Raw genomic sequence first — 125462 nt, forward strand, 5'->3', positions numbered from 1 at the left:
GATAAATCTCGATAATAATCCCGCGATATAGATTATTCGGGTATATATATATTCAGGCTGGATGGTCTTTTTTTTTTTTCTTTTCCCCTCTGCTCCGTTTTGGGCTAATGGAAAAAGAGCTGCCTTTAATGACGTAACCCCCTCCTATATAGCCATTACTGTATATAGGCTATAGGCTATATATACTATTGATGCAAAAGCAGCAATGAATTGCGTTTGTTGTTTTCGATATTTTATTCCAATAATTTATTTTCCTTATAGATACGACAGACTCCCCCTCACTTCTATATGTGCTGGTTGATTGATTGTGTTTGGCATTTTACAATTACAGCGGTCGATACGCGGGCACGTAAGGTCTTTTTGCTGAGGATGTTTTGTTTCACATGCAGTAGACTATATAACATGTCGATAGTGAAAAGGTAGTAGACATCACCGGTATTGCGCAACTGAACGTTGCATGTGGCAAGTTGGTGGCTAATGATGGAACTCTTTCGCGTGAATTTTCTCTGTCAATTGCAATGGTTTTTTTGTTTGGTTTCTTGAAGGAAAGGAAAGAGAAATATAAGCTGATGTGTCAATAATACCAAAGAACCAAACGAAGAAACAGAGGGGTGGGTTTAGATAACAAGTTATAAATAAGTTCCTGTTCTGAACACCGCATCAGATGAGTTTTTAAAAGAAAGAGTTTTCGGTGGGTGTGGCTGATGGCGCAACTCGCCATCCAGTTTTTCTCTTCTCTTTAGCAGCTACTAATACAGCAACTACCAAACCTGATTTTTTGGTTTTTTGTTTTGTTTTTGAAACTAAAATATGACGCAAAACATCGAGTCGGTTACGAATATGATACAAAATTTAATTCTTCCAAAGAAACGATGATAGATTTTTAGAAATGTATAAACTCTATATATGACGTCATGATCGTTGTCTATAAGCTCCGTGGGTGTATAGGTTCTATTTTCTCACGGACTAAGCAGAGATCCTGTTTTGCATCCAACAAAGTCCTCATCGAGTGGCTATACACACGTGACTGTACCAAAATTTACCTTGCACTTCACCCTACATCCGGATGATGAACGCCAAAGCCTAATGCATATTCATATATTCGCTTCAAAAGCAAATAGCTTCCCTTTTATTTTATTTTTTTCTCGTATTATTCGGAGCGTATATAGACAGCTCTGTAAAACACGCGGATAGGTGAATAAGTGGAGAGCGAAGGCCCGTGGTTGCGATAGGTTCGAGTGGTTACAGACGCTCGTTGCCCTATACGAAGCTGTGACCAGTTTAAAGGGCCCGCACGTGCGCCGACGCCCTCCGACAATTGCGTCTGCTCCGCACGTGAACAAATACGTGACGGCTAGCTCGTAGGCTATATGTAAGAGCTGCAATATCTAAACAAGTGCGTACGTGTGTGCTGTACTAGATTTTTTTTTTGTTTAAAAATAAGGTGGGTGAAAAAGGAAAAGTCTGAAGGGCCTCACTTGAATCAAAAATGCAATTGCGTCAAAAATGTGAGTGAGGATTAAAACGCTGTTTGTCTGGCGCAAATTTCCTGTCTGTCTATATAGATTTAAATGTACAGTCATGCTTGCAAGTTTTTTTTAGATATGGGTCTATTCCTTTATTTTGTTTGGCGGAAGGGTACTATGGTGCCTACCATACCCTCGTTTTCTTTTCTTTTTTTTTTTTCTCTCCTTTTTTTTTTTTTTTTCTTATTTTTTTTTTTACCTTTTCGGGTTGCAAAGAAAGAGAAATAGGAATAGCATAAAGGGGTAGGCACCAAAGTATCCCTCCAGTCAAAAAAAAAAAAAAGGAAAAAAACCAATTACCCCAAAAAAAAAAATTAAAAAAAAATATATATAAAAAACTATATTCATTCAGATGGAACCAGCAAAGCCGGGCATTTTATATATAAGATCAGTTTGAATCAAAGATTTTTTTTTTATCCATTTGTTTTGCCACTTTATGTTGTTGTTTTTTTTTATTATTATAAAAGAAAAGGGACAAGGATACAACTTGTTCATTTTTATACATATTGATTAACACGGACGTACTATACTCAGCACAAAAAATGCACATAAAAATATCCCGTTTATATAGTTAAACGCACGCAAATACGGCATAAAAGGCTATGAATATATAAACTATTTAAATTTTGTCGTAAGTTGTAGATAAGTTTGCATTCGATAATTCGCTAACTGCGTTTTTTTTCTTTTAAACAAAGTTAGGTTAACACTTCCTTTATTAATAATTGTCTCTATGTACTCAAAACCGGTGAAACTCATCAAGTGTTACGATTAGGTGGACAATTCTTTTATATTATAATGAAGCAGAGTGAGAAAGCAAGTAAGCCGCTTAGACCATGGCAAATCACGTGGAGAAAGAAAAAACAAATGTTATAAACAAAGGTTTTCTTTGGGAATCAGTTTGCTGAAACCCCATTCAAATTCCATGGCAAAGTGTTTTGCCAGAGCAATTGCAATAGGTTTATAAAGGCAGCAGGGCAATGAAATATTAAAATGAAAATAATGTTTATAGACCTATCCTATATCTTGGTCGATTGTCATTTAACAAAACAAAAATAAGATGGACACACCATTTGCAAATGTTCGATTGGATTTCCATAAAGTTCTCTGTGCTGAACGAGTCAAAAAGAAAGATTGAAAAATAAAACGAAATCAAATCGAATCATTTGAGTTGACGACAAATTTTAATTTTTGAATCAAACGAAACTGACGCAAGAGAAGCATGACGATGATGGCTTTGACGAAAAAAACAAAACAAAACAAACAAAACCGGTCATTTCTCTCCACATTTTCTTTTGGGTTTTGGTTTTATGTTTGTTTTGTCGTCGCCTTTGTGTCTCCCACAAGTTATGTCGAGTTATATATGCACTGCTGATGTGGGAGAAGGACATCAGCACGCGGGGAGACTGTTTGTATCCTGGACATCATCAGTGTCTTTATTCAATGTATACTCTATTATTTTTCAATCGTGATATGTCCTGCTGCCTTTTTTGCTTTTTCAAATGTTTCCTTCTTTTTTTTTCACTACGTCCCTCCTCCCCCCTCCCCCAACCCTTCTCAATCACTTTGGAAGAAATTTGATTTTTTGAATTTTTTAACTCCGCGCTTATCAGTTTCTCGGAGTTGAGAAAAACAACGACGTGGAAACTGAACCGGATCCTTTTATATATGCATTTGAACATGTCGTCCTATATATCCCTCGATAGATATTATATCCATCGGGCTGCGTGTTTGACATTATTCGTCCGTCTCCGTGTCGAAAGTCGGACTTTTTTTTTTTTCTTTTTTTTTTGTGAAGTATTGACGTCTACCTGGTACTCGATGATGGTTTATCCTGCATGTTTTTATACTCAACGATTGAAAATAGAATGTCCTGCAGACGATCGACAACTTCCTCACGAGGGGTAAAAACAAAATCAGAAAGATTTTTGTTGTTCAACCGCTATACTTTTTAAAATCTATACGGGTAATTAACGTCGCCTGCCTTTTGAAAAAAATCAAAGTGTAAATGATTGCATGTTTGGTTCACATCGAAACACAACACAAAATGCGCGCGCAGAGAAGATTTTTCAACTATATACAAACAAAAATGCTTCCCCAGTATTAAAGACAAAAAAAAAGGGGGGGGGGGAGAGCAAAATGAGTACATTAAACAGGCGGTAGACTGAAGTCAATATTGAATCAAACTTGAAAAAAAAAAAACTTGAAAAAGAGAAAGAAAAACGCGTTGGCGATTGTTTGTTTGTGCATATCCGAGCCGACTCTTTTTTTTTCTTCTTGTTTATAGTCGCCGCGGACAAACGAAGCGACAGTTCCCTTTTTTTTTCTTTTTTCTTTTTTCCTTGTGTCTGTGTACAGAACGTGCTGTTCCATGTCATGAGACGACTTTTGCGTCTCGCTCCGACCTTTTTTTTTTTTTTGTTTTTGGAAAAAAAATAAAAATAAACGACGGGAAAACCGACGTCATTTGACGTTTCCCCCTCCGTGTGACAACTGATTAGCTAAATAATCAATATCCGGAGGGTTATGCCTCTTTGTGAACGAGGCGCCTCCGATGATGATATCAAGTCACGACGTGGATAAGAAATATATAAATGTCCCAATTGGGTAATTCACTACATTTCCGCATCAGCGCATGGTGTAGACTTTATAATATAGGTCTAAAGGTGTGTGCACCGATGCAGCAAAACTTTTGTAGAAGAGACGCAATGTCTGCCGCTTTTTTCTTTCTTTTTTTTTCGAATTTTAAAAAGAGAAAGATCTACAAACGTCACTATAGCAAGTCAATATTAACGTCACTGATAATTGTTTTGTTTTTTTGTTTTTTTCAAAACGCCGCCGTGTCCATATCAAACATGAAATCGGTCAGGGCCTCGTATTTATCGCACGATGTTTTTACAGATTCCTTAACAACGAATTTTTCCATTCGTAATATGTTTAAATGTTCTACTTAAGTTTATATGATTGGCAAGAAAAAGAAAATTATTATTAGTGACGCGTATATGTACATAGTCAGCGGTGAAAAACAACGTGCTGTTTACTTGAATATCGATTTACTTTGAGCCCCTTCTCAGATGCAGATCTTGTTTCACAGCAAACCCGAAAGCGCAAGGAGGAACAGCCAATGCGCGTTGCTGCCAAAATGTCAAACAAATAAAATCATGATTTTCAAAAGAAAAGCAAAAAGGGATGATGCTGCGCAACACTCGACGATTCTATATACCCAATCAAATACACCTCGAGTGTGTCACAAGATTACCAACAAAAATATTCCAGTCCGTTGGGTAGGCTATATAGCTATTATTATATACATTCTTATGGCCTATATAGAAACCAAAAGCTCTGTGTGTTTAGAAAGCATATTTTGACCAAACGTCAACCATTTTCTATCTCGAATAGATTACGCGCAAATCCCGTTGGAAAAGGTCTATATACAAATTCCGAGACAAACAGGCATCCCCCTCCTATATATACGTATATATGTATATATAAAATGAAAGTATGGGCTATATCTACTTGAACAGTTACCTTTTAATTCTTTTTTTTTTCTTCAATTGTGAGTCCACGTTTTTATTTTTTTCATCATGAATGATTTTCCTGAATAAACAATACATTTATGAATCAAAGACTAAATATATATAAAACACCTGCTGAAACTGACTGCCGTTATTGTCTGGCCAGGATGGGCTGATGACGACCTTTGACCTGCCACTCATCGTTTTTTTTTTCTTTTTTTTAAAGGGGGTTGGGGAAGAACAGCAGGTATTTAGCACAGAAAAATAGAGGCCTCTACATGTGAGGTTCCCCTCCCCCCCCTTTTTTTTACACGCTAGTTTCGGTTGGTGTTGTGAGTATATATGGAAGCGAGGGCGTATATATATGTGTATGGGCTCGTCAATTTGACAGTACATTGAAGAGGGAGAAGATGTTAACTCTCTTCTTCTTCTTCTTTTTTTCTTCTTTTCCTTCCTGCCACTGCTCTGTGTATATACGAACCAATTGTGGGGAAAGTTAAGACGTCTAGTTAGAAAATTGACTGACTACAACTGTTGTGTGTTGAACATCTGGCAAAAAGGTCCTATGCTTTTTTGCCTTATTTATTTCTCGAAAGAAAAGCCTTGACTTTTATTCTTGTAGAACTCTATTGGCTATATAGCCCTTTTTTTTTAGTTTTTAACTCGCATTCTCTCTGTGCAGTCGCATAGTCAAAACATACAACGCAGCGCAGGAGGAGAGTATTTTAGAAAGAACGAACACAAAAATAAGAAAAAATGCATACAAATACACACAACAAGTATTTGTGTTGTTTCGCCGCGACGCGTTTAGCCGCGCTTACATTCACGCGTAAACAGCCGATGTATTTCTTTTTCCACCAAATTAGTAAACACTAAAATTCATGTTTTTGCTTGTTCTTTCACACGTGTTGTGTGTGTGCTGTGTAGCCTAGTCTGAACAGGATTAGAATTACTGATGGCATCAGCCGTTTATTATACTATACGTGGTATAAACCCGTGGTAAACTATAAGAAAATTTCACTGTCCTTTTCCTCCTGTAAATTCTATGAAGAATCGACGCATCAGTTATCAAAGAAAAAATAAATACATCAATTGAACAGCTCCATAATTCTCTGTGATGTTTCAAACGTTTCACGTTGGCCCATCGGCATCGTAAATAGCCTATATATATATAAGAGTCAGTGGGCTGATGTCATCGACAAACAAATAACCGATCGATGGAGGTATACATCACGATGTGGACGCCGGCGCCCCAAACGGAACAAACAAGACCGTAACAATCATCAATAAAAAAAAAAGGGAAGAAGAAGAAGAAGAAGAAGAAAACCGAGAAAAAAATAAAATAGATAGATAGATAGATATAAGAAAGGGAACTACATATAGTGATGGCAAATGATGGAAGGCAGTCGTAGGAGGAACAAGACAGGACGAAAGAGAGCGGAAGCTTTTAACGTTCCGCGAGGTACTACCTACTAGTTGTCTACACATAAAAGACACCACCATCCCCCCTCCTTTTTCCCTCCCAAAAAAAAAGGGGGAGGAAGGGAACTACAGTATACTGAAGGAAGGCCCTCGAAAAAAAAAAATATATATATATATAACGCTAATACAGAGAATGAGACGAGAGGCTTGTAAAGAATGGCGGAAAAGGACGGGGGCCCAATGTAACATCCACAGGAGGGGCTGAAGAGAAGAAGGGGGGAAAAAACAAAAATTGAGTATATAGGGCTATATAGCGAGAAATGCTTCTGTGCGTATTTATATATATAGGCTCTCACTCCCGTTTCGGGATATATAGATGTCGGAATGTGTTGTCTTCATTTTTTGTGTGTGTGTTCGTTGTTTGATGTAGGCCTTGGAGTGCCAAAAAAAACAAGACACGCCAGACTATCGATACTCCTCCCATTTATATATTTTTTTGTCAGCATTATCGATGGGTTATTATTGTTTGTAGCCTATATATGTATACGTATAGCTTCTGGATATTGATGATTATAGGCTATTAAAAAAACAAATATTGATGTGATTGCGTCCCATTGCCGAGAATTTTCACTTGCTGGAAGGCTTTGATGTTACATACGCACCTTCTAGAGGTGACAACAGGCGTCGTCAATTCAATCCAACCGTTTCAAAAGGTATATAGTGCCAAAGGCAAAAGAAAATAACGAATCATCCTTCCGGTCGATGTGGATGAATGGTTACACTATACATAATGTCACACAGGGGCGGATATCGATGTAGTTGTCGCAGACACACCAGGACACGAGAAACTAATGTAGCAAGTCTATTGTGTATATTGAAATTGGTTGCCATTTAAAGACTCGTCACCTTAAATTATTTCATATTTTATTTGTTTTGCTGGATTCCATTTTCATTTTCGCCTGTTGAATGACGGCATATCCTGTCTATGCGAAAGGATCATATCATCATAATAAACAGCCAATAATTGTATAGACCAACTGGTATTAGCTGAACAATTTTGAACTACGTAGCCTATATACGTATCACGGCAGGGTGCATACTATCGAAACTATACCCTCACATCGTCGTCATGTCGACTTGAAAAATATCATAAAGCCTTGGCTGTTATTTCTTGTTTGCAGTCGTATATTATGCATGGAAATGAAAGGTCTATGGCATGCCATGCTGGGCAGTCTAATACCGCACACATACACACAAATGTACAGTATATATATACGACACACAGACAGAAGGAACAAGATTCTGGATCTCGTCGTCTGGACGTTTGAACAACCATCGAAGCAAAAAAAAAAAAAAAAACAGGGCCCCGACAAGAGCACATAGAGGGATGTCTGGGGCCGGAGGAAAAATATAACTTGGGGATATATAGTCTCTCTCAGTAAAAGATAAAATAGGCAACAGAGTTTCAGTCGTAATAAGAGGCAAAAAGAAAAAAAAAGGAGATTTAAACGTTAGAGTTGTATCTCTATTTTGTCCTAGTTGCTTTTACTGGACTGTATATATATACTGGAACATTGTCGGGTAGACAACCGCAAACGGCCCAGTAGGAGCCACCGGATCCAATAACGGATGGAAAGAAAAAAAAAAAGGACCAAAAGAGGGGGGATGTGGGGACAAGTTGGTCTCATTACTTTGTCCCACCAACTTCCACAATGTCTTTTTTTTTTTTATTTGCTGCTTCCAGTGAAACTATTGGTTTGAAATTTAGAAATCAATAAAAACTTACCACGTGCTGTTTTCAAAATAATAATTTCATCGTTACATCGTTAAAAAAAAAAAGAATTACATTTAATGTATAACAATATAAGAAGGAAGACTGTGCTAAGGGAACAGGACATAACGGCCATTTTGTATAGCTAAAAAAAAAAAAAAAAAATCCAGTTGCCCGAATGATACTGGCGCCCAACCGGCGCGGACAAACGACAACCTCTTGTAACTTCTTCTTTTTTTTTTTTTCTTTTGTGACCGAGGGGATTGCTATATAGAACTTCCCGTGGCTGCTTCTTGTGATCTTGTTGTGTGATGGCGCGACTATAGCCAAGAAAAAGAAAAAGAAAAAAAAAAAAACACACACACAAAAATTAAAGGAATGTGTAACCAGAAACAAACAAAAAAAAAACACAAAAAGCACGCAGACAGACGTGAAGGGAAACCGAGGAAGGAAAAAGAATAAGAAAGAAGTTGTTCAAGTTCCGTCGATATGGCGCGCGCGCGGGGGTTGAAGCGTTTCCATAGGCGGCCAGGGAGAAGAAGAAGAGAGAAGAAGAAAATGAGAGGCGCCGACTGCTATATATTTGAAAGACTGGATGATATTGAGGGGCTAATAGTTGTCTCGCCTTCGCCTCTCTTTTTTTTTCATTTCCTTTATTCAAATTCTCCTTGTCCCGATGTATTTCGTATATATAGATTTATATAAGTATAGAGAGTATATACATAAAAGCCATGGGAAAAAGGACATTACGTCATGAGGCCTATTTGCTGTGGATGGTTTGTTATTTGTTATTTTATTTTCCTTTTATATTTACTTGATGGTTGATGGGATATGTGTATTATTATATCCGTAATGGCTTACATATAGTGATGGATTATTTGAACGGGGGGGGGGGATCTCTGCTCTTATAAATGTCTCGTCTTGAAATGATTTTTTGTTTTGTTTCGTTTTACACGATATATACTTTCTCGGTTTCACATGTGTATAGAGACTAATAGTATAGACTACAGAAGGGGAAGGTTTCCTTTGTTTTTTTATCGCGTTTAAACGTCTGTTCTGATAGGCCTACATTCGATGGTATAGTAACGAGAAAGAGAGTGATCAGACGCATTTGTTTTGTCTTTTTTTTTTTCTCCAACTCGTCTCTTTTTTTTTAAAAATATATATTTTATATTTATCCCCGATTGTCTGTGATTTGCGTATGTATACTCAAACAGACAGCACCCTATTATAGGCCATTTGAGAATGATTTCGAAACGAGGCGCGCCACCCTTCGAAAAAGGACTGTCGCCTTGTGATATTCAGTGATATGTTATACAGATACCATATAGGTCTACTATACATATGCAGTATAGTCTATATACTGTAAACGACTATACCCCCCAGCTGTGAGTGTATATACAAATTGCTGGCATTTAGTGGTATATAGACTATAGAGTAGCTATACAGTTGTACACTAGACTAATAGGGCTGCCCTATAAAAATGCTGATTAGTGTGCTCGTCGATCGCCCTGTTATATACATATAGACGCTCTCGCGACCACCACCACAACCCATATCGACCTCCCCTTTCTCTGATTAGACGTGCAGAGTGGCTGCAACAGCATCAGTATATATAATTGTACTTTGACTGCTGGATACATGCGTCTCGCTGATCGATTCGGTTTCGATTTAAAAGCATTTGTCTGCTCCATTTCGTGTGCTTCTTTAAGAGAGAAAGTCTATATATATACTGGAAATGAATGGTATTGAAATTCGAATTTTTATATGGCGTTTTGTTTTGTTTTGTTTTGTTTTAGAAAGAAAAGAGATAAGTATACGTCGTGGTTATAGTAGAAATCAAAGAGAGAGACTATGAAAGGCATGTAGTTGGTCTCTTTTGATGGCATCAAAGTGGTTTGTTTTGTTTTTTTAGATCGTATTGAAATAGCTTTGTGGCTATATCAGAGGAATGCACCAAGAGTTGCATTTCATTTAATATTTATATTTTTGTGCTTTGACTTGATCAAACTGGGCCTGACTAATAATTCAAATGAGATATATATACATAAACAGTTTAATGATTTTATTCATTTTTCATTAATTCATTTCGCACGTCTCAAACGCATCGCATTTTCGACAGGATCGTCAATCAGCTCATAAGAAAAACACAACAGACACACAAGTATACATCCGATTTCACGGTTGACTGTATACAATGTCGAGTGTTTTTCCCTTTTCCCTGCACAGTTTAACGTCTTCCTCCTTGTTGTCTCTTTTAGCTGCTGCTGTAGTGCTGTGTCTCCTCCTTGAAACTGAAATAAAATACAAAAAAAAAGAAAAAGATATTTACGAGCCTGGGTGGCACGGCAAAAAGCCAAGAAAAGAAGGAAAAACAAAAAACAAAAAATCAAAGCACATCGCACTACTAGAAACACGTAGTATATATACGTCCACAAGACGGTTCGTAACTTCCCGCCAAACATCGGACCTCTGTCGCGTTTCAACCCAAAAAGAAATATAAAAAAAGGGCGACAGCAAAAAGAAAACATCATCTTCGACAGCTGTAGCGAACAACACCGAAAAAGATATACGTGTGTCTTTTTTCTTTCTTTCTTTTTTTTTCCCTTTTCGTTGTTGCTTATATGCGGGCGACTTGAGTCTCGTCTGCGTATATATACGTGGGGGTTGATGATGCCATTGGTTATAAGAAGCAACGGCAGCAGCAGCAGCAAAAAAAAGAAAAAAAGAAAAGAAAGGCGGGCGGCGGCGCCGAAGCTTTTACACATCACGACACTGTGTCTGCTGTCGGCCGTGTTGTCTCTTCTTCGGGGCCATAGTCCTCCTCTTCTTGGCTCGATGTGTGGTACTTTGACAGCAAGAGAGAGGCAGGAGGGCTGGCTCTATTAAACACACGGCACACCAATGGATACAACGACGATATGTATTTTTGCTGGTGGACAGCGAAGACATCAGCGGTAGAATCAGTTTTATTTTGTTTTGTTTTTGCCTCGGAAAAAAAGAAAAAAAAAAAAGACAAGATGGCGACTTTTTTTTGGGGGGGGGGGGCCGTCGTCGTTTGGTCGCGCCTGCATCATCATCATCAGTTGCGAGATAGCGATGAAGCAATAGTAATTTAACTGTTGTAGAAGAAGAAGAAGAAGACGGAGAGAGTATATAGGAAGGAGCCAGAGAATTGCCGCCGACTGTTGTGCCGCCCACTTTTATATTCGTTTTTTTTTTTTATTTATTTTTTAAAATAAGTTTTCCCGCTGTATATGATTGCATCGATATTTATAGTTTTAAAGACATAAGCAGATGCTGCGCTTGTCAAACGGAAATTATAGACGAAATATGACCCCGTTGGCTTATTAGATAAACTGATTGACGCAAAAGTATATTTTTTGATTTTTTTACTCAAAAAACCCCGCCAATTTTTGATTGGTAACAAATCTATAAATATAGAAGAATGAAAAAGGAATGGCTGTGACTGTTTTGAAGGGGGGTGAAGGGCATTTATACTTTTTCCGCTCGCTATACAGGGGGGGTCTTTAATAATCCCATTAAGAATGAGCTGATGCTATTTTGTACGTACAATAAAAGCCCACCGTGTTGGCCTTTTTCTATAATAATACCGACAAAAATTTCTATACATGTAACAATCATTTCAACGAAAGCCTAAAAACACAGAGCTTGCACCGCACATTCTGCTGGTGGATTAACATTTTTTTCTTAAATGTGCGCAATGTCTGATGTTTCCCTCCTTAAAAATTGAAAACTGAATTCAAGGGGGAAATGGCAATAATAATTTTTAAAAAATCTAATTCAGATGGATAAAATCTATATTTTTCGTTTAACTCCATGGAAGCAAATCTTTCATCTTTTACACAAAAAAAATCAAGGGAATCAAAAGGAATAATAATTTAAAAAAAAGATCTATACATCCGAATGTGTGCCGCGTATTGTTTGCCCCCGCCCCGCAATGCAAATGCGATGAACGTCCATGTACACATTCACACCGAGGAGATATGGATAACAGCGCAATTGTTGAATCTCTTGGAAAGAGTGGGCCAGAAATTCACGTTCAAAAATGTATTTGCATCTATACACAGTCGAACCAACAAGTGACGAACGGGCTGGATGCCAATGCCTCTGAAATTTGCAATTTTTTTCGCTTGTCCTACCCGTTTATCGTTCAACTTTTCTTTTCTTTTTTATCCCAAGGACGTGACTAAAACAAAACAAAACACCATCCCATTTTAGCTAGCGGCTGTCTGGCAACAAAACACACGGCCATTTGTTTTGGTTTTTTTGCTTTTCGAATTGCGCGTGTTGCGTTTCGCTGAAAGGATAAATGCGGACTCGATGATCCCATCGCTTCCTTTGATTCTTGCACTGAAATATTTGAAGAGAATTTTCCCTTATTATCCAAAGCAAAAATCTTTGATCGCAGGTGATTCATCGGCTGCTTGCTCTAACACAATCACCTTGTTGTTGTTAAACTCTTCTCGTTTGTCCCCCTTTGAATTCTCGTTTCTATTATAGTCTATTTCGACACACTCATCCTTTTTGCTTCCCCATCTCCCCCCACGCCGAAAGAGAAAGAAATCTATTTCATTTCTTTCTCTCAATCGATATGTTGTGGCTTCGCGGCCGAACAATTGGCTAATTTTGAAAAGCCGTTACATGCGGCAGTCCGGTCGGAACGGAAGGACGTCGCGGATTCAACTGCCGTGTGTCCCGCTTTGCGGTGCTGTGTGTCACATCGATAATCAAACCGTCACACACAGCAACAGCACACGCCAGTACATATTTGGATGCCCTTTTTCTTTTTTAGAATAAAGCCCCTCCTCCCCCCTCTATACCTATATAATAATAACCCTTTTGTGCCTGTCATATTTTAACTCCCCTTTCATTTTTACCCCGTTCAAGAGGTGAAAATGCCAAGTGAACGGCCATCGCCCCCCCTAAAAAAAAGGGGGGGGGGAGAGACACATTTCGGCTATATGTATACCAGGGTGGTGATTGGATTCGATGCGGTTGGCATGTGTATAGCTATAGATATATAGAGAGCAGGGGCCCGGTGTGTTTCAGGGTTAGAGGAGAGAAAAACGGAAGTGGCAGTCAGCGGGACGGCACGTGACCTCGATCGGAAAACGCGTTCGGTCGCGTGCTCTATTAGAGGCCGACACGGTCCCCCCACCCCTTTGGACTTTGCGGCTTTTTTTTTTTTTTTATTTTTTATTAATGACAATATTCAAAACGTGTCGTGCATTTCATTCACCTTTTTCGTGTGTGTACGGTGGGGAGTTCAATTTGTTGCCGACAACTGGAACCGCCAAAAAACAAATTACATATATTTTTTTTATTTAGGTGGCGAAGAGGGAATTATTAAAAAAAATTGTGGCTGGAGATATCCATCAACGTCGTTCCATACGGATGGATATATGGGCCTATATAGAACGAGGAGACACTTCAACATATACGATCGAAAATGCTGAATGTTATCGGATGTATCGAGCAAAGTCATCGGGCGTTGATCGTTTTGAATGGCAGCATATGCATTTGTCGACAGCCAAACGCAACAGCCGCTTCCATCATGTTCTTATTTTTACATCTACACCATGTATTTTTAATATGGATGATGTAGTCCTTTTCTATAACTTGTTCCATATCGGCACGCGTCTCTATAATAATCCGCTGGGCGGTAACACGTGTCCAGTTGGTTAATTAGATCCTATATTCTATAGATTATTCGAGTATATATAGAGAGACATTTTAATATATTATATACATTTCCGTTAGGCTGTTGCGCTTTTTTTTCCTTTCTGGAACGTATGAAATACATAGGACGTTATACGTTGGCAAAACAAAAAACAAAAAAAAAACAAGTGACAGATATAAGATCCAGTTGGGCTTATTATACCACACAGTCGTTAACATTGAAATGTTCTAGGTCTATACAGCAGCGGTGGCGGGTCGCAAGTGGAGCTGTTATTTGTACACCAATGGTGAAGGATTATTGACAGTTTTTGACCTTTTTGTGACACATAGAGATTCAATAGAGAAGCTGTCACGTATAGAATTTCTTCCCTTCTTTTTGTCTTTATATTCGAAATAATGTACAGTCTGGTGCATGGCCGAGGGGTAAATGAATATCAGGAGGGGAAAATAAAAGAGACAGTCGACTTGCGGGAAACGGGAGAAAAAGGAAGGGGCAGGACACTGAGCGTGTGTCACACGATAGGCTGTGAACGAGCACCGCTCGCTTCCGAGATCCAATTACCGCGCTCCATTTTTTTATTTTTACTCACAGCCCTGAAGCTGTGAAGGAGCTTCTTGTTATTGGAATATATAACAGTGTGGGTATAGTAATATCTATGTATATACCTTATCCTATTTTTTAGATGTTATATTTCGGTTAATAAACTATGGACCTTATGTATTACAGTTTGATGGGTATAATTTATTTCTTTTGCAGGTTGATGGATTTATTGAATTGACCATCAATCATCAGGTATGTGTCGTGGTACTTTGAGGGGTTGGCTTAAATGGGCAAGAAAGACGACGAGGGGGGGTGTTCCTCTTTTGTTTTTCTCTCCTGTTGGTGATGACCTCCCATTGTGTTGACCTTTAACCCCCTCCCCCAACTGTCTAAACTAATGACTCTTTATATTGCATTTCGCTTTTCTACTGCCACTTTTATTGATATCCGAAATATTTGGCTTTATCAGAGCTGTTCTATATCTGATTTCGCCATCTATGCATTCACAATATTTCCACGTGAGGCCTATATGGAAAGAGGGAAGCCTCTTGACGAGCAGTAAAAAAAAAAAGAAGTCTTCATATTTTGTCACTTGTTGTCCATCAGCTGATTCTTTGCCTTTGTGATGTACTCGGCTTAGAGAGATTTGAAAATATAGGAACATTTCCAAGCTCTCCTCTCGTCTGTGTGTAAATATATAAGCCTATACAGCAAAAGATCATCCACCATGCGTGACCACAAAGAGCAAAAAGCCAAGGTCAAATCCTTTTTCTTCTTATATATGTAGCTACATAGCTGCCGTTTTTCTATCACTTGTATTATTTCTTTCTCTAGCCCTTTTCCTATATGTGTAGGCTACTCCATTTACACATGTTCCTATTTCTTTCGTATACACAGCACAGCCATTGTGTTTATAGTCTTTTGCGAAAATCACAAGAAAAGTTCTCCATGAAATAGGGATGAAAAGGTCCTTATCGTTTCACCTTTCTGGCTCAAGGACCTTCTATATAGGTCCGCTTCATCTCTGTTATACAAGCTATAGTAGCACATATATTAACCTATATAAGGAATACGTATAGGCTATACGTTTCTTCGGATGTCCGTCTTTCAAATCGGATTTTTATGAGAAAGACATTTTCATTCTATTTGATTTATTTTTGGTTTAGCTTTTCAAGGGTCCTTTTATAATTGAAATTGAACAGCCAACCTCCTATACACTTAAATTCGTTGTCCATTTGATTATTTGGCAAAACGAATCATGCATCATGCATCATGCATTAATGGCTCGTTCCGCAAATTGAGGTCCGCGTGATTTGAGACATGAAATCCAAACGGGAACATCAACCCGTGGTTCACTTGTTATGTCGACCTCATATTCTAATGTTTGAATAATTATTATTTTAAAAACGTAGCCTATAAAAGCATATATAATATATACATGTTGGTTGGTTTGTGCTGGCTGCCTTCCATCAGCCGTCACAAATCTAAAATTTATGTTTTAGGAATATTATAAGTGTAGATATACAACATATACGCCACCCATTTTTTCGTGCATAAAACAAAGAGTATATCAAGTTTGGAAAAATAATGATAAAGATGTTTTATGTTGTTGTTGGTTCTATATACTCCATGTTGTTTTTCCTCGTACCCATCGGGAGCGAGAGGGAGAGGAGGGAAATAAGACAATCTGGAAGACCCACCACCATCGACGTCGAAAGAAATCGTGCGCTCTTGATGTGCATATGCATTATCCTATATTTCGATATTTAAAAAAAAAAAAAAAAAAAGGTTTCAACAGTGATGGCCTCATGATTTTTCTGGTGCTCGACTGCTGACGCGAAAGCCCCCAGTCATCCAACAGACAATTTGACATGAAGTTGTCTGATAAGGAGGGACACGAAGTTCGGACGCAATCGCGTAGTGGTGTGGGCCGGACGGGCAGGCAGTCAGACTGACTCTGTATGTTATATTAGAAGGCACAGCAACAATAAGAGTTTTCTTCAAATTTTTTCTTTAAAAATTTCCCCCGTCAGTTCTATATATTTCCATGGCAACAACACGCACACACACACACGCACACACACACACAGAAAAAAAAAAGGGGGGAAGGACTTGCTCGTCTTCCTTCTATTTCTATTGTGTTCATCTATATAGCCTCAGAAAAAAAGAATAAATTTATATTTTTTTTATTTTCTTCATTTCAATCCATCAGGTGTCCCTTCCGGCCAGGATTTGGAACTCTCCCATCAGCTGTCAAATGTTGATGTGCTGCGCATATACGTGTATATATATACGCGTCCGTATATACATTTTATCTCCGAATAGATAAATAATATTTTTACGATGTTAAGAGACTCTATATCTTTCTTGGTGGACATCACCTGATTGAACAAAAGTCTGCCTTCCCTTTATTTAAGAAAAAGAAAATGTATAGAAAAATCAATAAGACATATATTTTTTTATTTTTTTTAATCTAGTAAATGTATAGCTGACGTTGCGGATTAACTTTCCAGCACCAGCATTCGTGCATCTGATGTGCATAGGCCCACAATAGAGAGCACAGGTTTTCTCTTCTCCTATATGTCTTATATTAACTGCCTTTAAAACTGAACTGCTGCTCATCTCCACAATCTTTTCTTTTATGCCTTTTTTTTGGGGTTTTTTTCTGTTTTATTGTTGAGAGGCGGTAGGCGAGAATTATATAAAAACAGCACGTGGCTTTATTTAGATGTGGTTTAAACATCACCACTGACACTGACACGCCCATGACTGATCGACTTCTTATGGCCATTTATATATAGGCTTCATAATTTTCCTTTCTACCTATATAACTAATCTATACCATTCGTATATACGTTCACTTATAACTGAGTCACGGCTATAGCGTTTCTTCAAATCGAATTTTTAAATTTGGAACTAACGCTATCAAATCGAAATTATAAAGAAGAAGAAAATCGAGTCGAATCGATTCCGAACCAATTTTGGGCGAATAGAAATAATGGCTTACACGACTGCATATTAGGAAATATAGTAAAAAGAAAAAAAATTCAGAGGAATCCATTTTACGGTTGAAGGAAAGCGGAATTGGTTTTAAGATAAGGAACTGGATTATAAAGTGAACGGCAGAATAATTATCAAAACCGACGAAATAAAATTTAAAAAAACAAAAAAACAAAAGGAATGCAGCAGCACCAAAAAGCAATGAATGCGACATTCATATATAGCTATAGGCTATACATCAATAAAAGTAACATAATATACATATTACATCCTACAGGCAGAGATCCGGTTAAGAGAAGATATAAGGAAAAAAAACAAGTTGATCAATAACTAGCGCGCCCATTCTGACCATCACAATCGATTATCGATTCCTTTCCTATTATATAGTGGTGGAATGCTGTTCTCACAGGGCAGCAGAGCCTGCTGTGTGTAATTTATATAATATGTCCTATACGTTTTTCATTCGCTTCTCTGTAATTCCAATGATGAGGGATGAGTGGCAAAAATTAATATATTACGTACAGAAGTTAGGCCTTGCGTTTGTTGTCCAACAGACGCACATTTCGTTATCTGCATAAAAACCGGCAGTCGATCGATCGAGATCAGCTATGTAGCCTACATGTATATATATACCCACCAGTCCAACGCATTTGCCTTCTATTATTTAGATCAATTGCCCTTGCATATATTTAGATTGCGCGCGCGCAGTCGTGACAAACGCGTTTTCCCAGAATGTTAAAAACATTTTTTCTTTTCCAACAAAAAAATTTGGCTTTCCATCACCAGCAGATATTGTGAAAACGTCGTCAACCAGGATCTACTATCTCTTATATATATATAAATACATGCACGACAGTTATTTAATATGCATAAAAATGTGGTTTAACCTCGCATTTTTTTTCAATTATTATTAATAGAGTTTTTCTTACCCTCATCACATATTATAATAGGCTACCTATTATATATATACCGAATGACCTTTATATTCCGCCTTCGTGATTGGATAAGAGTAGACTATCATCATTATAGAATTTCGTATATTAGATCGTATGGAACACTAATATAATACCGCGTCCTATTAGCTAGACTATAATACGCATATATTTAGAAATGAGAGATTGCATGTTTATACGTAACGTGACTCATGAATAAAATACGTGCGCGCCGTTGTATTAGTATGTCTTATGTATATAGCCCTATATGTATTCACTGAGAAATCAAGGCGAACAAAGTAACACCAAATTTCAAAATAGTCTATCGTTTTACAACAAAAAATTGTGTATAGTTTTTCCCAAATAGAAATCAGAAACCTTGACACACGAAAAAGGGCAATGCGTCTAATATGAATACAACGAAGAAAGAACATATGCAATTCCAATTAGCTCCACGTGTATTTTTTTATTTATTTTCAAGTCCAACCATAACCGTATATAAGACAGAGGGCGTCAAAACATAGTGAACGGGATAAATATCCAACATCACTAAAGTATAGGCCTATACATCATACAATATTAGCCTTTATACAACACGCTTATATATAATAGCTATATAGACCAGCAGCAGCATCAGTGGACGCGTGTGTAGCCTATAATATAACCATCACCTCACACATGTTCTATATTTTTCTTGCCATCGCACTATATAGGCTATAGATATTGCACGTATCATCCCCCACCGTTCACATAGCATCTCTCTCTATATATAAGCTATATTACAAATATCCAACCATCGTGCTGTTGTTGTTTTTTTTATAGATATGCGCATATATATCTACGAACGGGTGCTGTGTATATAGACCTTTTTGTCACCGCCTTTTCTTTTTGTTTTGTTTTTTTAAAACAGCATTTCTTCATTTGTTTTTTTTCGGTTGGCGTGTTAAACCGCGTTAATCCGCAGCCGAGTGGCGCAGTCACGTCTAAATATACTGTTTACACTGAATGCCACACAGTGTTTCTCTTTTCTTCTAGTTTTCAACGTCTATCTACTTCAGCCAGCAGGGTTTGACCAACAACTATATATATGTGCGCGCCTGCTGCATATATATATATTTTATCGCACTTTTCTTCTTCTTCTTCTTTTTCGGACGCTCCCTGAGAAACGCCGACGACTTTTCCCAAACGTCATTGACAGCCGCTCGCTAAACGCTATAGACTCTGTCGACCTTTGACCTTTTCTCTCTCTCTCTCTTTGCTGTGTGTGTGTCTGTTGATTCTCTTTCTTCACATCACGCTTCTCTATACATCTTCCGCGTGCGTGTACATAAATAGAGGACCAGCTCAGCTAATATTAGCCAAGCATTTTCGGCTATATTATCTATAGCCTATATATATACGTGTAATAGACTTGTATTATAGTTTGACTACTGGATATATATAGGCCAAAAGTTGAAGCTTCTAATACAAACTTGTATATATATAATATAGGCATCACAATTGCCGAGTGCACGTCCAGTTGCAGTCTTTCTTTTTTGCTTTTTTGCTTTCAAAAAGGGGGGGAGGGTGAACCGCTGAGATTCTCAAAGTTATAAGAAGAAAAGGAAAAAGAAAAGGGCCGGAGCGGAACTTTCACAGAGTTTTCCCACAAGACGCACCGCCGTTTTTCGTTGCTGCTTCTCGTCTCGTTCTGAAAGCTGCGTGGCGGCTGTCAAACGATATATCGTTGATGTTACATAAGGACTTTGTGTGCTGTATAGTTAAATGCCTATATGATGAGGTCCGTTGCCTATAGCGCCTTTTCCGTCACGTGTCACGCCGATCCCAACCGGATTTCATTATTTCAAAATGAGTTGAACATTTGGCAAGATAAAAAAACTAAACAAAAAAGGAAAAAAGAGAGAATTAATCATTTGAAATTGGCACAAAAGTTGATGCATAAAAAAAAATAAAAAAAAGAAATGATGGATTCAGATGTTGAAGAATTGATATCCGGGTGCACAAGGCGATCCGTTTGTGTGTTTTGCTCCTATAAAGAGGACTCGGCTCCTTCTCTTTTTTTTATTTTCAAAAAAAGTAAAAATAAAAAAAAAATAAGGAAAGGAAAAATAACAAATTCTTATTTTTTTTTTTTTTCCGTTTGCCTTTGAGGGAAGAGACGGTTCCAGACCGTTGGCGCACACACGGATCGATCGTGAAAATTAAAAAGAGAAAAAAGAAGAAGAAGAAGAAGAAGAAGAAGGAGGAAAAAACAATAATACAACAACATGAAGAGAAAGAAGAAGAAGAAGAAAAAAAAAATACACGAAGCGAAAGGAACGATAGAAAGTAAATCAAGAAAAAGAAAAAAAGAGGAGCTTCACCACCAATGGGAAGTCGAGAGACGGGGTGGAGTTACCCGTCAACTGCCACCAACTTGACCAATCCGACCGTTTGACTAGACTCCGCCTCCGGTTTCCTCTTGTCCTCCTCTCCCGGAAGGGGGTGGCGACCAAGGTGAGGTTGCAAAGGAGGGAGGGGCGGGATCTTTGTGTTTTTCTTTTCTTTTTTTTTTTTTTTATCTCTACTTTTTCGTTGTAACTTGGAGACTAGGCGCCTGATGGCTGGCCAGTCGCCGCTGGATGTGGCTTCGGTCCGGTTCCTCACGTCACTCAGTCCCCAGTGACATTTCGATTATTTATTCATCATATCGCCACCGCATTGTCGCCGGCCGTATCCACTTTGTTTTGTTTTTGTTCGGTGTCTTCTTTCTTCGCAAAAGTGAACGTCTTTTGTTTTTTGTTTTTTTCGAGGTCCAATCGAAGTTGTTTTTTTTTCGCAATTTGAATTTGGTGTGGTGTCGAGCGACATTTCTTTCTTCTTCATCACGGACGAGTTTCAAAAAAAAAGAAGAAGAAAACTTCGTCTGCTTGACTTTTCTTATTCGCCTGTGGCGCGCAAACTGTGATCCATTTGAAAACAAACAAACAAACAAAAAAACAACAACGTTTGAAGAGCAAATTTGAATTGAGTTTTTTGATTCGTCAAAACAAAAAAAAAAAAATTGGTTTTGGGGCACATTAAGGAAATTGTGGACCTTCTTCTCGGTGATTTGGCATTCAAAATAAAGCAAGCCGAAAACGTTTGTGGTTGCGGCGTATGTAGGGAACGTGCGAATTGCTTGCAATTCAATATCCGTCGGAAAAACAATTAAAGACCGAGGATTACATTTGCGATTGAAACAAATGAATAGGACATATGTGCCTATGGTCAGGCCTATGTATATGTCATTTGCATACGAGTGAATTCGTATTATCTCCTAAATATATATCCAGTGATTTACCGCAGCCGTGCCACCACCTCCCCTGTTCACCTCCGATTGCCAGAAGAGCTGATTACAATTCAGGGCTGTGCAATTGTTAAACAATCCTCTACCCTGCCCTCCCTCCCCCCCCCCATCCCCCCGTATTGTTTTTGTGTCGAATCAGTTCTGATCACTTGAGATTGTGCTCCGGTCGAGTGCTGAGGCGGCCCGAAAATTTCGCCCTCGTTGGTCCTCGTCGAGTCCGAGATGCAGACGGAACAGCAGCCCCTCCTCCGTAAGTTGACCTTATTCTTCAGCACACGTAATATAATATGAGCACATCCTTGGTATAACTTAATCGAGCGCATGTAATTAGCGTAATATACATTAGGCTACGCAATTTCACAGTCTTAATTGATTGCCGGGTGATGTATATCCGTTTGGCCGCCAACCGGCCAAAAAACAAACAAATTTAAAACAAAAATCGAACGGATTAACGTCGTCGGTGGTCCCTCCCCCCCTTTTTTTCCCCTCTTTATTTTTAAAGGTAAATAAAAATTAAAAAAAGCGGTGATTTTAATGCATGCCGTCGGGTATCGCCTTCAGACTAAAAATAAAATCAATGACTTAACAGTTGCGGCTAAACGTTCGAATATAGCGCAACTTATTGGATTGCCACACAAAAATCGTTCGCGGTGCGTGGCCTACATCGGAGAAACGTTTCATTCGAAGTATAATGCGCTGTATAATATACCAAATAAGAGAGCTGGCTTTAATGTTTGGCTATATAATACATCAGTTTCCCAGCAAATATATAAGGAAAAGAAAAGGGGAAATAACATTAGAAAAATTAGAATAGCCCTTCCACCCCTCCCCCTTCCTCTGCAATGTTTCAAATCGAATGGTTGTTTGAATCTTGTTTTACCGAGATCGCAAATAAAATACATAGTCTATAGAGTCGAGTTTAAACATAAAACATGCCAAGGCAAGGTCTAATATTATATACAAGGGAACGACCTTTGCTGTCCATTTGATGCAGCTGGCCATCAGTCTTTTAATTTTATTTTTTTTTAAGGTGGGATCATTGATTCAGTGTATACATATATACATAAGCTTTCTCGGTTTGATCTTTTATATATAGCGATATGCAGAGCCAGCGATTCGCCAAATTCTATTTATCTCTTTTCTGTTTTTGTTTTAAAAGTTGTTTGCCGAAATTCTATTCGGACGTCGGTTCGACTTTCTATTCATCCGTATACCCCCTTTTTTTCTTCTTAAAGACGAGGGATTTTTAATCAATTAGATGAAGAGAATGGCCCGACTATAATATTTGCATTAATACCTTGGGCGTACACATGGAAAAAAGGCTTATTACTCAATACCGATGTGCAAGAAGGAGCTAAATCCATTGGACGGTCAAGTGGGTACTGCATTCACCGTGCATAATGCGCCGTGTTATTGTATTTAGAGTATGTATATACCATAGGCTATATAGCTATAAGGTCTAAAAAAGATATCGGAGAATATATATAGCCTAAGCCGATTTGCCAACCTGCTTTGTTTATTTATTTTTTTCGGTGGAATTGTTTGGGTTTATAACGTAATTTGTTTGCCTCATACAGTTGTGCAAGTTGCGACACGCAAATTCTTAAGATTGCTATTAATATAATATAGACACATATACGTAGACTATATAGCAGAAATAAGGAATCGATCTCATATGGTCTAAATGTCGCAACGTGAATGTTTCAGAACTTAAAAGAGTGGGCGTCTCATCTTATAATTTTTTCATGTGCAAATCTCGATAGGCTTGCTATCATAACCTTTTGATTTTGGCTCGAACATTCGGGTAGTTGTAATTGGACATTGAGGCAATTCCGTCCTGTTTGCTGTAGGACCCCAAAATCAGAGTCACCCTTGATTCTTCCTGTGGTTCTTTCTGTGTAAACGTATCAAACTTGTCGTGAACCAGATATCCCTTTTTTCTTTTTTTTTTTTTTTTTTTCTTATCTTTAGGTTGTTTTTTTGATTTTTTTGTTTTGGTTAGTATTCGGACAGGAGAGTGATTGATTTATCAAAATTGGGAGCAAAAAATTATTTAAAAAAATGATAAGAAAAAAAATAAATGAAAAATGAAGAACTTGGATGAAATCGAGAACTCCTGAGACGGGCGTCGCGAATGGATAAAAGAAAGAATTGATTTTTTCGAAAAAAAAAAAAAATGAATCCGATGAAACATTTCGCTCGCCAGTCGTCGGCAATTCCGTTTCCACAATCCATTCGTTTTAAGGAGGAAAAGAAATAGATATCGTTATGAAACAGACTATTGGCCATTTAAAAAAAAAAAAGAGGAAGGAAAAAAAATGAAATTAGAAAAAAAAAAGTTTAAACTGAAACAAAAGACAAAAAAGGAAGGAAGAGCGGGCGATGCTTATCAGGTCCATAACTTGACAGTGGCGCCTCGACTGCTGGCCCGTCACCCAACGGCCAACCAAGGTGGTCCACATTGCAACCCATGCAGCCGTTTTTCACTCTAAATACGTATACACCGGTCAGATCAATACAAAAATAGCCATCATTGCAAAACATATCAAAGGGCAAAAAAAAACAAAAAAACATTTTGCCCAAAAACAATTTCCTTTTATTTTTTGAAAACTAAAAATCGATGATTTAAAAAAAAAATTCAGTGAAATGTCATTGAAAGTCGATCTCATTTCACGACAGGTATATATATAGAACAATCCAGCGGAGTTTAAGGTGAATTCAATTATTAACCCGTTATATAGAGTCAGTCACATGTCTATATATTTTAAAAGAGATATATTCAAAAATGCATATAGCCGAAAACAAAACAAAAAGGGGAACCTGGTGACAGCTGTTTAGCCCACCTCCTTTACCTCTCGATGGGGGGTTCGGATGATGAGAGAACAAAAGGTAAAAAAAAAAAAAAAAGGTGTGCGAGGCTGGTGTGTAAGGGGGGAAGGTTGACAACACACACAATAGGTGAAAAAGAGAGAGAGAGAGATGGGTTTAAATTTAGGTGCGCTATACCGGCGCGTGCACTAGCCCCCCCAAAACATCGGCAGAGTATAAACACATAGAAAAAAAAAAAAGACGGTCCATCAGCAATTAGCCGGAAAAACAAGGGTGGCGCTAAAAAGGGGAACAACCCGACGATGATTCAAAAAAAGAAGAAGAAGCGGACACCGGGCGGCGTTTTGTTGTCGACACTGTCCTATATTTATCACCCCCTCCTCCCTGACACCCTTTTTTTTTTGCCAGCATCATCTGAATATTTCATCGCATCGCCGACTTGCTCGCTGTTCATTATTGATGATGTGATTCAGCATTTTTTATTTAGTTTTTATTTTTCAAATGATTTTCTATGCGACAATTACTTGTGCTGCTATACCTCCAGCAGATAGGCCTGTTACGTATAATAAAGTTCCATTCTTGGACGGACTATTTAGGCCTGCCGCTCTCTTGCTAACATCAGACGGAAATTGATGATCTGCTTCTATATAATAGCTGGTAGAGATCAACAGGATTCATTTATCACGTAGAAGAAAAGGCCACAGAGTCTATCAAATATGGCCGTTTGTTTCATATATTTTTCTCTTTTGTTGTTTTCAATTTGTTGTTGTTGTTCCCCTAGCAAGTTCTCTGCCTGTATATACGTATATAGGTGGGGCCTATTTTCACCCTCCCTTTTCCCCCTGGCGTGATCTTGATTTTCATCCGTCACTGCTCGTGTGCTCTATGACACCCTAAATAATAAAGAAAAAGAAGAAAAAAAATGAAACAAGAGAAAGAAAAATTGAGACGAATAATGCCATTTATTATGAGCATCTCGGTCAATAGAATTGCGGTTATACTGTTACACGTTGATTGATGTAGAGTCTATAGATTTAAACTCCAACACGATCAATAATTTTGTTTGTTTTTTTGCTGGGGGGGGGGGATGTGACCCTGTTGTGATTGTGGATCATTTTCAAGTAGGTGGAGGGCAGCAGCATCACCATCATCTGCACCATCATTCGCTGCAACAACATCATCCGTCCGTCACTGTGGCCGCTGCCGTGTCCGTCGGTACGGGACCTATCGTCCCGTCTTCCTTACCGGGAGCGATCCGCGCTTCGGCCGTGTCGACCAGCACCAGCGGGGCAATCAATAACGGCACGGGCAGCTTATGCGTCGGATGTGGTTCACCCATCCAGGACCAGTACATTCTAAGAGTGGCTCCTGATCTCGAATGGCACGCCTCCTGCCTCAAATGCGTCGAATGCGGCGTCCTGCTCGATGAGAATTGCACCTGTTTCGTCCGCGATGGCAAGACCTTTTGCCGCAGAGATTACGTCAGGTAAACGACGTGGCTAAATTTCATTGCATTTCACCGTCTTAAAAATTTTCAAAAATTCACACAAAAAAATTCAAAAAAAAATGATTGATGTGATCGTGTTGATTTATTGTTGTTGGCGGCAGGTTGTTCGGTGCCAAGTGCGACAAGTGCGGTCTGGGTTTCAGCCGGTCTGACTTTGTGATGCGGGCCAAGAGTAAAATCTACCACATCGAGTGTTTCCGGTGTGCGCTGTGCCAGCGCCAACTGGTGCCAGGTGACGAGTTCGCTTTGCGTGACGACGGCAACCTCTTCTGCAAGGACGACCACGATCAGACCAATAACAACAGCAGCAGCAACAACAACAACAACAACAGCAGCAATCAGAATAACAACAATAACCACCAGAATGCTCATCATCACCACCACGGCCATCACGGCCATCATCACCACCACAACAACCAGACGAGCTCGTCGTTGATGCTCTTAGAGGCCAAAAGTGAGCACCACAACCAGAGTAGCAACAGCAGCAGTGGCACCGTCTCTTTCCTGCCAATCAGCAACAGCAGCATCAAAAGCCACAGTAAGTATTAGACCTACACGTATGTATTATATAGAAAACAATTTGTATCCAATGCTGTGTGGCCCACGAATTTGAACTCACGATGCTGTCCTATTATTATACGTATGTGTTCACTTGATTGGCTGAAGAACAAACAAAACAAAATTCAATTGAAAATGTGGGATATTTTACAGAGTCGAGCAGTGGACGACACAGTCGAGCAAACAGCAACGATTCACATTCAGGTAAGCACAAACTGACTGATCCTTTTTTTTAAATTTTATTTGATGTGCCTGTTTGATATGCATGCCCAAGCTATAGAAAAAAACAACAGGCGTTTATAGAATCTAAGAAATTGCAATTTGACATACGACTGACGACGTCCGAATTTCTAATATTGGTGATCTTCTATATATAATCGCTGGATTACTTTGAAGCCCCTCTTTTTCTTATATACATTACTGTGGGCAGGTAGGGTCGATAAACGAGTTAGGTCTGGTACAGAACGTCCGTATATATAAATATGGGCCGATGGCCATGTTAGAAGCTATATACATACTCGATCTGTGTGTCTGTATATAGGTCTACCGATAAAAATAGTGTCGTGTGTTTTTATAAAGGAGTCCAGCATAACTGAGCAAGAAGAAAGAGCTTCTGATTTGAAGATGGATTTGGCCCATGCCATCGAATGGGCAAGGCAAAACTGGTTGCCTACCGTTTGATGTGTATAGCTCCGTATATAGTGTTTAACATCGTATATGTATTTTCTCCCATTCCGAGAATGGTCAATTTATTATTGGTTGTAGGACTAGTTGTTTTATTGTACCGTACACACACAAAATCTGGAAGTCGCACTGTCGGAATTGATATAGTCGATCGACGTTTATGTCTGTGTATTGAAGTATAAAACGTTTTTCATTCATAGATCATCTCACAAAAGGCAGTTGAGTTAGGCTGAAACGCTTTTCTTCATCTTCTCTTCCATATTCATCATGTTTACGGATGTATATGAAACTATATAGAGCAGCAAGGCGAAGTAGTTGAACTTTGTTTGCGTCTGTAAGTTTGAAAATCCCGCGAGAGTTGCGATGTAGGGGATCTCCTGTTCAGCAGACTAAAGTAGACTAAACTATACATACGCGTGACGTGTATATAGAGTTGATAAACTATAATATAGAGAGGGGAGTTGTCGAGTTGGGGGGGAGATATTAAGGAAAAAAAAAATAGAAGAAGAAAAATAAGAGTTGATTTTTTTATTTTTTATTTCGGAGGTAAAAAGACTTTGAAGATTTTGTTCTCTCTCTCTCTTAATACGAGGGGAGGATAAAGAGGGGGAAAGAAGAAGAAGAAGAAAAAGGGGAAGAAGCTTCTATACAGCTTATATATATATATATGTGTGTGTGTGTGTGTGTGTGTGTGTATGTGTGTCTGAACTAATCTAGCTAAAAGCTTTCAAACTGTTCTAAGCAGCAAAGGCTCGCGCGCCGGCGCCGGAGCATCACACACAGTTCACTTTCTCTCAATTTCTTTCCCTTATTATTATTATTATTTTTTATTTATTATTTATTTATTCTCTGATTCTTTATTTTTGCTGTTCTTTTTTTTCCCAGTTGAATCGCGTGTGTTTTTTTCCCCTGACAAAATCATTTCTGTTTCATATGCAAATGACATTTTCTTTCTGCCTTTCAAATGCCGGAATATTATTCATTTGCTCCGATTTCTTTCTCCGGCCAACTGCGGAAGTGTCGATCAAGCCTACATGTATTTACGACTTTAATGTTAAAGCATTCGAGAGAAGAATAGATATAGCCTATACAGTTTGAGCAGGGAATGAGAGAAAAAAAGGGGGGGGGGATCTCTCTCAATCGGTATATAGACTATACAATGGAGCGGATATTTCCTTTGATAGAAATGGATCCTTTCAAAAAAAAATCCCGTGATGGATTTTATGTTATTTTATTTTGCTTTATGGCAATAATATACAGAGCACATTTGCATACACGCGCGCTCATTTGTCGGTTTGAAAATACGAAGGATATATGGGATAGCAGATCCATTAAGAAGTTTTGCGCATCCGACGCTGATGGCGCTTTAGTGATCGTTGCGAAACTGGCCGGATGTTATCCTTTTCTCGTTGGAACGAATGAAACAGTTGCAATTCAAATTCTGCATATAAGCCGCGTTTAATAATGTTGTGGAAATGCCTGCAGCAGTTTTGAATGTTTGCCAGGCACAGCCGTCATCATCATCGACACTTATTGAGTCCATAGAAAAGAAGCGAGTCTCTCTCAAATTAGATAGCCAGTTCGGTCTAGTCTGATTATACCAACTTGATTGTTTAGTTTTTTTAAAATAAATTTTCAAATTAAATTCATTTTTTTTTTAGCTATTGAGCTAGAACGAGGTTGGAAGGAAAACTGGATCCTTAAAACCTGTACATCAATCAAAACTCTCATTTTTCTTATTCGCCACTGCATCGTAATAATAATCGCATATTTCCAAGGCTAAATAAATAACGCAAAGTCGGGAAAATACGAATGTTTGGCATTTCTTATTCCGCTGAGAAATTTTAAAAATAAAAACAAACAAACAAAAAAATTGCGCCCGTCTGTTAGTCGTTGTCCCGAACTTCGTGAAAATCCAAAGTTCTTTTTAGTTTTTTTCTTTCTAATTCTTTTTCCTACCCCCCCCTTCCCTCCCGCTGCTCACGACAATTGCCTGAAATTTGTGCTATACAAAAGAATCGATCACAATTTCTGTTGATTGACCTTCGTTCTTTGAATGTCTATGCAAAAAAACAAAAAACAAAAAGAAGAAATATTGTTGCTAAGCGTTTGTTTCTACCCCCTACCCATCTCTTTATTTAAATTTTTGGTTATTTAGTGACAAGTTTTTGTTTTGTTTTGTTTTTTGTAGTATTTTTTTCTTTATTTTCTTCCCCTTTTCGCGATATGCAAAGGATTTCTCAGATTGGACAAGAATTTCGGCGTGCCCAACGCGGTGCTTGTTGACTTTTTAAAAGTTATCTATGAACAGGAAAACAGCAAAAAAAAAAAAAGCCAAACGTTTGGCTGTCCGTTTCCGCGATTCATAAGCGCGCGGAATCGCACCGAATTGTAACCGAGTTCGGAAAATCAAAAAATTAAAGAAATTTTGGTTTGTAGGCTAATCGTGTGGCAACACAGCCGACCACACACAATTCGTAATTCAATCAAAACGCATCACAGAGACAAATCTAGAAAATACGTGTGAAAACTGAGTTAGGGTAAAGGGAGAAATCAGTCACCGCATCATCTATATTAGGGTTTTCAGATATACATACACGCAACAACAGCTCTAATGACATAAGAAGTAAATATATATATATATTATAGGCCTTCCCCAGCACTCTTGATGTTGCTGTATAGACCTATATATATGTAGGACTATATATACACAACCATCACACCAGGGAATAAATATATACATACAGCTATTATAAATGTTGGGTAGGTCTATATAATACATTTTTTTTTTTTCTTCTGCGTCTAGGGTTTTTAGAGGGGTTATGTGTGTGATGTGATCCTTCGGGAGAACTTTGGCGTGTCGTCCAACCATTAGTTGTGTTTGTGGGGTTTTCCCATTTTTCGTTGGGGGGGGGGGGGGGCTCGCAAACGTACCTCACCACGTATATAGGTTTCCCTTTTTTTAAAAAGACCCGTTGCGTTTTTGTGGGCCTTTTGGGAGTTAACCTTCTCCCCGCAGCAGAGGGCAAACTTTGTAACCGTGACTCGCTGTACATGCTCAAGAGCGAAACGTGCGTAGAGGGTGCAACCATATTAGAGTCAGAAGAGTCAGAAGAGAGGCTGGACAAGATGGACATCCACCTCGATTCATCACCAGGCCACTGAGTAGACCTATATCTCGTTCGATGTAATGTCTCTAGTGGCTTTATTTGTTTGTGTCATACAATTGAATAATATGTTGATCCTATAAGATATCGAATGTAAATGATCAGCAGCCCCCCCACCCTACCCTTCCCCCCACCCCCCAAAAAAGAGAAGAAGTCAGTGGGGAGTCATTTTTATTGTTTGTACGTGCATCGATAATGATGAGCCCAAAGGGTGGGACTGATGGGATATAGAGAGAGAGAGAGAGAAGGAGAACAGTCTTGCCCTTTTGTCTATCTATTATCATTTGCTGGATGGAAAATTAACACATTAGTCGGTTGTTTAGTCGGGGCGTCATCGGGTAGTCACGCGAAGTTTGTGCTAGGGGCTCCGAACAACAAAATGGAACGGTATGGCTGCTTATAAATATTCGATTGGCTCGCCACTAACATCAACCCCTAATCTTTTGTCTATATTGAATCTGCTTACATAATATGCAAATAAAAAAAATATTTCAAAAAAAAAAAAAAAAAGAAAAAGGGAATACTATTCGGGTTTCTTGAGCGGCCATGCGCTAAAACGACCACATGAAAAAAAAAAATAAACAAGAAAAAAAAAAATAGAATTGAACATGATGTATGTATATATCTAGCCGCGCGCTATATAGCTCGGCTCTATTACAAATATTGGAGCAGCGTCAATATGTTGATTTAAGGCTATCCAGTGACACACCAAACCAGAGGGGGGGAGGGTCAGTCAGTTCATGCCGCAACGTATTGACGCAGTTCCGCACGGCATGCAACCACAAACGTTTTCATCTTATTGATTTAGGATACATATTTATATATAGATATATAGATATATTTTCAAATAGACTTGATTATAATTAAATGTTCTTTTGGTTTCCTTCCATCTTCCCTATATATATTATTACCCTACAATCTTATTGTCTTAATAATTTCAAAGTAATTGAAAGATATGACGAACCAAAGAAAAAAAAGGAAATTGTTGTTCAAAAATTGAATTTTTCATTGATTTTCATTAAACAGACAGTTCAGACACTTGCATCACGACGTCGACGCGGAAGGAGAGCGGCGAACGATCTCGAGGGGCGGTTAGTAGTAAAGGCGAACGCGGAATGGGAGGCGTCGGTGGATCGGGCGGCGTCTCGGGCGGCGGCGCTGGATCAGACGGCAAACCGACGCGAGTGCGGACCGTATTGAACGAGAAACAGCTGCACACATTGCGCACCTGCTACGCAGCCAATCCCCGACCCGACGCTCTCATGAAGGAGCAGCTGGTGGAGATGACGGGCCTGTCACCGCGAGTCATCCGCGTTTGGTTCCAGAACAAGCGCTGCAAGGACAAGAAGAAGGCCATCCTGATGAAACAGATACAACAGCAAGAGAAGGTAGGCCATCATCATCACCATCTACCCGACTACACAGCCCCGAACAATTGCAACACCTACTACCACATAAGGACGATGATGGAACACCAGCACGCGCGTAATATCCATCATCATCCGCATGCACACGACGACTCGTCGGATCCAATTGAAGTGAGGAATCCGATCTCGATAGCCACGTCACCCTATTTCTCGCCAGAGTTTTCATTCAGATAGTTTGGGTTTTCATCTCGTCATGGGTTGAAAATGAATAAAGCGTAGGCGTATAGGCCCAACCACCCCCTTACCCTCCCTCCCCTCCCCCCAAATTTGTCGTAGACCTATAGGCTATAGCGAGATAATTATAGGGAATGCGAGAATTCAAAACAAAAAAAATGATAATAATAATAATAAGAACGTGAGATAATTGGATGATATAACCACACCAATAAATATATCCAACTGATGGAGAAAAAGCGAAAATTAAAAATATCATTTTCTTTTTCACGAGGACGACATTGTGTCGTTGTGTGTGCATAATGGGGGGACGGGGGACGGGGCTGTATAGCAGAGTATCGACGAACAAGAAACGAGGGCAACCTGATGATTGTAGTGCTCGACAGCTATAAAGGCTCGGGTGTATATACTGTACATATATACGTTTATACAGAGAGAGAGAGAGAGAGTTGAACATTCTCGTTATTCTCTCGAATCGATAAAAACTCATCGTCTAAATGGACTGCGGGGTTCTCTTCTTCTTTTCTCCGGCCAGTTCTCTCTGCTTTATCCCTTACAAAAGAGAGCCCTTTCTTTCTTTCTTTCTTTCTTGTCAGATGACGTTGTATAGACTTTAGTATATGCACGGTGGCACCGCAATCACCGTAATGGATAGAGTCTCATAGACACAACCCCTCCACACACACAAAAACTAGATTCCCTTCCTTTTATATCCGCACCATCATCGCCCCGTTGCATATATATCAAAACAGTCTAACCATACATGAGGGTATAGGCAGCAACAAGAAAAAGGGAAAACAAAAATTTAATAAACATAAAAACAATAAAAGACGGGCAGTTTTTTGGGACCAGAGATATTTTCAACTTATGTAGAATTTGATTCGGCAAGCTCTTTCTCTGCACATACAGAGCGCTCTTTCCTACGTGTTAGCCTATACATTTTCACTGTTTTGTGATGACGATCGTTTTTACACACACACACACACACACACAGACACACATCACACCCATTGATGTTTCAGAAAAAGCCGCACAACAGCGGACCGAGCCAACTGGACGAACGCTTGGCTGCATCCGAATCATTATTTCTCGTGCTGTGTCTATATAGGGTCTATATGTGTGTGTGTTCCCGGTCCGTCCATTATATACCCATTCCGTGCCAACGCCATCAAAGCAAATCTTTCCGACTCTCTCGTAATATATATGATCATTTTTTCCCCCCTTTCCGTTCAACGTAGACACGCACAGAACAACGTGCTTCATTTTCGTGTACTATATATATACGTTCTACGAAAGCCAGTATTTTATTTTGTATATATGTTACGCAATCCAAGTGAAACAAGTATTGAAACAAATGTTTTCATTGATCTTCATTCAAAACCTGCTTTGGATGCACTTCTATTCGTTTTGTTTTGGAATGAATGAATTACATTATTTATAAATACGTATATACGTACTATTATTATCATTTGTCCTTTCGTAAAATAAAGCTATGAATGTCAGAGTTCTAATCAACTAAAATTCCGTCTCTAATGTTCGTTTTGTTTTTGTTTTTTTCTTTTTCTCTCCGTTCCTTTTTTTCCACCGCCCCCGTCCTTTTATTTCTTCCTGGCCGAATGTTTGGCGTCCACCTTTATCAATGGACGGACGTACTGCATAAATAATTAAAAAAACGCAAAGGACGGAAGGAAGCTGGGCTTTGGTTCCATGCAAGGCATCCCGCTGATCGCTTCCAGTCCGGTCAGGCATGGCGAGTCGTCGCCGGGTGGTGGTGGCGGCGTCGGGGGCGTCGGAGGAGGAGGCAACGGTGGCGGCGGGATCAATCCAGTGGAAGTACACGCCTTCGCCCCGCCCTGGAAAGCGCTGGCCGAGTTTGCCTTGCACAACGATTTGGAGCGCATCGATCCGTCCGCACCGCATTTCCAGCAGCTCATCAATCAGGTAAGCGAAAATTAGCCACCAGTGAAATCCTTGATCATTTTTTTTTATTATTATTATTTTTGAAAGTTATTATGTGTCCGTTAGCTCCGCAAACAGACGGGAGACCTTAAGAAACTTTGAAAAAAATGATTGGAGTCCTTTAGTTTAGTTTTTTTAAATAGCAGGATGTTGTTGTTGAATAGGGGGATTAAGAAATAAGAAAAACGAATATATATATTTTTTCTAATACGGTGACAATTATCTGAAAAAAAGCAAACACGACCTGCTCCGGAATTCTTGTACATGTTTTTTTTTTTTTAATTGATTTATTTATTTATTTTTGTTTGTGTGGTAGAGTTTTTTTATAGAAACCATCAAGGATTCTGTTAGCACAAAACAACACGCGCTGTAATATTCTTAATTATTATATGGGGTCTTTGTTTATATTACGCCTCTGTCCTTCTTCGACAAACGGAAGAAAGGTCCCCCCTCCCTTCTTTTTTTTTTTTTTTTTGATTTAAATTACTATATTCAACTTGTCGTTGGGTATTTAAAGGCTGTAAAACAATATTGTCCGCCAATTAGCGACCCTATTCTAAGCGGCCCAGGTATATATACCCTCACCTTGTAAAAAAAAAAGGGGGGGCTTGTGGATTGGGTGATGTTACAAAATCTTATACCTATATATGGTTATACTTTCATGTGCAGAAGGTTAAACAGTTTGCCATCAGAAGCTCGTACACTTGTATCAATTCCACTTGGATTCTAAAACCGATTGACAAGAGCTTTTTGATCGCAAACGAGCGAGTTCGAACGTGATATTTTCGTCTCTTTTCATCGCCGAGTTAAGACACTAGTTACCATGAAGAGCAGAGAGGGAGTGGGGGGGTGGGAATGGACTGGAACGTGCGCGGATATCGCGAATCAACTGATAAAACTTTTTGGAAGAATGATAAGGGCATGCACGAGGGCTCGGAACTTGTTATAGCTGATTGATTGGCATCGATCGAGCCATTCTTTCATTCTCCTCGTGCGATTGCTGACCAATCAAAACAGAAGATGGAACATATATACGTTTTGGTCCTTTTCTCAAATGTGTGTGGGTCCTGTCGCGTCGTCTTTACTCACGGCATGTGTGTATATCTATGCGTGTATGTGTATATATATACGCATACATCGCTTGTGATGATGACCAAATAGTTTGGGTTGGCGCCGTTCATTCCGGTCTCCAATTTTATTTGTTATTTTTTATACGGGGCAACGGGTGGCGACGCAACGACGGGACGTGGACCGCGTTCGGCTGCGGTCTGCTGGGCCCGCGGCACTCGACCGAATTCCGCGTCTCCCCAATCAAATCAAGTTTTTTTTTGGTTTTTTTTTTTTTACCCGTCATTTCTTATAGCTATGCGTTTGTGGTGTGTGAAAAACAAAAAGTGAATCAAACCGCCTGCAATAGAATAATTGTCCAGAAACTATAGCAGCTAGCGCCATTCATCGGACACAAAGACAAGATTTCTGGATTTTTTGGGGATTTTTTTATCCCTTGACATTTGTGCGCAATTAATGTCGGTTGTAAACTAATTCGGCCTCATTTCCCGTCGAATTGAGAATCATAAAACAAAAGGAGGGAATGAAAGACGGACCCATTGATTGCGATCGTCTTCTTCAATTTATTATTATTATTGTTTTGTTTTTTTTCTCTCTCTCTCTATTTTAATTACGTAGAAAGTGACAATAATCGATTTATTGGAGTAAAGGGAAATGTAGCAGACGATGTGCATTGAAAAAAGGGGAAGGTAAACAAATAAATAAATACAGGAGAGGCGGAATCAAAAAATGAAAAGAATGAATTACAAGTAGCCCATAGTGCGTGCTGGAGGCATCGCGATGAGCAAAGAGACACCTTGATGAATTGATGAGCTGTTTAGCCAAAAAGAATGATAGAAAAGTTCCTTTCTGTTTATTTATTTTCGTTTCCCCCCCTTCCCGTTTTATTTTCCCCGTATTTCTTCTCCCCCAAAAAAAAATATATATAAAATAAAGGAATGAAAAGACAAAAGACAAATAAAAGAAATAAAAGAGGAATCTTTTAAAACACACACAGACATACACACACACACACACACACACACACAAGAAGCAGAACATCAAACGTTAGAAGGAGGAAGAAGAAGAAGAAGAAGAAGAAGAAATAAGAAAATGTTAAAACAAAAAGACCAAAAAAAGGAAACTCGGCGCCTGGTTGACCAGACCGGACCGGAGCGAGTGGAGACGAGACCTGCCGACAAGACAGTTTTCAAACTGGCGTGTGTGTGACTGTTGACCGTGTCGCCACATCTGCGAGATGATGTGTGTTCTGTGTCGTATAGGCAAACCCCCAAAAAAAAAAACCAACTTCTTGGGCCTTTCTTATTTTTCTTTTTATTTCCCTAAAGTTAAAAAAGAGGAAGACAACAACAACAACAACAGCGAAAAAGAATGATTTTAACCAATAGCACACGATGACCCCGACCATGCGATTATACCTTTTTTACGACCTAATGTAAAGCAGTATAGATCCATTGCTTTGTGTGCACTTGTAGGCTATTACTGTATATATATAGAATTAACTATATAAGTGGAGAGAAGGGCGCTGGTGGACGAGTCTCAGTTGTCAACTGGAAATCGAGAGAAGAACAACATGAGACTGGGCATCTCTTGGTCCACATTTTATACGACAGTTTACATATATCTCAGTCGCTCTTTTTGTTTTCCTTTTTGTTCTTAGCTTCTCTCTCTTGTTTGTTGCCCGTCCGCACCGTCGTTCGTGCGTTCTTATTCCGATGGCTCCAAGGAGGAGTCAACCAGCCGACGTGCTATCCCTTATAGTCTGTAGACTGATGGCACAGTGCCTGCCGCTGTTGTTAGATTGTAAAATATATTTTAAAAAACAAAACAAAACAAACAAAACATAAAAAAAAGCAAAAAGCCAACCGTAAAGAAACGAAGGTTGACCTCCCAGAAGCGCCAGCATTCGGTCAGCGGTAGCCACGGCAACAGTGTCTATTTTTCACCGTTCGGGTATTGTTCCTACACTTTGTTTTTATTTCTTCGCAACGTGTGTATACTTAACAACTAATAAAAGAAAGAAAAAGGAAAATTCGAACAACTTCCACGACGTCGGATTTCGTCCTAAATCAGTCGCTGTTGGATTGATAAGCCTGTCAAATCAGACTGAATGGGGATGCCTTGAGCTGTATTAGTTTATTTACCTCACCACGCCCTTGAGCTGATTTTTTGACGTCAATCAGCCACAGACAGGTGACCATTCACAAAAAGGAAATCGCCAACTTCCATCCGTGTCCCTCCGTTTCGATTTGATTATTGCTTTTCCAAAGACATCGAATAACCTGTTTGGTGATTCACATCTTCTTGTCTCGTCTTCTTTTCATTTTTATTTATTTATTTATTTATTTATTTTTTCAATTCTGAAAGGAATGCTTGTGAATGTTCTCTCCTTTCCAGAGACAAATGTTTACTGTGAGAAGGATGTTGCGGTCTTGATCCTGTCGTGGTGCCCGCACGTACGTTGACTTGCTGATGACATTCCAGTCATTTCTGATATATGTCATTTGACTTCTGTGTGGACGCAGACAGACGGACAGCAATTGTATGCACACGATAGCAATTAGCTTCTTTGAATTTTTGGCCAAGACATTGTCCTTTCAAGTTTTTATTGATTTGATTTGATTTGGATTATTCCGAAATCTTTGGACAATGGCGATCGTTATATACATCCGCAATATTAGAAAAGATGATTGTTACACCGATTTGTAGAGATTTTCATTTTTGACATAACTGACGATGAACCGCAAACAATTGAGTTTGAGAGCGGGCGCATCTTTTTATTTGTTCTTGCTGAACTCGAATCGAAAATGGCAACAGCAAAAAATGGCGATCATTTTTGGTTTTTTAAAATGTTTAGTTTAATAATAAGAGACACGCAAAATGCACGGATTTTCCTTTCGTAACGAAGAGAAGAATCAACGAAAAAAATAAAAATAAAAGAAACAAAAAGATAAATGTATATATATATATATAAAAATTAAAAAAAGGAAAAGAAAAAAGAAGAAGAGACTCCAAGAACTGGCGACTGGCGACAGTTGGGCGCGACGACTTATATACCTATGACCACCTCTTTCTTCTTCTTGGGTTGTGTCGTCGTCTTTTCTTTTTTTTTTCTTTCTTATTTTACCTCTCCATCCATCCCACCACTGCCACCGCCACCACTTCCTCTAAAAGGAGACAAAATTTTTTCATCTTTTGCCTTTTTGATTTTTTTTTTTTCGTTCGATGGGTTTAACAAACAAGAAAAAAAAAAATCATTCTTCCTCTCCACACTTAATATCCTTCCCCCCTTTTTGTGTGTGTGTGTGTGTTGCTTTAAATAGACTATTTGGCTCGTTTCAGGTTTGTATGTATAATAAAGTCAGGATCTTTTGATCGCGCCCTTCTTCATGATGAACAGAAGGGCCGCACTATCTGAAATTGTTTTGGGGGGGGCCTTGCTAGTCAATCATCCAACCGACCGTATATACATTGTTAGACCTGAATCTTGATCCCCTCTCTTATTGGAATTTTTGTGGTATTTTTCGAAATGATTTGACCCGGGCGTTATCGTCGCTGTCGACGGGACAATTCATTCACGTCGAATGACGACCATAATCTCGCGAGATTTTTTAGTTTCGCTTTGAGGCCAGTTTCTATTTTTACCTTTGAATCTAAACGTCAGCGCCAATACGAATTCAAATGAATTGAATAGGAAATCTTCCCACCCACCCCCCTCACTCAAAAGAGGAGGGGTAACGAATATAAAAAACGTTGGCATCATCGAGACAATTAACGGATGTTTTGCGTCATTCCATGCGGCACCAATCGCGTTCGTTTACGTGCTGATGGATCGTTAATGCGCGTTTGAACGCCATCACTTTAGTTTTTTTCTTTTTCCGGAAGTGAAAATTTGGGATTTGATTTTTCGTCCGCCCGCATCCGCCTTCCAAGAAGAGGACGATAGAGCCGAGATAAAAAATTCTAAAGCAAAAAAATCGAAAAAAAAAAAAGGAATAAATAAAAAATTTGAAGTTAGGAATGAAAGAAAACACGTAGAGGGAGAGACAGCAGCAGCAGAAGCAGCAGCAGCAAGAAGAGAAGGCGAGTCAGGAAGATTCTTATCGGGGGAGGGGAATGGAGGAGGGAGGAAAAGAGGCAAAGCTTCGGCTGCGGCTGTGGCGGCGGCGGCGGCGGCCTGACGGGGGCCCCAAAGTCGCACTTTAATCGGACACGATCAAGGCAATTACAGGTCGGCAACATGGCGGCGGTCCCGTCTTTTTTTTTTTCTTCTTTTCTTTTCTATATCTCTGCCCTGTTGAAAAGAAGAAGAAGAAAAAGAATTTTTTAAAATGATTTTTAGGAGGGAAATAGAAAAAAAAAAGAAATAAATAAAAGAAATTTTCCCAAAAGTGTTGGGGCATCATGCTGTTTTCCAACTTCTTCTTTTCCTGCTCGGCTGTCTGGCGACTCTTTTTTCTTTTTTAAGTTGTTTTAATTCTTTTTTTTTTTTGTTTTTAATTTTATTCTGATGGTTGCCGATGCCTTTTTGTTTTATTATTATTATTATTTCACTGCTGCTGTTTTCTGCTGCCGTTGTGGAACTTTGTCTTTCCAATTCTTATCTGTTTAATATTCTGTTGTGTTTGTTTTGTTTTTTGTTTTTTTTTTTTTGTGCTTCTTTTACCCGTTTTTTTTCACATTAGAAAAAACAAAAACAACAAGACAATTTCTTCCCTGTTGTCAAGTTTTGTTTCGTACAGATTTTTTGTTCTTGTCGAGTGACGTCATGCGCGTCATCGGGTTCCCACGCACCCGACTAAGAAACGGCCGATATTGTGTTACGCGCTATAGGCCGATTAGGCAGGCGACATCCCTGACCTGTGTAATATTAATATGATTTTTCAACAACAACAACATTCTTTGTAAAAAAAAAAAAAAAAAAATTAAACCGCTTGATTGACTCCCTATTTTTCAAGTGGATCATCTCGCTTAATGATTGAGCCAGCAATTCGATAGTGAGATTTTTAAAAAATATCTATATAAATTCCGGTGGGAAGGGGGATGTCAACTACCGTTCAAAATGGCTTCCAATGCCTTTCCCTATACGAAAGGAGAGTTTTGAATAGCGAAAAGGGCTTGGCCTATAGGCTAAGGGTCCACATTTATTATACGTATATGTTTATATTTTCAAATGTTTTACTGCCGCCTCAATTGTTTATGATGTGATGCGCAGCCAGCCGATTGGTTGAGCTGGGTGCGCGGACCGTGTATCCACTTTCCATTCCGGAGAAAACGACCGCCCATCGACGAGTAGGTCGGGTGGCGGACCCTTGGACGGACGACAATAACAAACAAGAAAAATAAAAATAAAAATAAAAATAAAAAACGTGGATGGGAACGGTATAGGAGTGAAGGAGGAGGAAAAGGAGGGGTGTATAGAAAAGAGACGGAGAAAAGACGTGAGCACTGGTGGCGCCAATCCAAAAAGCTCCTCGTCGCCCGAGTGATGTAAGAACGTGGTACCGTGTATAGCAGCGAAGTAGATCCGTCATTCCATTCGTGACTTTGCGGTTTCAATCCATCATCAAGTGACGTGCCTTCTAAAAAGGAGCTCTGCTTCCCCCTCCACTCTGCTTTTCGTTTTAGACGTCACATTTAAAAATCGTGTTATTCTTCTAGACTCGAGAACGAGGAGAACTCAAGAACTGAACTAGTTCTAGTTTAAAAAATGCAGACTATTTTGATATTCTAATTATATGTACGTTAAGAAGTCAGACCATCGATAAAAGATCGTTTCGATTCACAGTTTGTTGACGAATTGCATTGTCTTTTTGGAATAGATGCATGGCTACGATATTCACGGACCACCTGATCACCTGTCGCACCATCATCACCATCACCCGTTGCAGCACCACCAGCAACTGCAACACGGTCACCATCATATGGGTGGAGGGGCTCCGATGGAAATGGGGACGATGGTCGGCGGTGGAGGCATCCACCATGGAAGTGGCATCGCTCATCACATCGGAGTGGGTCCCTTACAACATCCGCACCAGCAGCAACAACAGCAACACGATCCATCCGATGCCTTCGTCCAGTTTCTCGACTCGGATGAGGACAGCATGCAACACGATGGTCACAGTCCGTGATTGAACGCCGCACGCTAATTGATATGCAGCAAAAAAGACAAAAAAAAAAAATGCAAATTGAAATTGTTGGTTAAATTTGAAGAATCACGCAGTTTACGCCCGCAGTTTCTATTGGAAATCGATTGATAGCAAAAGGATGATCGTGTTATTTCTATCTACGACGCATTCTCCGGTGGTGCTCTCCTGTTTCTTTGTTTTTCTAACCGGATCCCGAAATATTATTTATTATTGACCGAGAAAGAAAAGAAAAAAAAATGATGATAAGAAAAATGAAGAAAAATTTAATGATCGCGTGCTTTATTGTTTTCTATACATCGCCGGTTCGAATAACCAGCCCCTAATTGTTAGCCAACCAATTTTTGAAAAAAAGAGTGAATCATCCAAGAAACACTGATTTTGAAAATGAGGTAAACAAAACAACAACAAAACAAAAATTTGATAAAAAAAAAACCAAGAAACATAGTTTAAATAAAAAATGTAGAAGAAAAAAACCAAACAAAAAAAAAACCTAACATGTGGGAATAAATTGTGTGTATCTTTTTGCGTGCCGTGTGCGTCCAGTTTCATGTCTGTGCGATTGTTACGTTGTTTTTATTATTTTTGGAAACACTGAAGGAGTTAAATTTAAACAAACCTGATTGATTGTTGCTGTCCAACGATATAACTATGCGCCCTAGTATACCATTACTACAAACCCATGTGTGTGCGTGTCGTTTTTTTTTTTTTATTCCCAATTTCGCCCTTTAAAATTGAATGATAAACAGAGTGTTTTTTGTTGATTGGAAGAAAATTACACACAACTCAATAAATGGCAAAAAGAATGATCAAACTTTGGATTTTTCGTCTTTTCTTGCGTTCGTTTGCAACGCCCGAAAACGATCCGAAAACTTTCGGTTCACGCATTTTGCATAAATATTAAGCTAGAAAGATAAAGCTTACACCGAATAAAGCGTTCTTTTGTCGCCATTTTCTTGGTTTATACTAGGACTAATACACGCTGCACTGTTGAGAACATAAACGAAAAGTACAAAATTTCTCATGGAAGAGAAAATTACAAATCCGTGCTTTGTACGTAAATTTTCTTTCTGCAACCAGTAACGTTCTGTATAGGTTACTTTATATCGTAAACATCATCTGTTTTAAAACTGAAAACTATGGTAAGTATAATGAACAAGAAGTCACTGAATGTGGCGTCATCGCCATCTCTGAGTAATCGTAGAATGTAATGTTATTGATCAATAGATGGCGTTGCGTTTACGGATCGGGACACATTTCGAGAGTTCACTAAGTTCTATTCAAACACATGATTTAGTATTCAAAGTGGCTGAGCAAAAAACGTTTAATTTTCGTTTATTCAAACCAGTGTCTGTCGAATAAGGAAAAACTTTATTCGTTTAAAAACGAATAGGAATAAGCAGTACAAACGAATACGAATAACGAATAACGAATTTCCCGATAGGAATTCTATAAAAACTGTTTGCACTATACCCAACATTGCACATCGATATAATAGTAAGGTACACTATCGCCTATCCCAAAACCGGCGGGTGTTTACTAAGTGGTTCCAAGATTCCCCACTAGGTTCGCTAGTCTAGGAGGCCGGTCGTCTACAGAGGTGATAGGGCAAAACACCTTTTTTATTTTAGAATTTTTCATTATCAGTTCTTGTGCTAGAAAAGTAAATCCACTAGGGCTAATTTTCATTCCCGATTTTTTGGGACCAAAATCTAAATGACAATGCAATTTTGGAATTTTGTATTTTTATTTTAAATTCACCCTATTTTGAAAAATTGCGCCGTTATATATATTATATATCCATATTATATATATCCATATTATATATATATTATATATATTATTATTATATTATATATCCATGAAAATTAATTCAAGTAAAAGGCTAGGGATGCTGTTTAGTATTTTTTGCGTTTCTTGTGTCAAGAAAATATGTAAACATGGGTGATTCAAATGTGGATATGGGGATAATGGATAAACTAGGGATGATTAATTATTTATAAAGACTGGAGAAGACGCAGAATGTCTTAAAGTGTAGTATTCTAGAACATTTCCTGAATTGGAAAAGTATTACTAGGGTAAATAAATCAAAAACCCCCTTTTTTCCTATCTCCCCTTGCAATCGAAACCCCCCTGGATTTTTTTAAATTTTGCAACGCAGCATCCGAAACTGGTCTATAGGATATAAATATATAGGGATATATATAATATGTAGGACGTAATATATAGGAAAAATACGTATTATATATTTTATAGTAATAATACGAAGTAACATGAAAACTGTTTACGGATTAAATGTGAAGTAGAAGCAGTGTTTTGTATTTAGACAATAAAATAAAATACTTATCAAATAAAATACAGAAAAATGCGTATTTTAATACGTATTTGTATTTGACCTTTGAACGTATTCTTATAGCTGTATTTTATTTGGCATTTGATACTAAATATGATTAAAATACCAAATACATTCGAAAATACTTTTTTAATTTTAATTTTTAAAAGAATGGTCAAGTTTGATAGGAATATAGGGCTGTTCAACACGGTTTATTACAGTGCGGCAACCCTGTAAATCTTTCAATGCTCATTGGCTGGTTTCGGCTGGTTCAATTTTTGTTTGTTGAAGCAGACGAAACTAGCCAATGAGCATTGAGCTTTGAAGTTGGTTCACAGATTTTACCGTGTCAAACAGCCCTATAGGATTAATTTGTGGAATATTTTAGGGTCGCGTGGATTGTCTGCTTTGTGCTACGCTACAGAGAGCAAACAAGTGTTTATACTATTTGGGAAATGGGAAGGTAAGGTAAAGGTATTGAACTATTGATATATAACCTTAATTTGATAAATTATTATTATAATTTGATTTGACAGTCAAGTCCAATCTCCGTCCATTCTCATTGGAATTTCATTTTCAAAGATTGGATCAGTGAAAGTGGATATTCTTGCATACTGCATAGTGGTGCGTTGGACTTTCCATGTCAGACTCATGCATAGCTCGACTTAGCTAAACAAAGGTTTTTCATGCTATATTGTTCAATCCCAGCAATAGATTAATAATAAATCTTTAAAATGTAACTTAGAAGCAGGCAAGCAGAAAATTTCAAGTATAGAGAATGTCACCACCCTCTGCAGCCAGGGGAAAATCAGTACGTGGTGCCAGACTGGAAGACCAGAGGAAGACCACCAAAGCTTTAGCTGGGCAGAAAACTGTTCCATCCAACTGTCGATGAAGAATTAGGTATGGAAATGATATTCAGATCTATTGAAAGACATTTCATCAAATTTAAACAAATTTTTCCCTGTATCAAACTTGACGGACTGTACATGAAGAAATGTTGTTGGGGGGCCAATATTAAAATTTTGAGTATTTGGTTTTTATTTGGTATTTGTTTTTTTTTATTTGGTATTTGCCATAAATGAAAAATGTTTTGGATACCTGTTTTTAAGATACATGTATTTTATTTGATCAAATACATAACTTTTGTCAAATACAAAACACTGAGTAGAAGTATGTGTTGGCTAGATGGTGAAGTATTGAATCGTTAAAAGACCAGAAAAGAATCGATTCTTTGGAAGGCCCTATCCTTTAGCATTGGCGTATTTATCGTCTGCACGTTAAGACGCCGTCTCAGAGACCTTGTCGGCTCTACAGAAAAAGTACCGGTGCAGCTTTACCAAAAGCATCAACTAGTTGTGCGCGACCATGTTGCCATCTACAGTAACGGCGAGGAAACGGGGTATCTCTCTGTGTATTTGGGAACTTGCGTCCTCCCACCCACCCACAGGCGCCTCGGGACATCCGTACCTAGTGAGTGCTGCGACTGGTGGCCAATTGTCAAAACGATTTCGTCCCCTTTCACAATTTCTTCATAACTTTTACACTATTCATGTTTTGGGCATAAATTGAATAGATCATCTGGTAGAGCGCAGGATTGTAAATCCCAACGTCCAGCGTTCAAGCCACTTATCAGATGTGCTTTTGAGGAATTTAACTGTTTTGCATATCCAACTCATATTCTGCCTTTGAACAGTGTAAAAGTGTGAAGAAATTGTGCAGAGTATGAGTCGTGAAACGCTAATGTGAATGGATTTGGGAATTCATTAGCGAACCGCTTCGCTAATAGAAAATGTAGGGGGCTTATAATAGCGAAGTGATTCGCTATTCAAAATGTAGGGTGATCTCCAGTAGCGAACTACTTCACTAATGGCCGCATGATGGCGCGAATAAGTTGACTACTGGGCCCAGTGGTTAGCGAACTACTTCGCTATTGTGAGAAGCTGGCTGCCTGATCGAGTGACTAGTAGGGCTCGGCCCCGGTGCAAATATGGGTTGACCTTGACGAGCTTAATAACGGAAAGTGCTGGCACGATAGTAAAAAAATACTGAAAAAAATGTATTTTTTTTGTGTCATGCCAGTATGTTCCGTTGTTAGCTGGTCAAGGTCAAGCCATATTTGCACCGGGGCCGAGCGCTAGTGGCTAGTAGGGCTCGGCCCCGATCACGTTCTAATCGGGGACACCGCTAAGCTTCCCCGATAAAAAATGAATCGGGGAAGTTCGCTGCGGGGATTTCTTTTTTCGGTGCGGAATGGTGCTATAATCGGTGCTGCACCGATAGCACCGCTTCAGCCATAGGGAGTTAGTCTTACCAGTGACCTTGCATTCTGAATTTAGATCACTATTCATTGATAATCGGGGAAGGCACCGATCACCAATATCACCGCACCGAGCACCGAAATCACCGCACCGATAAAGATCCTCCCTGCACCCAATCGACTAAAAAGTTCCCCGATTGGCGCGGGGCCGAGCGCTAGTGGCTAGTAGCGAGTTAGTTCGCTATTCAAACTGGACAGACGGCTTTAAGTAGCGAACCGATTCGCTAATCAAAATTCTCCTGTATAACAACTAGCTAACCGAATTTCTAATTTAAACTATTTTCATTCGCTAACATAGCGAAAGTGTGGGAGCCCCTTTCTCAAAGTTGTAATTATACATCTGTAAGAAAATAAACAAATCAAGAACTATTCATACATTTACTCTCCACATAATAAGTTGGAGAAAAACTTTAAAGGTATCCCTTTTTTTCTTGCATGCAGCAAGAAGAAACTTACAGCAGTTGAATTTTGTGAGCACGCGAGACTCCGATTATACCCATTTCCTATTGCTGGGTTTCCAGTGAAACCACATTTTAAAACAAAAAGTAGTTCCGAGAAAATAAATTTGCCTCCAACATGATGCCGCCCAATTTTTGAACCACAAATTCTTTCCAACGCACGTTGTCCTTTCGCGTGAACGCCATCCAGCTTTTCCTTGACAACCACAATTTTCACAACCTAAGGCTCACTGTTATCGTCCTCTAGGACTGTTGCGAAGCTAACGGCACTGCACAAAGTATTTATTTAAAAAACCTTTTGGCTACCGGGAACTTTGCGAACACCGTAATTCACAAAAACACCGTAAATACTGCAACCAACTCAGTGACATAAAAGATGACAGGTCTTGTATTGTTTGGGTACCAAAATGTACATGTTGAAACACAATTGTGAAAAAACTATTTTATTTTTCAAGAAGAAAAATAGACATTTTAGCCATTATGGCATCAACTGTTGAAAAATTACTCCTGAAATCTAAAATATTCTGTAAATTGACTATAGCTTGAGATGAACAATCAAAAATTTCAAGTAAATACTTTGCATTGGTCAGCCTGTGGGAAAAAAAAATTATATGAAATGTGGTCATCAAGTCTAAACCATCTACAAAAGCTTATACTTATTGGCATAGCACAAGTTGATATCATCCATCCACTCAATCATCTGACTAATCGGTGGATAAAGTGATGTTCCTTGAAAAAATGCTGGGTTAGATTGAGCTTTATCAGAGTCTTCGACATATAGTTTATAAGTAACTTCACAGATACTTTTTATTTTCAGGTTCAATTGGTTAAGTTCCTCTCTAGTTTTAATTAAAAAGTTTTATTTCTACAAAAAAACTTGTTTATATATTTCATACAGTAAAACGATCATTGAAGTCATCTCCTCCTCCATCAAGGCTCGGATGATCTGCTCCAGTTTACCTTGTAGATCAGGGAACTTTCTGGATAGCTCACAAGGTTCAGTTTTTTTAACACATTCTAACTGATCAACCAATCCTGCCAGAACATTAAGTGATGATTCAAAACTTCTAAGTATTTCATTCCATTTAGTACGATGGATTTCAATCGCACAATAAGTTTTTTGTATGCTTGCTCTCAAGATTTCCATGTTGGACAAAATTTGAAAACAATTGCGGTGACGTCTGCTTAATGCTTGTTTAGCGAAAACACCGTTGCCGATTCCAATATTAAACTTGATTACTTACACACACAAAATTAATCAATGGTCATTTGATTCACCTCACTCTTGAAGCTTTTGAATCTGATGATCGCCACGGAAGTTGGAAAGGAAACAATCACTAGGTCACTAGCCACTACTCACTAGTCACTAGGCGCCGGCCGTCGGGGAAGCGGCGATGCGGGTTGCAGTTGCAGAGTGCAGACATTTCATTTTGTATCATATGTGGCAGTTAAGTAAGATACTATTATTTGTACTTCATCATTACCTCAATATCAACGGGGAAAAAAAAAGTAATACACGAGGGAAACGTATAAGTAAGAAACCAGCGCTATTCGATTCAGGAACGCAATGACAGATATAGAGGTTGCCTAACACAATGAAATCCCTTCCGATGGTTGTCTGCTACTGCTAGTGCTAGTAGATTTCCTGCAAAACACTGACTAACGGCTTAATTTAAATAATGTGGAGGCGAATAGTACCTGTGCGATTAGGATTAACCATTTTTGGCGTGGAAATAATATCGAACAATGATGTTATTGACCCAACTTCCCCAACTGCACAGAAACTAGCAGAGCAAGCAAATTTACATGTTCAAAATGAAACTGGTTGGGATCGACTAAAGGCTATATTCGAAACTGAGTATATCCATTTCAATACATTTTCATTAGTTCTTATTGGATAACTCTAATCATGCAATAGTGAGTTTAGCAGCATCAGCCCTGAACTGGACAATGTTCTCTCTGCAGGAGCTGCAGGTCTATTTGCAGGAATGTTCATTGGAGGCATCCCTGCATCTAAGATTGAATATGAGGATTTCATAAACAGGAACAAAGCAGCCACATTCGAGAATCATTTTGAAGCTAAAGTAATGTAAGCATTAAATTCAAACAAAATAATGTAGGTATATCTAATTAGGATTTACCATTACAGAGCAAAATGCAGTTCAGTGTAACCAAAGCTATGGCTCAAGGAGGCTGGAGAGTGGGATGGAGATTGGCTCTTTTCACAGGAACCTTCACGTGAGTATATGCAACAATTCAAGAAACCACAACCAAAAAATTCTGAAGCATAATGACTAGCAATGTTGACAAAAACCAATAGGTTTTTTACCACAGCAGTGGCAACCTACAGGAACAAGTCAAGTGTGTTTGAATACTCAGCTGGTGGATTACTGGCAGGTAAACATCCATTCTTGATGATATGTTGTAATCTTGAATAAATTTAATCTGCAGGATCTACGTACAAGCTACCGATGGGACCAAAGGCAATGATCTCGGGTGGTTTGGCAGGAGCAGCCATGGGCACAGTAGCGGGTGTCCTTACAGTTGGAATCATGAAGCTTAGTGGCACTACAGCTGAAGATTTACGCTACTGGAAGAAAGGATGGAAAGAAGCCGTTAATAGGTACGAAGTTATTCAGAAAGAATTTGTGCTTGTAGTTTAAACAAAAATGTCACTTGAATAGGGAAGTAACGACTGAGAGCCCTCAAAGAAAGGAAGCTCTTGGAAAACTTGGGTTTGTACATGATTTAGAATTGGCCATGAAAGCAAATTTGCAGAGCACTAATAAGGAAAATCATGAATATGAGGCCAGCAACAAAGACTTGAATGGACAAAACGCATTACCAATAAAATCGGTAAAATCGTCTAGCTGAATGGAGCTTACAAATAATGAATGGTCACATAAATATAATTAGTTATTGATATTTGATTTTGGTTGCGTCCTGAATGGCGATCAGCGTTTTGCGTAGAACGAAACCGATAAGACAAATTGAATAAGTTTCAATATTTATTTCACACATCAAATCTCACAAACAGCTTATAATTGTGTTTGCCATTTTAAATACCACTGGATAGGAAAAGAATCTATAAGCTAGGCACTTTGCATAAAACAATGCTCTTCGCTTCTGACATTTCATTTTCAACTGTGTGTAAAAAAATTGGGTATTTGCGTTTGTAATTGTGACAAATCAGACATGCTCCTGTGGTTTTTGACTGGTTAAGCGACGTGCGCCCCTTCCAGGAGGACCTTTAGGTTTTTCAAATTTAGGTTGGTGAAGGTTCTTTTTTGGGTGCAACTCATCCACCACAAACTCTTCTGTCAATTCATCTCCTTTCTCAACTTCGATCTAGGATATTTAATGAAATTTCAATTCACTGTTTAGAAAAAGTTGCATATTAAGGAAAACATAATCTAATGAGTGCAGCTTACCTTTTTATCAATTTGAATAAGCAATTTGTTTTCAATCAAATCAGTGATAGGTCCTTTACAACTAGAATAAAGCATGCGCTCGCGAATCGAGCATGCATAGCCCGGCATAGAATAGATAAAGACTGATAAAACCAAAGGAAATATTAAAAAAAAAAGTCATAAAATATTTTGTATATTGGTTCAAACCTATGCTCTCAAGGAAATCGCCTTCGTGTGTGTGCAAGAAGCGAAAAAGATGGTATCGCCCATGGTCATCTGGCACCCGGCTACCCAAGGTGTGGACGTTAATCTCTTCTGCGCTCTCAAGATTGACAATTTCCTTAGCCATATCTTGAAAAAAAAAATATAAAAGTTTAGTATCGCACGCGTCTAAGCTGTTACGAAACGTCATTGACCAATGCTTAGCTGTATGTAGGAATGGGTTTTGTGCTTGAAGTCAATCATGGCCTTTAGCCCAGCTTCAGAGATAGGGAAAGCAACGCCGCTGAGTGTTTGATGTTTTGAATCGTAACCTATATGTGCATTTGTTTCGGTTTTTTTAACCAAAGCCAATTCCTCTTCTGCCATAGTCAAAGGAGCTGGCGCTGCTGCATTTCTTTTTTGCTTAAGATAGCCCTTAAATGTCAAATCTTCCTGTCAAACAGATGTGTGGAGACAGAATAACTAGTTCAAGTTTCATTTTGTTAAGAAAAGATCTTGCAAACTTAATTAATACTGACTGGAACTGTCCCAAGGATATCCTCCTTAATTTGTCCACTGCCAAACTGGCTTTTCAGGGTTGCTTTAGTTGAAGCATAGATCATTTTTTCTCTGACAGGGGCATGTTCAGGTATCCAAGTAATGAAAAGCCATTCATAGCCCAAGGAGTTTTGAGAATCAAACCTGCATGGAGTGTAAATTTCAGCAAAAAAAAAAAAAAAAAAATCACAGGGAACCTGTTGGGATTACCTGAAGAGGAGGTAGGCCGGTTGATTTTCTTCCAGTAGGAAAGGAATAAAGTTGTCAAAATCTTCTTCCCAGTTTGACTGCTTTTTTGCATATCCATTAAGGCAAAGTTCCTCTGTAAAACATAATTGAAGCTAAATATTTGCTTACAAACAATGACTTCAGTGATAAGCTATCAGGCTGAGAGAACATCAAGTCCTTATTGATCAAATTCCAATCTTGATAATCAGTATTATTGTTCAATCAGCCAAAAGTATACACATTCCTAACTAACCTAATTACCATTTATGATTGAAACTTTGAAGACTCGAATTTGTCCATCCCTGCACTTCCCGAAAAACGAAATAAGCTCGGTGTTTCCTGAATGAGCAACTCAAGTTCAAAATCACTCGAGTCGAACGTTTTGATCACAAATGTACCTCTGATTCCAGTTTGATGCGACATTCCCAGAGAACAGACTCGATATTATGTACAAATAATTCTTTTTAGGTATTTGCGGTACACAATAATGAAATCTAACTGAATTGGGCAATATTAAAGCACACACTAGTTCTTTTCTTTCTTTTCTTTTGTATTGCTAACAGACGATTACACAGACACGAAAAAATACCGCTAGATGCCCCACTTTTCAGAAGAAAGGGCGGAGCAACCCCAAACCTTCATTTTCGCGGTCTTACAATTCGAAGTCGGTTTCTCATATCAGAGGTTAGGTTTTTCGGACTGGTAACTGTAAATGCACATGATAACGAAGTTTTTCATCTAAGCAAGGAAACGCTTAAAAGCGAAGGAAATGCGCCATTCATGCTTCCGTAGTTTGTTCCTAACCAAACAAAACTGCTATCACCTCAAAATCATTAGCGACTGGTGGTGTAATAATAGGACACGAATCCCTCCTTTGTATTTCGTAATTTTTAAGGCACAAACACAAAGTAATTTTTTTTTCTATACAATTTTTTGTCTGTACTCTATGGCCGACCCGTTATCATCAGAATGTCTCGTTAAGAAAACTGAAATTTCACAACATCGGTTTGTCGATAGCGCACAATGTTGAAGAGTGTTTGATTCTTCTTTCTATTTCCCGTCTTCTTGCTTTGTACCGAGCTGCTCTGAAGTTTTGAGGTGAATAACAAGAACAATTTGGGAAATAGACATAGGAATGGAAATCCGAGTCAAATGTCAAATCAAAAACAAAAGAGAGTGGAAAACAGATCCAAATCGAGTTACTGAGTGGCACAAATAGAGAAGCGATTATGAAATAACACAGCTGGAGCCCTGTTGAGCTGGTACTGGTTCGCCTTGATGTTGATTGACTTGCTGCTCTTTTTTCGTTGATTGCTCCAACTGGTGCGAGAGCTGCAACAAAGCACCTTCAGGTGGTAGGTCCAATTTACCATTGGTCTTAAAAACCGGAATATCCATATCCTCTTCCGGGACGCGACCCAATGGCGTCAATAAAGTCACAGAAGTATGGCGCGATTTAGTGCCAGTACCCTGCGTTGCTGCTCCAGATTCTAAGACAACGCTTGGTTCCGCGGGTAAAGTCAACGGGCCATTGCTTTGAGGCAGAATAAGTTTAGTTAAAATACCCACTTGCCCGTAGATGACATTCATAAAAGGTCGATAGCCTTGGCAATCCGTCTCTGCCCAATGTGACAAAGCTAGCAACGCATCTCTCAGTCGCGTGACAACTTCAATCGTTGCAGCCTGGTTTGATGGCTGACAACTATTTAAAGCACTTCTCATCATACTGACTAGCCTTAGAACCGCCATAGCGTCTCGAAGGGTCACAGCCAAGATCAACGCCCAATCCAAACAGTCAGCCTCGGTGAAAAGTTGTAGCAGATATCTCAATTGCAATTCTGATTGGGCGTTGGCTTTCTGGAGTGGTTCGTTAATAGCAGCGGCAGCCGATGCTACTTCTAGCGTCATCGTGTGCACGCCCCACGAAGATTCTTGCAAGCCATCTAGATCGTTAAGACGATCTTCGCCAGCCAGACTCATTTGATCCCCTTCACTTTGGACGCTCCATTCTTCCTCTATCAAAATATGAGTAAACAATGTTAGAAATTGAAAACGAAAAGCTAATAACAATAAAATAATCATTACGGGAAGGAACATGAGGTTTTAACTGCGCTTCAACTGTTTGAAGCAACAGTCCACCATTAATCGGTTCGAGTAAGGCGTCACCATTTAGCTGATAAGGAGGATCAGATTGAGCCGATGTCATTACAGGGGCAGCGGTGACATCCACTTCCAATGCTTGCAACTTCTCTTCAAGCGATATACTACGGTTGGATAATTTCCGAACGATCTGACTACTCACTGTAGGGAAAGGCCAGTTAAAATCTGTATGTAAACGGCGTAGGGCGCTAACAAAATCATCCACCCGGGCTGCTCTCATTCTCTCTCTACTCAGCCAGTTCACTAATGGGCATTCAAAATGAGCAACCAAGTAGCCGAGATCCCTCAGACGACCGGCTGAGAGTAGACGACGAACATGTCGTTGTAAAATCAAGTCCATATAGAGTTCTTCTAGTGATGGATCTGGTGGATCGTGTTCTGCTGTGATCGTAATTGGATGAGAATTAACCGGAGCTGATTTCTTCCTGGGCGGAACTTCCTTCCCTGCTGGTGGGGTAGAAAAGTTTTTGCTAATTGGAATTGTTTCGCTAATTGAGCGAGTGATTTCACGATGAAATCCGGCATTAGTTTCCGAAGACGGAGATTTCATGCTTCCAGCGGTCCGACTTCCAGGACGGTGAACGGTAGATCCCAATAAAAAATTAAAATCCTCGGGGTTGGGACTCACTGGAGGTGTCTGCGAGCCCAAGCTAATTTTTGATGGTAGGAGAGATCCCGCAGGACTAGGAGCCGATCCAGGCTTCCAGGCCGACGAGAAACTGGGCGTCGCTGAGTCAGCATCGCTGGGATCGATGGCACGTAAAAAGCGGACCAGCTCTTTGGCCAGATCCCAACTACAGTTTTCAAGCGCAGCATCCAAGAGTACAGTGGCGTACTGTCGACTGATTGATACAGGTTCCATATTTTGCAAAATAATGAGATAAGAAGCGGCCAAATCCAACTGCTTCGAATCCAGACAACGCTGAAACAGTTGGCGAGGATTGGCGGCTACCCCAGCACCGAAAAGATAAGGCCAAAGAGCCACTTCTGTTTTCCGTGCACACTGGACAATAGTTTTTAGATAAACGGGAAATTCTTGGATGAATTCGAGCACGCTTGGTAATAAAGCATCGGGTATGGGCTCTTTGCTTGTTGCTTCCTCTTCTAGCACCTCATGCAAAAGCAGCTCCAATGAATGGGAGAAATAGGGTAAAGCAGTGCAACCACGGGCGATCTCCCAAGCATGGAATCCTAAGTTGCGCCGAATCTGTTGAATTTTAAAACTGCTAGAACAACATCAGAGGTTTAATAAAAGAAATCGTATGTACCAATTGTCGAAAAATGTGGTGAAGATATACTTGGCTGTTGCGTTCTATTACGCACAAAGGAATGAGCCACGGATTTTCCGAAGTTCCACTGGAAGGATAAAGTAAGGTGTCCGTTTCGACTCCTATAAGAATGGCTTCCTCAAAAAGAACGGACAATGGATAAATGTGTAGCTGGAATGGCAACATGATCCGCTTGGACATGAAGGCATGGTGTCCTTTGTCGCCTTCACGTGGATAGAGCGGGAGCCAAACGCGCATACCATGAGCACCACAACAAAGCCACAACGCTTGCGTTAAGTGTGGTTTACGTGGACACAATCTATCGGGATTGGGAACCCAAAGAATTTCAACACTTGAAGCCAGTACGGTAGGCGCAGAGTAGTAGGCTGACCCTTCGTCACTTTCGTCCGGTCCTTCGCTACGCTGTATAAGGAGAACACGGCCGCACACGTTGAGCAAAATATTTTGCTGACAAGACGACCCGTGTGTTTGTTGAGGCTCCGTGGCATGACTCAAGCTAGTCAATGTGGCTGCCACTAAGCATGCAGGATGTAAACCGAGCGTACTGACGTCAATTTCTTGTGTACGAGATAACTGAAGCTGTCCACTTCCTGATACCTCCGCTTCAAAAAGACTAATATGACAGTCTGAGGTGTAAACTAATAACGTATCCCGCATCATGTTAAGCAGGAGAATTTGTCCCGCCACTTGTTGTATGGTGCAGGAAGCATTGTCAAGTCGAGGATTGTCACGTGGATAGAGTCGGATTTCGTCTCGATCAGCACCGATATTGTAACAGCCCATAACCACATGCGCTTGGCCTCCAGAACCTAACCACAAAAGCCCTCCGGCTACGACAAAATCACGTTCTTGAGACTCGTTTCCAAACAGTTTCCAGCGTCGAGTGGCAAAAGAATATAAGGCAAAACCCGTCCGACCAGCCACGGCAAGGTTTTCGCATTTGGCATCCAATGTAGCGAACCTTAATGGCCAATTGCCGGCCATGTACGCCGATGGTGCTTGCACTACGAGCCACTGTTTGCTGCTTAGTAATGCACCAGAATCGCCACCGCTAGAAGATGTAGTTCGGCGCGGACTTGTGTCACTTATGTTTATGTATATTCGGTCCTGTCCATGAAGATAAAGCCTTTCTTTAGAGCTCATGCAAGGGTTAGCTGTCAAAGGTGATTTCAGCAACTCCATCTGAGTCAGTACATCGCCGGACAAAGATATCATCCAGAGTTGATAGCCTTCGATGCCCCAGTCCATAGCGCGAACGGTCAAAGAATGATGTTGAGCTGAACCATAGTCCCAGTTAAGCGTGCAAAGTAACAACGCGCCAAAAGTGGACCATAAAGAAACAGCTCCCTCTGCCCAGCAAAGGGCCAAACAGCAGCCGTCTGGGCTCCACTTGAGCAGCTGAACAGGACCAGGTGAACCGGGGAAATCTTTGCTGCTGAGCTGCAGGGTGTGGGAAAGTTGTAATCCACCAGTTGTTTCATCAATAGTGTAAACATCCGCATGCGAATTACGCCGGCCAAATGCAACCAAGCGATACCTTTATTTAAGAGCATTACAGACTGTAAATCTAGCAGCGGTCTGGACCATAAAAGTAAATACCTGTGATTTATAGCCGTGCACGTTACATCATCTAGTGGAGCCCAAATACCTTGGACTTGATTTGGATCAAACTTCAGGGTAGTGGCTGTAAGGAAGGCACCTCTTCCATCATTTAGGACTACAGCGAACCCGCCCAGTAATGGGGAGTAATCTATTAGTGAGACGAATGTGTTTGGTTCTGTTATGGGAACAGCTCTGGCAGCAAGTTGATCAACGCAAAAGGGCACCCGCCTCAAGTCAAGGCAATAGTCGCGATTGAGGGTTCCATTCCAATGATATCGCAAAATATGACCATATTTAGTTGCCACCATCAGTTCATCCCGAATACAAACCATCCCTGTAGCACCACTGTCAATTGGTATTGTTTTGCAGTGCTTAAGACTGAATGCTGGAATGCTGTCTTTAACAAATAATTCAGCACTCTCTCTTCTCAATCCTGGAACTGAAGAATCTTTCTGCTCGTACAAGTGTTGCTGATCTGACAGGAAACTCAGATCATAGAATGACAAGTAGCCCTTAGATGTCTATGGTGTAAAATGCACAATTGATGAAAAATCTGCTGAATATATAACAGAAAAACATACAGTGATGGCAATAGCAGAAGAATCTGGCTTCCACTCCACTTCCTGATTTTCTCCGTGTTCATTTAGTGATTTATCGTCTCGTTTCAAGCAGGCCACTGGAACACATGGCTAGAATAAAGTTTTTAAGTCTGGAGAAACTCCATGTTTATAATTCAATGGTTTTGGATGAATACCTTATTATACAGTATTGTGAGGGTGTCGGAAGACAAAACAGCTACAAGGATTTTATCCCTATTGCATACGACTCGATGAATAATCGGGCTACCCAGAGTGGGCAGCCGGATTACTCTTGGCCAATTGACCGGGTAGTACATACCTCAACCCTTTGGCAAAGATTTTTATACAAAGATCTAATCAGATCAACTAAACAGACAAAACAGAGAACTGCGGTTTAGTCTACATAAACATATTGTTGACAGCTCACACAAAAACAGCAAGTGAAGAGGTCAAATTACTCTAAATTCTCTTTTTTTTTACCTTCTAGCACGCCATCTATGGCTAATTCTCACGGCTAACGTCAAGGGTCCAACCACCCTAGGCCACAAAATAAAACCAAACACAAACACAAAAAACCGAAAATGTTGTCATTAAAAACTTTCTTGTGGGAAAATGAACACCTGGTTCAAACATTTAAATATTAACAAACACATTTATTTAAATAACAAAAGCTACGAAGAAATTGTCCAGAACCAAGTTTATTTTTAAACACGGAAAGTATTTATACATTTATCAGTCTAAGTTAGTTAATCCATTTGCATACTGGAATTCTGGGCTATTTTCGTACTCGCACATATCCAAAGCCACTTCGCAACTTTCTTTGACAACTCTTGCTGAGTCTTCGGCATATTTTTGGAGAATTTCACGGCATTCGTCTTGGGCGATAGATCCGAGGGCCTCTGCGCACTCATGCCTAACCATTTCATTTTCATCAGCAAGTTCGAGCCGTTGGATTAATTGTTGAATGCAAGCAGGGCTCTGCACTTGTCCAAGGACGTAGGCTATTTCATGTCTGAACAAGGCACTATTGCACTTTAAACCTGCATTTCATACTGTTACATTTATTAATCTACTTTAAAATTTTATTATTTCTAATACCTTCAGCCAGGGCTTTTACACTTTCAACATCTCCTTTGTTTCTTAGGGCAAACATGGCACGATATCGTTCAAATAAAGACAAAGTTTCGTCTAGTAATATAGTCTTCAATTCCTCCGTTTCTTTTACAGACGTTGATGGCGTTGGGTCCACGCTACAATACGGATTTTGCTGGTAAGCACCATCGATCTCGCATTTCTTCTTCTCATCAAGCAGCCAGTTTATACGTTCAACCGCCAGTTGGCAAGTCTCAGCGACTTCTATTACCTTGTCTTGACAATGATCTTGCAAAACGGGCAGAGATTCTGCGCTCCCGATTGCACCAAGAGCTTCACCTATTTGAAGTAGAGCATTTTTATAAAGAGATTTGAAATGAACGGGTTTAGTGGAATACCTGCTTCATGTCGAACCATCGGTTCTTGCTGAACATCTTTTAGTACAGACGTAAGCACTGGAATAGCCGAAGGATCTTGCATCTGTCCTAGACAGTATGCAAGTTCATGTTTCAACAGGGCCGAAGAGTCGGTGAAGCAGGATGAAATGCCTTCAACAGCTTTGGGTCCGCCAAGGTTGCGTAGGGTAAACAAGGCCCGGAAGCGTTCTTTGAGTGGCCTGCTGGTGTCATTCAGTACTTTGGACACAGCCTCAATTTGGTTGTCAGTTGCTAATGCAGGCATGTTTTCCTGTCTGAAATTGTAATATTTAGATTACATTCTTTTTCATGTAATACTACAAGTTTAGCCAGTGTGAATAAATATGGCAAAATCTATATGATTTTAGGTATAAAAACTGCCCTACAAACATAATTAAGCAGAATGAGAAATGCTTCAAAATGTTTGCTTTGATTTCCAACAAATTGGCTGTCAAACTACAGGTTTCCCTAGAAACTTATGACAGGAAAGATTTTAAAAAAAAATAATCATTCCTAGCTAATAGATATTCTTTAAAAATGGGAAGTGAAAGCCTTAATAGGTAAAGGGTACACAATTAGGCTTTCATACAGCTAGAGGTGGGTATTGTGGACAGTTGAACACACAACTTTTATTCAAACTTCAGGAAGAAGTCAGGAATAACCTTGATTTAAGTGAACTTTGATTGATAGTTCTTGTTTGTTAAACCAATGTTTTCCTTCACTGGACCATTATGATATTACACAAAATAAGTTATATCAAATGACTGAGCACTATATCTTATTATAATATATACTTTTTTAATGCGAGTCTTTCAACATACCTTCTCTTGGATTGTAAAGCGTGTGAGAACCGAAACCGAAATTTGACATTATGTACTTGTCGTCTGCTGATTAAAGCGGCGTTGCAATCTATGTTTTCTGCTCACGAAAGAGTTGAGTTACTATTTGCAAAATGCAAAAAATTGCTAATATCTTAATAATAAATTGTTACCGGTAAATTTTTAATTTCTAATTGCTATTGGTAGGTTTATCGGGTCTATCTAGGTAAATTTGTAAACTGAACAAAAATTGAACCGACCACATGCAGTATCTTTCTCTCTAACTACACTCTGTTATTCGTTTCCATTATATTACATAACATTATTAACGTCAACAATTCCTGTTCTTTATGAATACTAGAAGGAAGGAGAAAAATTAAATAAACAGTGAATAAACAATATTCGCGTTATATTAGTAATTTCCTCAATCACGACAAGCCAACAATTAAAATAAATTGTGCGCCATTACTTTTTAGAAAAAATAAATAAACAGATTTTCAGGCAAAAGCTAAATCGATAAAATCGTGTTGTGCGGTGGAAGGCGCGGGTGTTGTAGTGACAGCTTCGTTGGCACGGACCATTATGACGGGACTAGGTTCCTTCAAAGGCAGTGGATTAGCCATGGGATAAGAATCAATAGGAGAAATTTTGGCACGAATCCAGTCCAGATAATCCCAAATGGCAGTGTAGGCTGACGGAACATTTGGCATGCCACAACCAACTCCCCAGGAAACAAGCCCGACGACATGATATTGCATAGGTTTGGGATAATTAGGTGCGTTAACAAGACAGGCCAGAGCTCCTCCTCCGTCACCGAAACAGGAATCTTTGCCGTCCTTATCGTAGGCACACACGAAACCTTTCTTAGGTAGCTGGTAAAACTGCCCAAGAAAAGGTCGAAGGGCTTTTTCGCAGAATTGTGCAGTCACCAGAGTTTGGCTGGTTTGTTTGAGAGTACGACTAAAAGTGGACGAATCCCCTTTTGCCTCGGATGTGGAAAGTTGTTGACCCCATCCGGTTACAATGCAATCCGAGTAAATGGGATCGCTGGAAGGTGGAAGGCAGATGGTACCAACATGAGGCATAATACTAAAATCCAATGGAAACTTGAGTTGCAGCAGAGCAATGTCGTTCTGCAAATTTCCGGCGTAGAACTCTTCGTGTATAATAGTATTTTGAACTTCAACATCGTAAGACGGAAACATTTCGCCAATGCCGCTCAAGTCCCAGTCTCCGACACGGACGAAGAGCAGAGTGAACTGGAATTTGCGTACACAATGGGCCACTGTCAGGATGAAACGGGCCGAGATGATGGTGCCAGCGCAAAGGTAGTCGCCTGTTTGTCCGTTCACTACAGCAACATGCCACGGGAACTCGGCGAAACTTGTTTCAGATTCCATATCTGACGCTGGTTTACGTCCGGACAGGACGCGAGCATTGATGCCACTCGATGAGGAAACACCACAGCGTTCATTGTCGACTCCGTACATCGGCGGAATGGGTCTCACGGGTACATTGCCTACGAGAAGTGGAAGTAGATTAATTGTTTTCATAGTATGAAACGCCATACAAATTACCTGTGCCCGATGATCCCCAAACGGCCTTTGGTGGTGGTAAGAGGGCTCTTCCTTCTCCTTCAGATGTCCTGTTTTCACCCGTCCACAGCCCACCGGCAGCAGGTGGGATTTTGAATGTTTTCGAAGCCTGCAACAATAATGATTTAAATATTGAAATTTTTCGTGTTTTTTAATAAAAAATAAGGTTCATACAATTGCTCGTCGGGATCTGGAATTGCTAGCCTCGGGGTTTTCAGTTACGGCGAGGATGGTCTGCATTGGTTGAGTTTGAGGTTGCGAAAAGTCTAAAGTCGGTCGAAGCAGACCATCCCTCTGGTTGGGTGCTCGTCCGTCAGGCATTGGCATCATGGTCTGCATAATTTGAATTAAATGAGTAGAACGGGTAATCGTAGTTCAAGATTTTTACCATGGGACGTGGATCTCGAATGGAATGCTGAAAAGAGCCATCAGGAAATATAAGAATCATCTCTGCCCAATCAGATCGCGGTGGGGTGAATCTCTGTAGCAGTCGAGGGTCTTGCAGACCACTTTGCATAGGAAATCGTGGATCAAAATTGCCTTGTGAAGGTGGAAACATCCAAGGTTGATTCATAGGCAAAAGAGGGGCGTTGGGGTTGAACCGCGGATTGTTAAGGCGTGGGTCTTGCATCATCACAGGAGGAGCTCCAGTGTGTGGCATTGGAACGCTCTGTGGCACCTCTGTAGCACTCCTTGGATCTGTTGTATCACAAGAGTTAAATTAAATGTTAAGTTGGCATAACATTCAATTTTTGTTTACTCTGTTTAGGCTTCTCAGTCATGCCAGATTCTGTTTCTGAAGGCTGTTCGGTTGTTGAACTGTCGTTATCTTCAAAATTAAAGGTTAAGCCAGATTTGAATGAAAACTACTTAGAACTTTATTAGACTCACCTGAATCTTTAATTTCCGATGAGGACTCGGCGTCTTCGAAACCTGGCCAAGGCAAGATAACTGGGAAAGGAGCTGACGCATCAACGTCTTTTGCAGGTGGAGATCCATCGTGAGACGGCAAGAACCACAAATCAGGTGTGGGTCTCCAGCCCTCTTCTTCTAGTTTGTCAAGTGTAGCGCAGCAAACGTACGTCCACGTAGGACTAAAAGCTCCACAACCAAAAATGTCCCTGAACTGTTCGACATCATTAAATTGAGGTAATCTTAATTTGATAAATTTACACGCGACAAACAATAAACACGTTATCACTGAAAAAACAGTATTTTCAAATTTCGAATAAATCGGGATATGCACTAATAAGTAACCAATTAAACAACGATATCATAAACGTAAATGTGATAACAATTTACCTCGGCACCGACCATGAAACGCGTGCCTTCACGATCGTATACGATAGACTTGATGGGACATTTAACTCTTGGCAAACAGAAAGTATCTGACAGTGGACAGGCAACTTTGACATCCGCCGCTCTGGCCAACTCCAACATATCAGCAACTATTTCCTGCTCCGGAATCTTTTCTTCCACCGCTCTGCGCAACGATAGCGACAAAGTTGGCGTCACACATATTAAGCCTGTGCAAAATGTAAACCAGTTATTAATCCCTTCCCTGTTAGATTGGTTTGTAAAAATAGAAATTGTTACCTATCAGTAAAAACGGGAGATTAAATTGATGATGACCCATCTCGCCTAACTTGCAGCGATGGAATAAATTGATCGACAAATATGGTCTCTGACGACACCTTCGTTTGAGACGGCCAATGCCATTAGTAACATAACATTTGATTGGTCAAGTCTGCACTTCTCGCCCGAGGTCGATTATACAGCTTTTTGAGCCCCTTCATTCGAAAATGATACTAACTCCTTCCGGGAAGGGGTGAATATAAATCGATTAATACGAAATTTTTAAATACATTCATTTGGAATCTTTGTTAAACTGCTTGATGTAGCGCTTTTATTAAAATTTTATAGTTGCTTAGGTTTACATTTAGCGGTTAGAGTTGTTTATAACGGATTTTTGGCATGAAACAAAGAGCAAATTAAAGCGGCGGAATGGCAAATGAAACAGGTTGCCACACTTTTTTGGTCGATTACATTATTATTATTTTTATCAAAATCAAACATCGGAAATGGTAATGACGGGGCGAAATCCTTTTTCATCAGCCGTCCAAACAACTGTCATTTTTTTATCTTTCCGTCCTCGACGATGTTGTAAGAGTATTTACCACTCGAGGCTGTTCCGAATGTTTTTTCTCCATCCGCCCCTTCGATTTCTTTCTGGCCACCCTTCTCCTCCACTTCGATTCCGTTATTGCTGACGAAACTGATAAAATAATATGAGACTATATTACTTTTTTAAAATTCAGAATTTTAACATGAAGAATTGAACATCTGTCTAGTTTGGGAAGTTACGTAAATCATCGATTTCTGCGAGCAATTCAGATTTGGCTATTCGTTATAACTTTTATTTACATGTGAATCTCTTTCATGACAAAGAAGTCATCAAGATGTATTATTAAAAACAGCTAAAATGAGTCATTAGCGACGTACCCGTATGCGTAGTCACCGTTGAGGGATAGATGTTGATGTTGAGAGACAATGGTGGCAACCGTCGATGAAGACGGAGGAATAGGATCAACCACAATGTCGGGTACGGAGATTAGTGGCTCGAATTTCGGGACAACTATCGAACGCTCCGGTAATGGAGCAGCTTCAGTTGGCAAAATGACGGGTAAGAAAAAGACGACCAACACGCACTAAAAAAGAAGACATTTTCTGTTTGAATTATGGACTTAAATCGTTTAAAAGAGTAAACAAACAACGCTCATACCAACGGACGCATTCTGCAGACAAAAGGATTGACTTTAGAACCGTGTGGATGATAATGTAGCTTTACACTGCTAGCATCGGTAAGAGTCCCAGAACCTTTTATACAATACTTGAAGACTGACACCATCCTTCATTCGAAATCGGAGACCAAAGAATGTCGTGCTTTTCTTCTATTTCCTTATACCACCAGCTGAAAATTTCTATTCTTTCTCTCCGTTTGCATCACCAATCGAAAGCTAGCACTTTGCTGATAAACGGCGTGTATTTTATTCCCGCTCATCTCGATTTGTCACGCAGAGAAACTAAAAACTGCCGCCTTGCCATATGTGTTGGACGCAAAACGAGCGACGAAGAAGACCCCAAAAGTTATTCTCGGTGCGGGCCTTGGATTATCGGAGACGCATGTCTATATTGGTAAAATATTCATGCGCATGTTATCGAATCCTCTTCAACGGAATCCATAATCGGAGAATATTGCTTATGTTCTCCGTTGAGGTCACATATCGTACAATACCCTTATGCAATCATCAGCAATATATTTTCTGTTTTATTGCTTGTAGTCTTCATCTTTTCTACTTTGTATAGCGAAGCAACAATGGATTTCCAAGGTTAGGAAAATTGAGTGTTACCTTTCAACGATTCTCCAAATCATGAAAATAAAGTGGACATTTTTTCGTCCTCGATAATGGAGGTGCCTCATACTTAATCGTGGAATGAAATCAAGACGTGTACTCGTTGAATGGATGGGCAATGAATTTTGCGCAATATTAGACAGCGTATATATTCAGCATATTCCTAGGTATTTACAGGCAATGCGACAAGGTAAATTACGTCGATAAACAAGTGAGACAATATCGTGCGATTGAAGGAATTGAAGTTTGGATTGTGTCTGCCACATGGCAGTGAAACGGACGAAACAGGCATCAATTTTTTTGGGAATAAAGCGCTCGTAAATTCTGATTCATTTAGAAACGATATATAGGTTTGAAACAATATGCATAGGAATATGCAGACATTTGTCACTTGTTACCTTCGAGATGAAAGAGATTTGATGCGGGCTTTTCGAGCGCAAATACCTGTAAGATATACATCTGAAATGGAAACAACATTCCATATTCATATTAAACCGACAAACTTTCGGAAAAGTATTTTCTTGACTATATTACCTTCCAAAGGGAAAAGCGGTGTAGTCTGTACCGCAGCTAATAAGGGTTGAATAGTGTCCCTGCCTGTTATGCGCGCACAAAATCCGATAAACATTAGTAAAAAAACCCAATAAGGTGTGGCGCCCAATCATACGCACCTAACAGATATCCACCGCCGGAGACAAAGGCTGGATACTTGGACCATGGCCAAACATTTCTACTGATGTAGTACTTGTTGTCTAAAAAAGGTTTTGAATTATGCGCTGTCAAAACAATTGTTAGAAATGTATGCGGGGTACGTACTTGGATCTCTTTGAGGACTGTCTTCCATAATTCCTAATCCGTAGAGACGATTTATGGGTTTAAGTTGTTGCTTGTTAATCAATTTACTCAATACATGAAAATTTAGGTAAGTATCGTCATCACACTTTAGGACCAGTTGAGCAGCAGGACAATGGCTGTAAGCCCAATGAAGCAACGCGACACTCTTTAGTGTTAAATTTGCATACGTGTCGACGACATTCACTTGCACCACGTCTTCGTATTTTGCATGTTCCTTCTCTAACCGATCCTTGATCACTTGGTCCTCACCAAGAGTTGATCCAACAAGAAAAATTAACTGTATCTCGTCTACTTTACGCAGACTTGGACCTGCCCATGTTTTGCGAATCAAGTCTCGTTTAGCAGAATGTTCGGCAGCTGACACCACTACAATCAACAGAGTTCTTTTAATGTTTGGGATGAGTTCAACCGATCGGTTTGTCCATTGTCGGCACTTAAAGTTTTTCTGGGCACTAATGTCGATAGGGTACATAAAGGACAGTACATCATTGATAACGGGCTCTCCAGTATTGGGTTGAAGTGAAGATGCGAGCGGAATTGGTTTAAGACCAAGTCGCTGAATCGTGTAACCAGTATAACCTAACACATGTCGACGTGTGTTTTGAACTACGCCAACCACAGCAGAGCTGTTGAAAATGGCTGTCTCTGGTTTATTTGTTAGTTGACGTACTGGAACAACAACAGGGAATCGAGGCGGGTTAAAGAGAAAAATGAATATACATACCGTAATCACGGTAAGGCCAAACAATTTAACAAAGACGGTCTTTTTGTTGAACCTTCGCAAAAGTTGCGAATTAATGAACGGATACTTCATGGCTCAATTGTCCAAATCAAGTTTTTGCAGACAAAAAAATCCGATCGTTCACACTAAAAGCTTCCAGTCCTAATGGCAGTAGTCTATATTGATGACTTGATAAATGCTGTTAGGCTAAGAAATATAACTACCTGATCGAGCACTCTTACGGCTCAATCCTGTTTCTTCTTCCCACACTGATGTTGAATATTTAATACTGTAGAACGCAGCAAAAGGAAGCACCATAATTGAAAGTTGGACTTCTACTGTACACCTTAGTGTTGCGTTTCCATAACTCAGATGGCTAGTGGTTCACTTAGAAATTGTATTGCTAGATTTGCTTTGCTATTCCGTGCTGTTGGCTGCATCTGGCTCATTCTTCATTCCACCGAGCATTACCGGAACGATCATAACGGAATCGTTTCACTGAACTGCCCTCTTGTCGTCATTGAACTCACGGGAGAAAAAAAACTATTCACGGAACTCTGGTTTTGTTTTCCGGTCGAAGACCCTCTCATGTTTAGGTGACTATAAAGCGAATCGACTGTTGATCTCCGATTTTATTATTGTTTGTAACTTGATATCTTATGAAGTAAGGATTTTAATTTTTATTCAATTTACATTGCGCGGGTCATCCTACCATACAGAAGATGTTGAACTACCTGGATATTTCGTACACTCTCCGGAAGAATGAACTAATTTAGGTCCTGCTATGATTTAATGTGCTCAAATATTGTTACAGGAAATCACCAGTACCCACCTATTACAATTTGCTTCTCTGTCCTGGAGATAAAGTCCGGCCTAAAATCAAATTTTATCAATTGAAATGTGCTCCTGTAATGACTTACGGGTTGACAACCATTCCTTTTTTCTCCAACAAAAATAGTTGTAAAAATGACACAATCAAATATTCTGGTTCAATTTCAACACGAAATTGTAAATGGAATGAAAGAGTCACAATGTGTTAATCTAGCGAAACGGATAGAGCGTCTTCAGCTTCGGCCTGCAACCAAAAATCATTGTAACAAGGTGGTAAAATAAACTATTCATTTAGCTACACAGTAAGCTCTACTAATTTCTCTCGTCTTTTTTAAGTCAAAGAACTTCATGGCCCGTAACAAAATTTTTTAAAAGGTGCACAATTCCCTGGCCACTTCCTCCCGATAAATCAGTTTACAGTTGCCAACATTTGGCTACTGCCACGTTTTAAAATGTACCTGCTGGGGAATAAGGTTGAATTTGTTTCGTCAACGCGGATTGCGGAAGTATGCAACAAAAAAAAAAAACTAGGAAAATACCTGTTAAGGTAGAGGTAGAAGGTAAACCAACCAATCAGAAAGAGGTAAGGATCCCTACCTTGATGCGTTTTGCATTTGTTTCTTTGATACACAGGGAAATAGACGTTTGGTTTTATCTTCTGCAAATAAAAACAGTGTCATAGTGCAAATCTACCAACATGATGAAGAGATCTGTTAAAAAATGGGTATCCAGTGGAGTGTGGTTTGTCATAACTCTCATCTTGTTTTTCTTCCTGGTAGGTCGGTTCGAACGTCAGTCAAAGCTAATTCATTTAGAGGCAAAGCATTCAGAAATTTTGGGGAAAATCTCACTTACTGGATACACAAATTACACTATCGAACGACTGGGTTTAAAGCCTCTACCGTTTGTCTCTTCACTTGAGCCCAGTATGAAAGAACAGGTTATCAACGATGTTCTTTCGTTTGTTTACCCTCTCGACATCAATCCCAACGGAAAATTGAAGTGTCGACACTGGAAAGTTCGATCCTCGAATACTGTCACAGAAGACTATAACAGAACTTTGCTAATTGTGGTGATTTCGGCTGCAGAACATTCGGCCAAAAGAGACTTGATCCGAAGAACGTGGGCTAGTCCAAGTGTGCTAAACGTGGACTGGATACAAGTGATTTTTCTGGTTGGATCAACTGGAGACGAGGATAAAGTTACAACGGAGCAGTTGAAGAAGGAAAATGCCGAGCATGAAGACTTGGTACAAGTGAACGTTGTCGATACTTACGCGAATTTGACGTTAAAAAGTGTAGCCCTACTACATTGGACGCATACTCACTGTCCGGGTGCTGAACTGGTCCTCAAGTGCGATGATGACAATTACATCAACTGGAACGTTTTCACGAAAATCCTACCACATATCAACGTCACTAGGACCATTTATGGCACTCCAGTTCCTACTCTATTTGCTGAAAGATGGAAAAGTACGTGCTTCTTCCGGAGTTAATTAAAAGCTATAAACTTATGGTAACCTTTATTCACCAGGTCAGAAACATTACGTTAGTCGGCGCGTATGGCCTTGGCCCCGTTATCCTAGTTATCTAATGGGCGGCTGTTATGCGATATCCGGTCAAGCCGTCAAACCTCTTCTGGCAGCCACTCAGACCACGCCGTTCTTCTGGATCGAAGATATTTATTTGACCGGCTTGTGCGCTAGCAAAGCAAACGTTAGTCTTCAAACCCAGCCAAAGTAGTCAGATATAATTAAACGTATTTTAGTTTTTACCTACTAATGGTAGTCTTGAATTTTCCTGCAGATATTACCATCCTGATATCCCAGAGAAAGGTCAATTAAATTCTTGCTTTGTGCGGAAGACTGCTATATGGCAGACCCGGTCATCAAAACAATTGGCAATATCCCACAGAGTTACCAGTAATGTCTACCGTAATCAGCTTCCTTGTATCCCAAAAAGCAGGGTCCCTCCCAAGTGTGCTTTTGGAATATTTTGCTGATATGCTAACATGGTTTCGGTTTCGTTAAAAGAGCCATCAGGGGAAGCCGTGTTAAAATTATTTAATTTTGAGTCAGTACATTAGCTGTTTGCCCTTAATGCCAATATCTGTTTTTTCCAGAATTATTTATGGTTTTTTAATTTGAAGGGGAAATTTCAATACAAAAATAACAGTTTTAAATGAGCATAACGCAAGATTCCTCGGAGTCAGAATGAAAACATTGCGCAACGACTGCAGCTAGCGGTATATTCAACAACTAATTTGCGTCGTCTACTTCTGGTAAGTTTACAAGTTTTGTGTAAATTTTATAGTTTTTAAACAGTGTTTCAGTTTCACACAACTACTTGCCCTGTTTAAAAACCTTTACATATTATTGGTACCATGCTAATTTGTAGAATCATAAATTTGCTTAATCAAAGTTCGCATATAAGTGCGCGTCTTGGGTAAGAAGGTTCTTTGTTTAATGCTGTTTTAAGTTGCTTGATTAGTAAATATTTTTGCAAGTGGTTCCTGTCAATCTTAAATCTATAAACTGTTAAGCTCCCAAAGGTACCTGATCGAGACTTTAAAATGCAAAGCAGTGCAGAGTGTCAAGCAGACTTTCAGAACACAATCGACCAAAACAGCTGCCAAGGAGACATCCACCATATCCCTAAGATTATTAGGACTCTCTTGTGGAGCAGGATTAATTGTAGGAAAACAGCTGTTCAACTCTGAAAGTCAGGTTTACTGTGAAGCAAAACTTACATCAAGAATTATTGAAGATGAACAAAGCAAACAACCCAAATTTGACTGGAACAGATTTTGGGAACTTTTAAGACCACACTGGTGGTATCTCATCATTGCTGTTTCAGTATACCATTTTAGAGCTTTCTAAAATAATTACATTAAACTATTGTTTTCTTGCTAGAGTGCTTTTGTCGTGGCAATTCTAAACATCGAAATCCCTCGTTTACTGGGGGATATGATCAATGTTGTCTCTAACCATCTGAATAACGACTCCGAAAGTGCCGCAGGGAACTACTGGCAAGAGCTAAAAGTACCGGCAATGAGGCTCGGCATTATGTATGTTGCCCAAGCGGCTTTTACATTCGTTTACATCCACACATTGTCATGTGTTGGTGAGCGTATGGCCTGCCAGCTCCGTCAAGATCTCTTTTCAGCCATAGTTCGTCAGGATATAGCGTTCTTTGACAGCCATAGGACGGGAGAACTTGTTAACAGGTTTTTTACGTCTTTTCCATTAATTAGTCCGCACATCATTAGTTGCTTCTTTTTCCACAACAGATTGACTACTGACGTACAAGATTTCAAGAGTTCTTTCAAGCTTTGTGTTTCACAAGGGCTTAGGAGTATCACCCAAACGATTGGTTGCATGGTGTCTATGTATCTTATTAGCCCTCCATTGACTCTTTATATGGCAACTATTGTTCCAGTGGTTATAGGAGTGGGAAGTTTGTTAGGTAAATTTTTAAGGAACCAATCCCGCGCCGCTCAAGCTCAGGTAGGATGTTTAACATGTGTTTATATGGCTTAACATGGGTTAACACATCATGATTGTAAACTGTTGAAAGGTGGCCAAATCGACAGCAGTTTGTGACGAAGCGTTAAGCAATATTCGAACTGTAAGGGCCTTCGCCATGGAAGAAAAAGAAATGGAACTGTATGCGCAAGAATTGGAAAAAGCAAGGATAATGCAAGAGAATCTTGGCATGGGCATTGGACTATTCCAGGTAAATAATTAAAAAAAATTGGGCTTGCAATTTCCTGACATTGGAATTTCCACAGTCAGGTGCAAATCTTTTTCTCAATGGCATCGTTCTTGGAACAGTAGGTATTGGTGGATCTTTACTGTCATCAGGTCAAATCAAACCGGGTGATCTCATGGCCTTCCTAGTAGCTACACAAACTATCCAGAGATCTTTAGCGCAGCTCTCTCTCCTCTTTGGTCATTACGTTCGTGGTACATCCGCTGGATCTCGAGTTTTTGAGGTGATTTTCATTTATACGCTTCTTAACTTTGATCGTTCTGTTACTAATTTAATTATATCTGACAGTACATCCACCTCGAGCCTAGCATTCCTCTCCAGGGAGGCAAAACTATTCCCTTCCACTCCCTTTTTGGCCAAGTGGAATTCAAAAATGTTTATTTTTCATACCCGACTCGCCAAGATCAAGTAATATACTAAACCAAATGTAAAGGTAAAATTTTATATTTAGCCGACTATGTCTTTTTTCATAGAAAGTGTTGAAGGATTTCACACTAACGCTACCAGCCGGCAAAGTCGTCGCTTTGGTTGGCAGCTCTGGTGGTGGTAAATCCACTGTTGCAGCGTTATTGGAAAGGTATTTTGAAAAATTTTAAAAATCTCTCTTGTCACTTGATTTGATAACTTTGCAATAGGTTCTACGATACAGATAGCGGAGAGATTACAATCGATGGTCATAACGTCAAGAATCTGGATCCAACATGGCTACGTGGACGAGCGATTGGCTTCATTAATCAGGAGCCGATTTTATTCGCGTCATCCATAATTGAGAATATCCGTTATGGCAAACCCTCGGCTTCGGACTTTGAAGTGATGGAAGCAGCCAAACTGGCTAACGCTGATGATTTCATCCGATCTTTCCCCAATGGTTATGCCACGCGAGTAGGAGAAAGAGGCGTGACCATTTCTGGTGGTCAAAAGCAACGCATCGCTATTGCCCGGGCACTACTGAAAAACCCGTCTATTCTCATTTTGGATGAAGCGACTTCCGCTTTAGATGCTGAATCAGAGAAGCTCGTTCAGGACGCATTGGATAAGGTTGCCGCCGGTAGAACTGTTCTAATTGTTGCACATCGCTTGAGTACCATCCAGAACGCGGACATTATTGCAGTTGTCTCCAAAGGAACTATTGCCGAGGTAAAGTTCATCCATCGTGAATCCCCATTTATCCAGTAGTAAAAAAAAAAATCTCTTGTCGCGTGGTGACACATCCCCTTCCCAATTGCCTTTTAATACCAGACTGAAAATTTAAAGACGTACAGTATACTGATTTGTTTGTTTTTAAGGTGGGCACTCACAAAAGCCTTGTGGACAAACGTGGACTCTACTGGAACTTGATCCGTCAGCAACAGCAGAATCATTCGAGTCCAAGTGCTGGAGCCTAGAAACGGAGTTTTTAAAATAGCCCAATGATACTAGCGTGGTTTTGTTAAAATAGGACCTTGTTATTGAAATTTTCTGTTGTTAATAGGTTTCAGCAATTAAAACTTTAAAAACCGGAAAACTGCAGTACTTTACTTTCCAACACTAGATGGCTCTATAATAATCGAGAGTGATAAATCGTTGCGTAGTCGTGAGCTGGCATAAAGGGGAAAAAAAGAAAACAATCAAGGATTTCAGGAAATCTGGTGTCCAATCTCGGCGTGAACTTGAAATTGCTTTCCGTGTATGGTATCTGTTTTTTTCCTGACGACCCTTTTATACGGTCAGAAGGGCATGGACACATCACATGTTGGCTCCGTTAAAAGAGGTTAATTATTCAACTTTGAGCTGGCTTTCTCTTTTTGTTTATTTTATTAAACTTCTGCTCTCGTTATATCCCATGAGCCTTATTGTAAACAGATCAGCATATTGGTTTTGTTATCTCTATAATATACCCAAAAGTCTTTGAACTGGGCAATATGTAACGTGCTAATAACCTTGTCGCTAGGTCTCTCGAGTTTTTGCACCCCACAAGACTTATGCCTTCAACATGTTTGTTGTCCAGAAAAAGTGCGCCTGACTTCCCAGTGTCGTGAGCTGAATAATAAGACTAAGAGAATCAGAGAAAAGGTTGGAAAATTTAGTGGGCAACGTGCCACTTGCGTGTCATACACTACACATACCCTTTAGGTCACGGCCCATTCACGTGAGCATAAGTTTTTGCAATTTTTATTTTTTTTTTTTTTCTAATTTTCTCATGAACATGAAAATTTGGCATTAATCGATGAACGAAACTAAAAATGAACAGGCTTCGTCGTCTGATATCAACCAATAACCGAATCCGTGAAGATTTTCGAGAGCAATGACCTCAAAACGGGATATCTATTATTATCCCTCGTTATTTTGTGTTGCCAAAACAGCACCACCAATATGTGGATGCTGAAAACAAAAAATTGTGTTACAATGTAGTACAGATTCTGTGAGGCCTACAACAATGGAGAGTGGAAACGGCAGCAGCCTTTGTCGTCAACGGCACTTTTTTCACGCTCCACCTAACGTCACTCCTCTCTCACAGTTTTGGTCAACAAAAAAAGGACAACTTGTAACAGTTGTAGCTCACGCCTTTCCCGTTTGGAGAGATGGTTAACCCAACCTGTCGAGCGTAGCAACTTGTTGTTCCACCTACTATTTTCTCTACAAACTGCTGTAAAGATAAAAGTCAATTATCATTCGATTAGCAGAATAAGACAAACATTCCTTTTTTTTCTAAACGACCTTGACGTAACCTGTAGTCTGTTGGCAATGACGCAACTGAAGGGTAAACGCACGTCGGCCTCTTTTGAGTCGCTTGCCTCAGTAAAGAAGACAGATACACGCATGCTCGATATCCAAGTATTACTATATGTACCCGTTGTCCCTACACACGCGCCTCCTCCCGTCTCTACTTCCTTTCCTTTTGGTTTTCTCTCCGCTTAGTCTAGCTTTTTCATTTTTTTTTTCTTCTTTCCCTCGCCGTCGCCGTGGCAACACCCCCGTGCGACCGCCCTTGTGACGCCCTTTTGGCGTCCTTGCACCGACAGTCGGCCACGATTTCTAGTTACGTGACTTTGTAGCCAGCCACCTCACAGAACAATTAAAAGCTTCCTTTTTAGGTTCAATATCGTATATTCTTTGTCAATTAAAAATGAAGCAATTTGCAGAAAATTGTTATGGGAAATGGAAGCTTCTTTGTCTTCAATAATGGTCTAGTCAGTGGCTAGTGAAGACATCTAGTCTAAACTGGTCTCCTTCTCTCAGCTCTAATTCAGATTGAGATTCAGTCGTTTGACACGTGAGACCAGTGCAGCAGCTAGGAGTCAAAAGCAGTAGCGCCAACCCAGACCAATCCATTCGAGTCCTTTCTCGCCGAAGCAGTAGGTCGACAGTGTCTGTCTCGAGCAGACGCTTTTCCTGGTTCGCTCTCTCTTTCTCGTCCTTTCCTGCACGCACACGCGGGATCCGGCAATCGATAAACAGTCTCAAAAGCTAACGGCTTTCTTGTTGTTCAGTGTACGTTCAGTGACTAACTGCAAAGCAGCGTGCCCCCATGGCTGAAGGCGGACGTGAGTATTTCCATTTCTTGATTGAAATTTGAACTACAATCTGATATGGAGCGCATATGGAGCCCCGGTGTCGGGTTGATATAGAACCATGTGAAGCCATTCAACATTTATTGATGACGATTTCATTTTGGGCACTGTGGTCTTAAGTTTCACGCGTGACGTTGTTTGTTTAATTACTAGACTATATCGTTTTGTCTTCGCAAAAGAATTACTAATTAATCACTTTTTTTTATTCCTTTTTGAAGCATGCATCCCGGCTCGCTACATTTTTACGGCTTTAGTCTCTATCGGTCTGGCCATCATTTACGGATTGAAAGTATAATCTTTATTTCCGATTTGTAATCGTTCTACTGAAAGAAATCTTTTTTACTATTCCAGGTGAACTTGAGTGTAGCCATCGTCGTCATGGTAAGTTATTGGACTATTCTGCCAAGTTGATTCAAATTGAACTAATTAATTTATTGGTTTATTTATTGTGTGGTTAGATCAACTCGACGGAATTGGCTTTGATGGCATTGGCTGCTGATGACCACCATAACAGTCATCACGGAACAAATGAATCAGCATCACTCAGTCCCGAATTCGCTTGCCCAGCTCCCGACACAGGATCGAACGTTACGGTAGCTGTACAGGTGAATAACAAACAACCCCTATTTGACTTATTGAAAATGCATTTCTTTTGAAATACGCGGAAGAAACCGTCTTTTTTGTCTCGATCCTCTTTTAATGTATAAGGTCATCCAAATATATATATGTATTGTTCATGCAGGACGGACCTTTCGCGTGGCCAGAGCCGACGCAGGGATTGGTATTAGGTGCCTATTTCTGGGGCTATATTCTGACTCAAATTCCTGGTGGACGAGTTGCAGAAATGTTCTCTGCCAAGTGGGTCATCTGGGGCTCTGTTCTCGTTAATGTAGTCTTCACGATCCTCACACCTCTGGCGGCTAATTTGAGTTACATAGCCGTTCTTGTTGTTCGCTTCATTGAAGGATTAGGCGCCGTAAGATCGTTTTTTTTTATGTTTCAATAACGTTGGACATCTAACATGAATAATTTTCAATGCAGGGCGTTTCTCTTCCGGCCATTCACGTCATGTTGACAAAATGGGCTCTTCCACAAGAGAGAAACATGATCTCTTCCTTGGCCTATGCAGGTAAGGTCTAATCTAAGTGACAAAATTAACCGAGTTCGTATTACGATTAATGAAGTTAAATTGACGACCGATAGGAATGGCGCTTGGTACCGTCATCTCTCTCCCATTTTCCGGAATTTTGGCGGCTGCGTTTGGTTGGGAAGCAGTCTTTTACGTTCAAGGAGGTCTGGCCATGGTCTGGTGTCTTCTATGGCTCATCTTTGTCTACGATTCCCCTCAAGATCATCCGCGCATTCATCCGGTTGAGTTGGAGCTTTTTGAATCTTCGATGCAAGGTGGTGGCGGCGGTCACGGACATTCGGTGAGTTGAAAATATGACTAAAAAAATCGACCAATTAATTAATCACGAAGGAATCTGTAGAACTTGCCTGTACCTTGGAAAGCCCTTCTGAAATCCGGACCTTTCTGGGCCATCCTGGTGGCGCATACCTGTAACAATTTCGGTTGGTACATGCTGCTCGTCGAATTGCCGACCTACATGAAGCACATTCTCCGATTCAATATTAGCGAGGTATGATTATTGAAGACAATACTGATTAGAATGTTGCATTAATGAAATTTTACATTTTAGAATGCTGGACTCTCTGCTGTCCCCTATCTCTCGCTTTGGCTCTTCAGTGTCGTCTGGAGTAACCGCTTGGATTGGGCGAAAAGCAAGGGATGGATCACGACCACCACCGTCCGCAAACTGTCAACCGCTGTCGGTAAGCAACTACGATGACGTCATTTTCATTCTTCTCGTTACACTACATTTCCATCAATTAGGCTCTCTCCTTCCGGCCTTGTGCTTCGTCGGTGTCAGTTTTGCTGGATGCGATCGTCAAGCAGCTGTAGCTCTCATGACCCTTGGTACCATGTTTATCGCCGGAATGTATTGCGGTTTCCTCTCCAATCATATTGACATCGCTTCCAACTATGCCGGTACTCTGATGGCCCTCACCAACACAGCGGCTACAATTCCAGGCTTCATCGTGCCTGTTTTTGTCGGCGAAATGACGCACGGAAACGTAATTTGCATAACATCTTTTTCGATATCCTTTCTGTGTTAATGATTGCTCACTATACATTTACAGCAAAGTCTCGGCCAGTGGCAGATCATCTTCTTCACGACGTCTGCAGTTTTGCTGGTAGAATTGATTGTATACACTTTACTGGCTTCGGGTGAAGAACAACCCTGGAACCGGGCATACACTGCTGCAGCTGAAGGAAAGAACGGCACCCACATGTCGCCCGAAGAAGAGAAATTGAACCAGACGAGTCGTGCTTAAAGAATTCAAACAAGTTTTGGTGCAATTCTAATTCTTGATGGCCGGCCTCGCTGAAAAACTGAACGCAATCTCGAGAAAGAATTTTGTCAATCGTGAAACGCCATGTTTTTTCTTCCCTGTGTTCTTCTCATTCAAATCCAGTAAATATGTGGTGACAATCTTCTAAAGTTTGAGTACAAACTCGTGATTGTCCCTCATCTGCGATTTGAATCCGTGCTCGGCTGTGTTACAATAGTAAAGGCTAATTGGATATTAGATATATATTTGTGTTCAGTTCGTTGTTTTACACCGCTATGTATCATATTTAAAATGACCTCGTGTTCCATATTTTCTAACGGCTTTAAATCCCATTTTTAAATCATTTATCATACAACCAAAAATGCAAAAAACCATTTTTGGCCAAATAAACGCACTGGATCGTGCCGATTGTTCTTTACTTTTATTTATGTCTGAAAAAGTCCGAGAAAATAATCAAACAATAGGCTATAAATTGATCTTTGATCTTCAATAGCATATCTTATCGCCCATAGTTTCTTTTTTCTCTCCCCCTCTAGATAAGATGAAAGCTTGTCGGTTTTTGTATTAGCATATCTGCTCGTATCTAAGGTAGCTCTCATTCAGTCACTTGCTGAGTTGTTGGCGCCGCGGAACTACGTTCCAAGTGTAGGATTGGTGTGGTTTCTGATTTCGGTTTCATCTTAAAATAACTGCCAAAAATGACTAGAGGAGGCCGTAAGTAGGTCTATTGGCATATATTCGTGAAATTATTGTGGATCTGTTTTTCTTGTGCGTTGATAGCAACAGCCGTCATGTTTATTCGTTTTCAGCACTTTGTCTTAATTTATTCCACAGCTTGCCTGCCGGCTAGGTACGTTTTCACATTCTTGGCATCAGCTAGTCTTGCAATCATCTACGGATTGAAAGTATTTGACGACTTAATATATTCTAAACAGACCAACTAGAAATAGTAATGATGGATTAGTTAATTTTTCTTTTCTCTTGTCTGATCTTGGGACGTGATCCCCATTCTTAGGTCAACTTGAGCGTGGCAATTGTCGTGATGGTGAGTGACATGTTGACGTGCAATCCTCTAATCAACTGTCTGTGTTAACTCATCATTTCGTCACTGATTGTGTATATAGGTCAACAGTACAGCTCTAAGCGAGATGGCATTAACATACGATAGCCATAACAATGATACCCATTTGAACGAGAGTAGCAATTCGGAATTCGCTTGCCCAGCAAATGCAAATACAAACCAGACAGATTCCTCTCAGGTGAGACAAACAATTGCTTCTATAACATAGTATGAACTGTTTTTTTCTAAACAGGAATGGTAAAGGAAGTATTTTATAAACGCAGGATGGCCCGTTCGCATGGCCGGAACCGATCCAAGGATTGATACTTGGCGCGTATTTTTGGGGCTACATTGTGACCCAAATTCCGGGCGGAAGAATGGCCGAAATGTTTTCAGCGAAATGGGTCGTCTGGGCTTCCGTCTTTGTCAATGTACTGTTTACTCTTTTGACGCCCGTGGCTGCCAATATCAGTTACATTGCCGTTTTGGTCGTCCGTTTCATCGAAGGATTGGGCGCCGTACGTTCACTCTTCCAGTTTGTTTTTCCCCGTGAAATTCGATGGTGAATTCATTATACTCAACGATCAGATATGTAAACATTGTTTAACAGGGAGTGTCTATGCCGGCCCTCCAAGTGTTGTTGTCTAAATGGGCACCGCCAAACGAGCGCAACAAAATATCTTCACTTGTCTACGCTGGTTAGTTTTCCGTACGATCCGCACTCGTTTCTCTGATTACATTTGGCTGTTTTTTTTTTTGTTTTTTTTCAGGAATGTCTTTGGGTACTGTCATTGCTCTGCCTTTCTCTGGAATTTTGGCTGAAAAAATCGGGTGGGAGTCAGTTTTTACGTTCAAGGAGGACTAGGATCCATTTGGTGTATCTTGTGGATCTTACTCGTCTTTGACTCGCCCAAGGATCATCCACGCATCCATCCAGCTGAGCGAGATCTCTTTGAGAAGTGCATGGAAAATGGTGGTGCTAAACGTCCGGTACGTTCTCTAAAATTCCGACCTCTTAATTACTTTCACATTACGAAAGATCTTCACAATTTATCGCTAATGTTTAACGCTAGAACTTACCCGTGCCGTGGAAGGCCATTGCGACTTCAGTTCCGTTCTGGGCCCTTCTAGTTGCGCACATGTGCAACAATTTCGGATGGTACATGCTACTCGTTGAATTGCCAACTTACATGAAACACATCCTTCGTTTCAACATTGGCAAAGTAATGCTAACCGATCAGAATCCACAACAGTCTTAATATTTGATTGCTGATGATCAACAGAACTCTCTGCTGTCCGCTGTGCCTTACCTTTGCCTGTGGGTGTTCAGTATCATTTGGAGTAACTTGATGGACTACAGCAAAAACAAGAAATGGATCAACACTACGACCGTCCGCAAATTGTCTACGGCTGTCGGTGAGTATAATAGAGCGTGGTTCTAAATAGAATTATTACTTTGGAATTTTACTGATCGATTGTGACTGGTATTTTTGCAAAGCTTCGCTACTGCCGGCATTATGTTTCATCGGTGTTAGTTTGGCCGGATGCGACCGAATTACCGCCATCGTTCTCATGTCTCTAGGCACCATGTTCATGGCTGCCATGTATTGTGGCATATTGGCTAATCCTACAGACTTGGCATCCAACTACGCCGGAACTTTGCTCGCTCTCACCAATACAGCCGCCACCATTCCAGGGTTCATAGTGCCCGTCTTTGTCGGTGCCCTGACTCACGGAAATGTAAGCGTGGAGCACAAAATTAATAGCATATCAACAATCAAGAAATGAATTAAATATCTCTTATTTCTCACGAACAGCAAACCGTCAATTCGTGGCAAATTGTCTTCTTTACGACGGCTGCTATTTTGTTGGTGGAGTTGATTGTCTTTACTTTATTCAGCTCTGCGGAAGAACAGCCGTGGAATCAAGCATACACCACCGGAGCAGGAGCTAAAGGACGGCCTCGCGCAGCCGAGACCAAACAACTGAACAAACGAACCAGTGTCTAGTTGGAAAACGATAAGAAATACAACATCCAATTTCTTTTCGTTTTGTCTTCTTCTATGTTTCAAATTAAAAATTCTGTTGTTTAGTGTCAGAACGTTGGGAATGGTAGAAGCTTTTTCAGTTTATCAGTAGTTAGCAACAACAACAACAACAAAAAATTGGATCGCAGATGTTAGTTTCTAAAAGTGACACTTGCGAATGATCGCATTGGTGCTGAGATATTGTCTTTTCAAACATTTGTCTTAACATTTGGGAATATACTATAACCTTGGCGGGCGTGTGAAAGAAGAGTCTAACGTTACGAAACCTTTTGCGGTAGACAGTCCACTACTCCCTCGATGATTCGAACTTGCGATAACAAAGATTTCCCTCTGGAGAGAACAAGTGAAGCCGATGAAAGAACATTTTCTCAGGCAATCCTTTTCTTGTAGATCTATTTCTGATAAGGAATTAATTTTATCTACTTCATTTTCAACCACTTTCTATTTAAACGGTCAGTACGAAGTCGGTTTTCAGTCCTCTTTTAGTGTTCCCAACAAGCCAACGAGTGACTCAGTCGAGTGGCTGCCACCAGTGAGTTGCAACGTGCATAAATCGACTTCCTCGCTCGCCTGCATTAAAGAAAGCATCAGCATAAAAGTGTCAGCTTACCATAGCAACCACGATCACATTGCAGCACTGCGGGTACGAACTATTGAGGCATTCTGGTTTGAAACGACTCATTTTTTGTTTGTTTGTATTCTTTTTATTGGAAGATCGTGTGGGTTAGACAGGTTGATATCATAAATCTGTAACAATGAAATGGATTTCAGACATTTCGTTTACCACTTTCACTTTTTGTAGGAGAGGACTTTGTAAACACTTGCTAACCATTTGAGTACGCTGTCTGCTATCCTCGCTGCGGGCATTTTACGGCTGCTTCAGCTCCCACTTTTTCAAAGAAACGCATAACGATGCTTCGATATAATATATAACAGTAGTCACCGTACTCAATAAAACGAATCGTATCAGGTTGTTGATCATTCCGGAAATAACAAATTTAAAGGAAAAAACTACATACAAGCTCGACGTAAAATTGCTTATTCATATAAACACGTGAAAGTATAATTTGCTTAAGTACGTTAAACTATTCGTCATCGTATTGAGCAAAACCCTATATTTTGCTGTGAGAACAAGCAGGCTTTGGTTAGTGTTATAGGAGCTCCGCGACTAGACGTGTGCGTCTTCCGTGGTTGCTCTTTTGGCCTTTTGTTTATCCAATTAATCTAGGGTGAATGAGCCTTTGCATCTCAATGGTATATGTCCAACTTAATTTATTGGGCAGTTAAAATATTTCTAGGTAGACTTCTCCTATACTCGCCCTTGTTTTGTGGGGAAATGTATAACCATAAACAGCTGCTGAGAAAAAGAGAGCCATAAAAACCCAAACTAGAAATCTGACCGAAATCGCAGTTTGACCTGATTAAAAGCCAGTTCTCGCCAAAACTTTGACCGCTTTATTTCGCTACTTTTTTACTTCATGTATACGTTTTGCTTGATTTTATTTTTGGTCTTTACAGCAGCAATCAAGAAGACCAGCTGTACAAGCTTTATAGTATCAATTCGGAATGGGTAGCATGAGAAATGCTTACCAATCTGTACAGTTACCGACCGTGCTGGCAGCAACCATCAGCGGAATGAATACGATCGTCCTACCGACAAATTTGAAGTATCTATACAAGCCGAGGAAGACGCTTCCGAGCTTCTCTGGTTCCGAAAATGGCGCTCTGGTTCAAGATTGGTTTCAAGAATGCGAAAATGTGGCAGCACTACTTGGATGGCATGATGCTAATATGTTGCAAAAATTCCTGACAAGGCTTAGAGGCGATGCCTTGATGTATCACCGAAAGAACTTGACTTATGTCGAAGATTACTGTACCTGGCGCAGTTTAATGATTGAGGAATTCATTCAGAACGACAGGAACTATTTTCTGGGACAACTCGAACAACTCACACAAAAACCCAATCAGTCAGTTATGACGTTCGCTGCAGAAATCGATTCGCTTTTGGTCAAAGCTCTGGGTTTGGCTGTGATCACAGATAAATCGCTGAAAATGTTTTGCTTCCGTGTCAAGTTGGCCTACTTGATCGACGGTTTACGCGAAGATGTTCGAAAAGGAATTGATTCCTTTTTATTCGAGTATATGGTCGGGTTTCCGTCTTGGTCACGTGTAATCGAACATGTCCAAGACGTTGAATGGCTGACTGACCTTAGGAAGAAACAATCTATACGCAACAGTTCGCGATCATGTGATTACGTCAAAGTTTACTTGGCAATCTCGGGGTATCGCGGATTCAACGAAACAGGATACGGTGTCTTCTTCGGTGAAAACGATTGCAAGTAAAACAAACTTTTCATCGCAACATCTTTGTTATCAATCATTCTTGATCTCTACAAAACATATCCGTCTCCAATTGAAGGCCATAAAATAAAGTTTTTACTTCCAGGAACGTCAGCCAATTTGAGTATCACACAGGCAATGTATCCTCCATTAAGGCGGCAATCACTGCAATCAAGCAAGCGAAAAAACATGGTCAGTACACTAGGATACAATCACAAGGAACTTAAGAGACCCAAAAGTTTTCTATTCGGAATATGATGTACTAAATTTGAACAGGCATAGAGCGGTTGATGATATACACCAATTTGGAGTATCTTTTAAAGTTTATTGGTGAGTGGGCCATTCCATGGTTAGAGAATGCGTGGAGAAAACCAAGCGGAAAACCAGTAAAAAACGTGAATCATTGGCGGTGAACTCCTCGCCGCCCTCGAAGGCATCGACGTTAAATGGGTAATTTATTTCAAACAGTGGATTTGCGTCTAACTGAAATTTTTATTTCTGTGTTCTTTAGGCTGATTTAGCTAATAATGAAAATGGGTATCATGAGGCACATGCTCTCGCTATAAACGGGTCAAGGAAATACGTTCCCAGAGCCACTTATTACGCCGATTAAAACTTAAAAGACTTTTCTTTTCCTTTTTTTAAATTGCATTGTATACCAGTTTTCCATTTTATGTGTTCCAAGTAAACTTACAAAGATATTCCAATCCCTGTTCGTAACTCTAATATAGAATCGTAAGGTGTGCTACACTTGGACTTCATCAAAAGGCATGTTAAATGAGAAGAAAACGGTGAAATTTCAAAGTCATGCTCACGTGAGGACCCCAAGATCAGCTCCCGAACACGTGGGACATTTTTTCGTCACGAGTGCATCGCTGTCTTGTCATTGTGTGTATGACACCGGTGTCACCAATTGATGTTGGGCCGTTTTTTTTTTTTTTTTACATTTCCATTTGTAGTGGTTCTGGAATTCAAATCACCGCGAGTTCATTGGGAATGCGTCTGGGGAAATCCGGATGGTAGGACACGAGGAGGACGCGTGTAGACGTCCTGGGGTTGCCCAAATCCCTTGTTTATTATCTGCTATAATGAATTCATAGTCCTTTTCAAATCATGATGACTGGTGATATTCTGCTATGAATTTTGTGTCTGTTCAGCTCCCTGCATATTATCAGGAAAGGAGAATTCGATTTAACACGGACTTGTTTAATGAGAAATGTTAAAAAATAATTTGAAACGATTCATTGAAATTTTTTTTAATTATATTTAGGGAAGGCGGATTTGTATCGACCAGCATCTCCTCTTGATTTCACTTGATGAATCTCTATCAAACATTTTTCGTCTAATTGATTCTCTATAATTGGAATCCTTGTTGACGGTGGCTTAACAGTTATACTATAGTTTACCAGGCAACCAACATAATCTGTTATTGATGTTCAGGAAAGCACAGAAACTCTCTCACTTTTATGGTTTGAAAGGTGGCATGCCTGTGGTCACGAACGCCATTCTAAGATTCCACTTGATTTTTCAGGCCACGTTTAGACCTTACTCTTTGCATTTACCATCCCGAGGATCAGATGCATTGAGTTGCTGACGCTAAATCGGCATGGCAACAACAACGATGGCCGAAGGTAATCACGTGAAATCCACGTATCTTTTTCTATCTTCTTTTATTGTGGTAAGGAAAAAGATTAAAACCCAACATAAATGTGAACGAATACCATCATTTGTCGCGATAATTTTCACAACCTTTCTCTTTTTTCAAATTTATCAAGACGTTTAATTTATTCAACTTTTTTTTTTTTTCCCTCCTGGATACTACTTGAAATTCACGCTGTGCCCTGCGGAAGGGAAATCTTAAAAAGGTGACTGCTAGCCAGGAAGGGTGTTTAATTGGCAACAGTACGATACTCTTCAGAGGGCACAGAGTCTTCAACGTGAACAGACGCTTGTTCTATTTCGGCTTATTTTTTTTTTCTCCGTCATCTTCAACGCTAAATCTATCTAAGTTGCCTAATAGAGAGGAGAAGCCAACATGGCGAAAGGACGTAAGTGAACAATAAGCTTTGATCTATTTAAATCTTTCCAAGATATATCCTAAATTGTTTTAAAATTTAAATGCGACAACTTTCGGTAGTAGCATGCTTCTTCTGTTATATACTTTACAGGCAGATTTCTCTTGTTCCAAAATCTGTAAAAACACTTTAAAGCCGAGTATGTATAGTAACCCAGTTATTTGCCATACTTTTGCAAGTTCCAGCTTTTTAGATTTCATAAATTGACAATCTTCTCCATTGCATCATTTTCAGCTTTGATCCCAGCTCGTTACACCTTCACAGCACTGGTCTCCATCGGCCTGGCAATCATTTATGGTCTGAAGGTAAGTACTATACGACTCCATTAACATATATTTTTGTCAATCTCATGAAACAGGATGACGATGCTATAATATACATTGTGTTTCTTTTGTTTTTCATGGGGAATCCCTTAACGAAATACACCAGGTGAACCTAAGCGTGGCGATTGTCGTCATGGTAAGAATAATTCGAAATCACGTTTTCAACCGGCCTTTTAACTATTAATGATATGCTTCTCTGTCCAACCCTCATTGGAAAGATCAATTCAACGGAGCTTGCGTCTATGGCGTTGTCAGAAGCCTCTCACGGTGGGCATCATGGGAACGCCAACGAAAACGGAACGGCTCCACCGGAGTTTGCTTGCGCAGCTCCGGTGTCCCATTCCAATGCAACTGACACCATACAGGTATGACAGAATTCAAATCAATTAATGAATTGCAAATTTTTGTTTATACAATCACCATATAGTCATTGACTAATCTCCTGGTATTGTCACTCATAGGATGGACCATTCGCGTGGCCCGAGCCTGTTCAGGGTTTGGTGTTAAGCTCCTACTTTTGGGGTTACCTTCTGACTCAGATTCCGGGTGGAATGATAGCGGAAAAGTACTCGGCCAAGTGGGTCATCTGGGCATCTGTTCTCGTCAATGTTGTTTTCACCATTTTAACACCGTTGGCTGCCAACATCAGTTACATCGCTGTGCTCGTTGTTCGTTTCATTGAAGGACTGGGTGCTGTAAGATCCAATAATTTGATTAGCGAAGTCCTCATTATTTTTGAGAATTGTACCGTAGGCTATGTTTGTTTTGACTGTTAATCGTTTCCTTTGGAAATAGGGTGTTTCTCTACCAGCCATTCACGTTATGTTGACAAAATGGGTTTTGCCGCAAGAGCGCAACCTGATGTCGTCGTTAGCTTATGCTGGTAGATGTTGTTTTGCTGCATATTTTCCCATAGAGTTTGCTGTTAAAATTGATTACGCAACTTTAAACCGACAGGCATGGCGCTAGGTACAGTCATCTCGTTGCCATTTTCCGGTATTTTAGCCGCTGCACTCGGTTGGGAAGCAGTGTTTTACGTTCAAGGAGGTCTCTCTATGATCTGGTGCGTTTTATGGCTAATTTTTGTCTTCGACTCACCGGAAGATCATCCGCGTATCCATCCGGTGGAGTTGGAGCTTTTTGAAACGTCCATGCATCACGATGACCACGAAAGTCATGAAGCATCTAAGGAAGCAGCGCAATTAGAAGATCACAACATCACAGAGGGGTCTGTTGTTGTCATGACTCCCGTTATTCCAGACAAGCCGAATGCGCAGAAAAGAAGAAATAGTCACCAGGGACACCATTGGCACGGGTTCCATGGATGGCACGGATTTCACGGATGGCACGGATGGCATGCAGGACACAAACATCACGAACATCCTAAACTCCACAAGGAACATTTGAAAAAAAAAGGCCATCACGGAGGACATGGACATCCGGTATATTAGATATCAGTTAAATATAGAGAGCATAGGTCGATTTTTATTTATTTATTTATTGTGTTGTATTGCTGTTTTTGCCTTGCCATAGGATTTGCCTATTCCGTGGAAAGCTCTTGCTACTTCCGGTCCGTTCTGGGCTATTCTGGTTGCTCATTCGTGCAGTAATTTTGGATGGTACATGCTGTTAGTTGAACTACCCACTTACATGAAGGCCATCTTACGCTTTAATATCAGTCAGGTAAACCAGCTAAATCTATTCCTTTTGATTTGAGAATGCTATACACGTAAAATTTCCATACCTGCAACAGAACGCTGGATTATCTGCCATCCCGTACGTGTGTCTATGGGTATTCAGCATTATATGGAGTAATCGTTTAGATTGGGCAAAGAGCAAAGGATGGATCACGACGACGACTGTGCGCAAACTGTCTACAGCCATTGGTATGTGTCCCAACGAACGCGCTTAGCCGCTAGTGTGAAAAATCTAAAATTCAGTTGATGGTCGAAACTAATGGAATGAAAATGCTGACATTTGAAATCCTGAAACAGCATCCTTATTCCCCGCCGCTTGTTTTGTCGGAGTCAGTTTGGTGGGATGCGATCGCCAAGCCGCCGTGGCGTTGATGACTGTCGGAACGATGTTTGTCGCCGGAATGTATTGTGGCTTCCTCACCAACCACGTTGATATCGCGCCGAATTATGCAGGAACTCTTATGGCTTTCACTAACACGGCAGCTACGATTCCTGGTTTCATCGTTCCCGCGTTTGTCGGCCACCTAACGCACGGAAATGTGAGAAAATTTTTCAAATGCTGATTGCTTGCCAACAGATAAAGATTTGTTTTTTCTTCTAGCAAACACTTGGTCAATGGCAAATCATTTTTTTCACAACGGCTGCGGTTTTTGTCCTCGAGTTCGTCGTTTACACAGTTTTCGCATCTGGAGAAGAACAGCCATGGAACCATGTAGTGGTAGATCAAAAGCCTGCATTGGAGAAGCATATTACAGCAAAGGAAGTTCATCATGAATCCGAAAGTGAACAGTTAGAAGGTAAAGCTGAAAATCCTTAAAAGAGAGGAAGGAACGCTATGTAAATTAGGACCAAAAAGGTGAAAAGAAATTGATGGACGTGAAATGTTGTGTGATCATGTTCATGAAAATTGTTGCTTTGGTAATTAGATGAACTTTGTTGCTAACGTTTAATATTTCGTATGATAAACTATCGAAAATTATATTTCCTTCGTAATTTCTTTTCTCATATAAAGTTATCTGTCTATTTATCTACTGTTTGTAAAGAGAATAACGTATACACTTCGAATTACCTTTGCTTACCGATGAAAAAATTTAACTAGCAATCAATATTGTGGTCGATCCTATTCTGCCGTGGAATAAACGCTTTCTCGTATTAGCATAATTGTCAAGTTGCACACTTCGAATAACATATTTTGCATTAAAAAAAAGTTGTTTTAAGCGTAAGTTCTCACTAGTTGCAGTAGTTTTAAAATAGCAAAGAATTCTTTATTTTTGCTCGGTATAAGCTAATTCTTTAAAATATTGAAAATACCGTCATGGTTGGTTGTACGATAGTGATACTGAATGTCATAAGGAATTTTTTACACTGCAGCTCGGAGAAACAATGGGCCACCTAGAAAACATAATGGGGCAACAACGGCGCCTATAACAGCCGAATGGAGGGCCCAAGCAGCTTGCTTCGACCCAACCCCTGGTTGGTACAGTATACTGCGAACTATCATTCCTGTACCAATCATTGCAGCAATGCTGCCCAAAATGACCTAAATGATTATTAAACAAATTACTAATACAATTTCATTTTCTGGCACCCCTAAGTTTGAGACTCTTACCACCCAAGAGTTTCCCATTACTGCCTTCATAATTAGAGGACTGCGAAAACAAGCATTGCTGAAGCAGCTGTCAACATTATGGAACCTCTGAAGTACATGTATGTTGTCCTTATCCTATCTTTAACATACTCAGGCCACATCCTGAAAAAGGATCATCTTTTCCCTTAAAAACATCACCGCCCATCTTACTGTTTAAAATTGTTTCTGGTTGAAACAAAACCATTTCGACCACGAAAAATACAAACAAAATGCAATTTTGTTGCGAAACATTCTTGTATTGCAAAACAAGTCATAGCCTCTTCTAATAATTAATTAATAAAAAAATTCAATTGCTGGAGATATACAAAAGTAACTACATTGCAGACAAAAAGTTAGCATTCATGATGAAGTGCCCAATTCAACAGGAAACTAGCCGTGCTGAAAGGATAGCTGCCTGAGGCTTACAACTTGTATAGCCTATACGTCGTTACAGGTGAGATAAAAAACGAAGAAGACCATCCTTGTGAAAAATAACGTATATTAAATATATGAATAAAGATTCTGGAAAGCGTTCATATCTGTGTCGTGCAAATGAAATTGACGCATAGCTTTCGAGCACGGTCGTATTCGGGAGATCGTTTGCTCGTGGTTTGAATTGGTGTATGTCAACGCTGATTTCGTGAGCTGATAGGCAGCATCATGTCACTCGTTTTCACTGTCACCAACAGGATTTTCAAGGTGCACAGTCGTTTTTGCTTCAAGCAAGGTTTCTAAGCTCATTTTTCTATGTTATTTAAGTGACTCTTAAGCCTGGCAAAATAAGCCCTACATTTTCGTTGGGCTTAAAAAGTCTGACTCGACTTCGGTTTTATTTCATTTTTTGCTGAAATCTAAATACAGCAAGCTATGCAAGATTTCGATTTAAAGCTAAACGGGGATTAAGAAAATTGACTTCGTTTGATTCACGTGAGACTTATAGTTTTAGAGCTATTAAAATTCAAAGTTGTTACGCTACAACTACTTTGATTTCGTTAACTTCGAGAACTTGTTATAAAAACAGAGAACCAGAGGTTGCTTATAAAAAAGGTGGGTCAAATGGCATTCTGTAATTTTTCAATCGAATACTAAAGTCAAGCATCAGTAGGCCTAAATCTAACAGAAACAAGTCTGAAGTTGAAGGCCAACTAAAAACAGGGAACCGTTTGCAATTACACTTCTCTCTGGATCAGACCAACAATTCCTTAAACATCGGTTTAGCAAGTCATTATGGAAATCGGCCAAAGTTCAAAAGAAGTCAAACATCGTTAACACGGTAACAGTTTATTGGATCAAAGAAAAGAGTCATTAATGCAAGTAACAATACTTATCCCAGAAAAGCTCGTGGAAAACAACAGGTGAAACGAGACAGTAATTAAATGGAAAACAGAAATTACCATAATAACAACAGAAAAAACGAGCCTTGAAACGATTTTTTAGCCATGATAATATCCACCATATCCACCATAACGTCTATACCCTCCATAACCTCCGTATCCACCATAACCTCCATGTCCCCATCCGCCGTAGCCTCCACGGCCTCCATATCCCCAACCTCCACGGCGATGTTCAGCCGTGTCCAAGTCGGCGGTCAGCACGTCGTCTTCAACCGAACGATGTTTACGGCCCCATCCATATCCTCTGTGTCCACCATAGCCTCTGTATCCTCCGTGGTATCCTCCGTGGTATCCGCCACCGTATCCTCTGTAGTATCCACCACGCTTGTGTTCAGCAGCGTCCAGGTCAGCTACTTCGACTACTACGTCCGTCTCATCAACGGCAGCGGCCAAGGCCATTAGGCATGCTAAGGCGATCTAATTTGGTTGAGTGAACATGAACATTTAATTTCGATTAAAATCATAATACGACGATGAAATGATATCACTTAACATCACTACTTAAATGAGGAAACTAATGTCTTACCACAACTTTCATGGTTGCTGAGTTTCCAAGTGTTGCTGTCGGTTGCTGAAAAACTTCTGTCCAAGGACCCCGATTTTTTCCTTTTTATACTGTTTGAGCGTCATGGCTGAATTCATTGTTGCCTGCAAACTTGTATGCGTCCAGCTGGGCTTGTTACACATAAGTTGTCGAACTGCAATCTTGTAAGTCATACAGAGGACGAACAACAAAATTCCCCTTTCCCCTTGAGGGCGTCGCCTCCCATCTTCTGCTTTAAATTCCTTTCAGTATTTTTTTTTAAACAAAACTTGTCGGCTATGTTCAGACTGTTGATCAGCACGATCGAAAAAATTGCCTTATCGATAAAAAAACCCAACAAAAACGACACAAAAAAGAAAACAATTTTCTTTCGATATCTCCGATTTTTATTTTTGTTTTTTCCACTTCCGCTCTTTATGTTTCTGCATTATTTCCTGCAGGTTGGTTCCCGAATGACGCAGCAGTTTCATCATCCATCGAAACATGTTCGTTTTGTGCCTCGTCACTGCCCTAATGCCCACAAAGGATCGATCATTCTTGACGAAATGCGCAGTTGATGCGGAGGTGTCTATTTCTTCTTTTGCTATAAAAGGATTGTGAGTTGGCATTTTCAAAGGCTTTGCTATATTACATTCGATTGCATTCAGCGGATTTGTAAATGTGCTTCAGTTAAAAAAAAAAAAAAATTTTTTTTTGCATCAACTTTTATGGAGGGGCGTTGGCTACCGTGCGCCATGTATTGCGTGTTGTTAGGTATATTAAGTGGTGCAATCGAGCGCTAGAAAAAGAATGCCCATTAAGCACCTTTACATGTCCTTTTGTGACCATTCACCGTCACGGCTTATTCTGTTTTGTCCGCAAACTTGGATGCATTCAATTGGCCTTAGTGAATAAAGGACAAGACCTTGAAATCCAAACCAGAAGACAAATAAAGAAACCACATTTTTCCATGAAGGAATTGTGCTGGATTTATACGATGCTGAAATAAAACACAGACATCTTGCATGATGCAGTCACAAGAGAGTAGCGAAAAGCACAAGAACTCTGGCTCTTTAAAACAAACTTGGACACTCAGTGGACTTTAAACCAGGTCTTGCAATTTTATAAGCAAATCGGTATGGTTGAACTACCCACCTATATGAAGGCCATTTTGCGTTTCAATATCAGCCAGGTGATTAAAATATCATGTGACATTCCAATCTTACTGGCTTGTAAAAACATTGTGGGTTTTGCAAAAGAATGCTGGACTATCTGCAATTCCCTATATTTGTGTCTATGGATATTCACTATCATTTGGAGCAATCGTTTAGATTGGGCAAAAAGCAAAGGCTGGATCACCACAACGACCGTATAAATTGTGTCCGTATAAACCCGTGTCCATATAAATTGAATAAAAGTCACTTTAACGAATAACATAAAGAGGAAATTCTTACGCATTGACGGGATCGAAGGGCCGAGCAGAATAAGGAGAGTGAACTTCGGCAGCGTGTACAATTTTTTGGGTGTCGTAAAGCAAGAATGTGGAAAAGAGAACCTTAACAGAGAAGTTCGATTAAGGATAAAGATATGTACGTAGGCCTACATATCTTTTTATAAATTACCAGGCCACCGTAAAGAGCGACGGAATAGAGGCCAGCTCCGAGCGCCGTAGTAGGTGGTAAGAACATGCCTTCGAGAAGTCGAAAAAACGGTTCATAAAATGCTTAGATAAGATTTGAAAATAAGTGACTCACTTCCAAGTGATGCGGCAAAGACTGCGCCAAAACCAATGGCCAAAGGTCCTCCCATGTTCAAAAATTTCTCACTCGGAGCACAAACAGCTACAGTGGATAATCCACCAACAATTCCTGCCGTTTACCTAATACGGAAAAGATATTGGTTGTACGATAGTGATACTGAATGTCTTAAGGAATTTTTTACACTGCAGCTCGGAGAAGCAATGGGCCACCTAGAAAACATAATGGGGCAACAACGACGCCTATAACAGCCGAATGGAGAGCCCAAGCAGCTTGCTTCGACCCAACCCCTGGTTGGTACAGTATACTGCGAACTATCATTCCTGTACCAATCATTGCAGCAATGCTGTCCAAAATGATCTAATTGATTAAACAAATTACTAATACAATTTCATTTTCTGGCACCCCTAAGTTTGAGACTCTTACCACCCAAGAATTTCCCATTACTGCCTTCATAATTAGAGGACTGCGAAAACAAGCCATTGCTGAAGCAGCTGTCAACATTATGGACCTCTGAAGTACATGTATGTTATTGTCCTTATCCTATCTTTAACACACTCAGGCCACATCCTGAAAAAGGATCATATAAACAAAACATACCTCAAGTTAACTGAAAAAACAAAGGTGATAAAAACAAACACACATTAACTTACACAGATCTGTCAATTACCCCAGGTTCAGAGGCAAATCCTAACCCATAGAAGCAAAGGGCACCAAGCCCAAAACTAATCCTTTACCAAGTACTAAATGCTGCAATTTTTTTGGAAATTTGTTTCAGTTGGTGACAAAGACTGAAAATTAGCAAAATAACAAACACTTACCTCCTTCTCCAGCTGGAGCCATAGCAATTTCTTTCAGAGAGCAGGATCTAGTAGCTCTGCGTGTTAAACTCTCACAAGTCTGATTATTCAATTGTCTTGATGTTGAGCTGTAGATATTTGGCTTTGAGAACAGCACAGTAGCTTGTTTCAGAGAAGTTTTCCCAACAAAATTCGTCAAACCACTACGGAGAACGTAGGCCGACAACATTTTCAGTTTCGTGGACTTGTCAACAATCAAGCTTTGGAACACCAAATTCCTACAGTTGAGAAAAATAGTTATAATCAACGTGAAAAGTTCTTTGATAACAATTCTTCCTAATTTACCAGTCTGAGAAATATATAATAGTATGGGGAATATGAAGCTGCTGACTGATCAGTAGTGACAACACAAATGATGTAAAAGAAAAACGCAATTCAACGTATTTAATTTTGCATTGCAGACGATTCGTGCTACTAGAAAGTTCGACGTAGATTTTGTTTCGAAAAGCCCGTCTTGCGTCACAAACTCATGAGACTATGACGACGGTGTTGGATGTTTGCTGAATTCTATGCGCTAGATGAAATATTATACCTAATTTACATTACATAGCCATTGAGGGAATTTTCATCTTAGATTAGCTAGTAACACAATGACTTGTTATAAAATTTCAAGCAACTTTCAGCTTCTATCTGCTTCTATTATTCTTTCCAGAGAGTTGTGCGTCAATAGCTACAATGCTTTTCCGCTGTAGCACGAAGTATTCAGCAGCATATCACTCAATATGAACTTCGATGTTATCGCAAATGCTAGAACAACGTCCTTGGAATAGTTATACGTTTTGTCTTTTTGTGTCGAATTCAAGAATGAACTTCGATATGCAAATTTAAACAAATATATGTGATTGTTTTAAAGCGGCGAATAGCCTGCAATAGACTTGACGTTCATGTTAGGACTACAATATCTTTAAATTTGAAGCACGTCGCACATTTTTATGAAAAGATGTATAAAATTTAACATACAAAAATTAAGATACCATAATGTGTTCCGCGCATAATACAAAGTTAGATCGATCGTCCGCTCCCAAAACTTTGAAAGTGCCTTGCCTTTAATACAATAACTTACGAAAAAAACTTAAATATCTATATTAAATGATTGAACAATGTTTTTTCAATAACCTTAATTTAAAAAATAGCCAGCAAGTGTCATTTAAAAAAAAAATTCCCGTCGAAAATACAAAAAATCAGAGGCCAGGAGCTTTGCTCTGTCCTTCATCTGGACCTATTGTATATAGGAAAAAATGTTTGATTTTATTTTATCTTTATTTCCAGCTTTCCAAGTTTTCGTGATCAGTACTCAGTCTCAGACCAAGTTTTAGTGACCAGTGCTCATACCAAGTTTTAGTGATCCATCCTACTTGATTCTTCAACGCAAAAATGAATCGAGTAATCTTTGGAATCGCTGCTGCAGGAGTGTCTGCCTTAACGGTTTACCATTGGTATTCGGCTCGAAAGCGCGAAGTTATTTCTTCTACTGATGTCGACAATTTGAACGGGAGAAGTTCTGTCTATCCCCATGTTTTGTCCGTCGACATCGGTGAAGAATCTTCGACTTCGGGAAACGTCAATAATGGTGACCTTAAGGATGAGATTGCCCTGCTGAAGGAGGAAGCGTCTAGACTTGAAAAGGAAAGAGACGAATTCGCTTTGCAGACGCAGAAATTATCTGAACAACTTTGTCAAGAGACAGCCGAACGCGAGTATCTGCAAGCGAAGAGCTCATACCTTCAGGTCGAAATCGACATTAAACAAAGACTTTTCGAAAATGATCTTGATGATCTTCGAGCCGCAAATCGTGACGCGATTATTGCAATGCATGACGATTTATCCCAACAAAATTTGGCACTAGAGTTGGATAATGCTCGTCTTCGTTGCCAGAACGATTTGGTTTCGAATGATCTGATCAACGTTACAGCTGAACGAGACCGAGCTGTCGTGGAGAATGCCGCTCTGGCCGAAGAAGTCGGCGACGTTCAATCCAAGTGGCAAGCAGCATTGACCAACGTGCAAGACCTGCAAACGGCAGCTGATTGCCGCGAAAGCGAGTTACTGCAAATTCATGCTGAACTGGTTTCCAGCGCAGCAAGAATTGCAGAACTAGAATCAGTTAACCATTGTCAGAGCAACAAGCTTGTCGAATTGGAAATGATCGTACAAGGGCAGAGCAGATCGACTCTCGTCACTCCGGAATTTGAGCAACCTCCCGTTGCTACTCTGGTGGAGACTGAAGACTTGCCCGAACTGCACGCTAGTGTTGAACAAGCTGTTGAGGCTGTTGTTGACGAATCTGCCAAGCCATCTTCCCAAGATGACGTGCAGGACGTCCCTTTCCCTCCACTCGTGCAAGAGGCAGCAGCTCCGCGCCGTGATGAGATCGCTCAGAAGCCAGAAGTACCCGTGTTTCCCTGTATGGATATCCGCTTTAGGAATCAAGATATCCAAGGATATACCGTCCTCCTGGAATCGTCTGGAGGACTTCAGGCTGACATCAGCCCAAACCAAGATGTCGTTGAGGAGGTGAAACCTGTGGCATCACCACCAGCCAAACAGGAGGCGCCGCCTAACGTGAAATCTTGCGATTTTAAGGTCATCAACGCAGTCGTTGAACAAGAACTACCTGGAAGCTATAAACTGAACGTTGCTTCGCAACATTACGGCCACATTATCGGCAAAGAGGGGAAACATGTCAGGGCGTTCCAGGAGGCGCACGGCGTAAAGGTAGTGGTTACGCCACCAAGAGGGCCGCACAGTCAAGTCCGAGTCTTGATTACACAAGGGAACAACGAAGGGCGCCGCAACGTGGCCAAGCAAATTGTAGAATCTCTACCAGCCATCGTCGAGATTCCTTTTGCGTCCTTAGGACGGCTCACACCTCAGCGAAAGAAGCAGCTGTGGTACCGCTACTTTGTGGACATGGTTGAAGACGAATCGAACAAGAAGTGCGTGTTGCGCGGAAAATTAGGCAGCTGCCTGCGTCTGTTCAAGGAGCAGAAAGTCTAAAAAGTCTAATTTATCCTTCACCTCCGATGCTGACTCCTAGTAACAAACCAAAGAGATTGGTGGACGAACCCGTCAAAGCAGTTGGGACATTGTCGTGCGTGGGGACTTCTGTCGGCTTGTTTCAATGGTCTTCTTCCCGGCACACGTTTGCATTCACGTGATGAGATTACGGTACTGCACTTATACTTGTTAAAAGTGCATGCCACATCTCACGCGTGTTTCCAGCCGCCGGAAGAGGAACTCCACCTGATTTTCTTGTGGGGATGGCAGAGTACGCAGAATGGCTTCACCTCCGCTACAGTGGTTCGGCTACCTTTACGGGGGATTTCATCCTTAAATGAGTTAATCAATCTTGAAGGTGAGTTACTATGGAGGGAGGCAAGCATATTTGGTTTCATTTGTACATAACGTAAATATCTTTCTTTACTTACAGTATGTATATATGTGCCGCAAAATTGTTCTTTTCGACGTGACAAACTTCAAAATTCACTGTTTGATATTTTCGATAATGTTTAATTTTATCTTATACATGTTGTAAATATCTTTCTTTACTTATAAATCCCTCTCCACCAAATTGTTCTTTTCGACCCCAAATTCAAAATTCACAGTTTGATATTTTTAATAATGTTTGGTTTTACTTTGTACATATTGTTAATATCTTTCCCTACATATTTTGTCTCTTCCCCAAAATTGTTCTTTTCGGTCCCACTTTTCCCAAAATTCCCTCTTTCGTATACAATAAAATTTCTCTCTTATCATAACGTTCCGTTTTGCTCAATTATTTTTCAACTATCCAGCTTTACCGCACCAATAACAAGAAATAAGGGTAATTTTCTTCAAACTTTAATTGACACATGTATAGAGAATTATATCAAAGAAAACAATGAGTATAAAAGAAATTAATTTAAGCTTGTTAGAGTAACCTGAAATGATCCACCACATAATTTATACGTACGTAAACTTCATCACTAACCAGACAATTGAACATCATTTGCATTTTACTCATAATTAACGACATTATACTATTGAGTAATAGCGTTGAAGAATGACTTACATTGCAAAACAGACATTAATGCTAAATACCACCGTCGGGCACTCACCTAGACTTCGGTCGTTGATCCACATAACAGAGTGCATAGTAGTTGATAAAGTAAGTTAAGAACAGGTGTTGAAAGTGACTTCACCCGGGATATCGAACACGAGATAACGCATTACAAGTGGTAAGCTATATCCAGTGTACCAACACCACACATTTAAAGCACAGTAGGCTACTCTCTAAAAGAAGAGATGTCGAGGAAATTTGATCTAGACTTTTGTAAAATTAGAAGCTCTAAGACATTGTGTCTAAAAAAATATGATGTGGCGGGTAATTCCCCTATGCCATTCCCCGTGTTAAATAGGCAACTGATACGCCCTTCAATTTTGAAGGTAAAAACAAAAAGGATTTTTCCTTAATTTTGCTTTCAAGGCCGTAGAAGCTAGTTATTTTATGAATGTATTTCCGAAAATGATATTTCATAACATTTAATCGCAATAGGAGTCACCTTTAGAGGGATTGTAAAGACGAATGAACGACAAACCCATTTACCATACCAATTGTCTCCTTTTTCAGAACAATATGTAAAGAAAACACGCTAGAAAAATGTCGTCTACCGTTTTCTAGACATCCCTTTTTAGAGAGTAACTTTCTTTTATCGACACCTGTATATGTAGCGATGGCTACTGATATTTTAGGGTGGCTCGATGCAACAGCATGCGTCCGGTGTTCTCTGGGTTTGAGCATTTGCGACCCCATTTTTCAAGGTGTTTTTTTTTATTATTGATTAAGCAACCATGCTAATAATAAGATGTTCAGAGGTATCACATATAGCATAGGGTAGCGTCATTAGTTGGTGATTAAAAAATCGAAATCGTTCATGATGTTCAACTGTTGGGAATCGTAGTTGATGCATTTTCTGAAGGACTCCTACAAAGATCGTTTCTCGCCCAGATCAGGGAATCTGTCGTCAACGGAAAATTTTCCATTTCAGTTAACGAGACCTACCGGTTTCACGCGCGTAGACCGTGTCAAGTCAGACTAAGCACAAAGCAATGCATTAGAAAGACCATGAAGTATTGGAACGCGGTTTCTCTTTGAGCAACATATAGTCTACACGCGTTACGGTTTAGAAAACCGGTCTTCGTGTCACGCCCATTAAAGTGTTGTTTGCTTTCCTTCTTTAGTTTTAAAAGAAATTCATTCGAACATTCTTTGGGATGTCCTTATTAGCCGTCATCTCTGGTGGTAGTACTCAGTCGGATGCTAGCACTACTTGCGTCACCAGCAGATTTCTTTGAGTACAATACGGTGTGGTCAAACGTACATTATGGATTGGATGACGTTAACCGTAGGCATCCCTTGTTTATCTCATGTCCCGCTAGGCATGTTCTACCGAGATAAATACTACATTAGCGACGAATGCTTGGGTAAGCAAAAAATCGTAATAGATCTGTACAATCCTCAGCTATTTGCCAGTTATACCGTGATCGTTTCTTTTACTGAACAAAAATTCAATTAGCAACATTTGGTGACACAATTATGCATTGATTTTGACGTGATATACGAACCTGTTTAACAAGGCCACTTTAGTGATGGCAATCTTGGGCTGATGGTTAGAGCAATAAAGTTTATGCATGTTCAATTGATGCCACACCACCAATGCCAACGTTGTTCACACCCATCCACTTTCCACACGGCCTTTTCTCAATCCTATCTGTTATATTTTTACCAACCAGCTTGCCTTAGCGAAATTAACGCCAAAATCAATTGTGAGGATCCAAATACTCGTCCTCTTCGACGTGCCCTCATCTTTATGGACATTTTGAATAAGGTCGATACACAAATTTAGCCTGACTGATTTTCTGTTTCGAAAAATTATATTCTAATTTAAGTACGTTCTGTTTTAGGATCTTATCCCTATTTTGATCCACGTGAATCAACCTAGCATTATCCGTTCAACAGTCGAGTAAGTTTAGATTTTCTTCTATGTTTGCCATTTCAGTAACATCACAGGCTTGTACACTGTATTAAAATGCAAATGACTTTCATTGTTTTAACCATTACTTTTCCTCAGACTGCTTATTTGGTTAACTATACCCGTCGATTGCCTGATTCCCGCACGCGAGATGCCCGCTGACATCTCGATGCCCAAGTTCATGGTCCACGAGTTTACGCAATTTCTCTGCAGTGCAAAAGCAGCGTTTTTGGACCCTAACGTTACCCAAGCTGTCGTTGATCGCCTTTCATTTTGTTTAACTCATGTAAAACGAGAAACCTTTACCAAATTAGCCTGTTTATTCTGAATTGTGCAGTTAATCGTGTTTGTTTCCTAGCAGCCATTAACTACGAGAAATTGCGAATTCATCAACTATTTGCTTTTGCTCATCCGTAACGTCCTGTATGCTCCTGAACGACATATCAATATTACGGAAACTGAAGAACGTATGCACCCTGTGGGACACGACACTGCGTCTGATGGCTCGCAGCAAAGGCGACTCATTTGGGTCTTATTCGCACAAGGATTTGACCAAATTCTCATCAGTTTGCTGACATATTCGCAAAAGGTAAGCAATTTACAGTTAAGCTATCCGAAATTTGGCCTCTAGTTTGTAGATGTTTTTCCCTATCGACTAGACAATGCCCCAGCGGGGTGTGTAAAATTCTTTGGCGAGGTGTACGAGATGTGATTCTTGGACTAAAGAAACATGATTTTCTTGCCAAAACCATATGTAATTCTTGTTGCAAACTGTGATTCCTTCTGAAAAAAACAAAACAAACAAAATTTGGCCTTTAGCAAGTGAACGAGATTCTTTTGAGGTTTACAACCCTCGGGCCCCAGGGTGGGGTTGAACGAAATAAGGATAAATTTTAAGAACTTACTGGAAGCCAACAATAAGTAAGGGTACGTTATATGTTTCTGGCATGTTTGATTACCCTTCCTTTTCCTCCTTCTACATTTGGGTGGAATTTGAATATAGGATTTGAATATAGACTTATACGTAAGCCATTTTTTATTCGAAACCAAGAAGTGTTGCCTCACAATTCAACGAAATATTTTAAACACGCATGGTGCTATCACATAACCTTGACTTCAAGTTTTTTTCAAAGTTATTCGTCCAATTTCGGATTTTCTGCTTACATGGTACTTCAATAGAAGGAAAAAATCCAGCCAATTGTTTTTTTTTTAACGGACAAACTAGTCAAGGTAGACAAAAACGAAAACAAAAATTTTCGAAACGTTGGCATAGAACCTGTTTTCCCCACGAATATACAGAGTTTTCCATATTATAAGTGTTTTTCTTGGGATTAGTTAGACAACCCAGATGAAACATAATATTTGCAGGGCGAATGGGTCATGACAATCGTTCAACTCATTGCTCTCCTCTACCAGCGGCATCCAGCAGACAAGATGCAAAAACTGTTGGACAGGAAGGCAAATACAAACTGTTCATCTAAAGATGATGACGCGAGCAACACTTGCCAATATTTCGACGTAAGTCATTTCCAAAACCACTTAGCTGTACAAACCTGTTGAATAATATACGGTATTCAAACTACAAACTTTACATCTTTGCATGTGATAACGGATCCGGATTAGTCGACCAATTCCACTATTACCGGTTCTTCAGGTATGGTTATGTAACAAGTGACGCCTCTGAAAGTCTATAGTTTGCAATTTCAAACTTATATCAGCAGCAGAAGACATTGGTTTAAGGTTTGCCAATTGCCCCGAAACATCACGAAAATATGATCCTTCGGTACCAATGCAAGATAATGATAGAAATGGAGTGAATGTGTAAATTTTGTGTTCTGTGGTCCATCATGGAGTTGTCGATTTCATACTCTATTAATATAAAGTTCAAATTTTCTTTAGTCAACGGATCTCAAAAGGAAAAGAGGAAAAAAAATCGAAAGGAACGAGTCACAAGCAAAAGCAGAACAAACACGGTAAATCGCACCACTTCAAAACGAAGATTAAATGCGATCCGTCGGAGGAAGACGTGTCGCAGCTTCTGGTAGAATTCATCCAAATTTTTTTGCAAAATGGTAGGATCTAAACTCGTCATTTAAAAAACAACCGCGTTAATTTCCCTATTGGGTTTAACGCAACAGGTTTCAACGCCTTAGTGGGCGAACTACACCAAAAACTGATTCAACAGGATGTTCTAGTTCATTCGGAAAAGTCATTCTTCTTATGGCTCATCACTTATTTCATGCGCTTCGCGCCACAATTAAAACTGGATGAAAAGTACTTGAAAAATGTTTTCGTTATTGATCTTCTTTGCCATCTGACGTGGGATGCGATTCATCAGACTGAAGAATTTGAAGTAAAGTCACTACAACCGTCACTCGATCTAAACCCGTTTTTGCGACGTCTGCATCTAGGAATAACTGCCATCAGCGAATTCCTTCAAGCATTGGACGCATATTGTACTCTGGCTGAATCGAAGCAAACAATTGGCAACTCAAGAGAAAATAAAAAACAATCAAACATTTTCCAACTACGGGAATACTTGCTAGCCATTAATGATCTTCGTCAACTCTTTTTGCTCCGACTACGTTTGTTCAACCCTATCAACCAGAGTCGGCGATATCTCTGTGAAATCATCAAAGCTAACCACATCCTTTTGCTTTCCCTTGAACGTGCTACCAAGCTGTCGGCGTCACAAAAGAGCTTTGATATTTCTGAGCATTTAAAACAATTTTGTTGCAGGACGATAATGGCTCGATATGGAACTGCCCTCAGAGATTTTAAGACAAACGGCCCTTTTGTCAACGATTCCATTTTTACGGTATTGCATCACGTCGGTATTGATCTAGGTCAAGTTGATCTCTTGTGCGATCCTGTTATCTTACACAATTTCAGCCAAATTTGGGCTTGCGAATTCAAGGTATTCCGTTGAGTAACGCTTGCCATTTGGCAGAGATGGTTGATTTGGTTTTGCTTCTCGTTTAGTTGTGTGAAGATTGGGAAGATCTTATCGAATACGTTGTACAGAAATTTATGCAAGACTACCGGACTAAGACCGACGGCTTCGATGAGGGGTCGGTCCCCAGGATCCCTGATCAAATGCAGGATAAGCAAATATCCTTATACAACCATACAGAGTCGACTGCTTGCGAAAATCCTTCTTTTACAGAAGCAGAGCTGGCCGAGATTCAAATCCTAAAAACCCAGCTTGTGGCTTCTGGTCTTAATTCATTTTATGTATTATTTTTTCCTCCGTTTATTTTTTTCTCTTTTCTTTCAACAGGATTTCAGCAACAGTTATGTTGGATTCAGAAATCTTTATTGGTAGCCTGCTCCGCCCGTTTGGGTACGTACGTTAATGAAGAATTCCGCAATCCAGTTGCATGTCTGAGTCTTAAAATGAGATTGCCCTGCCCCATAATTCCATGGACGGAAGTCCAAGCATCAGCTCTTAATTCCAATCTTTTCAGACTTCTTTTGCATCGGATAGGCCTTCAAACATCCGTCGCTCAGACTGTCCCTTTTCCGCGAATTCCGTTTGCATGGTCGGCGGAAACTTTATACCGCGCTGCTCTATTTCTTGGTCCCGTTGACAGTCAGAATATCGACTTTGACTTGCAGTGTCTCACTAAAGTTGAACTACAAGTCCCGCCCTGTCACATTAATTCGCCTGCCGATGGTTAATTTTGAGTGAGATGTAAGTTAAACACTATCCAATATGGTGAGTAGGATACCCAGCAACGTAGTAGGCGATTCCCTACAGGTCTTCAGTTAATTACACTCCATGATCCCAAAGTTGTTTTACTCGAAATGATACTCCCATTAAGTTTGTAAATTTTTTTCAGACCATGTCGGTATTTTCAAGCATTTGTTGTGGATTATATGGTAAAATTAGTTATATGATGTTTGTTGTCTGTTGGGAAATGTTTTGACGTCACTGATAACCTCGTATATAGCCTCACAGTCTAATGCTCACGAGATTCACGTGTTTTCTTCTTCCTCGACCCTTTGTAACGTGACTATACTAAAATCAATTGATCATTTTGAAAATCATCATTAGTCTAAACGTGATTCTATCGGAATACGAATTCCATTCTCAAATCTTTATGCAATGAGTTGTGGTAGGTGTTGTGGTAGGCCGTAAAAATCCATTTCCAGTTTTCGTAGAGTCAAGTCACGTTTCTTTCTGGTGATGACCGATGAATATTTTACGCAATAGATCAATCCTCCGAAAAGGGTAAGTTCGTTGATACCAAAAGTATGTCAAGTATGTCATTCAGTTTTCGACGACATAATCGAGCAACGGGGAAATGGGGACGAGAAATGGGGAGGTTTTGATATAGAAAAAAGACTTTCTGATGTCACAGGAAAGTTTTTTTTTTTTCTGTTAAAAAATTTTATTTTCTCTTCTTATACTTTTAATACTCGTATATGTAATTTATTACGTAAAGAAGCTTTTGTTAAGCTGATGGAAACCAGATACAAATTTAAAGAATCGATGCTGCTAATTGCCGAGCCATTTTTATCAGCATCGGAAGCCGTGCAGAGAGTTTAAAATTGTACTGAATAAAATTAAAACAACTTCCTTTTGAGTAACCAGTTATCAATCACGATAAAGGGTATACATTTTAGGGCGTGCCAAACCAAACCAAAAAAAATTTTAGAACTTTTGTTGTCGATTAAGGGGTTCAACGGTTCTTGTCTAGGTTTATAATTAAGAACTGACGGTCATGTTCCCCTGCTGATGGTTACATCATCCATGCGACAGCCAATCAGCTTTCAGATAACCATTTAGAAGGGCTAAAACTATTACTATTTAAAAAATACAGATCGAAAGGAAAAAGCACAGCACTACCTATTACACCTATGGTCAACGGACAAGGATTTGTAGAAGATCTCCAGTGTTGAAACAGGACAGACGCCTTCAACGGTGCTATTAAAGAAACTATTACCTATCGGTCGTTTTTCGCTAGAGGTGGATTTTGTTACCATTGTCTTTGAATGATCCATCGTGGTTGCAAGCGCATTAACATCCCATAACGGAAAATGGCAAGACAAACATGTACGAAGCCAAGCGGTTTTGTCACATAAAAATCCCAACAAAATTGAAATACTAAGTCAAGTAAAACACTAAATAGACATCATTTTCTCTTTATTTTTCAGCATTTGTACCATCTCGTTACATCTTTACGGCATTAGTGTCTATCGGCTTGGCCATCATTTATGGATTGAAGGTATTTATCGATTATGTTTTTTCTATCATCCTTCAAGCATGTAATCGAAAACGTGAACCTAATGTTGTGATTATTTGTGGACATTTCGGGAAAACCGAATAACTTGATAGGTTAATCTGAGTGTGGCTATCGTCGTAATGGTAAGTGTAATTTTCAAACTACGCTCCAAAGCCTAACTAGACCTACATATGGCGGCATTTATTATTTTTTAAAATATCAGATTAATTCTACGGAACTTAAGGCAGTAACGGAGTCGGCTAACGAAGGTTATCTTTCTGAAAGTAATCGCTCTTTGGCTTACAGCATTAGAAGCCAACCGTCTGAATTTGCTTGCCTTGATCCTTTTTCCGAGACAAACAATAAGACCTCCGATGTACAGGTTCGATCAAATTTGAGCAGATATTTTTTTCTTTCATGTCAATGAATTGGCTGGCATTACTTGAGTGCTAACTCTTCAGAAATTGTTCATGAACTTAGGATGGGCCTTTTGCGTGGCCAGAGACTATTCAAGGTTTGGTGTTGGGGGCATACTTTTGGGGTTACCTCCTGACTCAGATTCCCGGTGCAATGATAGCTGAAAAATACTCTGCCAAGTGGGTCATTTGGAGTTCAGTCCTCATCAATGTCGTGTTCACCATTTTAACACCGTTGGCTGCCAACATAAGTTACATCGCTGTCCTCGTTGTCCGTTTCATTGAAGGACTGGGCGCTGTGAGTCTTTTGATTTTGCCATATATTCACCTGACGGCGACCTTCAAATTCAAGTGTAAGATTATGCATTTTTTTATTTTTTGTAATTAATTATAGGGAATGTCACCTCCAGCTATCCACGTTATGTTGACCAAATGGGTTTTGCCGCAAGAGCGCAACTTGATGTCTTCTTTGGCCTATGCTGGTAAAACACTTCTAACATGGGACGACACCTTACCCTCATATGAACTCTGTGGCTTTACAGGAATGGCATTGGGGACGGTACTTTCTCTTCCGTTTTCTGGCATACTGGCGGCTGTCAGTGGATGGGAATCCGTTTTTACGTCCAAGGTGGCCTGGCCTTGGTCTGGTGCGGCTTGTGGCTCTTCTTTATCTATGATTCGCCGGAAAATCATCCGCGTATCCATCCAGAAGAATTAGAACTTTTTCGTGCATGCAGCAGGGAACATGTTGTTGATCAGGGAAACGACACAATGGTATGCGAAGCAAAATTGGAAAACGGTAATGTTGATTCCAAATCTTTATCAGCCAACCTGGACGATAAAGATCAATCTCAGCATAAGAGCGGCAGTTATTCGGTATTTAAAACTGCTGAATATTAAAAATATGATTTAGGCGATCTTAAAGATTTTAGTGGGTTGGTTTATAAATAATCTTTATCGACGTGATAGAATTTGCCTGTGCCGTGGAGAGCTCTTGCAACATCAGGTCCGTTTTGGGCTATTTTTATTGCTCATACCTGCGCCAATTTTGGATGGTACATGTTGCTGGTTGAACTACCCACCTATATGAAGGCCATTTTGCGTTTCAATATCAGTCAGGTGATTAAAATATCATGTTACATTCCAATCTTACTGGCTTGTAAAAACATTGTGGGTTTTGCAAAAGAATGCTGGACTATCTGCAATTCCCTATTTGTGTCTATGGATATTCAGTATCATTTGGAGCAATCGTTTAGATTGGGCAAAAAGCAAAGGATGGATCACCACAACGACCGTCAGAAAATTATCTACAGCCATTGGTGAGTTGTTTTGTTACCAAGTCAAACTTTTGATTATTTCAAAAACAAAAATAAAAATTTCATATTAATCGCGGAAATTCAAATGTACCCACAAAACAGCATCCTTAATCCCCGCCGCTTGTTTTGTCGGAGTCAGTTTGGTGGGATGTGATCGCCAAGCCGCCGTGGCGTTGATGACTGTTGGCACGATGTTCGTTGCCGGAACCTACTGCGGCTTCCTCACCAACCACGTTGATATTGCACCTAATTATGCAGGCACTTTGATGGCTCTAACAAACACGGCAGCTACGATCCCTGGTTTCATCGTTCCCGCGTTTGTCGGCCATCTAACGCACGGAAATGTCAGCCCATTTTATTTACAAATATTTAAACTGGTTCTCGGTTAAACATTTTCGATTTGTCCTTCTTTTAGCAAACGTTGGGTCAATGGAAAATAGTTTTTTATACAACGGCTGCCGTTTACCTCGTGGAGTTCATCGTCTACACCGTTTTGGGATCTGGGGAAGAACAGCCATGGAACACTGTTTTCCAACGTAAAAGCAAAACTGTCAAGAGCAAAACCGAGGGAGTTCAAGAGAGAGAAGAAGTTGAAAAATAATTGAGAACTGGATAATATTAGATAAAAAAAGATAGTGGAGAGGAATAATGCCTTGCTCGTAGCTAAGAAATAATCTGTTCATTTCGTGATTGGATTAACTTCTAAAAAAATCCTTACACAGTTCTAAGTCCTATGCCATTCTTTTATAATAATTCCAATTGATACGAACTGTTCCGTACACGAGTAGACTGCATAATTGACGTCACGTCCGCCTTGTTGGATGTGTCGGGACGACGTTCGTGGCCTGGCGTTTATCACGCAGCTTTCTTATCAATCAAGCTGGTATGGCAGCTAATTATGCAGGCCCTGTGATGACATTGACAAATACAGTGGTTACAATTCCTGTTTGCTATTATTCTGTAGACTATCTAGTAGGCTAACAAAGAGAGATCTTAAGCATTCGGTTTCATCATCGGCGTTCATCATCTTTTTTCTGATTTGAAAGATTGTTTTACCACTTCAGCAAACTCTTGATGAATTATTGTTTAAAAAAAACTCAACAAATTCACCTTCTAGAGTTTGACGGAGGCCTATAGGCTACAAATACTGGGATTTGACTAGGAGAAGACTAACCCTTGAACCATAACGTAGATCACAATCGTAAACCCCGACAAACGAAAGATTGTATGGAACTCGGGATGGAACTATTATGCGCTTTACACTTCCTTTGGCATCTACCGACTAACGCAACATAGAAAACAGGAATGTACATAGCGTAAACATATTTAGGAAGAATTTTACGATTCTTTTTATTTATAATTAGCAACAAAAACTTTCTCGAATAGCTATTTATGGCGTAGGTAATACGACGATCGGATCCGATTTTCGTGCTACGTTAATTATTGGAAGAGAACAAGTTTACACATAGAATTTTTCTTTTCTCCAAATTTTATATTTGAAAGTTGAATGATGACATGATACATGAAAGCCGATGAAAGCATTTGAAAGAGAACTGCGCGTCTCTTTCGCGGCGTTGCCAAATTTACCTTTTAATTCATATCAAGCATGTATCAAGTGAGAGAGGAGCAGAGAACACATAGCCGCAGACGAAATTTTATCTGTTTAGCACATGGCTGATGGCTCTAATGTCAATGTGAATTCTGTATTTTTTGCCCGGTAAACGTATGCAAAAAATTTTAGGACTAGGTAAAAATGGACAATATTGACGACCTATTCAGCGTCTTTAGCGAGGAATCTACCGTGACAAGATCGTTGATTGGAACCAGTAAAAATGTTAGCAAGCAAGAATCAAGGTAATACCAATTAACTGAATGATTCAAACGAAAAGCTAACGTTCATTCAGTTCGCAATCTAGTGAACCAATAGAAGAATCTGTTGCTAGTCTCAAACGTCACAAGACAACAACGGACGGTGATGAGGCTCCTCAAGCTAAAACTTCCAAAATGGAGACTGTTGAAGATGAAAATGTAGTTGATGACAAACTTCTTATGTCAGGACCAAGGATAGCAATTCACACACTTGAGACAATAGAACAGTGTACTCATGAAGTTGCTGTACCTCCAGATGCTGATTACGCTCCATTGCGACCATATTCTGGTCCTCCTGCTAAAGAGTACCCTTTTGTTTTAGATCCTTTTCAAAAAGAAGCAATTCTCTGTTTGCAGAATTCACAATCAGTATTGGTATCAGCCCACACTTCTGCTGGTAAAACTGTTGTTGCAGAGTAGGTTATTGTAATTGCGTTACAATTTCACTATACATTTGTTGCCTGACATGTGTTTTGTTGCTTAGATATGCCATTGCAATGTCATTAAAAGAGAAGCAGCGTGTTATTTACACAACTCCAATAAAAGCACTCAGTAATCAGAAGTACAGGGAATTTTCAGAAGAATTCAAAGATGTAGGATTGATGACCGGAGATGTTACCATCAACCCCACTGCTTCATGCTTGATCATGACAACTGAGGTTTGTTTTTCTTTTTTGCATATGTATCAGACCAATAAAACGCGGTTACCTATCTTTCCGTAGATTTTGAGGAGTATGCTGTACCGTGGCTCAGAAGTTGTTCGTGAAGTGGCTTGGGTTATTTTCGACGAAATTCACTACATGAGAGACAAGGAGCGTGGTGTCGTCTGGGAAGAAACAATTATTTTACTGCCGGACAATGTCCATTTCGTCTTTCTTTCGGCTACCATTCCCAATGCACGACAGTTTGCTGAATGGATTTGCCACTTGCATAAACAACCATGCCATGTGGTGTACACTGATTATCGCCCAGTCCCGCTCCAACACTACATTTTCCCTGGTGGAGAAGGAATCCATCTTGTGGTTGATGAAAAGGTAACGTTGTTAATCGTTTTCATTTGATATAATTCCATAAATTGTGACCTAAAATTGCGTGTAGGGTCAATTTCGCGAAGATAACTTTAACGAAGCAATGGCGGTGTTGCATAATGTTGGAGATGCCGCATCTGGCGATAAGCGTGGTCGGCGAGGTGGGATTAAAGGTGGCGAAGCTGGCTCGAGCTGCTTCAAAATTATCAAAATGATTATGGAGAAGAATTTCTCCCCCGTGGTTGTCTTTAGCTTTAGCAAAAAAGAATGCGAATTTTACGCACTGCAAATGGCCAAGTTGGATTTTAATTCGAACGAAGAGAAGAAGTTGGTGGGTGAAGTTTTCCAAAATGCCATGGAGGTTTTGTCGGAAGAGGATAGAAAACTGCCACAGGTAGAGCAAGTACTACCTCTTCTGAAACGCGGAATCGGTATTCACCACGGAGGTAACCATTTGACTAGCATTATGTATCATCAATCTAATGATTATTTGTTTACAAAGGTCTGCTACCAATCTTAAAAGAAACCGTAGAAATCCTATTCTCTGAGGGACTTATCAAGGCTCTTTTCGCTACTGAGACGTTCGCCATGGGCCTCAACATGCCTGCTCGTACAGTGTTTTTCACAAATGCACGCAAGTTCGACGGCAAAGAGAATCGATGGGTAAAACGTTTTCCATTTTCCATTTTCCAGATAGTTTTTCAAGGTTTGTTAAACTGGTATTTTCCCACTAGATTTCTTCCGGAGAATACATTCAGATGTCAGGTCGTGCTGGTCGTCGTGGTCTCGATGAGAAAGGTATTGTCATTCTGATGATTGACGAAAAGATGAGCCCAGCTGTTGGTCGAAATTTGGTTAAAGGCCAAGCAGACCTTCTCAACTCAGCGTTCCATCTTACCTATAACATGGTTCTCAACTTGCTACGCGTCGAGGAAATTAACCCAGAGTACATGCTGGAACGTTCCTTTTTCCAGTTCCAGCAGTATGCTGCCATCCCACACTTAGTCGAAAGTAAGTACTTTTTTCTTAATTCTTAGCATTTTTAAATGATAAAGATTTTTTTCTTCATACAGATGTCAAACAGAAAGAAAAAGATCTGAAGAAATTCTCAGTTCCGCAAGAAGAGAATGTTTCTTCCTATTACACCATTAGACAGCAACTTGCTAACCTGAATGATGGTCTCCATAAGTACATAGTGAAACCTCAGTACATAGTTCCGTTTCTGCAAGCTGGACGCATGGTCCACGTAAGTCACATAGTACAACTTGTTTCCATAATACGATTTCAACGTTCCTATGCACTTGTTACTAGATAAAAAACAAAGGAGATGATTTTGGTTGGGGTATCATAGTCGACTACAAAAAAGAAAATTTAGTGGGAAAGAGCGATGACAGTACAACCAAAGACCTTGATGCATCATACGTTGTCAGTGTCCTGATGTACATCTCCAAAGCCAGTACCGAGAGTAAAGTAGTGTCAGCATTGAAGCCTTGTGGACCCAAAGAAGACGGAGAGATGCGCGTAGTCCCCTGTTTCCTTAATCTTATCACTAAGATTAGCTCAGTCCGTCTCTACTTTAACGAAGACCTTCGCCCGCTCGACAACCGCATGGAAGTGTACAAAAGGATACAGGTATTAGCGTTAACACATGTCCATGTAAATTTTTTTCAACAACTTACAGTCACGGTGTTGAAATATAGGAAGTTCACAGACGCTTCCCGAACGGCGTTCCATTACTTGATCCAGTCAAGGACATGCATATCAAAGACAAGGATTTTATAGAAATGATGCAACGATCGCGAGCTTTCGAAGAGCGTTTGACAGCTCACCAACTCCATCGCGATGCTAAAGTAGAGTCCCTTTGCCAGCTGTACCACGATAAACAAGGGGTATTATACTAAATAAGTAAAAGTAATCTGGATTACAATCTTTTCTTCAAATTCAACAGTTGGTGGCCCAATTAAAACACGCAAAAGACGAACTGAAGAAAGCCAAATCGCTTTTGCAAATGACCGAACTTAAATGTCGCAAGCGAGTCCTACGTCGTCTCGGTTATTGCACTGCAGCTGACGTTATTGAACTCAAAGGTCGTGTGGCTTGTGAACTCTCCAGCGGCGATGAGCTCTTGCTTACTGAAATGATTTTCAATGGCATATTTAATGCACTTGACGTAACCCAGACGGCTGCTTTGCTAAGTTGTTTTGTCTGCGATGAAAAATCTAATGAGATGCCCAAACTGTCAGAGGCACTGTCAGGTCCGCTTAAACAAATGCAGGATCTAGCTCGAAGAATCGCTAAAGTATCGGTGGAAGCTAAGCTGGAGCTAGAGGAAGACGAGTATGTTGAGAAATTCAAACCTTATATGATGGATCTTGTGGCGGCTTGGTGTCGTGGAGCTTCTTTTGGTGAAATCTGTAAAATGACAGATCTTTTCGAAGGTAATTGACTCAGCTTGAAATAGGGTTAATGTTTTATTCTAATCTATGAAAATCTATGTAGGCAGCATTATTCGTTGTATGAGGCGCTTAGAAGAATTACTTCGTCAAATGGTACAAGCATCGAAGAGTATAGGAAATACTGAATTGGAGAACAAGTTTAGCGAAGGTATTAAGCTCATCAAACGAGATATCATCTTTGCTGCTAGCCTGTATCTTTAAGTTCTAACACTGTGTTTTTTTTAAATGGGCATACAACAAATTATTCGTTTGACACGTAATCAACACATGTATTTCTGATAGTATATATATTTTCAGCTTCTCTTAAAAGATATGGTATTTGCTGTCGGAATTCCCATTCCGAGGTACTACCGGCTCAGACGGGTGCTGGGTTAACCAATAATGGGTGTTCTAAAATAACACAAATAGTGCCAACGAGAGGCAAACAAGAAGTATCTAAAAGAAAGAATTTTAAAATAACGCAAAAAGAAACGTTTGTACAAAATCCATGCAGAGTTGCCATTATAAAAGATACTAACACCATCGAATCAGATCGCAAATAATGAATATCTTTGCTGCTTTAAGTAGTAATGGCAATGGTAAAAAAGGAAAAAAGTTGAGACATGTTTCCGAACGACGGCGAGCTACGTAAACCGAGAAAACATTGAATCTTAAAACAACTCTACATTTTAAGAAACTTTAGTTGTACACTAATCCACAGTTGGTACTGACGCACTTTATGTATTCTTGCGGGAACTAAAAACGCAATTCACCAACAGGTGGTGGAGGGCATTCACCTATCGTCAATCTGTGCATAGCCATCTCGGAAATCCCATGGTAATGAACGAAGGCTGCGGCAACCACGAAAACGTGGAAGATTTGGTGGCTCTGGAACTACAAGCCCCAACACGTACTATTCCATTAAAAAATGTATGGATTAAGTAAGTATTTGTTAAACCTTACCCAAATGTCAAATTTTCCCGGAAAAAAGCGTTCGGGGATTCGCAAGGCGTAGAACATGGTTCCGATGATGTAGAGGAGACCCATTAAGATGAGCCAGCCCAAAGAGGCTTGATTCAGGGCTTTGATCCAGCCCTCTTGCACTGAATAGTGAACAGCTGGAATTACTCCGCTCAATCCAAAGCTCAAAAAGACGCCTGCATGAACAATTAAATGAATAAGGGGGGAAAATTGCATAGAACGGAAGGGTACAAGTGGGAACGATAATAACCTGCTCGAAGAAATCTGTATCTCGGTTCTCCGAATCTGGGCCATAGCGAAATGATGATGGACGACAGACCAAGAACGATCTCAACACAGACGTACACAATACGTGGCCAGAAATCGCAGTAAAAGCTGTAATACAGCCATGGGACGAAAGAACCCATGATCAACAGAGCGATACCAACGTAATCCAGTTTACTGAACAATTGACCAGCCCACTCCGAGTGGCAGAGGAACGTGTGGAAACAGGTGGAGAGACCAAGGCAGACGCAGGCTCCTGTGAAGAAAGCCGAAAAGACAACTTTGTCTTCGTTGCGTATCTCTTCTTCAGAGCAGCTCAGGAAAAATGCGCCAACGCCCAGGAAGGCAATGCAACCTTGGAAGGGAAATGTATGAAAGTTACAACTTAGAAATTACAGACAAGCAGAATGATGCGACAGTGCTCATCCTACCAAGCATATGGGTCCAAATATTGCCGGTTTCGGTATGAATGCTGAAAATGCTTTTGATGCAATCCCAAAAGGAAGGTAGAGGTGGCCGGTAACCTTGCCAGATAAAGTCGTTATCCTGCAACCATTTGGGCAAAGCATGGAAATGACAAATTGTCCAAGAGACGGTGAGCATCATCCGCCGAATTAATTCTTCTGCGTGACGCATCGCTCCAGCCGCAATCTCCCGAAAATCAAACAACTCATTATCTTCCTCAATTTCAATAGCAGTATCTTCTGCATCAGCATTCTTTGAAATGGTCAAATGACCTCCAGGTAACTCCTGAAGTGATAATTGATCTACACTGCCTGAATCACTCGACTCAGTGGTATCATCACAGTTAACAACATCAATGGTGGATCCACGTTTCTTCTTCAACTCATGGCACAATCGGTTGAGATCTGATTCATCCCGAACAATTTCAGCAGAGTTTTCCTCATTCAATGCACATGCCCCCTCAGAATCCAAGAGCACATCTGTTTCATGGGGCTCTTCATTTTTTAAATCACAGTCAGCATATGGAATTTCCTTGAGTTCCAGAAGGACATCAGATGTTTTATGATCATCTTTATCTTCCTGGAGTTTTGTGGTGGAAAGCAGGATGATAGGGGAATCTTGTACGGAAACAACGACTTCTGTATCGATGTCCACACTCATCCTAAATGGCAGAAAAAAGTTACCAACCCACAGGCAAAGAAACATCATGGTAGATGGGATAAAATAATAATATGGTCTGTTAAGGTGGGGAAATTATTTGACTGAACATGACCAATGAAGAAAAAAACTGGTTGTTTGTATTTACCTTTAAGACAGTTTGCATTAATAGCTTAGATCATATCCGTTTGTTGCTGGCCACGAAAGGGTTTTTCCTAGACGTGAAATTTAACGTAATTTGCCTTCAGTTTCTGCTCAGCGAAAGTAGCTAGGAAGTTTCGATACGTTGTGGAAAATTTACATAACCTTGGAACGTTAGAGGGTTGCCGAAATTCTCGGGCTGTTGATCCGTCACAGGCTCAACTCGTTTCTGTAGTCCTTTGTTGTTATGGCCATCTACTGTTGAAACTTGAAGTCAGAGCATCTAAAAAAAAAGGCAATCTGACTGATGCACTAATGTCAACGAAGCTGAATGAGTAGGCAAGACAAGCGAATGAAGCGATATAAAGTAACCTACTTATCAACATAAACAGCTGACGCTGATGGTATTCTCGAAGTTCTCGATAGCCTTAAAGTTTGAAAATAAAACTTGTTGTGAAATGCCGTGAACCGAACAAGGGTCCTGGAATGCATTCCTTCAAGTGAGCTTCGGGAAGTGATAATTGCGGTTGTAAAAGAGAAACTGGGTGACGTTCAACCATAAGAAAGGCATGCGTTAAGACGGGAAGCGACCTAAAGACTTTTCAAAAGATTTCCAGACAATTCAGTGACATGTCAAGATTTTCCGTCAATGTTTGAAAAGAACACTTTGGTGTTGCTGGGCGTGAAGTAGTTTGCCTATAGGGATTCTGTCTAGATCATTGATATATCCACCACCACCAAGCACGCGTATAATTTCTCATTTATGATGGTATGAGGGGTTCGTTAATATTTTATACGTTTTGTCGTGTTTGGTGTTGCTGTGTCCCAAGTGATGTTATTATGCAGCTGAGATAATGGCACAAGCTCACGTCAGGTTTTAAGATTTCTGTGTTTCTAATAGGGAGGTCAAAGAAATCGAATCCAAACACAAGCTTGGCAAATATTTTTTGTACCGCTAAATGGCGTTCCGCTGAAAATTTTGCAGATGAACGGCTCTTCGCTGAAATCTTTATCGGTGAAGGCCGTGATTACGTTTAAAATCTAACAATGTGAGAAGTGACTAGGAATCGGCCCCGGTTTACCCGCGACCGGCTTACTAGTGAAAGATACTGGGGCGAAGGTGAAAAAAAGCTGAAAAAACACACATTTTACATGTGTCGCGCCAGTAACTTCCGGTTGTAAGCCGTAAACCTGGGTCGAACCATATAAGTGACTGATCGCGCTCGGCCCCGATTACCTGAGACCCGGCTTACTACCGCAAGGGTACTTAGAAGATAAAAACGGTTTTTCTTACACCAAATCTGACCCAAAATTCGAAATCCTTGTTCAATTTTGGTCAAAATGGTTAAGTTTGGTGGAATTCTGAGACCCGTCAAAAAACAAAAAACAAATATCCAGTTTAGTCAAAATCCTTTCCAACTTAGGGGAAAGTATGTAACTGTGCAATCGCTTTGAAAATGAAGTTGACGTAACAAAAAATACAGCTTGGGCAAGTCTAAACTAAGAAAATAGTGATTAAAATAAGCGTTGTTAGACCGATGAGTACTTCAACTTAATATTGGTTCTACAAAAAGATCGACGAGGATGAGATTCGAACTCACGCGTGCAGAGCACAATAGATTAGCAGTCTATCGCCTTAACCACTCGGCCACCTCGTCTACATTACTATAATTCTGGCGTATTGCTTATTAATTTTGTCAAAAATAGGGAGTATAAAATTTATTCCTCACATCCGCTCCCAGTTGATAAAATCGAGTCGAAATGGAATGATGAAGAAATGGTAAGACCTCGACTGTTCAATATTTCTGCAAAATGGTGGATTGTATGTGGTAAACCGCTTCCCATAACTTGCTTGAATCTTTAAATATCGGACTACATGCAGTGTAATGTGTCGAAATACCCTTTTTCAACAAAACAACCTGGAAGCGACTTGGCTGTCAAGGTGTCAATTCATGTTGCATCCAGCTAGACGTTTCGGCTCAAGTCGAGCGTGTAGATTTGGAGCGAAACCGAATCATGGAAACATATTTGTGTTTCCCTTTATTATTTCGTGTTTTATTAGCATTTTGACCGGTTATTCTTTTGGGGCGAATCAAACGTGTGCCCCGAACGTAAGGCTCGGCCCCGGTTCTTTAAAATCCGGATCGTCGCCAAAATAGTCGACCATGGGCGATCCGGATAGCCAATTTGTCAAGATAGGTAGGCTGGTCAGGTTTTGATGGGCAAACCGGGTATACCCACTGGCACCTTGAAAAGTGGCGGTTTGAATGGCGCCAAGTTAAAAAAACAAAAACAGCCTGGCTGAAAATCCATTTCGGAATCACTATTCCTACTGTGTGCCGTCGTTTTCCCATATGGGGCTTTGGTTGTTTGAGATAGGAATATAGGGATACTGCCATCTAGCGGCGTATGAGTTATAAAAATCGTATCTAGTTTATAATTCTTTATTGTGTGTGTGTTATTACTCAATTGTGTTAAGTATTCCCTCTATTGTTTTATAAAAATTTTCCGCAAAGTTCCCGATAGCCTTGGAGAAAAAAAAATACACAGTTTTATCAAAAGTGACCGCTGATTTCGATTAAGTTATTAGTTTTCTTGTTAAATCAGTCGCTTCTAAAATAAAATAAAACAAAGGTCTGTTAGCACCCCAACTTTGTTTTTTACGTTTAGTTCATAAACTATAAGGCCAATTGAAAAACAAACTTGATTTCCGTAATTACCATTCAATTCTGAATCGAAATCATGAATTTTTCAGAAAAATTTTAAATTTGGCCAAAAATGAAAAAGTGGTGTGGGTATTGCCTTCCCACATTTGTCAAAATCTGCAAAATAATGAAATCTGCTGGAAATCGACAAAAGTCACACGGTATAACTAAAATTGAATGCTGATTTGGATAAAGTTTTCTCGTCAAACCAGCTATTTTTGTATTAAACGGAAACAAAATGCTGTTAGTGCACCAATTTCGTTTACTTGTTTTTAAACTTTCTTAGAAAACTATAATCCCTATGAAAAAATTAACTTCATTTTTGTGATTTTTTTTCAATTTTGTATCGAAATGATGTATTTAAAATCAAATCACAATTTTGGCAAAAAATGAAAAAGAGAAGATCCACTTTTGTCGAAATCTGCAAAAAAAAACGACATCTCTTGGAATTCGACAAAAATCACTCGTCATAATCAAAATTGAACGCTGATTTCGATTACATTATTGGTTTTCTTGTTAAATCACAAAATACAAACGAAAAAATAAATAAATATAGATACATGAAACCTTACTGGCGTTTTTTGGGTTTACAAACGAACTTTTTTACATAACCTTTCCTTTCCAATTAACAGAGCATATCATTAATAAATAGGTTTCATAAAAATACGTTACAGGTATACAAACTCTTTCTCTTATAGCTGGTACCCGTGGTTACCATAGTTACTTTACGTGAGACAAAGTTTTCAAGCTAAACGCTATCTAGCGACGGACACAAACATGGCAAACCTAAAGTTGGGCTTGATTGCTTCGTAATTAAGACACCTAAAAATCGAGAAACGTGACGTGACGACAATGCCTTTGACCTTTATCATTTTGGTTTTATTTTTTAGAGTGTTATTTAACTAAGGAACGGTAGGCTTTCACTTAAATTATAGTGTTAATTGTGAATTGTCACCCATGAGCATTCGGCTGGTGTAACCGGTTCAAAAAACAAATAAATTTTTTTTTACCCTTTTTCCCCCTTTATATAATATTTTTTTTTTTTTTTTTTTTTTTTTTTTTCCCCTTTTTTTTTTTTGGGGGGAAAAAAAAAAATTTTTTTTAAAAAAAAAAAAAAAAAAAAAAAAAAAAAAAAAAAAAACTTATCTTACCATTTTTCAGGTAGGTAGGTCGGTATGGTTTGACGGGTCTCGGGGAGTTTCCTTCCCAGTAATACGTGAGATTAAAATCATTTAAATTAATTATAATCGGTAAACTACAAGTTCTAAATTTAAATAAATAATATAAATGTATATCTCTTGATAAGATCTGTTCATTTATGAAAAATTATCGTTTAAAAACTAGTTGCTCGAGTAGTAAACCGATTCACGATTTTTCGGGTAGGTCGGTGTGGTTTGACGGGTCTCGAGTAATACCCATCTCCCAGTAATACGTAAAATTAAATATTTTTTTGCGGAAAAACTGTAAGTTTGAAACAAATAAATTTTGCAGGATTGGATAGCCCTTATCAACAGCTACATTTCTGGAAAAATTCTGAAAAAAATATTCATAAAAAAAAAATTAAAACAAGATGTTTTTTGGAGTTTTTGGGCTCTATAGATATACTTGACCCAATATACAAAAGTAAAAAATATCATTCGTTTTCAAAAAGTTTTGTCTTCTGGTAATCCCTCTATACCCCTAGCTAGTAACACACACAAAGCAATTAATAAGAGATATATAACAAACTTAAAGCGATAAAACAAATTAAGATGCAAATTCCCTTTTATCCAGTGATCACATTATAGTTTTATGAAACAAATGAGCTCGTCACTCAGTTCAAGTAATTTCCCATACCTAAACTGGTGAAGATTCATAGATTCCAAATAGATCCCAAATGATCTCGTGAAACAAAAAAAAAAAAAAAAAAAAAAAAGAGGGGTTGAGTAAAACTTCTGAAAACGAACGGAAAGAAAAATCACGGCAAATTTGTAGACCACCTAAGTTTACGCTGGTTTCGTATAGTCTACTTAAGTATTTTGACTTATCTGATCGCTGATGGATAAGCAATTAGTATCAGGATGCAAGAAAATTTCTGTATCTAATCACTAAAATAATCAATACAAGCTCGTTGCGAAATATCTATAGCTCTTTTAACAAATAAGATTAACTTATTAAGATGAGCGCTATATAAATATTAGCCTACTCTACAAAAGCAGAAGGTAAAGTTTAACACTTTGAGACTCTAAAAAGATAGGGCGAGACATGGGAGCGCGTGACAAACTTCAATTTCGCTCTTCAGTGGAAAGAAAGAAATACTTTGTCGCCATTGCATTATGCAGTGCAGAATGGGGAACTAGAAAATGGACGTCTACGGCCAAATGCATTTCTCTGTTTATAATATGTTTCCAGCGGGAAAACTAGAGCCACAAAGAGAAAGGTAACACCGTCTTCGTCGTCCAACTTACGGTGTAAGTCCACAAGGCAACAATCGATACGTGGTGGCAGCACGACTAGCCTTTAAAAAAGTAAAAACAATGGCTAGACGTTGAGAAAAAACAAATCCTTGTCCGCTGCTCCTTCCTTGCTACTAAGGGTTTGCGTCTTTCGTTTTTTTTTTTTTTTTTTTTGAAAGCCTTCAACGTGGAATCTTATGACGCGTGAATGTTTTGCGTAAATGAACGGGTGCTGGAGTGGTGAGAGAGGTGATATGATTTACAAATAAACAACTTAGAAGTAGAGTAAAAAGAAATGTAACTATGTAAGATATGTAGCCTAGGCTACATATAGTTCATTATCTAATGGCTGCCTACAGTGGCATAACTTTCCACCAATCCAGAGAAGACATTCTCGCAAAATTTCCGTGTATCGAAGCACAAAAAAAAAGTCAAGACTTTTAAAGATTTGTGGAACTTACTGTGTATATTATAGGTTCCTTCTATTTCATTGAAAACGCGGACAAGCTCACCTTTGTCGAATATGTTGAGACGCTCACAAAATGTTTGATTTTACGACAATCCAAACTATTTCCATTTTTATTTGGTCGCCAGTCGCCGTTTGTCTCCCCATGAAACGGAATGCGAAACTTGCATGACTAAGTGTAGGGTATACCCTGGCAAACTTGGGAAAAAAATTACCAACTGTATAAAGAGAACGGATGGATTGCGAACATTATATTGGCCAGAAGCACCTTCATCCCAATTTGACGAATATATAGGTCATGGGGGCCGCTATATATCCTCCAAGTACGATTTAGCCTATTCTCGTGGCAAACGTCCAAAGTGTTATTCACACGTGAAAGAATCCCACAAAAAACTTTAAACCGAATGACCTAAATTTCCGTTTCTGTACATGTGTAAACCCATGCTAAATAGTCTCATACATTTCTTCAGCATCAATACGTTTTCTGCTATGTGTAGAGGTCTAGCATTCAATAAATTAAATTTTAGTTGAGTGAATGGATGTTGAATGTTGATGTTGAAGCTCCTCTAGCCTGCGGGTACGGTTCAATAACTTCAAAGCTCATCGTCAGACACCTAGATATGACAGGCTTAGGTCTACACAAGAGACCGTTGCACCAGGATTAGCCCGACGTTTATAGATCTATAGAAATTCAATTTATTATTTTTTTTTGCGCACCATTGCAATTTTCTCCTCTCGGTTAATCTATTTTATGTCTAAATAGTTTAATTACTTACTTCTCGAGAGCTTTCAAATGTGTCTTGCATAAATCATATCCTAACGAAATTATAGGAATATAACCGATGAAACAAGTCATTAGACTCAGTCATCACTTTCTCAGTTCAATTATATTTCATGGATTTGAACATCTTATAGAATTACAAAAAACTTTAAAGCTTTTGACGTTTAAGTGATGGTTCTATAATTGAATCGAGGTGTGGGTTGTTATCCCAACAATCATAGGCTACATACTACCTATACAGTATAGGCCTACATGTTTGCTTTTATATAATCCATACTTGGGATGTGGGACATTATTTTTTTTACAGACTAACTCTTCATTAGGGAACCTAAAGTAGTACATCCTACGTGCTCTTTCTTCGCTTTGAGAAAGATGCAACGATAACGCCAAGAGTGCAACAATAAGTGCGACTCACATGTCGATAACCTGCAACGAATATTCACGCGTTTAATGTTCTTTTCTATCGGCGCATTGGTTGAAAAACCATCAAAACATCGTAGCCTCGAAAGCGATGCTACATGGAAATCGAATGAACGAGAAAATTCAATAATCAATTTTTCACATCTTCTCGTGATATTCTTCTCGCAACAAAGAAGAAGGTCCTTGTTCTCATCTCGTTTTGACCCAAAATTGTCTTTATTACGAAGCTAAATAAAGAAGAAGAAGAAGAAGAAAAAAAGAGAAAAACCTTGGATGAGAAAATCATCAGGAAAACTGCGAGGGTCTCCAGAATTCACACAGTAATAGAACTGTGGCACTATTTAGTATAGCCTACGTGTATAAGAACAGGCTAGAACCCTCGAAAATAAACAGTCTTTTGTATAATTATATCTATAGTCTACCTTTGAATTAGAAAAAAATTATAACGTGTCTGGTCTTTCCGCGCACGGTTGCGACGCACTTCTCACGAAACAATTTTTTCGTTTTGTTTTTTAAGTTGCTTGTTACTGCGCAATTAAGTGAAATCCTTAGTTTTTCTCAAGGTTAAAAAACGCAACCTTAAGATTCTATTAACTCCTATATCTGAAAATCATTATGAAGTGCATAGGGTCTAGACTACTTTGTATTCGACTTTAGTTAGAAGAACAAACTAAATTTTTAGAAGATGTTAATACGTCCAAAGACACATGGATCTCTCATTTTCCATATGAAATTCGTTGAAGAATCCTACGCCTGTTCATCGTTAACAATCTGATCTTTTGCTTCGTCATAATTTCAGTATTAGATGTTCGTGGCTCTATACTTTAAATATAGTCGCGGTCATAAGATATAAGATATAAGATATAAGGTCAAAATTTTCATTCCGATTAATTTCCAAATATAAGGCGTCATCTCAGACAATATCGATTCAAAGGGGAATAGCTCCCATAAATGGTCTAGTTCATCGCTTGATCGATCGTTTTTCAAATATAAAAGAAAATAAGAATCAGGGCATAGGTTATGCGAAGAATGAAATATTTGTTACGCCTTGCTCTTTGTGCGACTTCTTTCCGCTATAGAACCTTTGTTACTTTTGGTTTTCTTTCTTTTTGTATAGGCCCTAGCATAAATTCTACGTTAGGCTTTTACTCTCTTATGGCTCTTCCTGGTTCCTTACTTTTCAAGCAAAAGCTGATAGGGTTGCCAAGGCAAAGTTTAGGATGACTAGCCTCTACTGTGCAATGCCAAATATCCATGACGTTTTACGACTATATATATACAGCAAAGGTCGACGTCTTCTATCAAGCTTGACTGCCCTCCCCATAAACCATCGACAGTTGATGGGACTGATTAATGTCTCTTAGAAAACATTATATAAAATAAAAATATATATAGCCTCCATTGTTTTTTTCTTATGCCGTCCCATCTTTCTTCAGGATAATAATTTGGAGTGGATCACCTTTGCTGCAATGTTGCCTGTACGAGACATACTTCAGACTATTTAACAATATATTTCTTATACATGTTGCTGCGAGCTAGGTTGAAACATTCTCGATTCACCTTGTATAAACCAGCAACATATATCTCCTCTGTTACAATCTCTTTGAAATGCATTCGTGCCATGCCATCATTTTTTTTACGGGACTCTCCGGTGCCTTCTTTGAACGAACATTGATAACTAACCGAGGCTTGCTGAATTGCACTGTATAAAAATATTATGACGGGACCTTTGACAGAGAGACTTCTCCCGTTCTGCACGTAGGAACACGTCTAGACGAGACGTGGCCACAAATGAATATAGTGGAACCATAAAAAGAAGGAAACTGCCAAGATTTCTATGTGTAGTCTACACATAAAAAGAGACTTTGACGAGTAGTATTGATCTGTTTGAATCGCGGTCGAGACAAATGGCGAGTCGCTGGGTGTACGTAATGTACGCTAACACAATTCACAGCAGGTCACGACGTAAAGGTCTACACAAAACCCTTTGGTAGACGAGAAAAGGATCCAGCAGTGTGTCAGTGTATGATGGTATCCGTTTACTAGCTCACCTTTCCGATGTGTCACCCTCGGATCGTTACCTAATTTTGAAAGGAAAGCTCACGGGCATACGCAACAGACTTCTGGTGTAGAAGCGTGAATGCAGATACACGATCTTAAAATAGCCACTTGACTTGTGGGTCATTGACTTGAATAGAATCGCTTACTCTAAGAGGCCAAGTAAAATGTGGCGCCTTACGTAATCATAGAGAAGGCTGATACTGGCGCCGGATGATGTGGAGGATAGAAAAAAAATATTTTGACAGCTGTGTGTGTACAAGCTTAGCATATTCATTCTATTTTTAGTTTGTTATACTATAGATATTGTAAGTCTAGCCAGAGTTACGCTTCATTCTCTCCATCCATCTCAATCTGCCTTCTTATTTGCTTTCGTGTGGCTTAGCCTCGTCGTCTCGATAGCTCCCGATAGTTTAAAGAGAGAGAAAAAAAAAACAATAAAAATACGAATGCGTGACAGTTGAAAGGAAAAGGAATAAACTAAACTATATATATATATAGGAGGAAGTGAACTCTATATGTATTGTAAAATACATTTTATACGATTATGGGAGGCATGGGCTGAATGCATAGCTGGCCGGGTGCCACCATAGAAGCCATTATAAAGAAAAAAGAGTACTAGAATTTGCGGGGCAGCAGAGCCGAGCTATATAAGTAAAGATCTTCTGTAGGGAGAAACTATATCTAGTCCAATATATTTCCTCGTCGATTTATTACGGGCCGGAGATGACTAGAGCGTTTCAGCCGCTGTCAGTTTGAAGAGGTTTTTTTGTTTCTCCCAGCTCTTTTTCTTATAGAGCTATATAAAGCTTTACAGTTGTTTATAGCTCAATTGATGTATAACAAACATCCGAGACGAGAAATATGTTGGACATTTACTGCGACATTTAGTGGAATCGGCGACTAGCCAAGTTTCATCGTTACCTCCGTGATTGTTTCACCCTCTCTCGGCAAATACATGTCAAGATGACGGAATCGATAAATGCTGCTGCAGACAGCCTGTCTGGTCCATTTTCTTCACTTGTAATACTTGTGTAAACACACGTATAGAATATATATATAGCCTAACTGCAGCATGCAGTATAACAAAATATAGTCTACTCAGCACTTCAAAGCTATATAGCACTGGGAGAGATGCACCCCAATATATATAGGCTATAGTATACGCATCAACTATACCGGAGACGCACGCCATCAATCTATTGTATACACACCAGCATTAATTAGCTAGCATAAATAATTTGCCTACAGCCTATTCTTGTGGGTGTGAAGCGTGCCTGAAGCTGGTCCGTTCCTATATATGGAGCAAAGATATGTGAGTTTGTTACAGCAATGAATACGTATATTCTAAGTGGAAACTAAGCCTATGCGAGGTGCGATTGATAGGCTCATTACATTTATCATTTGGAGGGACGTTTGTATAGGCTCGTCCTGCGTTTATTACTCCCCAGGAACTGTCTACGGCCCCTATGCACCCTGGCACCTACAGCCCTATATGCAAGTAATCAGGACGCATAATTGGTATTTGGAGCGTCTTTCATACAGGCTTTTTTCTTATGATTGTCAATACCGTTCATTGTGCGCCAGAGAATATGTAATAGTTGCCTAGTCTATTATTTGGATTAGACATAGGTCTGTAGTCTATATGGAATAGATGAGTGAAGAATATAGGCTCTGTATTGTGACTGCACTTTTATGGAAACTGAAGACCGAATATTAATGGCGCAGAGACGGTGAAATGTGTCAAAGCTAATACATTTATACATGGACCTATATCCTTGTAATACAGCCTTGAAAATTTATGAAATTGATTGGGTTCATATGGATTTTTTTCTGTAACTTTGTTTAATCATGGAAGTTGAACAACTACGGCCCGTGTCTTCGCTGCCGCTATATAGTGCCGCCGTGAGAAAATCAAAGACAGATCAATAGAAAAGGAGGAAAAGAAGATGAAGCAGGGCGCAGGCAATTCGATTCTGGTGGCGCCAGTCACGCGCGTTTTTAGTCGACTTTACAAGCAACTGCCTTTCGTCTTTCTGATTGCCTTCTCCCGAAGCGTACATATAGACGAGGCTATAACAAGGCCCAGTGAACTAATGGTTGTGATCGACGAATTGTTTTTCTCGCGTGCCGACCTCCTGCTGTACACTAGGACAAGCCAACTCGTCGGCCGCGCAACTTGCTATATAATCTACAAGTTCAGTCGAGCGTTTCATTGAAACAACCACAAGTAACGACATGCAAAGCCATCAAGTATAGACATAGGCCAACTATAGGTGCCAGTTGACAGATGAATTCATCGACCACGAGATTGTGGTTCGCCTGTTATTTTTATACGTACAAAGCAGCAAAAGTCTGTCAACACTTGTCCAGTTGGTCAGTTCTGCACACATTCTGGGCAAACGGCTTTAACTTTTTGGTGAACAGCTCAGCGCAAGGTATTTTTATATATGTGTATTAATTCTATATTCGTGCACAGTAACACGATGTGGACGCAAACATCTTGCCAAGAGCATGTAAATCTTCAAGAGTATAAGTGAAATTTTAGGGTGGATTCGTGTGCGTGCCTCACGTTTAGAAATCAACAGGTTCAAAATAGACTTGCTCTTGACTCACTTGATTCGTGCACTGCGTATTGCGCGATGGGCGGACTTGTCGGAATGTTTCCATCTGCATAATGATATACATCACGGCTACAGTATATAAACATACCATGGTCAAACTTTTTTTGCTATGCGTCTGTACGTGTCCTTTGTGTGCGGGATCCGCGTTGTCGACTTATTCGTTATTCCATTTCGTAACCAACTGTATATATCGATTGACCTGTGCTGGACGCTTGCCGGCGGCTAAGTGCGTCACATGTGTCAGTCCTTTCCCGTAATTTGTAGAAATTCTTTTATTATACTTGTACATACGTGTTCACTATAGCGGCAGTTGATGTCCTTGTTTTCTTTTTTCCTCAACATTAAATCTTATTTACTGAAGGAAAGAAGTTCTCGTTTGCTTGTTGATCACGTGCACCGGCAAAGAGTTGTGTGCGAGTCACACTATACCTCTTTGAAAGTGGAAGTACTTGTCGTTCCAAGACTAGGTCGCTATTCAGAAATAACCCAAACATGGCAGCGCAGAGCGCACTCTTTTGTATACAGCACGATAAAAAAGCAACAACCAAGTTCAACCAAGTTCTTGTTACGTATCGGGCACACGAAATCGGGCAGCAAATGGTTTGCTGTACAATCCTAACGATCAGCAAAACTTTCGTCTTGTTGTCCACTCTCTTTCAAAAGAAACTGTTTACCCACATCGCTCGTTTGATGGTCGATATTTCCAAAGGTGATGTAGCACCGCCCTCAAACTTTGTTCTCTACAATATCTGATGCCCAATTCCTATTATATATTTTTTTCCTGCAAATGTCACATTGTTTCGCCTCGTTTTATTCTAGTCTATTTTACGATCAATTAGAAATATCCAAACCTAATTTTTCGACATCAGTGATACAATTCATTGTGAAGCTTGACCAGAAAAGTATGTATACGTCTTGTCGGCTTGACATCGTCTTTACAGCAAAGGAAATTTCCGGACAACTATCGAAACTATGGTCAAAGTTAAGTGGAGGGTATAAGCAAAGCGCTTGAACATCCGATTTCTTTTCTTTTTACCGATGAGCGGCAAGCTCTACATAACATATAGAGTTTCGTGAAGCGTGTGCTATATAGAATCATCGATTTTTGCCCCCTACTTTTGGTCGTCTGTTTATATATTCACACCAAGGGGCGACATTGTCTGCTCTATAAAAAAATATTTATATTTTAGTACTCCGACTAGAAATCACCACGAATGGAATTTAGAAAATCGTCGAGATTTACTTTTGGTTGAAACGACATATAGAGAAACCAGTAAAAAAATAAAGAAAAGAAAATGATAGCTGGATGTAAAGATCATGCGCGTACAGGCGAAATAAAAATAAAAAAGATTATTCATATTAGGCGGTGTGATATGAAAAGGAAACCGAAAAATAAAAGGCCTGTATATAGGCTGCTCATCTGTAGGGGTAAATGGGTTGCATGCCCATATAGTGCTACACTGAAGCAACACGATGCTCATGGACGTCGGGCTGGAGAATCTTGTATTGGTGGCCAGTCGAGCTGCAAGTCTCCGCCGTCATTAAATCAATAACTTTGTTACCAACTTGCTTCTTTTTTTTTCTATGGAAA

General features: G+C 39.7%; 18 protein-coding genes, 4 long non-coding RNA genes, 2 other non-coding genes and 1 pseudogene across 36 annotated transcripts; 10 read left to right on the forward strand and 15 right to left on the reverse strand.

The window, feature by feature from the left end:
* The first annotated feature begins 21012 nt into the window (after window positions 1–21012).
* Window positions 21013–42070, forward strand: LOC116936737 (LIM/homeobox protein lim-7). 3 transcript variants are annotated; one of them, XM_045169586.1, is made up of 7 exons: window positions 21013–21985; window positions 25687–26050; window positions 26173–26609; window positions 26783–26833; window positions 31507–32018; window positions 33762–34022; window positions 40931–42070. In XM_045169586.1, the coding sequence occupies exons 1-7, from the start codon at window positions 21958–21960 to the stop codon at window positions 41237–41239; spliced, it is 1962 nt and encodes a 653-aa protein (XP_045025521.1). In that variant the 5' UTR covers window positions 21013–21957; the 3' UTR covers window positions 41240–42070. The 3 variants fall into 3 exon arrangements, with proteins under 3 accessions (XP_045025521.1, XP_045025523.1, XP_045025522.1); XM_045169588.1 differs by having other exon boundaries at window positions 31507–31868; XM_045169587.1 differs by having other exon boundaries at window positions 25690–26050.
* A 4664-nt stretch (window positions 42071–46734) lies between these two features.
* On the reverse strand, window positions 46735–47654 carry LOC116916556. Its single transcript, XM_032921816.2, has 3 exons — window positions 47261–47654; window positions 47021–47203; window positions 46735–46955 (listed from the first exon to the last, which is right to left on the reverse strand). Exons 1-3 carry the CDS (start codon window positions 47509–47511, stop codon window positions 46808–46810), a joined length of 582 nt encoding a protein of 193 aa, XP_032777707.2. The 5' UTR covers window positions 47512–47654; the 3' UTR covers window positions 46735–46807.
* Window positions 47655–47839: 185 nt separating this feature from the next.
* Window positions 47840–49289, forward strand: LOC116916555 (RPII140-upstream gene protein). Its single transcript, XM_032921815.2, has 6 exons — window positions 47840–48222; window positions 48283–48448; window positions 48514–48602; window positions 48685–48761; window positions 48816–48987; window positions 49049–49289. Exons 1-6 carry the CDS (start codon window positions 48044–48046, stop codon window positions 49236–49238), a joined length of 873 nt encoding a protein of 290 aa, XP_032777706.1. The 5' UTR covers window positions 47840–48043; the 3' UTR covers window positions 49239–49289.
* A 70-nt stretch (window positions 49290–49359) lies between these two features.
* On the reverse strand, window positions 49360–51327 carry LOC116916554 (twinfilin). Its single transcript, XM_032921814.2, has 8 exons — window positions 51160–51327; window positions 51023–51100; window positions 50744–50855; window positions 50515–50677; window positions 50191–50428; window positions 49982–50125; window positions 49796–49917; window positions 49360–49712 (listed from the first exon to the last, which is right to left on the reverse strand). The coding sequence occupies exons 1-8, from the start codon at window positions 51182–51184 to the stop codon at window positions 49554–49556; spliced, it is 1041 nt and encodes a 346-aa protein (XP_032777705.1). The 5' UTR covers window positions 51185–51327; the 3' UTR covers window positions 49360–49553.
* A 278-nt stretch (window positions 51328–51605) lies between these two features.
* LOC116916552 (guanine nucleotide exchange factor subunit Rich) lies at window positions 51606–56886 on the reverse strand. Its single transcript, XM_032921810.2, has 6 exons — window positions 56567–56886; window positions 56394–56501; window positions 55810–56333; window positions 54190–55747; window positions 52847–54128; window positions 51606–52776 (listed from the first exon to the last, which is right to left on the reverse strand). The coding sequence occupies exons 1-6, from the start codon at window positions 56705–56707 to the stop codon at window positions 51989–51991; spliced, it is 4401 nt and encodes a 1466-aa protein (XP_032777701.2). The 5' UTR covers window positions 56708–56886; the 3' UTR covers window positions 51606–51988.
* Window positions 56887–57072: 186 nt separating this feature from the next.
* On the reverse strand, window positions 57073–58854 carry LOC116934454 (deoxyhypusine hydroxylase). The gene is made up of 4 exons (XM_045169590.1): window positions 58720–58854; window positions 57881–58173; window positions 57489–57821; window positions 57073–57430 (listed from the first exon to the last, which is right to left on the reverse strand). Exons 2-4 carry the CDS (start codon window positions 58161–58163, stop codon window positions 57123–57125), a joined length of 924 nt encoding a protein of 307 aa, XP_045025525.1. The 5' UTR covers window positions 58164–58173; window positions 58720–58854; the 3' UTR covers window positions 57073–57122.
* A 254-nt stretch (window positions 58855–59108) lies between these two features.
* On the reverse strand, window positions 59109–62067 carry LOC116916557. Its single transcript, XM_032921817.2, has 8 exons — window positions 61908–62067; window positions 61614–61837; window positions 61203–61437; window positions 61072–61140; window positions 60700–61010; window positions 60486–60644; window positions 60294–60420; window positions 59109–60235 (listed from the first exon to the last, which is right to left on the reverse strand). Exons 1-8 carry the CDS (start codon window positions 61945–61947, stop codon window positions 59214–59216), a joined length of 2187 nt encoding a protein of 728 aa, XP_032777708.2. The 5' UTR covers window positions 61948–62067; the 3' UTR covers window positions 59109–59213.
* Window positions 62068–62188: 121 nt separating this feature from the next.
* On the reverse strand, window positions 62189–63255 carry LOC116916558. Its single transcript, XR_006643470.1, has 3 exons — window positions 63094–63255; window positions 62814–63019; window positions 62189–62586 (listed from the first exon to the last, which is right to left on the reverse strand). It is a non-coding gene; the product is annotated as an uncharacterized LOC116916558 (transcript).
* Window positions 63256–63852: 597 nt separating this feature from the next.
* Window positions 63853–65877, reverse strand: LOC116916560 (beta-1,3-galactosyltransferase 5). The gene is made up of 6 exons (XM_032921819.2): window positions 65525–65877; window positions 64541–65462; window positions 64396–64476; window positions 64259–64321; window positions 64123–64183; window positions 63853–64048 (listed from the first exon to the last, which is right to left on the reverse strand). Exons 2-6 carry the CDS (start codon window positions 65391–65393, stop codon window positions 63877–63879), a joined length of 1230 nt encoding a protein of 409 aa, XP_032777710.2. The 5' UTR covers window positions 65394–65462; window positions 65525–65877; the 3' UTR covers window positions 63853–63876.
* A 697-nt stretch (window positions 65878–66574) lies between these two features.
* LOC116916565 (beta-1,3-galactosyltransferase 5) lies at window positions 66575–68312 on the forward strand. 2 transcript variants are annotated; one of them, XM_032921826.2, is made up of 4 exons: window positions 66575–66691; window positions 66765–67603; window positions 67665–67846; window positions 67937–68096. In XM_032921826.2, exons 2-4 carry the CDS (start codon window positions 66829–66831, stop codon window positions 67949–67951), a joined length of 972 nt encoding a protein of 323 aa, XP_032777717.2. In that variant the 5' UTR covers window positions 66575–66691; window positions 66765–66828; the 3' UTR covers window positions 67952–68096. The 2 variants fall into 2 exon arrangements, with proteins under 2 accessions (XP_032777717.2, XP_032777716.2); XM_032921825.2 differs by having other exon boundaries at window positions 66578–66691; window positions 67665–67869; window positions 67937–68312.
* An 89-nt stretch (window positions 68313–68401) lies between these two features.
* LOC116916561 (mitochondrial potassium channel ATP-binding subunit) lies at window positions 68402–71405 on the forward strand. Its single transcript, XM_045169591.1, has 10 exons — window positions 68402–68575; window positions 68673–68985; window positions 69043–69356; window positions 69420–69636; window positions 69707–69865; window positions 69921–70124; window positions 70190–70309; window positions 70375–70478; window positions 70537–71038; window positions 71188–71405. Exons 1-10 carry the CDS (start codon window positions 68514–68516, stop codon window positions 71284–71286), a joined length of 2094 nt encoding a protein of 697 aa, XP_045025526.1. The 5' UTR covers window positions 68402–68513; the 3' UTR covers window positions 71287–71405.
* A 118-nt stretch (window positions 71406–71523) lies between these two features.
* On the forward strand, window positions 71524–76271 carry LOC116916563 (sialin). Of its 2 annotated transcripts, none has more exons than XM_045169592.1 (11): window positions 71524–71651; window positions 73671–73741; window positions 73804–73833; window positions 73911–74057; window positions 74195–74428; window positions 74494–74581; window positions 74656–74882; window positions 74943–75092; window positions 75153–75285; window positions 75347–75588; window positions 75655–76271. In XM_045169592.1, the coding sequence occupies exons 1-11, from the start codon at window positions 71570–71572 to the stop codon at window positions 75847–75849; spliced, it is 1599 nt and encodes a 532-aa protein (XP_045025527.1). In that variant the 5' UTR covers window positions 71524–71569; the 3' UTR covers window positions 75850–76271. The 2 variants fall into 2 exon arrangements, with proteins under 2 accessions (XP_045025527.1, XP_032777713.2); XM_032921822.2 differs by lacking the exon at window positions 71524–71651 and adding an exon at window positions 73223–73425.
* On the reverse strand, window positions 71944–72764 carry LOC123470056. Its single transcript, XR_006643471.1, has 2 exons — window positions 72599–72764; window positions 71944–72527 (listed from the first exon to the last, which is right to left on the reverse strand). It is a non-coding gene; the product is annotated as an uncharacterized LOC123470056 (long non-coding RNA).
* A 697-nt stretch (window positions 76272–76968) lies between the features above and the next one.
* Window positions 76969–79545, reverse strand: LOC123470057. Its single transcript, XR_006643473.1, has 2 exons — window positions 79436–79545; window positions 76969–79373 (listed from the first exon to the last, which is right to left on the reverse strand). It is a non-coding gene; the product is annotated as an uncharacterized LOC123470057 (long non-coding RNA).
* On the forward strand, window positions 79468–82022 carry LOC116916567. Of its 3 annotated transcripts, none has more exons than XM_032921827.2 (5): window positions 79468–79618; window positions 80494–81314; window positions 81422–81507; window positions 81592–81765; window positions 81827–82022. In XM_032921827.2, exons 2-4 carry the CDS (start codon window positions 80542–80544, stop codon window positions 81726–81728), a joined length of 996 nt encoding a protein of 331 aa, XP_032777718.2. In that variant the 5' UTR covers window positions 79468–79618; window positions 80494–80541; the 3' UTR covers window positions 81729–81765; window positions 81827–82022. The 3 variants fall into 3 exon arrangements, with proteins under 3 accessions (XP_032777718.2, XP_032777719.2, XP_045025534.1); XM_032921828.2 differs by having other exon boundaries at window positions 79490–79618; window positions 80497–81314; XM_045169599.1 differs by having other exon boundaries at window positions 79491–79618; window positions 80485–81314.
* A 1198-nt stretch (window positions 82023–83220) lies between these two features.
* LOC116916562 (putative inorganic phosphate cotransporter) lies at window positions 83221–86565 on the forward strand. The gene is made up of 11 exons (XM_032921821.2): window positions 83221–83363; window positions 83625–83695; window positions 83820–83849; window positions 83932–84078; window positions 84175–84408; window positions 84509–84596; window positions 84671–85155; window positions 85247–85396; window positions 85467–85599; window positions 85708–85949; window positions 86012–86565. The coding sequence occupies exons 1-11, from the start codon at window positions 83351–83353 to the stop codon at window positions 86225–86227; spliced, it is 1809 nt and encodes a 602-aa protein (XP_032777712.2). The 5' UTR covers window positions 83221–83350; the 3' UTR covers window positions 86228–86565.
* LOC116916568 lies at window positions 83706–87171 on the reverse strand. The gene is made up of 6 exons (XR_006643472.1): window positions 87020–87171; window positions 86480–86950; window positions 85689–86141; window positions 85458–85628; window positions 84462–85096; window positions 83706–84406 (listed from the first exon to the last, which is right to left on the reverse strand). It is a non-coding gene; the product is annotated as an uncharacterized LOC116916568 (long non-coding RNA).
* A 1131-nt stretch (window positions 87172–88302) lies between these two features.
* On the reverse strand, window positions 88303–91740 carry LOC123466426 (annotated as a pseudogene).
* On the reverse strand, window positions 88471–88969 carry LOC123469871 (dormancy-associated protein 2-like). The gene is made up of 2 exons (XM_045169217.1): window positions 88958–88969; window positions 88471–88848 (listed from the first exon to the last, which is right to left on the reverse strand). Exons 1-2 carry the CDS (start codon window positions 88967–88969, stop codon window positions 88471–88473), a joined length of 390 nt encoding a protein of 129 aa, XP_045025152.1.
* Window positions 91741–96678: 4938 nt separating the features above from the next.
* On the reverse strand, window positions 96679–97299 carry LOC116916082. Its single transcript, XR_006643474.1, has 2 exons — window positions 97176–97299; window positions 96679–97106 (listed from the first exon to the last, which is right to left on the reverse strand). It is a non-coding gene; the product is annotated as an uncharacterized LOC116916082 (long non-coding RNA).
* LOC116916080 (protein timeless) lies at window positions 96843–101739 on the forward strand. 6 transcript variants are annotated; one of them, XM_032921270.2, is made up of 12 exons: window positions 96843–97034; window positions 97344–97438; window positions 97515–97573; window positions 97682–97868; window positions 97941–98171; window positions 98951–99100; window positions 99206–99236; window positions 99301–99403; window positions 99482–99654; window positions 99721–100499; window positions 100565–100799; window positions 100863–101739. In XM_032921270.2, exons 1-12 carry the CDS (start codon window positions 96935–96937, stop codon window positions 101261–101263), a joined length of 2544 nt encoding a protein of 847 aa, XP_032777161.2. In that variant the 5' UTR covers window positions 96843–96934; the 3' UTR covers window positions 101264–101739. The 6 variants fall into 6 exon arrangements, with proteins under 6 accessions (XP_032777161.2, XP_045025529.1, XP_045025531.1 ...); XM_045169594.1 differs by having other exon boundaries at window positions 99304–99403; XM_045169596.1 differs by having other exon boundaries at window positions 99307–99403.
* Window positions 101740–102625: 886 nt separating this feature from the next.
* Window positions 102626–105486, forward strand: LOC116916088 (putative inorganic phosphate cotransporter). Its single transcript, XM_032921276.2, is given in 12 exon segments — window positions 102626–102641; window positions 102743–102813; window positions 102924–102953; window positions 103034–103192; window positions 103291–103524; window positions 103621–103708; window positions 103769–103837; window positions 103840–104102; window positions 104196–104345; window positions 104413–104545; window positions 104645–104886; window positions 104958–105486. Coding segments are annotated over 12 exon segments (1641 nt in total). The 3' UTR covers window positions 105144–105486.
* Window positions 105487–106170: 684 nt separating this feature from the next.
* LOC116917648 (exosome RNA helicase MTR4) lies at window positions 106171–110155 on the forward strand. 2 transcript variants are annotated; one of them, XM_032923198.2, is made up of 12 exons: window positions 106171–106396; window positions 106447–106827; window positions 106896–107070; window positions 107134–107445; window positions 107510–107885; window positions 107942–108102; window positions 108174–108450; window positions 108513–108685; window positions 108751–109071; window positions 109140–109328; window positions 109388–109877; window positions 109939–110155. In XM_032923198.2, exons 1-12 carry the CDS (start codon window positions 106296–106298, stop codon window positions 110094–110096), a joined length of 3114 nt encoding a protein of 1037 aa, XP_032779089.2. In that variant the 5' UTR covers window positions 106171–106295; the 3' UTR covers window positions 110097–110155. The 2 variants fall into 2 exon arrangements, with proteins under 2 accessions (XP_032779089.2, XP_032779090.2); XM_032923199.2 differs by having other exon boundaries at window positions 106459–106827.
* LOC116917649 (adiponectin receptor protein) lies at window positions 110140–112630 on the reverse strand. The gene is made up of 5 exons (XM_032923200.2): window positions 112390–112630; window positions 111551–112245; window positions 111106–111474; window positions 110838–111031; window positions 110140–110768 (listed from the first exon to the last, which is right to left on the reverse strand). Exons 2-5 carry the CDS (start codon window positions 112242–112244, stop codon window positions 110631–110633), a joined length of 1395 nt encoding a protein of 464 aa, XP_032779091.2. The 5' UTR covers window position 112245; window positions 112390–112630; the 3' UTR covers window positions 110140–110630.
* Window positions 112631–113958: 1328 nt separating this feature from the next.
* On the reverse strand, window positions 113959–114040 carry Trnas-gcu. Its single transcript has one exon. It is a non-coding gene; the product is annotated as a tRNA-Ser (tRNA).
* Between the last annotated feature and the right edge of the window lie 11422 nt (window positions 114041–125462).

The sequence above is a fragment of the Daphnia magna genome, linkage group LG2 (assembly GCF_020631705.1).
Source record: "Daphnia magna isolate NIES linkage group LG2, ASM2063170v1.1, whole genome shotgun sequence".
NCBI lineage: Eukaryota > Metazoa > Arthropoda > Branchiopoda > Diplostraca > Daphniidae > Daphnia > Daphnia magna.

What these genes read in the sequence shown, in the direction of transcription:
- LOC116936737 (XM_045169586.1), top strand. Translation starts at nt 21,958, where the DNA reads ATGCAGACGGAACAGCAGCCCCTCCTCC. An exon ending in CAGCAACGATTCACATTCAG is followed by an intron (nt 26,834 to 31,506) that starts GTAAGCACAAAC and finishes TTCATTAAACAG; the next exon opens with ACAGTTCAGACACTTGCATC. An exon ending in TCCAGCAGCTCATCAATCAG is followed by an intron (nt 34,023 to 40,930) that starts GTAAGCGAAAAT and finishes TTTTTGGAATAG; the next exon opens with ATGCATGGCTACGATATTCA.
- LOC116916556 (XM_032921816.2), bottom strand. Translation starts at nt 47,511, where the DNA reads ATGGAAATCTTGAGAGCAAGCATACAAAAAACTTATTGTGCGATTGAA. An exon ending in ACTTCAATGATCGTTTTACT is followed by an intron (nt 47,204 to 47,260) that starts GTATGAAATATA and finishes AATTAAAACTAG; the next exon opens with AGAGGAACTTAACCAATTGA. An exon ending in AACTTGTGCTATGCCAATAA is followed by an intron (nt 46,956 to 47,020) that starts GTATAAGCTTTT and finishes TTTTTCCCACAG; the next exon opens with GCTGACCAATGCAAAGTATT.
- LOC116916555 (XM_032921815.2), top strand. Translation starts at nt 48,044, where the DNA reads ATGTGGAGGCGAATAGTACCTGTGCGATTAGGATTAACCATTTTTGGC. An exon ending in AAGGCTATATTCGAAACTGA is followed by an intron (nt 48,223 to 48,282) that starts GTATATCCATTT and finishes ATCATGCAATAG; the next exon opens with TGAGTTTAGCAGCATCAGCC. An exon ending in AGAATCATTTTGAAGCTAAA is followed by an intron (nt 48,449 to 48,513) that starts GTAATGTAAGCA and finishes TTACCATTACAG; the next exon opens with AGCAAAATGCAGTTCAGTGT.
- LOC116916554 (XM_032921814.2), bottom strand. Translation starts at nt 51,184, where the DNA reads ATGTCGCATCAAACTGGAATCAGAG. An exon ending in CAAAGTTTCAATCATAAATG is followed by an intron (nt 50,856 to 51,022) that starts GTAATTAGGTTA and finishes TATGTTTTACAG; the next exon opens with AGGAACTTTGCCTTAATGGA. An exon ending in CTACATACAGCTAAGCATTG is followed by an intron (nt 50,126 to 50,190) that starts GTCAATGACGTT and finishes TTTTTTTTCAAG; the next exon opens with ATATGGCTAAGGAAATTGTC.
- LOC116916552 (XM_032921810.2), bottom strand. Translation starts at nt 56,707, where the DNA reads ATGTACTACCCGGTCAATTGGCCAAGAGTAATCCGGCTGCCCACTCTG. An exon ending in TCACAATACTGTATAATAAG is followed by an intron (nt 56,502 to 56,566) that starts GTATTCATCCAA and finishes ACTTTATTCTAG; the next exon opens with CCATGTGTTCCAGTGGCCTG. An exon ending in AAAACCTCATGTTCCTTCCC is followed by an intron (nt 52,777 to 52,846) that starts GTAATGATTATT and finishes ATATTTTGATAG; the next exon opens with AGGAAGAATGGAGCGTCCAA.
- LOC116934454 (XM_045169590.1), bottom strand. Translation starts at nt 58,163, where the DNA reads ATGCCTGCATTAGCAACTGACAACCAAATTGAGGCTGTGTCCAAAGTA. An exon ending in GATGGTTCGACATGAAGCAG is followed by an intron (nt 57,822 to 57,880) that starts GTATTCCACTAA and finishes TACTTCAAATAG; the next exon opens with GTGAAGCTCTTGGTGCAATC. An exon ending in TGTAAAAGCCCTGGCTGAAG is followed by an intron (nt 57,431 to 57,488) that starts GTATTAGAAATA and finishes TATGAAATGCAG; the next exon opens with GTTTAAAGTGCAATAGTGCC.
- LOC116916557 (XM_032921817.2), bottom strand. Translation starts at nt 61,947, where the DNA reads ATGGGTCATCATCAATTTAATCTCCCGTTTTTACTGATAG. An exon ending in GACTGAGAAGCCTAAACAGA is followed by an intron (nt 61,011 to 61,071) that starts GTAAACAAAAAT and finishes GTGATACAACAG; the next exon opens with ATCCAAGGAGTGCTACAGAG. An exon ending in CCAGATCCCGACGAGCAATT is followed by an intron (nt 60,421 to 60,485) that starts GTATGAACCTTA and finishes TTATTGTTGCAG; the next exon opens with GCTTCGAAAACATTCAAAAT.
- LOC116916560 (XM_032921819.2), bottom strand. Translation starts at nt 65,393, where the DNA reads ATGAAGTATCCGTTCATTAATTCGCAACTTTTGCGAAGGTTCAACAAA. An exon ending in CGGCGGTGGATATCTGTTAG is followed by an intron (nt 64,322 to 64,395) that starts GTGCGTATGATT and finishes CGCGCATAACAG; the next exon opens with GCAGGGACACTATTCAACCC. An exon ending in ACCGCTTTTCCCTTTGGAAG is followed by an intron (nt 64,184 to 64,258) that starts GTAATATAGTCA and finishes TTTCCATTTCAG; the next exon opens with ATGTATATCTTACAGGTATT.
- LOC116916565 (XM_032921825.2), top strand. Translation starts at nt 66,829, where the DNA reads ATGATGAAGAGATCTGTTAAAAAATGGGTATCCAGTGGAGTGTGGTTT. An exon ending in ATTTGCTGAAAGATGGAAAA is followed by an intron (nt 67,604 to 67,664) that starts GTACGTGCTTCT and finishes TTTATTCACCAG; the next exon opens with GTCAGAAACATTACGTTAGT. An exon ending in AGTCTTCAAACCCAGCCAAA is followed by an intron (nt 67,870 to 67,936) that starts GTAGTCAGATAT and finishes ATTTTCCTGCAG; the next exon opens with ATATTACCATCCTGATATCC.
- LOC116916561 (XM_045169591.1), top strand. Translation starts at nt 68,514, where the DNA reads ATGCTAATTTGTAGAATCATAAATTTGCTTAATCAAAGTTCGCATATA. An exon ending in CATATAAGTGCGCGTCTTGG is followed by an intron (nt 68,576 to 68,672) that starts GTAAGAAGGTTC and finishes TAAACTGTTAAG; the next exon opens with CTCCCAAAGGTACCTGATCG. An exon ending in CCAAAGGAACTATTGCCGAG is followed by an intron (nt 71,039 to 71,187) that starts GTAAAGTTCATC and finishes TTTGTTTTTAAG; the next exon opens with GTGGGCACTCACAAAAGCCT.
- LOC116916563 (XM_045169592.1), top strand. Translation starts at nt 71,570, where the DNA reads ATGGTATCTGTTTTTTTCCTGACGACCCTTTTATACGGTCAGAAGGGC. An exon ending in TCATTGAAGGATTAGGCGCC is followed by an intron (nt 74,429 to 74,493) that starts GTAAGATCGTTT and finishes TTTTCAATGCAG; the next exon opens with GGCGTTTCTCTTCCGGCCAT. An exon ending in GCGAAATGACGCACGGAAAC is followed by an intron (nt 75,589 to 75,654) that starts GTAATTTGCATA and finishes ATACATTTACAG; the next exon opens with CAAAGTCTCGGCCAGTGGCA.
- LOC116916567 (XM_032921827.2), top strand. Translation starts at nt 80,542, where the DNA reads ATGGGTAGCATGAGAAATGCTTACCAATCTGTACAGTTACCGACCGTG. An exon ending in TTCGGTGAAAACGATTGCAA is followed by an intron (nt 81,315 to 81,421) that starts GTAAAACAAACT and finishes TTTTACTTCCAG; the next exon opens with GAACGTCAGCCAATTTGAGT. An exon ending in CAAGCAAGCGAAAAAACATG is followed by an intron (nt 81,508 to 81,591) that starts GTCAGTACACTA and finishes AAATTTGAACAG; the next exon opens with GCATAGAGCGGTTGATGATA.
- LOC116916562 (XM_032921821.2), top strand. An exon ending in CAATCATTTATGGTCTGAAG is followed by an intron (nt 83,696 to 83,819) that starts GTAAGTACTATA and finishes GAAATACACCAG; the next exon opens with GTGAACCTAAGCGTGGCGAT. An exon ending in ATGCAACTGACACCATACAG is followed by an intron (nt 84,079 to 84,174) that starts GTATGACAGAAT and finishes TGTCACTCATAG; the next exon opens with GATGGACCATTCGCGTGGCC.
- LOC116916080 (XM_032921270.2), top strand. Translation starts at nt 96,935, where the DNA reads ATGGATTGGATGACGTTAACCGTAGGCATCCCTTGTTTATCTCATGTC. An exon ending in TGCTGACATATTCGCAAAAG is followed by an intron (nt 98,172 to 98,950) that starts GTAAGCAATTTA and finishes TAATATTTGCAG; the next exon opens with GGCGAATGGGTCATGACAAT. An exon ending in AACCCAGCTTGTGGCTTCTG is followed by an intron (nt 100,800 to 100,862) that starts GTCTTAATTCAT and finishes TTCTTTCAACAG; the next exon opens with GATTTCAGCAACAGTTATGT.
- LOC116917648 (XM_032923198.2), top strand. Translation starts at nt 106,296, where the DNA reads ATGGACAATATTGACGACCTATTCAGCGTCTTTAGCGAGGAATCTACC. An exon ending in GGTAAAACTGTTGTTGCAGA is followed by an intron (nt 106,828 to 106,895) that starts GTAGGTTATTGT and finishes TTTGTTGCTTAG; the next exon opens with ATATGCCATTGCAATGTCAT. An exon ending in AAGTGTACAAAAGGATACAG is followed by an intron (nt 109,072 to 109,139) that starts GTATTAGCGTTA and finishes GTTGAAATATAG; the next exon opens with GAAGTTCACAGACGCTTCCC.
- LOC116917649 (XM_032923200.2), bottom strand. Translation starts at nt 112,244, where the DNA reads ATGAGTGTGGACATCGATACAGAAGTCGTTGTTTCCGTACAAGATTCC. An exon ending in TATTTGGACCCATATGCTTG is followed by an intron (nt 111,475 to 111,550) that starts GTAGGATGAGCA and finishes TTCCCTTCCAAG; the next exon opens with GTTGCATTGCCTTCCTGGGC. An exon ending in CGGGAAAATTTGACATTTGG is followed by an intron (nt 110,769 to 110,837) that starts GTAAGGTTTAAC and finishes TGGGGCTTGTAG; the next exon opens with TTCCAGAGCCACCAAATCTT.